The following is a 121,896-nucleotide window of genomic DNA, read 5'->3' as shown; positions in this document are numbered from 1 at the left end:
CCCGGCCGAGCTTTCCACGGTGAAAAAAATCAGCCCCAAACCCAAGCCATTTCGAAAAAGACGCACTTCTTTGGGATTAATTTAAAGACAGTTATTGTATTTATTTCCTCTGGCAATGAATTCCGTGTCGCCATGGTTTCAGAGAAACGAGAAAGAGAAAATAACGCCCCAAACCGGCCTCGCGCACGCCGTCGGCCAGCGACTGCCAGCGGGATGGGCCTTTGGGCGAACCCTGCCTCCTCCGCCGGTAGACCTAACCCGCCCGCCCGACCTCCGCTGCCTCCGGACGTTCCCGGTTCTGCTGGGCCGCCGCGCTGGACTGAGCGCTCAACCACCCGATCCCAGGGAGCCCAAGGAGCGCGGGTCGCGCACGACGTCGGGAAGGCCCAGGAGGCCGCGAGCAGCGGCGGCAACCGGACAGCGCCGACCCGGCACCCTGAGCTCATTAGGAGTCCAGCGGCCGCGCGGGTAGTAAGATTCAGAGCCCGGAGCCTGGGCGCGCGGAGGGCGGCTCGGGGCCGACTCGTGTCACTCAGCCCTATTGGCCAATGAGCGCCTCGCCCTTGGCCGCGCCAGGCCAATGGGAGGCTAGGAGGCTTGTGAGTGGCATTGAGGGAGGGCGGGAGAGAGGCGGCCCGGGAGTGAAGTTGAAGCTAAACCCTTAAGCTATAAAGAAGTTACGGGGGACAGTTTTCGGCTTCCAATTAGGAATAATAGTGAACTGGCTTCGTAGCAACTACGGAGGACCAGGATTCTAAAATCACCTCACTCGTCCCAAAGCTTGCATCCTTCTCTTTCTGCCACGCACCCCTCCTCCAATTCATGATCCAGAAAAGTGAGCCGGGAATGCTCTGCTCTTCTCTGCCGGTGGGAAGCGGAGAGGCCGGCGGTGTCGCTGGGTTGGACGGTAGGCATGAGAACAGTTAAGAGATGGGCGCCCCCGAAACCTCTGCCGCTTGTGGGGACTGAAGGTAGGTGAAGCAGAAGACACCCCGCGCCCGCCCAGCAGCCCCGCAGCTCCGCGGTGGTGTGGCAGAGGCCGCGGCGCCTCCCACCCCCGGGGGAGCCTGCGAGGGGCTGTCGCAAGCGCGCCACCTGTTAACCTGGCGCTGCTGGGCCCCGCTTGTTGCCGCCCCTGCTGGGCAGCCAGAGCGCTGGGTCGCCTTGGGAGTCCCGAGAGACTTGGTGTGTAAGTGTCACTTTTTGAGGAATCCCTCAGACTTGAGACCCAAGTTAAAGAGGTAGCCAAGGTCCAGATCTGCCAAGGTAGGGAGCTAAAAGGCCCCTGCCTCGCCGTGGAGGAATTCTGATTTGCGGAAACCTGCTTTCCTGGGACGTGCGCCCGGCCTGGGCGCGGACTCGGGGATCTGCGGCGGAAGATCCCTTGCGGGTCTTCAAAAATATGTATTTTGTTGTTTGGGCAACTTCCCAGGGGTCTGGAGGATGTGGCTGGCATGGGTGAGGGAATGCCAGCATTATTTGCAGGGGGCTGTCTCGCTGCCGATTTACCCGTTTCTTTAAAAACAAACCCGAAACGCCTGGCTAGGCGCACTGAGGCCCTTTCCGGCCGTGTTTTTGGAATTGAGACGAGTGTGTGAGTACTTGTGGAGCCGCTGATCTCTTATGCTCTGATGCTGTTGTCTTCACAGGGCCTTGAAAGAGTTGTCTGGGGTTCCTGCTTTTCCCAAAGGGGCTCGGAGATACCTTAAATGCCGCGAGACTGAAGAGCAAACGTCAGGGATTATTATGTCGATTTTCCGAGGACCAGGGTTCGCAGCTGGCAGTAGAAGAAAAGGCTGGCTCCTCAGGGGTCCCACTGGCATTTGATACCCCGAACGACCCCCAGGATTGCCCAAATTCGGTGGATCAGCAACTTTCCTATACTGCATCCCGCATTTTCAAAGAACATATTTTCCGTTCACCCCGGCTGGTCTTTTACTGCCATCAATACACTGTTCTTGGTGCAAATACTTCAGCCTCTTTATTCAAAGTATGTTTTATGTTTTTGCCAAATATGATCTCTAATTGAAAGTTTATTTTTGGTTTTGGATGAATCTGCGGAGCTTAAGTTGTGAGAAGAAAGGGGGAACAAGACACAATGAAAGAAAAGTCCAAAAATGCTGCGCGGACTAGGAGGGAGAAGGAAAACAGTGAATTTTATGAACTGGCTAAATTACTGCCTTTGCCCTCGGCTATCACCTCGCAGCTGGACAAAGCATCCATAATCAGACTCACGACCAGCTATCTCAAAATGAGAGTGGTGTTCCCAGAAGGTAAGTGACTTTGCCCAGATGGAATTTCAAAGGCAGAAGGGGCAGGGGATTTGCCAGGCAATGAGCCGACATCAGTGACCAGAGAAATGCATACATATTTACATACATATTCTGCAAAGGGAAGTTTAGCTCGGCTACTTCACTAAGGTCCTCACTGAACTCAGAATTTCTGTCGCTTTTTTGAGGCTCCCTCTACCTCCCCATCAATACTTTCTCTTCAGTCCATCAGATATGTTTGGTTGGGAAGCAGCCCAACAGTCCTTTTGTCAACACTTCAGATACTAGACTCAACTGAAAGTACTACTAATCCAAACATGACTTTCTTTTTACTCCTCTTGTTAGAATTTTGTCCAGTAAAAACCAGGAGCACTGCCTAATTCTGTATTTTTTTTGCCAGGTGTGGATAGACCCATGTACCTGGAGCTAGATAGGCCAGATAATAATTCTCTACATGTCTAAAGCTTTGCAAATGAGTAACATGCATATTTGTGAACAAGTATGCCTGAATTTACTCAGGTTCTTAAATAAATTCTAAGCAAATTTATTCCGAGTTTTCAAGACATTCGCAGATTCTGAAACTAACTCTGGAGCTTGATGATTTGCAACTGTGGGCTTGATGTTATCTGTAAGATAATAGGCTAGTCCTAAAATACATAAGATTGAATTAAGATGGCTAGCCTGCTTAGAAAATATCTTCTGGGTGACAGGTTGGCAAATAGATCCTGAGAAAATTGTCTTATAAGGCCTAGAAGTTAGAATAGCTGAGCTGTTGACATGATTTAAAACTCATATTTAGATTATCAAGATTCACTGTGTGAGGACAGAGCAGCTTTCATAGAACACTGTCCTATATACAACCATTTATACTTACTAGAAAAGGACACTTTTCTATTTGTCCATCTTTTCCTTTACTTGGATTCAAATAATGCAAACAGATTTTTAAAAATATTTTAGATATGTCTTTGCTGGGGGAAGGGGATTCAGAAATGTAAAAGAGGGATTACTGAACAAGCAAACAAACAAAAATCCAAGGGAAAGAATTGTGTTTATTTACAAATGAGAACTTCTGATTTGACCCCTGGAGGTTTCTGTTGTTGTTGATTTTAGATGTTTGGGGTTTGCGGTATTCCATTAAATGAATGGATGGGCAGGAAACAGTCATTATTGGGTTTGCAGTTTCACTTTGCTTGATCATGACATAAAAGTTATTATCTAAATCAAAAAGCCTGCAAAACATGCTCCAAATTAGTGGAGCATGAAAAACATGCTCCAAGCTAAAGGAAAACTTTCAAATTATAGTTCAGTTCTACCTTCAAACTACAAGTGATGCTTTAGTCGTTCCCTCCTAAAGCAGTTCCTTGAACAGTTCTTCTCTGACCCTGGGAACTGTGGGGAAAAAAGAAATCAAAGCCTAAAGTACCTGACAAAAAAAAAAAAAAAGAAAGAAAGAAAGAAAAAAAAGAAGAAAAAGAAGGGGAACTTATGTACTAAAAACCACATTTCCCATTCAAACTGTGCTATGAGTCGTTGATGGGATAATTACCATTATACCGCACTGCCTTCTATTTAAAAAAGAGATCTCGTTGTCTTTTATACTGTCAGCGCCTACTTTATAAAAATAAAGCTATTGCGAACTCCGCTGGCCGCACTGTTCCTAACAGGATTATTAGCAGTGATTTGTCAGCCCCTGCGGTCTCTGTGGGCTCCCTTTCTGCGTGATTTCCAGCCGGTCTCGTCAATTATTGGTGCCGATGTCGCTCGCTGTTTGATCAGAAGCAGCATATGGTGTTGCTTGTGGGGCTGCGAGTAATCGCGGGAGGAGAAGAATAGCAGGGCGGCGTTCTGGGGCGGGCACCGAGCCGGCCGGGAGAGCCCGGGGAGTCGCCCGGCCAGGGACGCTAGTCGGCTTGGTGTAGACCCGGGGGCAGGCGCAGCTGGGAGGAAATCGGGCTGTTTTCTGCTGTTGTTTTGTTTTTGTTTTTAAAAGAGCAAGCCTTTTTGCATAATTAAGTGCTAACTCTACACATTATAAGTCTCGTTATAAATAAATAGGAACAAAATAAACTCTTACAGCCAACCTCTCGTTATTTTTAAAGAGAGCGCCAATGAAGGCTCCCTCCCGCTGGAGTCCTCTTGGTGGCCAGAACGGTCCCCTCTGGCTACTTTAACAATGACTGTGCTTTCTGCAGCCCCCTCACCTTCCCCCGAGCCCCGGACCCCTCCTTTCTCTCCCTTCTGTGGGTGAGTGTGAGTTTATGGGGAGGAGGGGGTGGACGATGTGTGAACTCTGGGCACATCATTTGTTTCTCTAGCTACTGCTGAGCTCATAACTCACCCTCAGCCTCCACCCAGTGAGCTAGACAGGGTCATCAGAACAGCTGGCTCCTAGGGATGAGTTTTTAATTTTGACGGTGGACAAGCTTCAACAACCCAAAATCAAACACAGCTCTTTAAAGTATTAAAGAACAACAACAACAACAACAGCTTTCAAAGGAATAAAATAGTCACAATCGCAAGACCAGGCACAACCTATAGGGGGTGCCAAATTTAAGTTCAGTGTTGACTGAAGGCAGAGAGCAAACAAGATTGGGGTCCAAGGCAGTTGGGGAAACTGATGACTTTATATGGATGTAATCTTTTCTGGTGGCATTAAATGGAATTTGTTGGAAGATGAAATTCATCTTTACATTTATCATGAAGCCACCCTAGTACATAGTAGGTCCTCAATACAGCTTTAAGGATGAAATAAAGATAGGTATAAGTGTCTTATCACAGGTAATATATGGATTTTATAAGGTATATAATCTAAATAATTATTAATCTGGTGACATAGCTATAGGTATAAAAATGCTGTAAAACTTCAGTTTTGTTCATATACTATTTCATCTCTAACACACTGTAATGCCAAAAGGCTATAAGTTAAATGAACAAACAAAATCATTTCATAATTATATTTGAAAGAAGAAATATCCTTAAATACACCTTAAATACAGGCAATTTCCTTCCCTTCTCATTTGCCAAATACACTTTTTTTTTTTTTCTCCCAAGTCTAGTAGCTTCCTTGTCTGGGGGCAAGTTTCAGCTTTTATTTGCCTGACTAGATGAAATTAAACTGTTTAGGTGAAAATGGGGGAGTGGGAGAACAGAGAAATTGAATATGGGTACCTGGAATAATTAAGAATAAAGCATTAGATTGGAGATTTCAGAGAAAAAAGAAAATTAGGAAAGATAACTGAGAAATCACTAACACTTCATATCTGCCAATTAGTGACATATTCTATTCCAAAGTAGCCTTGCAAAGAAAAAATTGAGGCACATAGAAATGTATAAATCTTTGGTATTATCAAAGCCAGAGGGGCAGGATCTAAAAAATAGCATGACTTTATTTGTGTGCAAAATAGGACAAATTCACCTAGAAAGAAATACATATTTGTTATCCAGCTCTAAAGCAATTTTGGCTGAGGGTGTGGAGGCTTTCATAATAAACTTTGAAAGGATCAGATATATTTTCTGATCTATAGCTATTCAGAATCTTGGTAACATCACATTGCCATTTCATTGACAAGATGTCTTGGAAAAATAAAAATAATCACAGAGTTGAAATTAGACGATCAGGAAAGATCGTCTCTACAAGGGTGATTAAACAAACTTCCACAGATGGTTTCTATAATATTCACCTCAAGATTGAAATTCTTAATGGTGTTATATTTTTTTGAGGCAGAGAACTGAAAAAGAAAAAGAGGCCCCATGTCCCACGTGGGTCGGTGATTTAAGGCTGTTTTTCTTGCTTCTTGGGGAAATGATTGAGCATTAGGTTTCCATGTTTATTTTCTTACAGAAGTTTTTCTCATTTAAAGGCCTTTGAGCACAGTTTACCCTCCATGCTGGTTTTCTGTGTTTAATCCCAGTTTTGATGTTGACTTAAAATGTGGAGTGCAGAACTAAACTCCGTGCAGAGCATTTGCAAGGCGGATTTATATGCTAGAAACTGTAGATCAGATCAATAAAAAAAATACTTTTTTCTTTAATGGGAGGGATCACTAATAAAAACAACAAACAACAACAAAAACAGGTATTATAAGCTATGGTGGGATGCTTTGAAGCAGGGTGCAATCACCCGTCTAATGATAAAACGGGGCTGAATTTCTAAAGAACAAATCTAATTTCTAGGGGAGTTGTTGTCCAGTTCTAAGAAATCTTGGGAGCTTCCAGCTTTTACAGACCCAAATGTGGACACAGAATGAGAGCCCATAGATTCTCACCGCTTTTCTCCGTCCCACCAGGTATTTCTCAGGAAAATGAGGCTTGTACCTTGCTAACACCTAATGATTTTAATGGGCCACCCATTGCCAGTGTCTGATCCGTGAAATTTTAAAATTTTGTGTGGAGGAGGGGAAACCTCAATTATTTAGGAATGGTCCTGCTACTCTGAAAGTGCTAAAACAGTGTCCACTGCAGAGTAAACTTCCTTCCGCTGGTAGCCCCACCGAATAGGCGGTTCCTGCGCCTTGTCATTCGGCCTCGGCGGCGCAGGGCCGACAGGGGACAATCATGTGAGGCCCCCGTCGCGCCTCCCGCACCGCCCGAAGCACGCAGTCAGCCAGGTCTGCGCGGTGTGTCCCATCCTCTGTCCGCGGTGGCCCCAGCCAAGGGCCTAGCTCATGGCCTCAGCACAGAGTCTCCTCACTCCCCAGGCCGGCCCAGGTGCCGCCCCCTGCCCTCATCAGAGGTCCCGCAGGTGCAGGTGTGTGCCAGCAGCCCCTCCTGCCCTCCCGGCCACTGTCCCTGAAGGGCAAGCAGTCGTCTAAACCTTAGGTCCAGATCCAGTCTGGGCAGTTCCCGGGAAGGCGGGTTAGGTGCCATCGTCCGAGTCCCTGCGCCAAGTAGAACCTAAGTGGGATTCGCCCGCGCGTTCGGGCTCGGCCGCGCCAGCGCGGGCCTCTAGGGAGGTGGCATCGCCAAAGCTGGGCCGCATTCGAAGACCCAGAGTCCCAGGGCGACATCAATTGACGTTTTTCGGCCGTCACGCAGGACTGTCTCATGAACGCTGCATGAATTTCGCCCCCAGTTTTAGTCTGGCCGAACCCCGCCCTCCTTTGGTTTCTGCCGTCTTTTCGCCGCTGGCTCCAACTCGGGCAGCCAGGTTGGCCCGCAGGCTCGATCCCTACGGGAAGCCCAAACTCGGGGGCTGGAGCTCCGCGAAGGCAGAGAGAGAGAGAGAGAGAGAGAGAGAGAGAGAGAGAGAGAGAAAGAAAGAGAGAGACAGACAGCGGTGTGACCTTCGGCCTCCACCCCACATTTACAGTAACATTAGTGGATTCCCTGGGTGCGGCCGCGGTGTCTCTGGCCCGGGATCAGCAGGCAGGAGAGATCAGGGTACTGCCGAATGCAGGCACACACTGTGGGGTCCAGGCTGCTGCGTGGAACAAGACCTGGCCCGGCGCGCTCGCCGATGCCCTCAGGTCAACCACACAGGCTCCTTAGCCGGAGAGGGCCACAGGCAGGGCGGGCAGCAGTGCCAGAGGTGGGGTCGGGTGCGCCTTGGTGCGTGAAGGGACCTCCTGCCAGTGACTGCTCTAGGAGCTTGATTCGGGCTGGTTGCACCAATTTCCCTCCCTTTTTTTCTCTAAAGAGCCCGGCTGCGGAGGCGCCCGGAGGCTGAACACGAAGGCCACTCGACGCCTCAGCCCGGGGAAGACTTGGACAGTACACATTTAGCGAGGATGTGCAGGCCCGGCAGGATACATGGGATTTGGGGTTTTCAGGATTACCCCCTGGGCCAGACTCTCCTACACTCTCTCAAGGGATACACAGTTGGTTGAGACAAGCTGTTCAGGAACCGCAGTGGCCTCGGCCTAGGAGGGCTTTCCCCTCCTCAGTCACCAAGTCGTAGTCAGGTCATGGAACAGCGCCTCCGCCACCCTCCCCCATTGCCTACAAGGCACCTCAATTAGTTGGGGAGGTGAAGGTTCCCGGGAAGGACTGCAAGGAGGATACATTTCTATTGAGATGTAGCGTTTATTTATTAAAATAAAGAAAAATTTTAAAAGAACAGAACACACGCTTATCTTCCTCCTCTTCCTGTCAGAGTGAAGGCGGTGATGATGTCGGGTCGGTAATCTATATTTTGTCAAGGGTATGAAATTCATTTCGAAGGAAAAGCTCTATCAATTTATTTTTGCTGCCTGCAATAACACAGCTGGATGATGCTTTGAGCTCACACTAGACTGGGGCTCATCATTCATTCGCCAAGAACGGGCCTAAATGGTGCCTGTGGGATTAGGTCAATTTTAGTGGATCTACTTCGCCTCATTTGGTTACTAATTGGTTTCTTGTTTTATAAATCGAAATCTCATTTTCAGGAAATTACAAAACCCGTGCAGTCAGTCCATTGAGGTAATCCTTGGGTCAGGGGGTATTTAAATGGAAATAGCTCAACCGAGCACGGAGGGTAAAGCCACAGTGAAACTTGCCTGAGTTTCACAGGAAATGTGAGCTAGCCCTTTAGATCCATAATAGATACATCCCTTCTAATGCTACTTATGTAAATATGATAAAGCAGACTTTAAGGGAAGAGGGGGGCCTGGGAGAAGCAAAATTTATCAGCTAAGGTTAATGTGGCATTTCTTGGAAATCTTCCAAAATAGATTCTGTTTTCCTTTGTCTTCGGCCACTTTAGCTGAGGAAAATCCTTTTGTCTAAAACCCGATTTAGTTATCGCCTCCCTCACAGAGCTCCTTTTCTCCTTTGCAAAACCCCGTTCCCTCGGCCTCGCCGAATTACAAGAGAATCTTTAGATCTTGTTCCCACTGTAATCCCGCCGCAAAGGGAGCTGGTTTCCTCCTCATTTTAAACAGACAATCAAAGGATTTGCGAATTTTCTGCGGTAGGTCAAGTGCAGAAACGAAATCTCAGCTTACCCCCTCGCCAACTGAAATTGGGTGTGCCAGAGCGCGTCACCGAAGGCAGGAGGCGAGGGGCTCCAGGGAGAAGGTCTCTACCCCACTTCGAGACTTTAGGGAGGGGGGACCCCTTACTAGGACTTGGGGAGGTTCCTTCGATATTAGATCGGGAAAGCCCGGCAGGTAGACGAGAGTAGCCAGTCCCTTATAAAACATTAACCCAGACACAATCGTAAGATTTCTACGGGGAACAGAAAGAGAAGGCAAACCTCCGGGAAGGCAAAAGCTTCCTTAAAAGGTGGCGGGGGTGGGGCAGGAGAGGGCGAGGGAGGCTCCTGTTAACCTGCGCCGGACAGGTTGTTTATTAACCTGTGGGGAAGTCTCATTTTCCCTCGTAGGCGCATACTAATGAGGCCGAAACCCGAAACAACAAACGACCTAGGCTGGCGCCGGGAGTTCAGAACTAGTATTTATCCCGAGCCCAGCCTGGGGGATTTTCAGATCATTCTGGTTGGGAGGCCGCTTCGGGGTGTCTTCCAGCCGCTTTGGGAGGCCTTCAAAATGCTCAGCGCAGGCTTCGCACCCTTCGGGAACCGCGCGAGACCTGTCCCCAGTCGCAAGGCAGTCTTTGCCCGCTCCGGGCTCGCTCGAGTGCCCCGGCCCTTCGTCCCCGCCAAGCTTTGGGATTTAAGGCCTCCGTAGGCCCCGGAGCGCCCAAGGGCCAGCGTCGCCGGCGTCCTCGGCTTTCCCAATAGGGTCCTTTCTCCTTTCCCCCGTGTGGCCTCCGCAGCCAATCCCTCCTGTCACTCCTTCTGAGTGGGTATGTCGGAGCCGGGATTTAAAAAGAAAAGAGCAGGTCGTGACAGAAACGAAGGAGAATAGGTTGGCTGAAAGGGGAAGAGCGATAAATGTGATAAGGCCAAGGGGTGTGTACAGGTGGCTGTGGCGGGGGCCCTCCCAGAACGGTCCAGGAGGACCCCAGGGACCAGGGCAGTGGAGTCACTCCGGGGAGGAAACCTGGGGTGGGCTGAAGAGTCGGGAGGAGTTGACCGGGAGCCAGAGAGGTAGAGGAGTCCCGAGTGCGGGCGGGGAGCATCAGTGTTTGCAGAGTGGTGGGGAAATCGTTAGATTTATTTAGATGTGCAAACAACCAGAAAGACCGGATTCGAGCTTAAGGGGCGCTCACGGTTCCTCCTTACCAAGGCTTTGATTGCTTGCTTAGGAAGCAGCTCCTAGCCAACACCTTTTAAAAAATCCAACTCCATGTTTTATTTTGAAAGATCTGCCCCCAACCTCATATTACAAGGCGAGTGTTCATCATTGTGTACTTCTTGGTGATTTGCTCCTTAACGCAGTAAATCACCTTTCTGAGGGGTGGGGTGGGGGAGGTCATGTTAAACTTTGTTTAATGGTGTAAGGATAAAAGGATTTAACTACCTAGTTAAAATAATTTTAGCAGCAGCACTATTAAAAAGATAATACTCATAAATAGCTTAACACAGGTCTTCGAAAGTTTTTTTGCCTTCTTTGTTTTTTCTTCCCTCAAAAGGGTACTCTAGCAGACTCCATATTAAATTTTTAAAACTCGGCCACAAGAGTCCTGAGCGTTTTATTTTTTTGGGCATCACCAGAGAAAGTTTGCGGCAAAGCCTCCAAAGATCTTAACGGGGAAACACCAAGGAGAGAAAGAGAGGGTCTTTGTTAATAGAATACAGTACCTGGAAAGTAGAAAAGTTGAATGAGTCTCAATTAGAGATGAGAACGAAAATATTACAAAAAGATTGTTAGCACCCAAAGTAACTGACTTCAGAAAAAGCTTATGCGGGTTTTGGTGGTGGGGGGTGGGTAGGGGGCATGAGTTGTGTGTAAGGCAGAGGGCTAGGAGGGGAAAGGAATAGGAAGATGGGTTGAACAGGGATGCTGGTAAACGTCAGGCTGGAAATCATCCGCCAGGGAACTAATTTTTCCGAAGGCGATTAAAGCCAGAAGCCAAGGGGAGTAGAGTGGCTAGAAGCCCCGCAGCCAATCAGAAAGCCCGCCAAGGACCGGTTGGACGTGGCCGGTCGTCTCAGGTCGCTGCGGGCTGGCAGTGGCTTTCGCTGGGTGTTGGGACAAGCTCGGCCTCGGGAAACGGATGACGATGAAAACTTTGGGCGAGAAGCAGAGTGCCCTTACGCCCCGTAAACACACTGGTGAACCTACATGAAAGTTATCGGTGGGGTGCAATGTTGGAGGCTTTTTCCGAGCCTGGGCCACTTGGAGTCCTACCAGGGGGCCCTTGGCCTGAGAAACCAGTTTGGACTGAAATGTACACGCTCCCATCCCCCGCTGTCCACGTTGAGAGGGTTCCCCTATGGTATCCAGGCAAAGGGCCGGCACTCGGGTAATACAGTCGCGGGACTTGGTCCCAAACTGCCTGTCAGGTCCGGGTTCAGTGGCTACAGGATGCTTCTGTGTCTCCACAGGGCTCGGCGAGGCGTGGGGCCACTCAAGTCGGACCAGCCCCCTGGACAACGTTGGCCGAGAACTGGGCTCCCATCTGCTCCAGGTACAGGTGCAGGTCTTCCGGCAGCACATAAGCTTTGAGGGTCTGAGTGCCTGGCCCTGAGTTGAGCTTTTAGTTTCTCAGAAAACAAAAACAAAAACAAAAACAAACAAACAACCCCCCCCCCCAAAACAGGCATCCGGACTGCACGTGGCCCTCTCAGAGCCCAATAGCTGCTGCAAAGTAAAATTTTAGCTTTTGCAGATGATGCCTCAAGAGGCTGAGAGGGAGGCAAGGTGACAAGTGAGAAGTTGGGTTTGGAATGTAGCCCAACGAGGCCCCTAACCAAGGGAGGCGGCACCATTTGTCTCCATTGGGCTGAGGGAACTGGAACACCCCAGATCAGGCAGAAGAGGCAAGTCTACAGAACCATCCCAAATGAAGGATTTCCAAAGGAAATAACAGGAATCTGGTAAAAAGACCTGTCAGTGCTTTAAGCCCACGTCTTTCCGATTCAGCTACATCTGCAACTGGTTCTGTGTCCCTGTAGTGCCCAGGCTCCCTCTTCTCTTCCTATTGCCTTTCACTGCAAGCCAGCCCAGGCTGTGTGCAGGACCTTGCTTAAGCACATACACACCCCCAGATAATGAGTTTAACCAATGCTAGGCTCCCATTACCTTGTGGTTTGTAGTGCTCACAGTTTTAACTTGCTCTTTGCCTACTTAAGTCACAGAACAAATATTTTAAATTGCAAAACCCCGGTGGCATTTTTAGATTTTGCACTTGTCCCAACCCTGCAACATCATCATCATTATTATTATTCAAGCCCACTGGGAGCTACTCTCCTGGAAGCCTTGAACCTAAGCAGCATTTGGGGAATCTAAGCAAGTTTTCCCTGTGGGCTGGCATGAGTGGCATCTCTTGACAGGAGCTCCTTTTCCTACCACTACCCTATACCTTTCTCCTTCCAAGACACCAAGAAGATTTTAGTTTCGTGGGACAAAGGAAGGGGTTGGGCAAGCATTCTCTCACTGACCTGGCCTTCACACCTTTGAATTTATCTAGAAAGGCACTTAACTCTAAGACATCTTCTATCAGATTTCCCTGTGTCCTTCCCCCAATATTTTCATATTCCCAACTAATTTTCCTCAGAAACATAAACAAGAAAACAAAATCCAAACTGTCCCTGACACTTTCTAGCTCTTGCCAATTTATTTCCTCTTCTTCACGCCACATTTCTGGCAGGACTGACTTACATTCCCAGTTTCAATGGCCCACCCTCTCCCCATTCACTCCCACATCCGTGCAGTCTGGCATCTCTCCCACCCATCATGCTCTTCACTGGCTTCACCACATTTTGATAGCAAGAATTAGATGCTCATCTCTTATCCTAATGAAGCTCACTCATTCTGCAAATTTAGGAGGGGCAACTGCATGCCAGATGGAAAGCGCTGCTCTCGTGGAGTTTGCATTCTAAGGAGAGCAGCTTTACAAGCCCACACTGGTACAGTGTGTAGTTTACCAGGTGATATAGGTGCCGTGCAGAAAAATGAGGAGAGGAAGAAAGAGTAGTGCCTTTTAAAATAAGAGATGGTTGGAGAGGGCCGCACTGAGAAGGTGACATTTGGACTAAGACTTGAAGGAGGTGACACTGATAATTTAACATTCTCTCCTTCCCTCAGTTTCTAAAATAACTCTATTTCCCAGATTCTTCTCTCTCTCTGCCTGCTCCCTTTTGATTTCCCCACCACTGGTTGGCCTGCAAATGCTGTAATTTCCCCTAGGTTTCAGCTCTGTTTCTCCTGTCACAGCTTCAAGGCCACCCAGGTAATCTCACCCAACACCAGCCTCTCAACTCCTTTCTCCACATGAAACCAACTGGTTTCTCTAGTCTAGACTCTCCTTCTGAGCTCCAGATTTTTGTTTCCTACTGCAAACTGGACACATCTAAATGGAAAGCTGCATACACTTGAAGTTTAGCATCTCCAAAACAAGGAGGCATTATCTCCCTCCCCCAGAATTCTACTCATACAAAATCACACTAAATCTTGGTTAATGATGTCACCTTCTGCTTAGTGCCTTCACTGAAACACTGAAGTAAACCTCTCTCTGCTACCAATGAAGTCCATATCCAGAACCATCTTTGAATTAGATTCTCCCCTTTCTATATTCCCCTTGTGACTACCCCATTTCAGGCTTGACCATCTCTGCTGCAGCTGCCTTCTCTGATCTCCTCTTCCCCTCCCCTTCCTCCTCAGATCACTGTCTGCATTCTGCAAAACAAAATAAAATTAAACAAATGCCACATCTAAGCATGCTATTCTCCTGCTTAGAAACCTCTGTTAGAACTCTAGTGCTTACAGAGCAACTCCAGGTTTCTCAAATTGACATTTCAAGCTCCAAAATCTATTGCAGGTGTAGCTCCTCTGCAGTCTCTAGTACACCAAATTCATCACCTCAGAATAAACTAGATTGGTCCTATCCCCAGACCCAGCAGACTTGGCCACTTCATTCCTTCTGCCTAGAATGCTCTTTCTCTCTTCTCCAGTCCAAGCTTCCTGTTCAAGGTTCTGCTCAAACATCAGCTCCTCTAAGGCCTGATTGTCCCCCAGGCCTCCGGTCACTTAGGCTCTGGGCCCCCTGCCTATTCAGCACTACCTGTTCAGCTATGTGGTCACTATATCTGTCTTCAGGCCAGTTGTTCCTGTTGGACTTCCTGCTCCTTGAAAGCAGGGTCTGACTCGTCTTGTCTCTGCCTGGACTGAGGCCTTGTTCACAGAGATAGAGACAGTGAAAGTCTTAAGACTTTCCTTCATGGAGAGCCTGTCAGTTTGATATATCAATGTAAACTTACACACACATACACACTATGGCAATACTCTATGGACTTACTCCTTGTAAAGCCTCTTATCTCCTAAACGCCCCCCGTCCTGGACTCTTTCCAGAGTCACTGGCCAGCTTTCTTCTGTCTACAAACTTTTGACTGCCAGCCCTTCCAATATTGACCGACCAATGCCTACTGCACTGCTATTCCCAAACCCTGCTATTACTCCTTCCATTATAGAACACATAGGCTGTGATTCTTCCCCCTAGAACTGTGTGTGTGTGTGTGTGTGTGTGTGTGTGTGTGTGTGTGAGAGAGAGAGAGAGAGAGAGAGAGAGAGAGAGAGAGAGAGAGAGAGAGAGACAGTGTGTGTGTGTTTTATGGATGTATTTTCCTTGTTTGTTTCAGTGGATCCTGAGTCTTACAGGGCACTAGCCTTGTCCACCAATTACTCTGGATCTTTCCCACTGGGCTGCATGCCCCAGATGTTTACAAATTTAGAATGAACAGAAGGGCTCATGTGGCTAGTTTTCTATGCCCTGTTTCCTGCCAAACCTGCTCCACTCCATCTCTCTACACTTTTGGCTGAAAGTCACTAACTTCTGTCCTCCTGCTCCCATTTCTCCAGATGGCCCAGAGGGCTCTCTATTCTCTCTATTTGTGCCTCCCCAGACCCTGGATGGCTTCATCTTCGTGGTAGCCCCAGATGGGAAGATCATGTACATCTCAGAGACAGCCTCAGTCCACTTGGGTCTTTCTCAGGTAGGTGAGTGGTTCACATATCCCACCTGCAGTGTTTACAGCCAGAGCTGGAAGCAGGGGTAGGGGGCTGGGTTGGGGGCTGGGTGTGCTTCTCTAAACCCGGAGCTGGACATCTCACAGCTAGCAGGAAGACTCTTAAATAGTTCTGGGTCTCTCCATTTCTCCACTTCCCTTCTCCTTTACCTTCAACCCTAGGCCCAAACAATGGCTACTTTTTTGAGTCCCTACGGCAAGCCAGACAACATGAGAGGACGTTACGTACTTATTTCATGATGTCTTTATCAGAACTTTGCCAGGGAGCTGCTGCTGCTGTTGCTACTACTACTATTACTACTATTATTATTATCATCATTATTACTGCTATTTTTATTATTATATAGACAAGGAAGCGGAATCTTAGATAGGCTGCAATAGGTAGCAAGAAGCAGAGCTGGCATCGGAACTCAGGGCCAATTCCAGAATTCTGGCTGCTGTCCTCATGGTCCTGCAGATCCCCTGGCCTAATCTTTCAGTCCCTTCACCGGGCATTCCACCGCCACGGCGGCGGCGACATCCTCCTCTTTACAGGTAGAGCTGACCGGAAACAGCATTTATGAATACATTCACCCGGCAGACCACGACGAGATGACGGCGGTGCTCACCGCCCATCAACCCTACCACTCTCACTTCGTGCAGGGTAAGGTAGACACATGCCTGCGACGCTCAGGCCCATCGCAGTCCGCTTGTGGTTTTTCCCCAATTACTCGTGGCAGAGACGCGTGCTGTCCCACGCCGCCGGTATCACACGTCCTGAGCTTCCCTTCGTTCCTCTCTCCCAGAGTATGAGATCGAGCGCTCCTTCTTCCTGAGGATGAAGTGCGTCTTGGCCAAGCGTAACGCCGGCCTCACCTGTGGCGGCTACAAGGTGCGTAGCTGGAAGATCCGCTCCGGGTGGAGTCAGAGGAGGCGGGAAGCGAGGCGCGTGCGGCGTGGGAGGAATGTCCCTACCTCTGGGACTACCCGCAAGGGCACCCCCAGCTTGCGTCGAGGAGCCGCAGGCCAGGACTCTCCACGAGGGCCACGGAACTTTATGAACAGCTGGGGACTATGCTTAAAGACAAAGTCTGACTGGGTCCCAATACTGGGTGGCCGAGGGGGCTATGAACTTGTGACCCGTAGAGATGGGCCTTAAGGGTCCGTAAGGCCTCTGAAGGGGCGAGTAACTTTGGTGAATCCCTAAGAGTTTATGCATAGCGTTACATAAGAGGTTAGAAACCAGAGCTTTAGTTCGAAGCTATGGGTCTCACGTTGAATGTCCTTGAACGTCATTAGCAGGTTTCAGGGACCTACTTCGCTATTCGGATGCGTTAGGGTTGGTGGGGCCAGGCCTCTGCATTTTGTACGCGCTCCCAGGTGAGTTCAGTGTGGCTGCGCAGTCACTTTCTTAAGACACCTTAGAGCACCAGTAACTTTGGATTCCTTAGTGCATGGGCGTGGTCAGCACAGCTTTGGGGCTAAGCAGAGTTTCAACATGTTTCAACCCCTTCTCCACCTTTTGGGGGCTCTTCCTACCTGTGGCTGAGTCTCCCTCCCTCTCCCTCTGCCTCAGGTCATCCACTGCAGCGGCTACTTGAAGATCCGCCAGTACAGCCTGGACATGTCCCCCTTCGACGGCTGCTACCAAAACGTGGGCCTGGTGGCCGTGGGCCACTCGCTGCCTCCCAGCGCCGTCACGGAGATCAAGCTACACAGCAATATGTTTATGTTCCGCGCCAGCCTGGACATGAAGCTCATCTTTCTGGACTCCAGGTGGGTGGGCAGGGCCGGAAAGGGCCTCTCCTAGCCTGAGGGCGGCCCTGCTTAGTGACTGAGAGCTTTCCGTCTATCCTATGAGCCCATTTTGCAGATGAGGGGACTGAACCGGCCCTGGAAAGTGAGGGCGGACAGCTAGGTGTCAGACGGCTGTCGAGGGTGTGTGGGGAGGGCATCCCTGCACCCCCGCCTGCATTCATCCTGCAGGGATTGCTCTCCTCAGGGTGGCGGAGCTGACGGGGTACGAACCTCAGGACCTGATTGAGAAGACTCTGTACCACCATGTGCACGGCTGCGACACCTTCCACCTGCGCTGCGCGCACCATTTGCGTAAGGCGCCACCCTGCTCCGTACCCTGGCAACCTTGGCGCATCCCCTGGTTAGGGGGTGGGGGAGCCACGATGTAAATCCCTCGCAAGAGGACAGGTGGGAGCCCAGGGAGCCGGGTGGTGGTGGTGTGTGAGGCCTCCTGAGGGAGTTCTCCGACACTGGGCCCACCTAAATTCTCTAACATCCGCGGGCCGCTAATATAGGCGGAAAAAGCATTTCTGGGCGAAATACGTCCCCTGCCCCCGGCGAAGGTATATTACTCTCCTATTGGTATTTTTTCACATCTGTGAACCACACTAAAGATGAACAAAAACCAAGGCTGGTGCTCACTTGCGTTGACTCGCCTGGCTTTTGATACAGCTTTGCTTTGAGCGTAATCTCCCGGGCAGGGATCATGAGCGCCGGAGCTCAGCTGCCCAGAGCCTTACTTCAGTAGTTAGAAAAGCGAATCTGGAGGAAACCTCCAAACTCTAAGTGTTCCTCCCTTTGCTAATGGTGAAGACATCTGGCCACCCCTGTATCATCCCTAGAAGGGTGACCGGAGGGCTCGATGCAATACAACGGGACAATCAGTTCCTTTGGGAATTTGCCTGTGGTCTCTCTCTCTCCTGCCTGGTGCAGTTATTAGGGCCCACAGGGAGCCCTCAATTCTTACCACCAGGGATTGCATTTGGGACCAGTCCCGGGCAGACTGGTTCACCACCATCTGCCTCCTGTCTCTCCGTCAGTGCTGGTGAAGGGACAGGTGACCACCAAGTACTACAGGTTCCTGGCGAAACACGGCGGCTGGGTATGGGTGCAGAGCTACGCGACCATCGTGCACAACAGTCGCTCCTCCAGGCCACACTGTATCGTCAGCGTCAACTATGTCCTCACGTGAGTGCAAGACTGAGACCCCTTCACCCACCCCAGGCGACCCTGCTCTCTGCGAGAGTGCGGGTGGCGGCACGGCCGGGTTAGACAAGGCTCGGGCCACGGGGAATGCCATTTTGACCCTCGAGTGCTGGCTGTGCCAAGAGGAGGCGGATCGAACACTTTCATCTTTTTGAAGAGGTTTTCTTCGTTATATTCTAGAGAAAGATTTAGGAGTTTTTCCATCACAGTCCATATTTGCTTTCTTTCTTTTTCTCTCTTAACCTTTTAAGTGAACTCTGCATTAAATAAAACTTAATGCGGCAGAAAGAAAGAGAGAGAGAGGAAAGGATCTAACGTACGGAGGCATTTATGGTTAACTAACAGGACATCTGTTTCATTTTTTCAAATCTGGGGTTTGAAGTTCTTAATTTTAACCAGAGTCTCCAATCAAAGTTAAGAGTTCTGAGAGAGTGGCTTCCCCCCTGAACCACAAAGGGGGCTTAAGTGACCAGGAGGATCTGACTTTAACTCGTAGAAAGCTAAGGGACCCAAGAGAACGCTGCAAGTCTTGGCCGGCGCCCAGGCCCCGCGCGGGGCGTAATTGCTTCACTGAGTGAGGAGCGGAGCTCTGGGTGCCACCTGCGGGCGCGAATGACAGGGAAGCTGCAGAGGCCTGCATTTGAGCCTTATTCTTTCTAGAAACGATAATCGTTTCTGGTTGCCAGTGTGGCCCTGCAGGCTCATCACGTGGCCTGGTGTGCGGCTGGTGAAGAAAGCGTGTTCTGTACAATGTCTGTGAAAGTTGAATTGCTTAGGGTTGAAGCCTTTATGAAGAACTCTTTTGTGTGTGCTGTTGCGCTCTCCCCACCCTTTTTTTGGTAGAGGTTGAAATTCTTGTGATTTTAGGGGATCTCATGGGTTGTTTACTTTGGAAGCTGGAAGTGTTGACACACCAGGCACTTAGTAGAATGCTATTTAGACATTAGGAAATTGGTGAAGGGGTGCTATTTGGAATCAGACTATACTATAGGTGATAAGGACTAGATTCATTTCACGTTGTTTTAAATTGCCAAATTAAAAATATAGTAGTTGGAAATATTATGCTTGGCAGTAAGAGTATTTATTCTGTGTCTTGTTTAATAAAAAAATTTAATTCAATAGACTTAGAAAATGAATTTGGCTTAGATGAGGATTCAACATTCAAGAATAGTAGCTGGCAATTAAGAATAATCTTTTAATTTTTTTATCTTAGTAAACAGTGTTAATATTATATAATTCTTGTAATATGAAGAAGGCTGTGTATTTTAATACAAAACAAAATTCACCAACATTTTGGGTTTCATGAAACAAAACTATCAATTTCATGAATACAGTTCTTCATATTATTAAAATAAATGCAAGAGAGAATGGCAAAGCATAATATATAAAATAGGCCCCTCTGTGAAACAGTAGTATTAAAGGGTGAAAAATTATGTCTGCTTACCATGGAAAGGAAACGGACATTCTTTAAGGAGGTGCTTTGTATGTCTGAGACATCACAAGCATTACACATACACTCTGTTCTCTGGTGGGTGCCTGTGGTTAGTAATCATTTTTTATCAAACAGCAGGGTATATAGTCACACAGACCCATATAAATGATCCAAATGCAAGTTAGACCTCCCAATGGGTAAACTTAATTTATGTTTGGAGTCATTTTGAAATATTCTGTTTTGTTTTCCAGTAGATAAGTGTACATTTTTTCTTCTGTTGATTCTGTCATTCCTGACTTTACGTACTCCTTCAGACCTGTATAATTAGATGATCAACTTTACATCAAATTTAAAAATATGTAATGAGGATAAATACGTGATTAATAGAAGGAAAAAGAGCATGGTGCACATTGTTAAAACATTTTATACCTCTGAATGAAAATGGAAATAAACACACAGAAGCATATATACACAGCACACAAGATGAAAAGCTGAAATTGATTACCCTTTTATGAGTCTCAGCTTCAATTTCTTGTAGAAAAATTCTTAGGACAATTTTTATAGCTGCAAATGTGGAAATTGCTTTAGATGAAATGTCATCAAGTGGCTCAGTGTGTGTTGACAGAATTTTCATAATGAACAGGTTGCAGTTTGTTTGATGTGCGTATCACACATCTGGCTGGAAGTTACTAATTTACATTGTCTTAGCAAATTAAATAGATGGCTATTGATTCTCCATGGTTGTAGTGAACCACCACATACATTTGTTTTTTAGGGCTACTTCCCTATGAAGCCTGAGAATGACAAGTGAATTCTTTCTAAATACACCACCTCAAACAAAGTACTTAAAACCACAAGCTCCCAAATAGTTTGACATGCCAGATGTTTTTCAAATTTAAACGTTTCAATAGCATACATTCTAAAGGGATTTTCATGTCATGAAAGTAGAGGTTTTTAAATAAGCCTTGGTCAAATGAGGTTGTGATGTTTTGGTGGAGGCAACATTCATAAGCTCATTGATTTTCTAATTTCCTGATTTATAGCTGAAGTTAAAATATGCCTAGAAAATAAGTTATTATTATCTAACAAAAGCAACAATGAATTATTTAGCAACCTTGTTTTAATAAGCAGTTGCAGCAGGGCATATAGGAAAACTGGATGATTTTAGATGCAGGTGGTATACGCCTTGATGCTTTTTACTGACTTTTGTGTGCCCACCATATGTTCTGAAAATCTGGAGAGGAGAGTGAGAAGATACTATGAGTAAACTCTGAAAATTCCCTTAGTTTTTCTGGGTCTCCGAGGTTCAGTGAAGCTTCTATAGCTCTTCATTAAACCCTTGCTCCAAAACAAAAGAAAACAAAACAAAACACTGATCAGTTCATAATTTTCTGCAAGACACACATACCCTGTTAGCTTTACACATTTAAAAAAGATTTTTCTTATAAGTTATGAGTATCCTCAGGCTTTGAAATAAGTGTTAAGTATGACAGGCCTTGCTCTCTGGTTATTTTCAAGAGGGTAGGTGAATGGAACTAGTGTCTAGTAACAGAAATGTCGGGGAAAGTCCAGAATATATGGAGTATACTGTGTAAAGACCTACGTGAGTTTTCTTGAATTCATATTTTCTTGAGTTTAATTAGTATTATTAATTATTCATAGCCAGTTCAGATGGAAAGCTTTAGTTTTTAATGTAAAGAAAATTGAAAATATAGAACACCTAATAAACTATGAAAAACAATTTCTAAGAAAATTAAGAGTCTTGGTTCTATTTATGTTTTCAGACTACATGTATTTTTAAAATAAGAAATATTCTGTCACTTTTAAAGATAACCCACTAGAGTATAAAATTCCTATTTAAAAATATTTTAAAACATAAACTTTGCAAATATAAAAGTTAAAAGAGAAGTAAATGAATATCCATATTCACATCATCTACATCCAACAACTGTTAATATTTTCCTATATTTGCTTTATATCTCTCTCTACCTATATGTGTGCCTATTTTTAATGTGTATTTTTTTCCTGCTAAATCACTTCAAAGTAAGCTACAGATATCATGGTGCTTCATCCTTGAATAGCATTTTCCTGCGTAGCCACTGTATCATTTATGATGACACATTTAAAATGTTAAAAATTATTGTGTGTAGAGCTTGCAAAAATATAGTTGAGAGCTAGTTTACTGGTGCCGTTAAAAACAATCTGCCACTAATGTTCGTCAAGTACTCATTGGTGTATGATCTCAATTAGGCTGATGGATAGATGATATTTTGTGAGGAGACTTTCGTAGGATAGAAAGTTCTAAATGATACTGTATTTTAAACTAGCTTTCTAATAAGACTTGCAAGCTAATACAATTCTGATATTATGTCTGGAAAGTAAAAGAGAGAGAATAGATTTAGTGAGTAATTTGGAAATTTTGGAATCAGACAGATTTAACATCTCAACTTCTTTTTCTTAGCAAAGACAGCTTCTCTGCTTATTTATTTTCTAAGTTTAGGATGGAACATTGCTTTCCTAGAAAATCTCACATGGTATTTTAGAGTGATTCACTGAACATATATGAGGAAGTAGTTTTCTGTGTTAAAACTTCTATTTCTATGTTACTAAAAGCAGAACAAATAGAGACAATTTATATTGGTAGTGTATGTAACATTTGCTGTCTACTAAATACCCCTTTTGAATTTATAGAAAAGTTAGGCCAAATACCAAAGGTGACATACAGTACTTCCTTCATGTCAATGAAAAAAAAAGGGGGCTCTATATTGTAATATTGTAATTACTGCAGATCCTATACTTTTTGTTGTTGTTTGCATATGGTATGTTAACCACAACAACTTACCATTATGAGAACCACTGTAGTTCTTAGAATTAAAAAGGATTTAAAATGTTAACATATTCTGTCAATATAAAACCCGACATATTCTTGCCATACAGCAGCAAACATTAAAATATGTTCATATTGCTTTCCTCTTTTAGGTACATTATTTGTGCTGGGTTAATTTGGGTTTTCAAATTTTTTAAAATTACTCATTTAAAGACCAGTGATATATTATTATTATTACTAGGAGTTTTTAGAGAATGCTTTAAAAAAACTTGACCAATAACATATATAGTTATTGAGTACAATTTATTTTCCTGGTTAGCAATATCACTTTTGTATTACAAAAATATAAATACAAACAATATAAAATGAAACACCTTTTCACTTAGCAAGCTTCAGAAAATATAAGATAATTTACTCTCTGGAGCATTTGTATAGACTTAATCTTTTGATCTTCCAAAATAATAATCATGCACTAATGTATACCCGTAAATTAGATTTGATCCTTAATTGTGTTTAATCTTTACTAAGATAATATTGAACATCAGAGTCACAGTTGTTCTTTTCAGATGATCTTTCATGTAACTTAATGATTATAAAAACAAATTGAAGACATTTGTATTAATACTAATTTTATAACTACCAAAACACTTAGTTAAAAGGAAGAGCTGGGAGATTTAGTCTCTTTTGAAATACATAATACCAGTTAAATACTCACTTAAATAATCTTATTCTTCATACACTTTTTCCTTATTTTTGTATTTTATCAAAAGGATCTGTATTTGGTTTTGAATTCATCTTTCATGAACTTACAGACTTTGTATTTTTTTAAACAAATGCTGAATTCATATCTGTTTCAAAGTGCTGTCACTTTGGTTACCTGACTTGCTTCTTTGATGGCTCTGCACAGTGGTTGGGTCAGAGATTGCTTTTTGTATTTTTAGATGTGGAAACTGAGGCTCAGATATGCTGACTAAGTAGTGAAGCCAGAATTAAAAGCTGGTGTGTCACTCCTACTGCATCCTGCTGTTCTCTGTGTATAGGGGTGGAAGTGGAAGGTGGTTGTAGGAAAGATGTCTGAGAGACAGGGATGGATTTGAATGAGTGAGGCCTGTAGTGTCCAGCCCACAAAACTTCAAGATAGGCTTTGATCTGAACTAATGATGGAAGATTAAGAAGCTGCCTCTTTGTGGTTGCTTCACAAGGGTGCGCAGATATTGACATTTTCCTAGCTAAAATTTAGCTGTTCTATCTTCTCAATGACATTCAATTAAGAATGTCTCATTTTTTCCCCATAAGTTTCACTAAGGACATTTTCATTTTGTAAGAAGAAAATGTAGCCTGCAAACATTTTAGTTTTTTACTGAATTGCTTGGTCCTAGATTATACAAGTAGATTATTGCTATTACTAATTATTCTATTTCTGCAACCAGATTTAACATTTTATGTTTTTGCTAAACAAAAGAGTTAACCCAAATGTCAGTAGATTTGCAAACCAAGTCAGATGTGATGCAAATTGCCTGCTGTGGCAGGGGTGTATTTCTTACATGGTGTGTGTGTGTGTACATCCCCATGAGGATGGGATGAGAGGAAGGAATTGACCCTTTTCTGCCTTTGAGAGAGAATGGAGGGGATATATGGCAGCAGGGGAGGCCCCCTGGGGGTTCTATTCAGAGGCCTGGGATAGAGAACTTCCTAGTATTCTTGGGTCTGCTGTGCCATCCTCTGGCCCCTTGGCACTGCCACTATCCAACTACTTCTCCCTCCCCAGGCCTCTCTGGCCTCCACTCCTTCCTCTGTTGTTGCTCTGACCTGAAGGACACTGATTCATAGGAGTTTCCCTTTAGTTCCTGGGTAGAGGCCACTTGGTGTGCACTGAATGACCAGCCTGTCTACTTTCCTCTGGCTTTCTCTTAGTCTGGCTGTTGGGAAAAAAGGGTTTTGATCTTTGACTCACATTGTAGAAAAATACGGATCACTGCCTCATATGAAGGCAGGCACCCATACATGTTATTGTGAATGGATGGAGAAATTCAAGGGAGGCTTTACTTGAACTCCAGAAAAACATGTTTTTGTCTCCTGACTTAGTCTACTCACATGGGAAACACTGTTATGTTTGATACAAGATGTGTGTGTGGTGGGGGGTGGGGTGGATTATACATATCTTCATAATTTAGTAAAAGGCTGCCACTGCCCTCACCTTAACCAATACTTCCTTCTCTGTTCTTGGCTTATGATGTCTTTCCAGATGAGCAGGTGGTCATAGAAAATTCACTGGAGCTGAAATGCTAGTGTCTATAATTAAGCCTTCATGCAAAAAAGGATTGGTTGGAGTTTAGATGAAATTTGGAATTCCTGAGTACCTGTCAATAGAGGAATTTAGCATTCTGGCTTGCCTGAGGGAGTAAACTCCCCGACTCCATCTCCCTTTCTCCTGCCCTTGGCATTGCAAGGACAGGGAGCTGGCGGGGAAGAGGGCTCCTCCTTGGTGATCATGGAACTGAAAGGAGAAGTTACTTTGTAGGGCATTGACAATGTTGGGGGTCTGGCTGAGCCTGGGCCATCTCCAGAAAGTGGTATTGCAGTAGGATTGTGATTTTGTCTTTATAAAGACCCACAGTATCATTTTCCAAGCAATCTGTGAAACAAAGGCATGGGCTTTAGTGCCAGATGGGCCTGGGTTAGAATGAAGACTCCGCTACATAATAGCTGTGAGGCCTTGAGCAGATCACTCTACCCCTTTGACCCTCTGTTGCCCCATATGTGAAATGGGGACATTCATACCCACCTTTTGGGGATTTATGGAGGATTAAATGAGATAATATATAGAGAGAATATAGCACAGTAATCTGACAGAAAGCAGGTGCCTAGAATTTCTTAGCTGTTTTTATTAGCTCTTGCCAATTATGTAATGTCAACTAAAATACTTTGAAAGAGAATTAATTGTTTTCTCCTTAACTTGACTTTCTGTATCCTCAAATCCATAAATTTGGGTGTTTGTTTTCTCTTCCCTCCCCGATCCCTTAACACACAAACCTCCAAGTTTTGTGCTCTTTGTGTGTGGTGATTTCTGCAGTTTGGTTAGGCTCACCCTGTTTTTCACTGTAGTCTTGATACTCTAAGGGGAGTAGAGATTTCTATGTGGAGGGAGAAAACACAGCATTTATTGAGCACTTTCTTTGTGCTAGAGAGTGTGGAAGGTGTTTTACATAGGTTAGTTTCTTGGGGAAAAAGAGATCATAAGAAACTAACCAAATATCTAGGGTAATTTAGTTGGAATCAGTGTTTTGTCAACTTTACCAATAGTTATAATTTAATGTGCATAAAACACCAAACACTGACATTTCTGATGGTGTTCAGTGGAGCCTTTTGTATATTCCTCATTGTTCTACATGGACTGAGTGTGGCTGTATACCAGTGTTTCACAGAGTATAGCAGGTTGCAATGATTAATTGCGTGATTACATGAAGTAGGAATCTTAGCATTTGTCAAGCAGTTGACAATTTAGTTGGTGAAATAGAAGAGTTCCATCGAAATCTTTGAGAAGTTCAGATTAGCTCAGTTTGCAATGTTATAGTATACTTGCACCATTTGCTAAGGACACAGAATACAAAGGAGCTCAAAGTGACAGTGGAGCTATCAGGGAAAGGATGGAATTTTAAGGGTTGGAAGCAGAAGTAGGGTGTTTTGAGATGGGTCAATGACCTATATACATTTGTCATGTTGTTCTTTTCCCAGTAAGCACTCCTTGTAACACCGTTAGTATCACTCTTCAAATTAGGTTCAAACAGTGATGGTCTCACTGCTCTTGTTTAAGCTAGGTTTTCTCTCTTTCTTTACATTCTTCACCTTGAACTTCATTGTTGAAACTGAGCATGTTTCTTTTTTTTTAAATTTCAATAGTTTTTGGGGTACAGGTGGTTTTTGGTTACATGGATAAATTCCTTAGTGGTGATTTATGAAATTCTAGTGCACCTATCACCCAAGCAGGGTACACTGTAGCCAATATGTAGTCTTATTCCTCACCCCACACAACCTTTCCCCTGGAAGCCCCAAAGTCCATTATACCATTCTTATGCCTTTGGGTCTTCATAGCTTAGCTCTTATCTATAAGTGAGAACATATGATATTTGGTTTTCCATTCCTGAGTTACTTCACTTAGAACAGTGGCCTCCAGTTCCAACCAAGTTGCTGCAAAAGACATTATTTCGTTCCTCTTTATGACTGAGTGATATTCCACAGTATATATATACCACATTTTCTTTATCCATTCATTGATTGATGGGCACTTAGATTGGCTCCATATCTTTGCAACTGCAAATTGGGCTGCTATAAACATGCATGTGCATGTGTCTTTTTCATATAATGACTTATTTTCCTTTGGGTAGATACCCAGTAGTGGGATTGCTGGATCAAATGGTAGTTCTACTGTTAGTTCCTTAAGGAATTCCCATACTGTTTTCTATAGTGATTGTACTAATTTACACTTCTATCAGTAGTGTGAAAGTGTTCCCTTTTTACCACATTTACACCCATATCTATTGCTTTTTGATTTTTAAATTATGGCCATCCTTGCAGGTGTAAGGTGGTATCTCACTGGGGTTTTAGTTGCATTTCCCTGATGATTAGTAATGTTGAGCATTTCTTCATATGTTTGTTGGCTGTTTGTATATCTTCTTTTGAGAAATGTCTATTTATGTCCTTTGCCTACTTTTTGATGGTATTATTTGTTTTTTCTTGTTGATTTATTGGAGATCCTTGTAGATTTTGAATACTCGTTCTTTGTCAGATGCACAGTTTGCAAATATTTTCTTCCAATCTGTGTGTTGTGTGTTTATTCTGCTGATTGTTTCTTTTGCAATGCAGAAGCTTTTTTTTAATCAGGTCCCATTTATTTATTTTCATTTTTGTTGCATTTGCTTTTGGGGTCATAGCCATGAATTGTTTGCCTAAATCCATGTTCAGAGGAGTTTTTCCAATGTTATCTTCTAGAATTTAAAATTTCATGTCTTAAATTTAAGTCTTTGATCCATCTTGAGTTGATTTTTGTACAAGGTGAGAGATGGGGATCCCGAACTGAGCATGTTTCATCAGGACTGGAAACTATTTTCTCTATATCCTCAAACCCACAAATTAAGGTGTTTATTTTCTCTCCCTTCCCCAGTCCCACAACACACAAACCTCCAAGCTTTGTGCTCTTTGTATGTGGTGATTTCTGCAGTTTGGTCAGGCTCACTCTATTTTTCACTGTTGTCATTGATACTCTAAAGGGAGCAGAGATTTCCATGCAGAGGGAGAAACGTCAGCATTTATGGAGCACCTTCTTCTTGCCAGGGAGGCACAGTCTCTTGCCTTTCCCAAATTGGTACTGATATATAATTAACAAGTTCACCCAGCTTTAGTAATAAATATGTTTTTTTCTTTTTAGCATCTAGACATACAACACCATTTAAAAATTTTTTTTTTGGATATCAATATTCTGAATGTAAATCTTATTGAAATGAATACACTGTGCTGCCGTATGTATGATGGGTATATTTTAAAAATTATTTTCTGAAAGAAAATATGAGGTATATATTAGGATGACAAACACCAGCAGATTGGAGAAAAGAGAGGTTCAAAGTCCCTATACAGCTGGTTCCAGATTTGCAGGGTCAGAGAGTCTCATTTGATATTATAATCCTGTTGTTATTAGAATATGATGCAGTCTAAACCTTAGGCTTCTTAGTTGGATGTTTCAAACTCTGAAAAACATAGGAATGCATTACAAGGTATTTGAAAAATATGTTATCAAATGAGGTATCATAATATTTTATCCTGTGACATGACATATTAGTTAAGAAGTTGGGCTCTAGAATGTAGAGTCTATTGTCCGTTCCCTAGCACTGCCACTCATTAGCCCAGTGACTATGGACAAATTGCTTAACTACACTATCTCTCTATTTTTAAAAAATCTGTAAAATGGGCCGAGTGTGGTGGCTCATGCCTGTAATCCCAGCACTTTGGGAGGCTGAGGTAGGTGGATCACGAAGTCAGGAGATCGAGACCATCCTGGCCAACATGGTGAAACCCCGTCGTTACTAAAATACAAAAAATTAACCGGGTGTGGTGGTGCGGGCTGTAGTCCTAGCTACTTGGGGGGCTGAGGCAGGGGAATCGCTTGAACCTGGGAGGCAGAGGCTGCAGTGAGCCAAGATCGCGCCACTGCACTCCAGCCTGGTGACAGAGCAAGAGGCCATCTCAAAAAAAAAAAAAAATACCAAAAACAAAAACAAAAACAAAATACAAAAAACGACAACAACAAAAACCTGTAAGATGCGGGTAATAATGGGTTCTACCTCATAGAGTCAATTGGAACATTTAATGAGATCATGTGTAAGGTTGGTGGCCCTGTGCCCAACACAAAGTAACACTGAGTACATGTGAATTATTACAGTGGTTATTTTAGTGAAATTGAATAAAATAATTTTTGTCTTGCCAATGAACACAAAATAAATGTGTGTGAGTCTTTGGACCAATGGAGGGAAAGCATGAGTCTTAGGAAGCAGATGGTGGCCCAAGAACAAGAAATCAGCAATTATCTTGATGCATCTGGAAAGATCCTCCTTCAATTGGTTAGGACTAGTGGCCTTTAAGCATTCATAAAAGGCTTATTGAACACCTACTATGTGCCAAGCACTGTGCACAGTTCAGAGGACATCAAAATGAGTAAGACAGTGTCTGCAGGAAAAAGAAATAAGCATATGTCCAAGATGTATCCTAGCCTGATTTCCCTGTGGGCTTGCTGGTAACTGAGATGCCTTTATGGAGGAAAGTACGTCCACTCACAATTAGAAGGAAGAGGGCCTAAAGCACCTTGGCACTGTTTGGGTCACTCCTGAAAAATGAGCTCACAGGTGTGGTTAGACTGCTTTCTGGCTAGATAGTAGGAAGGGAGGAGAGACAGTGGGAGGAGTTGGGCACCTTGGGAAGGGTGTGTGTGTGTGTGTGTGTGTGTGTGTGTGTGTGTGTGTGTGTGTGTGTGTGATGTGTATGGTAAGGGAGTTCATGACTGGCAGCAAGGTAACTGGCTACAGATTAAGGAGTTCAACTTTAACTCTCTCAAGGACGTTGCCCAGGGTGGGCCCTGTTTATCTCATTGCCTCAGGGAGAGGGAGCAGTTGTGTTGATTTTTGTCCTGTTGGAATGATGTTTTGTCCTGCTGCAGATGGGATTTTTCAAAATTTTGGGGGCTGAGTTCTGATAGGATTATGAATCTCAGTGAATTTTTAAATTAAAGAATCATTCTAGATTCAAAATAGTCTTTGCAGATGTATTACATTTTGAAATATGTTGTCAATTATTTTGGATGTTTATAATTTTTTTGCTTCTTTTTTCTTTTATAAGAGGTAATTCTCAGGTATTGTTCCTCTGTCTGGGAGAGACTGGGAGGTGGTTGTTAGCTCTAAGCTGAAAGAGGCGTGGCATGTTGTTTTGTTCATTGCATGTTAGGAAGGCTGAGGAGTAAGACAGACTCACATCTGAAGGGCGGCTGCTTTGTGTGAGAGGTCAGAGAAGCTAAGTGACTCAGCCAATACAACATAGCTAGTGAGTGGTCCAGCGAGCATACCAACCCAGGGTCTGGACTCCAGCATCCACCTGCTTTCCTCTTTGGCATGCTTTCTTTAAGTGGATAATGCTGTTTTAGGGTGAACCATATGAAATTGTCACTTCTATACATTAAAACAGTTCAATATTGGCAATTTCATATGATTCCACCTAATACTTACATAGTCATTTATGACATTTTGCCAATATTTTGCATGGTCTATGGACAGTTTACTCTCTTTTTTAATATGGGGTCTCCACAAAGTGACTCAGTTTCTTCAGAGTTTGGGTATACCTGGGACCTGCTCAATTGCCAGTCGATATCCTGAGCCCATCTCTTCACTAATTTTAGCATCAACAGTCATGATGTTTTCACAAAACAACAATCAACGTGTCACCCACAGAAAATTATTTTATTTAGAACATTTAATATTTTACGAGGATTCAAATGGGAGCTGCTGTCTTTACTAGAAGAATATTTTTTCTTTGATTGATTGCTAAATGGATAGGGCCTGTGAATGGATCCTTCCCCCACCCCCGCTCCAGGGATTTCTTGTTCAAACAGAATTTGTTGTATCCGCATGAGTAAAGCCGTGCTAATATGGGCTGACGGATAGATTGTAGAAATAGCCTCATTATATTGAACTGGATATCATAATGGTACCCATTAAGGTGGGATTCTCTCTGTGTTTGTGCTTTTAAACCCAAGTCCCTTGCCACTTTTTACATCTCTCCAAGAATAGCAACATTCTCTGGTAAAATGCAATCTTAGAATGTGCTGTCTCTCACCTCTTCCTACTGAAAACCATTAACAAAGGTAGAATCCCTGGTTCTGAGCATTCTTACAGGTTTGCGGCTGCTCTTCAGCCATTCATTTTACTCTCGTGCTTGTGATGACTATAACGTGTTCTTGTGACTGAACCAGGAGCTTCACTTGTTTCAGTACCTCCCATTAATTGATATTGGTGTCTAAACAAGTGACAGGCAAAGAGCTGCTTGTTATCAGATCAAGCCAAATGCAACACAGAGTTTTTCATTTTAATTTTGATAGGCCGTTAAGAGACTAATAGTGTTGGAAGGCACAGCATTTATATTCACTGTTGAAATCTTACCACAGTCCTGGCGTAGTGAAGTATTTGTTGTGTTGGATTTGGGTAATGGACCCTTGCAGGGTTACAGCTGCGGAATGCTAGAAGAATGAAGCCCACAAAGGGGAGGGCAGAATGGGTGTCAATTTCATTCCTCCGATTAGAGCAGTTAAAGAAATAGCAACGTGCAGGATAGCATTTTATTGTGAAGGCTAATTGAAAACCAGGAAGAAAATATTTACAGACGTTACATGGCACTTTACAGAATAATCTCTTTTCTATTTGTGTCTCTTCTTGGTTGACTCAATAGGACCTTCATTACAAACAAATTTCTATCATTAGAATCAGCTTAATCTCTGTTGTTGTAATTAAGGTAACGGTAAGAAATGTTTTAGAGTGTAGTCGTCTCTATGACAAGCTGGGGATGGTTCATGCATTCACTCAGCAAATATTTCCCTAGTGCCTACTGTGTGCCAGGCCCTGGTAGGGCTACAGTGTGGCTGAAAGAGACAAAGTCCCTACCCTCATGAAATGTAAGTTTTTAAATATATATGTATATATAAAAAATATACATTATATGTGTGTGTGTGTGTGTGTGTGTGTGTGTGGGCGGGCGGGGGGGTCTTAATCTGTTGCCCAGGCTGCAGTGCAGTGGCAAGATCATGGTTCACTGCACCTCGACCTCCCAGGCTCAAAAGATCCTCCCACAGCCTCAGCCTCCGGAGTAGCTGGGATGGCATGCATGTGCCACCACACCTGGCTAATTTGAGTATAAATTTTAATATACTTATAAAGTACTTACAAAGAAATAAAAAAGTCATATAATATCAGAAAGTGATAGGAGAAAAATTAAGCGGACAAAGAGGTAGGGATGGTCAGAAAGGTTTCTCTAAAGATTCATAAATGAAGGAAGGGAGCCAGCCACGTGGAGTCCTACAGGGAGACTATTCCCGACAGAGGGAAGTGAATGCAAAGGCCCTGAGGTGGAAACCTGCTTGGCATGTTGAGGAACAGAGAAGGTCACTGTGGTGGCCATTGAGTAAGGGAGGGGGAAGAATGGAAGGAGATGATGCTAGAAGAATAGGCAGGGCCAGATCGCCTTGGATCTTGAAGGTTTTGGGAAGCCATTGGAGAATTCTGCACACGGGCATGACATGATCTGATTGTATAAGAAAAAATCATTCTGACTGGTTTGGAGAGTATGGATGGTGGAGACGGAGAATACCATTGAGAAATGATTGTAATTGCCTCGGTGAGGGAAGGTGATGACTTGAAAGATGGGGTAGTGGTGAGGGGGTCAGATTTGGCATATGTTTTGAAGGTAGGCCCAATGGGATTTGCAGATAGATTGGATATGGGATGTGAGAAGATGAAAGGAGTCAAGAACAACACCTAGATTTTTTAGCCTGAGCAACTTGGGTAAATGGTGGGAAGGAACAGTTTAGCAGGCAGAGGCGGCAATGAGGGTTGTGTGTGGACAACATGTTTAGCTTCAAGATGCCCGTCATTCGTCAGAGTGGAAATGTCATGTAAGCAGTTGAATCTCGGGTGCTGTGGAGTTGGGAGGTCTGGTCTAGACATTGGGGGTAAACAGTGTATGGAATTTAAAGTCAGCAGAGTGGATGAGATCCCCAGAGAGTATGTGTTAATAGAAAATAAGCATCCTGAAGACTAAACCCTGCAGCTATGCAATGTTTTGGGGTCTGCAGAAGTAAGAGGCACTCAAAAGGAGGTTGGGAGGAAGTAAGCAGTTGGGAGTAGGGGTGGGAGTACTTCAGTGGAAGATATGCAGTGAGGTACGCCTTGGGGAAAGTGTGAAGCTTGAATTTTGTCCTTGGAACCCTCCCTTTTCAGTGGTTTCTTATCTTCTCTGTGGTCCCCTTTCATCTGATTCCTTTCATTTAAACAACAAAAACAACAACAACAACAACAACAACAACAACAACAACAACAACCACTCAGATAACAACTGGTTTAGCTCTCAAAGTATGGCCCCTGATTGTAGCATCAGCACCACCCAGTAGCTTGTTAAGAATGCAAATCGTTGGGCTCAACCCCAGACCTACAAATGAGAAACTCTAAGGGAAACAGCCCAGCAAGCTGTGTGTTAACACTCTTCAGGTGCTTCCGAGGCGTGCTGAAGTTTTAGAACTACTGCTTTCAGGAAAGTAGCTGATAAACTGAATCAATAAATGATAACAAATGAGGCATACACTATTATCTCTCTCTCTCTTTTTAAGAGATAGTGTGTTACTCTGTCACCCAGGCTGGAGTGCAGTGGCATGATCATAGCTCACTGCAGCCTCAAAATGCTGGGTTCAATCAATCTTCCTGCCTCAGCCTCTCATGTAGCTAGGATTACAGATGTGCACCACTATGTCTGGCTAATTGTTTTTTATTTTTTGTAGACATGGGGTCTTGCTATGTTGTCAAGGCTGTTCTTGAACTCCTGGCCTCAAGCAATCCTCCCACTTTGGCCAATGAATGAGCCATCACTCATCCAGCCCTACTATTATCTCTTTCTGGGCCATCGGCTTAAGACAAATAGATTAAAATATGAATACACGAATTTTAAGCATCAGCTATTGGACCACTATTGAGACATCTTCATCATGGCCAGGGAACTTTCTCAAGCCCTATAAATCATAAAAACCGGCTGCTGCTGCCTATTCTGTCTTTGGTAATGGGCTCTGTTGTTAACTATGTATTCTGTGTAGTATTATACAAGTTCTCTGACTTCAAGGATAGAGACAATGAAAATTTTGGTGTTTTAGTGGGCAATCCAAAATCTCTAGCAAATACTCAGAACTTATTTTGTTTAAACACAATTTATCTACCAGGCAATTTAAAATAATGTCTGAATACTGAAGCACAGAATAATACTACTAATAATGGTAGGACATTTGTTGAATTGTGAATTTTTATTCATAAAATAAATCTCAAATTTATTTTAGTCATTTAAATAAGAGAGTTTAATGTATATTTAGCCAAGCATTACAGTAGTAAGGGCTTTAAGGAGATTAGAAATAAATGAATCCAATTAAAGAACATGTCTATGAGATTTGATATGTCATAGGTATGAATGAACTGTTTGCACAGCAACTGTAAAGAAACCATTAATGATTAACTATCTAGAAGAGGTTTAATCAAGAATAAATGTTATAGGATGTATTTTAAAATATTTAAGTTAAGCAAATGAAGATTTGTGCATTTGAAAACATTGCATCATGCCATCATTTTTTGCGGTGTCATTTCCTGGGGAGTTCAGAATCTGAGGCTCTATTTTTCTATAATCTACAGAAATGCCAGTGTCTTTGTGTTGTACAGAAAAGGGGAGAGCTTCCAACCGTGCTGTGAGGTTTGGCCTTATGGGGTCTCCCCACGTGAGATCCTGTGGGGAATTTGGGGACTCTGTGGCCTTGGGTATGGGGTCTAAATTTCCCAGTGTTGTGGAAAATTATTTTATTATTACAGGTATTTTTTTTGTTCCTGGAGTTTGTGTGGAGCTGAAAACAGGAGGTATGCTCCCTTCACCCCTCCACTAGAGGATACTTTTAGGGTTTAGGAATCAGTTTTGCTAAGAACTAGATAGGAAAGCTGTTTCTGTGATAACAGAACCTCAACCAAATATAAGGTGTTCAGTAATGGGATCCTCCATTACTTATCTTTCTTAGGTATTGGAAGACTTTTAAAGGGAACATACACTTGAAAAACATTAGCTTAATAAATGACAGTGAAGGGTCTGGTGAGGGGGATGGACACAGAGGGTGGGGAGGTGGGAAATAATGGAAAAGAGGCAGCCAGAATAACATATGTGTATTTTATTTCCTATTTTTGAAAATAAAAGAATTAATATAAATGTGATTGATATTAATATGATATTAATATTACTTTTTCTTTATATTTGATTCTTTTCTAGAAGTGGGCTACAATTAGGGGTTTAGATTGTGGAAGAAGAGACTGACAATTTTAAATATATGCCTCATTTGAAAGGGCAGCATATTTTGTGTTTATTCAGATCTAACTATTAAAGACCAACACCCTCCTCCAGCCTCCAAGAAAATAAGAAACAGAAAGAATATAAGATCTGTCGAATGTACAACTTCAACCTGAAGGATTCACAAATATATTTAAACTTTAGTAGCTAAATATGGAATGAATTTCTGAGCATAATAAAGTTCCTCAGAACAAGAAATGTGGCCCCACATTAGGGTTTACTTCATTTGAACAATGACAAATGTACCATTTATAAGCCACATGACACTAAATTGTTTTAAGAAACTACATGACAAGACTTTCTTTTTTTTTCAATTATGGTAATAATTTAAATTATATTCTCCTAAGAAGGAAACAGAAAGTCATATAGCTCACATGAAAGGCTTCAGAGACAGATCATTCTATAAGGTAGGAGGGGTGGTAAACAGATCAGAAAGTGAGTGAAACATGCAGGCACTGAGACAGCATGTGGATATTTTAAAATTACAGCTGGTATACCTGAGGAGCTGAACCTTGAGAAAAGAAATTTACTAGTGTTTTCTCTTTTGTAATTTAATATACAGAAAGAAGAAATTGTGGAAATGTAAAGAAAGTTTTAATATGAAATGAAAGTATCTGAAATTTCCCTCAATTAGTGTTTTTTTAAAAAGAAATATTTTGCTGATTATAAAAGTCACACATACTAGAGAAAAAATTAAGGTAATGCAGAGATGTTTAAAGAGAAGATGAAAGACATCTTTAATGCATTTTCAAATACCAACTAAATATTTTAGTTTATTATCTCTCAATATGCATATACAGTACATGTCAAAGAGAGATAATTTTTTACTTTATTGTGGTATATTTTATGTCATTAGAGTCAAAATATTTAATAACTGCATAATATTTTATCACATGGATATATCATAATTTAGTAATTCTATTATTGTTGGTTCTTCTTATTTGATTATTTATAATTAAACTGAAGATATTATGCTGTGATAAACACCCTTGTATATAGTGTGTTTTTTTTTTTTTTTTGAGACAGAGTCTCACTCTGTCCTCCAGGCTGGAGTGCAGTGGTGCAATCTTGGCTCACTGCAATCTCTGCCTCTGGGTTCAAGTGATTCTCCTGCCTCAGCCCCTCGAGTAGCTGGGACTACAGGCATGTGCCACCACGCTGGGCTAATTTTTTGTATTTTTTGTAGAGATGGGGTTTCATCATGTTGGCCAAATTGGTCTCAAACTCCTGACCTCAAGTGATCCACCCGCCTTGGCCTCCCAAAGTGCTGGGATTACAGGTGTGAGCTACCGCGCCCAGCCCTGTATACAGATTCTTGATACTTATTTCTAATTATTTTTATAAGATATATTCCCAGAGGTGGAATTACCATAGTCCCCCCTTATCCACAGTTTTGCTTTCTGTGGTTTCAGTAATATGAGGTCAACTGTAGTCCAACAATAAGTGAGTGCAATACAATCAGATATTTTAAGAAAGAGGGAAAAAGAACATGTTCACATGCAATTACAGCATGTATTATAATTGTTCTATTTTATTACCAATTTTTATTGTTAATCTCTTATTATACCCTATTTTAAAATTAAACTTTATTATAGGTATATAATAAAGTGTGTGTATTTTCCTATACATGCATTTCCTATAATGTAGGTATAGGGTTTGGCACTATCCATGATTTCAGGCACCCACTAGGGGTCTTAGAATGTACTCCCTTGGATAAGGGGGGGGGCCTAGTGTGCTGAATTTAAGGTATGAACATTCTTGAAACTCTTGATAAACACTACCAGTTTACTGTCTTACTAGTAGTATATAAGAATGTCCATTCATTTCACCTTATCTTCATTTGGATTTATTGTCATTTAAAATTTTTTGCTAATTTGAAAGCGAAAAAGGCACCCGTTAGCTGCTTTAATTCATTTTACTCATGAGGTTAAATCTTTAAAAAATGTTTCTCAGCAATTTGTGCATTGTTCATATCTTTTTCTTATTTTTCTATTGCAGATATATTGTATTTATTATTGATTTGCAGAAGTTATTTCTCTGGGCGTCTAAAACACTATCTTTCTAACTCCTTCAATACAACTGTAATAGTCCAAATAAATGGTTGAGGATGAAATTAATTTAAAATTCCAGTTTGGCTAAGTATCACATATGCTGAGCCTGAATTATAATTTCATAAAAATAAGTACCTTTTATTAATGTGAGTAACAGTAAAACATGATTTGCTTTTTTTAAATTTAAGACCTCACAGAACTTCAGAATGATCATTATTAATTATAATCTGAGAATTTAAGAATCTCTCACATAAACTCACTTACTTAGTAGGTATCTCTTTCTCATTTATATAAATATATTTACCAGTATTTGGACTTTTATTCATTTGGATTTGAGATAAGCAAAATTTATTAAAAGATGATTATTTTGTTAATCTCTTGCAAGTGAGCATCTGTTCTATGTGAGATACTGTCTAGACAGTAAATAAAGGCTGTTATAAGAGAAGGAATTTAGAAAGAGGCTATCAAGATATGAAGCCACCACACTGTAAGACAGAACATTAGAAATGCTAGATGAGTGGTTGAGGCAGTGAATGGTATAGGAACTCAGAGGAAGGAGCTGGGAGAAATCACTGTGGCCTGGAGGGGTGAGGAAACAAATTTAGATGTAGTGTGATGGCAGGTCTGGATTTAGCTATATTTCCACTTGTTTCATGGGTTGGTGTGAAGGTATTACACAATCTCTGTTATGAGGCTGACTGACTTTGCCACATCTTATCAACATTTCACAATTTTTTTGCCTTACTTTTTGGCTGTTATTGTTTGCCTGTTGATTACACTCATGTCTTTCCTTCTTGAAATTACAATGTGATAGCAAACTTTGTGTCTGAACCATTCCTTACCCTTGTGATGCCATCCACTCCATAGCATGTTGGATGAAACCTTCAAAGTGGAGAAGAAAGATGGTTTCTAGGCAGAGGCAATGTATGTTTATGTAAAACCAAAGACTTTGGGAAAACTATTAAAATCACCAGATCAAATGGAGAAAACTACAAGGAGCAAACATAAATCCACTTATTAGTATGAGACTATTACATTTCCAAGGGTGCCTTAGCCTAATTTCCCAGCAGATTGTCTTAGTCTGTGAGCCCCTCACAGTATTCCTCCTTGTCAGCTCTCTCTGCTGGGCTCCATAGGAGCTTGAAAATGAAACATAAAGTAGGTCTCTCTGCTGCGGAGGTTTACCCAGTGGCCAGGCGGTAACTCTGCCAGAATATAAAGAAGGTCATGCACTTCGTGTAACAGTGACTCTAGAATCCAATTAAAAAGTTTAGTGTAAGGCGCAGTCATTCCCACCTAATCCGATCACGGTTTAATGCAATCCTCTGCTTATTTCAATCAGCGCCTTTGGAGCCAAATCAATTGTATGTCTTTGTTTCCACGTTTTCCTTGGTAATTTGATCACCTTCAGCTGTTTAAAAAAATAGCTCAATCGGGAAATCTGGCAACCTCTTTTAAGAATTGCCACATAACATAAAGCCAACAAAGAACTCCAGATTGGCCAGCAGACTCCAAATTGACATGACAGAAGCAAAAATAAAGTAATCTAAAATGAAAGTGGAATATGATGGGGTGGAAGAGAAAAGTTCTTGCAAATAATCTTGAATCAACAAGAACTGATAAAATACTGTTGATTGCTTTCTCTGTACACTCATTCAAACTCACTTGAAATTGTAAATAGTTCCACACTTCTTTGTAAATTAGTTTGGCTATTGGTATTATGGAGGCCATTCTCCCAGTTGAAATGATAGAAATAATGTTAATGCATTTCTCTAGAACTGACAATGCCTTTTTGTGGTGAAGACACCTTCTATTGGCTTTCCAAGGGTGTCACACTGAGCTTCCCATGTGGCATGTTGGCATTTGCCTCATGAGTGGTCACGGTGCATTGCTTAAGGGAAGGCTGAGGAAGCCCAATGATACAAAAATGGCCCCATTTTCTCTATTGGAATTTGAGTTATTTCAAATATGTACATGACTATTATAAAGTTTAAAGTAGACTCAGATGGTTAATTCTGCAAATTGAATGATTTCTGACTGCCCATAATGGAATAAGAGGATTACTTTGGTCTGTGCAAATATGGGTGAGATTGACAAGCTGCAATTCCTAGTGATTGCAAATTTCCCATTTCAGACTGCTTTCAGAGCTGAGGCACCTGAAGATGTGTGGAGCTCTCTACAAATCATTGAAGGGAGAAAAAAATGTAACTTTTCCTCAGTAGCCTTTTGAAGGATATGTCAAATGGCATGTGCCACAGTTCCTTTCCATATGCCAATCATGTCTGGGAGAACAGCATGAACTGCCCTTGAGAAAGTTACCTTACGGAGCCCCAAACAGGGTTTGTGTGGCACTTTTCAGGAAAACTTTAGAAGGAGAGCAGTGCTGTCATTCATTTAGAAAAATCAGAGAAGTCAAATTTTTTACCACACTGATTTAAGAGTCTAAGTTCTGTGCAGCTGAGTATCTTATTTTGTTCCACTCCATGAGGAAGCATTAAATACATGATTCTACTGAGCATGCATGTAACTTTGAGGACATATGCGATACCAGAAAGTGCCTCACCAAATGAAAGGAAGAGGGTAGGGCCAGACAATTTGTGTCTGGGTTAGGAGGAAGAAAATGGAGCTCATAATGTGATTCCCATCAGCATCTAGCTCTTAAAGCTATACAAATGAAACGCTCAATTTAATAGAATTCTAAAAGTAAAACAAATGCTTTGTTCTTAGTGAATCTGCCATTCAGATTCACTCTTGGCAGCACATCAACCGTATTTGAAATGGCTTTAAGTGGGTATTTTTTATTGTGCTTTCCATCCTAGCACATCTTTTGAGCTGTTGGAGTTTTGAACAGAGAAGCAGGAAGGCCAAATTCCTCTCAGAGTGACTGTGAGCATAAGGTCCCCATTTGCTGACTTAGCAATAAAGAACTTACCTTAAAAAGTATTCTGGCCATACTGCAATAGATTTTAGAAGCTAAAAAGTAACAGTAAATTTAAATGGTCTAGGTTTGTATTAGTCCATTTTCACACTGCTATTAAAGACATGCCCAAGACTGGGAAAAAAAAGAGGTTTAATTGGACTTACAGTCCCACATGTCTGGGGAGGCCTCAGAATCATGGCGGGAGGTAAAAGGAACTTCTTGCATGGTGGTGGCAAGAGAAAATGAGGAAGAAGCAAAAGCAGAAATCCCTGATCAACCCATCAGATCTCATGAGACTTATTCACTATCACAAGAATAGTATGGGAAAGACTGGCCCCCATGATTCAATTACCTCCCCCTGGGTCCCTCCCACAACACGTGGGAATTCTGGGATATGCAATTCAAGCTGAGATTTGGGTGGGGAAACAGCCAAACCATATCAGGGATAGAAAGGAAAGAAATACAGCAAAAGGTTTTTATAATGAAATGTATTGTAATCACTACCAAAGTGAAACTATTGTTCTGGGGAGAGCAGGTGCCAAAAATTGTCACAGTTTGGAAGGTAGGATATGATACTATTTATTGAGCATTTACTATGTTCTAGGCACTGTGCTATGAGTTTTTCACAGAATATTTCATCTAAACTTCACCAAATCCAAGGCTCGTCATGGTGGCTCACCCCTGTAATCCCAGTACTTTGGGAGGTCAAGGCAGGAGGATCGCTTGAGCCTGGGAGTATGAGACCAACCTGGGCAACACAGAGAGATCTCGTGTCTACCAAAAAAAAAAAAAAAAATCAGTTGAGCATGGTGGTGCATGCCTGTAGTGCCAGCTACTTGGGAGGCTGAGGTGGGAGGATCACTTGAGCTGGGGAGGTTGAGGCTGCAGTGAGCCGAGATTGCACCACTGCACTCCAACTTGGATGAGACAGTGAGACCCTGTCTCAAACAAAACAAAACAGAACAAAATAAAAAAGTTCACCAAATCCATATGAGTTACAAAAAAGAAATTGAGGCCTATACATAGAAGCAGAGGTTAGCTTAAACCACTGATCAATCAACCTGCCATCATGGTCTTCCGTTAAATTTTGGTGGATTATTTTTGTATTTTTGATGTGTACCAAAGCATTGATATTTGTATTAATTTATCAAGAGTATTTGTATAACTCTTCTTATATTTTTTAGTTTTCATGTGAATATGTGAAATTTAAAACCATGTCTTGGTTTTAAATGTTATTTAAACCTATTTAATTTGAAGTATTTCTGTTATTAGAAGCAGTGTAAAAATTTTGCTAAGACTTTTTCAACAGTGAGATGCATACCCTGGGCGGGGGGTGGGAGGGGGGTGGGGTCTGAAAGTGTGCAAGAGAAAAATAAATCCTTGTTTATTCACTGCTTATAGCCATAAAATCCCTGGGCTGAGATGCAGCATTAGGAATGGGTTTACCAAGTTATTTGGCCAAACTTTCATGGGTGCACAATTCTTACTGTCTGTCTAGATCCTGTCAAGCAGGAACTAAATGTCTACTGGACTATTGTCCAATGAACGGAAGTGCATTTGACACAGGAAATGCCCAAGAGTGGAGGCTCTACCTCCTGTTAGAGTCCAGTTAACTTGGCTCACTGATGTCTAATGGCAGGTAGGTCAGAGGACTCACAGCCCATCTGAGTTTTTTCTCATGCAGAAAGGATATTGGGTTGCAAGTTATTAGTGGTCACTGGGGAAAACAATCTTTCTTAGTTTCATCCTTGTTGTCTTCTGCCTCTTCCTTCTATGTGAAATACTGTGCAAATGGCCATTGGAATATAATAAAATATCTCTTAACTCTTGTCCTCTAGGGACTTAGAATCCACTGAGAAAGATAAGACATAATCACTTGAAAAGTAAGGCTAGAGGTGGAAAAGGATAGTTCTTGTTCCTTCCCCACAATACTCAGGAACTGGCCCTGGTACCTTCTTCATGAGGGGTAGGAACTTAGTCATTGTGCTCATTGATGTCTCCCTGCCCCCAGAACAGGGCCGCATACAGAAGAGACACTCAGTAAATACGTATTGAATAAATAGCTTTAGCAGTCAGGAGGGGCTTCATAGAGGCAAGTGGGAGTTAAGAAGAGTTTTACAGGTTAAGAAGAACCAAGAGAGTTTAAAGTCAATTCAGGGACAACTGTTTGGATGAAGCAAGGGGTAGATGAAGGGAAATTTTGAAATATTGTCAGAAAAATAAGTGGGAGCCACATTTTGGAGGATATTGCATTTCTGACAGAGTGCTCAGAGTCTATATGGTCCTTGGAGTTGATTAGAGCTAAAAAGTAGACCAGTGATGGGATCGGACTTCCCAAGCCTGAAAGACAAACTGCAGGTTCACTTTCTAAATTTTTACTGCTTATGTAGAAGAACACTTTTTTTTTAAAGAAAGCTTGCATTGAGTGGATGGATTATTTGATAGTAAGCCATCGTAATTTGCTGATATACATCACTGCCCTGTGTTTGGTGGCAGTGATATTGTTGCAGCTGTTTTAACTGGTTTCTATTCTTACTCACTTAAGAGACTCCTTGTCTGAATTATATTTTGTCCATTTTAAATTGACAAGTAAAAAATGAATATCTGTGATGTACAACATGATGTTTCAATGTATGTATACATTGTGGAAAATCTAAATCAAACTAACATGTGCATTACCTCATATATTCATCATTATGTGTGCGTGTGCGTGTGTGTGTGTGGTGAAAATACTTTAAATCTACTCTATTAGCGATTTTCAAGTACTGAATTATATTTTTGCTTTTGCCTGATCTTGCTATAGAAGAACCAATAGGGACAAAGAAAAGAAGATAAATGAATATTTGCTGATCCATGGAATGTGCCAGTCACTTTTACATATATGATTTTATTAATTTATCAGGATTACAGTGCAGTGGCCTACACCTGTAATCCCAGCACTTTGGGAGGCCAAGGTGGGTGGATCACCTGAGGTCAGAAGTTCGAGACCGCCTGGCCAACATGGCAAACCCCTGTCTCTACTAAAAATACAAAAATTAGCCAGGTGTTGTGGTGGCTGCCAGTAATCCTAGCTACTCGGGAGGCTGAGGCAAGAAAATCGCTTGAACCCAAGAGATGGATTCTGCAGTGAACTGAGATCATGCCACTGCACTCCAGCCTGGGTGACAGAGTGAGACACTTGTCTTAAAAAAAAAAATTATCAGGTTTTATACGCTTCTCAATCCAAAGACTATTAAAAATGCATGTAAAAAAATTTAAAAGGCAAACTCATTAGAGAATCAGAGAAAGTGAAAAATAAGAAAAATAAAAGAAGCCAGTGGAGTTTGTTGCACAAAGTGCATGCCGTGAGGATTTTGTACACTTGCTAGAAGTGATTATAAATCAGACTCAGGGCTTGGGGACTTTTGATTTTAGTGCAAAGAGGGGAACGTGAGGAGCTGTATGATTCACAGTGTTCAAGAGATCAAAATAAATCAATTACCCAGGGGCAGCCCAGCGAGTTCTGGTACCTGAGAGAAAATTCTCCCATGAGTCTTCATAAAGAAGACTCTCTAAAATATTTTATTTTGGCTGCCAGTGGAAAGGGTTAATATCCTCTTATGAAAACTGAGGAGTCCGATGAGATTCGCTGCTGTCTAGAAGCCAGTAGAGGTTGTATCTATGGGCAGGCCAAGGCTGTCATCTTTAGCCTCTAGATATCTCAAGTATACCTTTGCAATGAGCTTCCTAAGATAAGCTTCATACCACAGTCTGCAGTTATTATGTATGTTTATTTGTTTACTGTTTCTTCTCCCCAGTATATTATAATCCACACAAGGGCAGTGTTTATAGGTATCTTATTTATTCTTACATTCCCCCTGTAGCACAAAGTCTGGTGTATATTAGGAACTCAATAAATATTTATTGAATAAAGGAAGGAATGGAAAGAACGGTGGTAAAATGTACCTAAAGTAACTGAACTAACCTGTTGAGAGGAATTTTTAACTATTTATAATCCTGCTTAAACTAGTTAGCTAACTTTAAAAATGCTTTGAATGTTTACCAGAATGATTGATCCTAGAATAGCTGAAAGTAGACATTCTCCTTATATTGGTGGTAGACATGCTACCAATAATCTGGTAGCATCAGATAACCACCCCACATAAGAAACCTGCAGAGTAGGTTGTTTAATTCATATCTCATCAAAGAGCTCACAGAAGTGCAGAGAATTTGAATTATGTGTTTATTTTCCACTTAATGAAAAAAATGAAAAATACATTATTATCAGCACACTAGTTAAATGTTAGGCCTTGCTAGAATAATCCAGGTACTTGTGGAAGCTAGTTATAGGGCTAACTTTTGCTTGCCTTCTTTTCAAATTCGGATTACTATCATTCCTGATAAGAGTATGCATGAATCCATTTCCTATGGTGGCTGATTAAGGGCTTTGTCCTCCCACCCTGCAGAGACACAGAATACAAAGGGCTGCAGCTCTCCCTGGATCAGATCTCAGCCTCCAAACCAGCCTTCTCCTATACCAGCAGCTCCACCCCCACCATGACTGACAACAGAAAGGGGGCCAAATCCCGGCTCTCCAGCTCAAAGTCAAAATCCAGGACTTCCCCATACCCTCAGGTAAGTGCATTGCTGTTTTGCAACTTTCTTTTTTTGGCGACATGGTTTGAACTTGAAGTTGAGAAAGTATTAAAACTGTTTGGAATGAATTATCTAGTTTTAATAACTAAAACTTTTATAAATCTGGAAGGTTCTCTAAACTATCTGCCTCCTTTTAAATTAACTGCTAGTAAAAATTTGAAATAATTTTGTGGTTTACTGCATTAATATAAAGGTCATGAGAGTCTGGTTGTTGTCAGAACTATAACTTCTTTGTGATTTTGAGGAGATTGATCCTGAATTTCCCTCCCACCCAGTGAGTGACCAGAATGATGTAGCCAGCATAACAAAATACAGGAAACAAGAGCTCGATGTAGAAAAATGCATCTTGGGACAGGAACTAAAGAAGAAGAAAATTAAGAGGGGGAGGCAAAGGATCAAGGATGCATGTTCCCATGCAATTTGAACACAGACTGGCTATTTACTAGAAGGAATGAAATAAAGAGGGTCTTCCAGATGGCAGGAATGGTAGGAAAAGCAAATTCTGCTCATCTTTGCAAGGTAGAGAGAAGATGAGACCCAAGAAGTATTCCAGAAACACTGCAAGGTACAAATAGGATTCCTGGTTCTTGGAAGAAAAAAAAATTATTTTTCTGTTCAGTCACAGACATATAAACTAGACTGTGTCAAGGTGTGTACACAGCTCTCCTGGCCTGAAGGAAGTAGGACAGGACTGAGAATTACCCACTCCCAATATCCTGTGGCCACCTCACCTCCAATCTTCTCTTTTAATAGCATCATGTCAAACCTCCTGCAGTTCACTAGAGTAGCTCAGCAAATGCTTCCTGGGCTAGTATAAAACCAAACTGGAGGCTGGGCATGGTGACTCGTGCCTGTAATCCCAGCACTTTGGGAGGTCGAGGTGGGGGATCACTTGAGGTCAGGAGTTCAAGACCAGCCTGGCCAACATGGTGAAACCCTGTCTCTGCTAAAAATACAAAAATTAGCCAGGTGTGGTGGCATGTGCCTGTAGTCCCAGCTACTCAGGAGGCTGAGACTGGAGAATGGCTTGAACCTGGGCGACAGAGGTTGCAGTGAGCCAAGATCGCACCATTGCACTCCAGGCTGGGCAACAGTGAGACTCTATCTCAAAAAAACAAAAACAAAAACAAAAACAAACTGGTTTCTGAGTCACTTATTCATCAAGGTGGCCTTTGTCATTTATTTTTAAATATATTTTGTAAGTAAAAATGACAATCCAGTAGGTATAGAAACTATTGTTTTCCTATTTGTCAGAGTTATGTTATTCTGTTGATATCTGTAAGTGTATACTATTTGAGAAAATGTTGTTCACTGAACCAGTGGTCACTAAGAGGCTACTATTTGCTAGATTATTTTAGTGGCTTGGTGTATGAAGATGAGCACAACATGGTCTCTGCCTCTAAGAGACTTATGTCACATGGTCTTCCACAGAAGATCAGGTTTCTTTACTCTGGCAAAAGAAAGGAGAGTAGATGTGTGATGCCCAGATGTTTTTCAGTGTACAACTTCCATTATAAGTACTGAGCACTTAACTTAGAAAATATATATTTTAGTCAAAGTCACTGCAGAGAAGAAGCTGCTTCTTCTTCTTCTTTTTTTTTCTTTTTTGAGATGGAGTCTCACACTGTTGCCCAGGCTGGAGTGCAGTGGTGCAATCTCGGCTCACCACAACCTCTGCCTCCTGGGTTCAAGCGATTCTCCTGCCTTAGCTTCCTGAGTAGCTGGGATTACAGGTGCTGCCACCACGCCCGTCTAATTTTTGTATTTTTAGTAGAGATGGGGTTTCACCATGCTGGCCAGGCTGGTCTTGAATTCCCGACCTTAGGCAATCTGCTCGCCTCAGCCTCCCAAAGTCTGGGATTACAGACGTGAGCCACCATGCCTGGCCAGGAGCTGCTTCTTTTTATGGAACATCTAATGAGAAGCTTTTCTTATTGCTATCTTGTACCTTGGCAAGAGAGTTTTATGGTTTATTTTTACTGCTTGGAAAGATGGATTATGGCTTTGGGTAGTTCTCTCCTTTAATGTATAGATGTGTTGGACACATAGTTGAAAGAAGAATTTAAATTAGGAGGTACTAAGTAGAAGGAGTTTGTCTATTGTTATATAGAAATTAAGCCACAAAAATAAAATCTCCCTATTGGACCCCCAAATCCTCACTGTCTAGTCTTTGTTTTCTTTCATACTCAGCTCTTAACATCTAACATTTCTATTAGTTCACTCTAACAGGATGCTAAATGTTATAACTACCATTAGACTACCCCTTCCATGTGGTGAGGGTGGGCAGAAAGGAGTTAACTGGAAAGTTATACACGTTCTATGATTTAAAGAAAAGGAACACAGATGAGTAGAAAGTAGAAAATTTTCTTTTTTAATTTTTTATTTTATTTATTTATTTGTTTATTTATTTATTTATTTATTTATGGAGACAGGGTCTCAGTCTGCTGCCCAGGCTGGAGTGCAGTGGCAAGATCCTAGCTCACTGCAGCCTCAAACTCCTAGGCTCAAGCAATACTTCCCTGTAGTATCAGCTTTCTAAGTAGCTGGTACTACAGGCACACAACAATGTGCCCCATTAATTTTTAAATTTTTTTTTTATTTTTTGTAGACATGGGAGTCTCACTTTGTTGCCCAGGCTGGTCTTGAACTCCTGGCTTCAAGCCATCCTCCTGCGTCAGCCTCCCAAGTGCCCATTTTTCATTTTTTCTCTCCAAAATTGTTCTTTCTTCTAGAAATGTTCTATGAAATGTACATGCACACACATATGTCCACATAAGATTTATCTTGAAGTTTGTGTATTTGTTATTGTGGTTAATGCTTATATAAACTAGTCCTTAGAATTTCAACCACATGTCTCATTTGAAATTGCACAGTCGTAAATTAAGTTTACTTAACATTTATGTGCCTAGTTAAAGTTATTCTTTAATTGTGTTTAGATAATCATGGTGCTAAATCAATCATTGATGAGTTCCTACTGCATGGGTTGTTGATAACCTAGGGATCAGAAATGGAACACCAAGCTATCCTTGGTGATATAGACAGACAAGTGAGCAGGCATTTACAGTGAATTATCATAGGCTGAGAGTTTCCTCTGGGGCACACTGGAAAAGCATGTTGTCCAGGGCAAACTCATCACCGTTTCTGTTGGAAGAAGAAACTTAGAAGTCCTCCATTTTGGATTCTAAATTCTCAAATTTTTTTTTAAATTAGCTTCTCAAAAATCTTATCTGGTCCAAATTGTTTGTATATTGTTAAGGAATAATTCACTTTTAATTTTCACGCATAATTGCTATTATGTGTTTTTGACTTAACAGACACTAGCTGAATACCTGCATTAAAAAGATACTTCTCTGGCCATCAAAATAGTTGGGAGCTAGGGGTTGGATTAAAAAGTGCTAGACTATAAGGAAGTGGTAAAAGAAATATCCTTAAGTTTTGCAGTACAGATGAAGTCATAAATTATATACTAGAATAACTATTGTCTAGGAGATGGTGTATACAAAGGACATTGCTGGTGGTGTAAGCAATATGGACTCTGGCCTAGCTGAGGAAAGTGCTGTGAAAGACCTGGCGTCGAGGGTAGAACTCAGGTATATGGGCATAAGGGAGAGGAGAGGGGACTTCAGGAAGCCTAAGATTATGAGGAAATGCAGGAATAAATTGTTAATGTGATTGGGTCTGGAGGTGGAGTGGAGGAGGGTTGGTGTCTTTTAATGAGAGCAAAGAAGAAGTGGTATGTTTGGAAACATAGATTGGTACCAACTATATGCTAGGCCAAAGAGTTTAGAGTTTGTTTTTTTTGAGAACTAGTAAAGGTTTTGAACAGGAAATGAGAGGATTAATGTGATTGAAGCAAGGAAAACTATTTAGGGGACAAATTTTAATAGTCTGGCATGAGTCTATGAAGATCTAAACTAAAGTTCTCTCCTGAAATAAAAGGGACTGTAGAGGAAGAATGGATAGAATGTTTTATCTCTTGTTGCTTGTATCTTTTCTTGTCATAAATATATTCTGATCATTATGGATTTAGTTGGAAATTATACTTTTAAAGCTTACTTTTAGTAGTTATTGACACACATATCAGATTCTCCTTTCTGTGTTAATAGCTGCAAAATAAATTCCTTTTTAGTGACTAAATGATAAAGCTTTTAATTGTATTTAATTTTAAATATTTCTGTCCATTTTTTCAAAAATAAGGTGACAGTCTTTTTTGTTATCTACATATTTACATATTTTTGGCATGCAAATCCTCATCAAAATTTTCAAGAGGCGGTTTCCAGAGCAAAAGCAAAATTGGACTCATAGGGTAATGTCTTGTGCCTCTTTAGCTACTTACATAAATGGTGGTTTAATGATTCTATCACTATTATTCATTAGGCTTTTTGCTTTAATATGTATTAGGCATATCTAGATTTCTAACAGATACCTAACAAATGTCTGACAGTAACACTGCTTTTTGGAATTATTTAGGCACCCTTATACTAATATGCAAGACATGCACAAATTGTAATTTGCTACCACTGTAAGAATTAAAGAAAGAGGAGAGAAACATGAAGGGTGGCTCTCCAGTCAACAAGGACAGGTTTATTTTAGAAAATGAACCTGAGAGGGACTTCTGGCTGAGTTAGGTCAGAGCCACACTGTCTTACAGACTAAGAGTTTTTAAGGATTCAGGGTGAGAGAGTTTATTAGGGGATTGGACTGCTTCTGTGTCTCTTTGTTGTGCTTATCTGGGAGGGAGAGTTGTATGTCTGTTCCCATACATCTTCACACAGCTGCAGGCATCCCCCTGAGTCTGCTTTTAGCTTCCCTATCTTAGTGAACCTGAAGGAAAAGGAATGTGCTTATTAAGGCGCCCTGTTTTACTGGGGCCCATTGTATGAGGGTAAAGTTTGGCAGTTACCCAAGAGACTTTCCCACCACCTCCCTCTGTGCCCAAGCTGTCTTATCTGTATTTTACTGTCTGCTCTTTCTGGCTCCTTGTAGTTAGAAGGAAAGTGATTTCCTTGAAATGCATAAGGCTAGAAAAGGAGCTGGAACTTAAAGTGGCGGTGTTTGTCCGAGATGATGGTGCTCCTGCTCTGTCAACCACCACTCAGTTTGTCCGCATTAATAGATGAAACTTTAGGTCCCTTTCTGGTATGAGATACCCTTAGGAATGATTTTAGACTTGATTATATTATGGCCACTTAATGAATGACTCAGTTACAAAGGTATTACTTGGGACAGAAGAGGTCAAAATAAAATTGTTTTGAATGGTTTTCGAAAAATTGTAAGAAATATTACAGTTAATTTCCAAAGATTCTGCCCATAGCTACTGTGCTGCTGTATGGTGGCAATCTTACCATTATGACAGTTGTATTTTATTATTATGACATTTGTTATGCTTATGAAAATAGCAATGTATTTTTCATAGTTCTGCTGAATTAGAAAAACTGAGTTTATAGAATTTATTTCAAAGACTTTATCTGCTAGAAATTGCTGCAATATTTTCTGTCTATTTTAATAAAACTAGTTATAGCTACATTAACACCAGTTGGATGTTATCTTGCCATGGTTTCGTCATGTCAATTGTGAATAAATTGCCTCCTCATTCCAGAGTTTCCTTTTAAACTTCTCACTGGCATGTTTGTAGTTACATTTATTACAGAAAGTGCGTGCCATCTTGTTTTATTGTGTCATCCTGCCCTCCTCTTGCCTTTTCCCTAGTCAGTAATAACCAATACACTATATAATTCAGTAGTAACAGTGCCTACAGAAGACTGTATGCTTCTGAAATCTGAAAGTATTTAATCACTTGCTACAGATACACTGTAACACTTGCAGATTTTATTCCACATCTGTTACCTTAAATAATCCCACAGAACCCTCTTAATTTTCATTGCCAGCAATCTGGCTTCCTTTTGGTGAAGGTAGAAACTCTTCCTTTGCAAAGGTTTTCTCTGGTCTCAAAAATATACCAGTGACTACTATGCTGAGAGACTGACTTTTTAAGTCACAGATATCAGAAGGGTCAATAATTTCTTAAGCATAGTTATCCCTTTATACATAGCACTTCTATTGGTATAGCTATTCCTTCATTTCATGTTTTATATGTAACACCCAAATGTGTAATCCTTGACCATTAACAACAAAAATTTTTAATGCATTTTGCCAGAAAAATTTAGGTTATCTTCCTAGAAAGTCTTATATTAGATAGGTTTATTTGTATTTCCTGTCCATGGATAAATTTGAGATTAGTCTTCCTCTCCTGTTGAAATTTTAGGAGATTATTAGAGTAGACCTTTATAATCTTTTTAGATGGTTTTCATAAATGAATCTCAGATTATTATTTTAGAAAACATTTTACTCAGTGGGGTGAGGCCTCTGTAGTTTGGTTTTTACTAACTCTTGCATTTAGTTAAATACTATGATGTGCAATAAAGTAATATAGGTGAATTCTTAAGCGACTAGGGTCTAGTTGGGGAGGCAAAGCTAACCTGTTAGAGAGGAATTATAAGATGTCGTTGGTCATAGGGCCTCAAGGCCACAATTTCTGCCCTTTTATTCTCTTGGCATATGACTGAGGCGAGGGGCAGACAGTGGTGTCCAGGGACTGTTGGCTTCTGCCCATCCATCCCTTTTTACAAACAGGGTTTCTCCATGATTGCTTTATGAAATCACATTCTGTTCATACTATTCTCCATTAATTAACTTCCTTATAACCCCAAATGTATTTGTCACTATCCTGTTTTTCTATCCTGGGTCTCAGGAGGAACCAGGGTGCCTTATTTCAAATAGGTTATAGTGAAGTCTGCTATGAAGGACGCACAATCTTGCTGAGTGAATATGCATGGTAAAGCAGCATAGAGAAAGGGAACATTTTAGGAGACAGTGTGCAGAAGGGTAAAGAGGTGGAAGGGAACTAACAGTAGGGATAGGCAAAAGTGGTTGTTTCCAATGCAGTTTATCTAAGCCATTTTAGAGAACTTATTTGGCCTTCACCTTGCTTTGGAGCACAACAGTATAAAATAGATATTTATGGTAGATAAAGTAGGTACATGGAATCAGATATAGGATTGTATACCTTTTTGTTTGTTTACTTAAGTGGGTATGTATCTTAGGTATAATATTTTATTGATGTTTACTATCATAACATCATAATACACACTGATACATGGCATTTAGAATGCATTCCTAATAGTGAGAATTTAAAGATGACAAATCTCACAAAAATTAAGTAAATGGATGGCTAGATTTAGTCACATTAGTTTTCTAAGTAAGGCAGCAGGAATTATTGAATAAGAAAAGACCAATAAGAAGAAAAAATGAGAAAAAGTGGCATAAATGAGGAAGGTGAAATTAGACCTAGCAACAACGACATGCTAAAAGGAAGAAACTATGGGGCAGTAAAGATAAGATTCATGAGGATAGGAGATGTTGCCCATGGTAACCAGATTGCCTTGGCCACCTAGAGGTCCTAACAGATATTGAGTGAGTGCATGAGTGAATGGATGGATGATTCCCACCAAGGTGATGGGGTAGATGGAGAAAGAAGCAGGAGAGTGATGAGAAGTGTTAAGTCCTGAGGATACCATCCTCACCCCACAGAGCTTATACATTCAGTGGGGAAGATTAAAATGTAAACATCATTAAAACACGTGTAGTATGTAATGAGATAAAGGAACGTGGTGGTGTCAGTGTGGTATCTGTGGTGGTGGTGGTATGTGTTGGGAGTTGACCTGCCCTTCCAGCAATGATCTGGAGGCAGGAGTTGGGAGCAGATAGTGAGAGAACCAATAGCCCCTAGGCTTAGAGAGCTCACATGTTAAGGGGAGTTATCAGCAGGATTGGGTTTATCCCTGTTTACAAGATTTGCAGAGGGGCTGCAAGATGACAGTTAATAAACTCCTGGTGCAGCTTGGGTGCCCCTTCAAGGACCAGACTCATGATCACTCTTGACACCCAGCTGTGACTTTCCTTCCTTCCGTCCGTCCGTCCTTCCTTCCTTCCTTCCCTCTCTCTCTTTCTCCCTTTCTTTCTTTCTTTCTTTCTTTCTTTCTTTCTTTCTTTCTTTCTTTCTTTCTTTCTTTCTTTCTCTCTTTCTTTCTTTCTTTCTTTCTATCTTTCTTTCTCTCTCTCTCTCTCTCTCTCTTTTCTTCCTTCCTTCCTTCCTTCCTTCCTTCCTTCCTTCCTTCCTTCCTTCCTTCCTTCCTTCTTTCTTTCTTTCTTTCTTTCTTTCTTTCTTTCTTTCTTTCTTTCTTTCTTTCTTTCTTTCTTTCTTTCTTTCTTTCTTGAGTCTTGCTCTGTCACCCAGCCTCGAGTACAGTGGCACTGTCTCGGCTCACTGTAAACTCTGCCTCCCGGGTTCAAGCAATTCTCCTGCCTCAGTCTCCCTAGTATCTGAGATTACAGGCGCCCACCACCACGGCTGGCTAATTTTTGTATTTTTAGTAGAGACGGGGTTTCGCCATGTTAGCCAGGCTGGTCTTGAACTCATGACCTCAGGTGATCCACCCGCTTCGGCCTCCCAAAGTGCTGGGATAAAAGGCGCAAGCTACCATGCCCAGCCCAAGATGTGATTTTCTATGCTTTCACCCATTTGATCTTCTTTCCCCCATTGCCTGTGTCCTGGGAGGTCCCTCAGCCTGGATGATTGTAACAGCATCTTAATTTTCTCCCTGTTTTGGAAAATTTTCCTCCCCAGTCTGCCGTGTCTCCCAGACCATGATCAGAGACCACTGATCATGTTAGTGCTTGGAGACCCACCACTGCCCTAGCTGTTCCTCAAGGTCATTTATAATTGGGCCTTAAATAACCTTCCCCGCATTCTCTCTTGTTGGTCCCCTACCTGAACTTTGTGATCTAGGTAGACTGTCCTACTCACTGTTTGGTGAATGCCTTGTCTTTTTCTGCCCCCATGTTTGTGCTTATGCATTTATTTCTGCATGCATTGCCCCTATTTTTCAAAATTCTGCTTAAGGTCCAGATTGAGTGCCACCTCTTTCATAAAATATTGCTGAGTTATATTTCTCCTTTGGACCCCTATTTAGAATAATCTGCCTTCTACTGCCTTCTAGACATGTCATATCTCCTCTCTTGGACTATAATCTCTTTGAAAGTAATGACATGTCTTTTTCATATCCACCTCCATCCCCCTCTATTCCCCAGCATCCACGTATTTACTCACTAAATGATAATGGAATGAATGAATAAATAAATAAATTTAAAAAGTATGCGGACACTTTGTTAATTGTCTGTGGAGATATAAAAACCCCAAGAAGAGGGGAACATACTGCTGCTAAGAAATGTATAACATCTGTAAAGAGACAAAACAACCTAGGGATGGTCTGACAAATGCCACATTGTGTAATAAAAATCAAACACCTGAGTGCTGAGGAGGAATTAGATGTGGTAGAATCTAAGGGTTCTTTTGAGAGTAAAATTTTGAATGAGCACTCTCTGTCTCATACTCCAGGGTTTCCAGTCCTGAGGTGGGCTTTCTAGACTTCATGTCCTCACTGTCGTCTCCAGTACAAAATGGAAATATGTGACAGCTGTTATTTACTTTGTATGTGTGTTTTGATAATAAAATAATTGCACTGGCAGTTGAGTGGCTGTGTAGGAAATGCCATTTGACCCTATCTTCCATCTCAGTTACCCATGTTTGTTTATGGGCTCAGCCCTAGTTCCAGGGCTCAGTTCTCATGATAACTAGTCTCTTTCTAGATTACATTCTTATTCTTCTTCTAATAGTTTATATACATTTTTTGTTCTACATCTTTAATAGTGTTATGCTTATGAAAGATAGATTTTCTCCACAATAAAGGGAAAATATCTTAAACTATTTTCTCTTTGTTTGGCTTGGTTTTGATATTCTGGACATAAAAGGCCTTGTGAGGGTCATGTTCCTTCATAATGTTTCTGGACTCTTGTTCCTTCCTCACTGTCTTTGTCTGGTTCCAGGCTCTCTGGAAGAGGACATCACATTTAGAGAACTTCATCTGCCTCTTTATTGTTCTTTTGGTCTCTGATCATTCCTGCCAGGATAAGATTCCTGAAATATGATATTCATTATGCCTTACTTTATCTGCTTAAATACCTACAGAGCCACCTCATTGGTTAGAGTATGACATCCAATCTTGACAGTCTGGCCCATTGCCTGCCTCATTCTACCCACTCCAGTCCACCTGCCAAACCTGCCCCCATGTCAGCACTCCACTTTAGCTAGAGTCTGTTTATTCTGCCTGAGGATAACTTGCTTCTCAAATCCTATCCACCCATCAAAGCACAGCTGCAGCTCTGTCTCTCATCCTTACAGATTCCTGGATATACGTCATAATTTATGTTCAGCATGTCACAATTCCATAGTGTAGTGTGGTTTGGATCTGGGGAAGAGTTAGTGTCAAAAAAGAAATCAGGCAGCGGGTGGAGCAACTGTGCTAAATCAAATGGGAAGCCTCTCCTTCTGGCTTAATGGAAGTGATGCTGCAATTTGTGATTCCGCTCCCCAGCTTAAAAGAAGAGAGGAGGAGAATGGCTGAATCTACTATCAAAACGTATCTAGGGAAATTTATTTTAACAAAATCTATAGAATAAAATATTATTAAAACTAAAGAGTAAATTTAAAGAGAGCAATGCCTCATTTGGCAGTATATGGTGGGATTTGACCCTTCTAGAGTTAATGAAGTTGAATTTGGATATCTTTAGCTGAGAAATATAGATTTCTTTAATTCTTCCTTCTTTCACAGATTTTTTAGGAAACTCTCTTGGCATATTATAGTGCATGGAATTGTTTTGTTTTTCCATAAGGTCAAGGTTCTGATGCAGAATATACATTTTTCTCAAGCTCATGTGGAACATTTTCCAGATAGGTCATATGTCAGTCCACAAATCAAGTCTTAATAAATTCAAGAAGGTTGGACTTATATCAAGTATCTTTTCTGACTACAGTTGTATGAAACTAACAATAAGTAACAGGAGGAAAATTGAAAAATTTGCAATTTCATGGAAATTAACAAACTCCTGAACAACCAATGAATCAGAGAATAAATAAAAAAAGAAATAAAAAATATTTTGAGATGAATGAAAATGGGAACACATCATATAAAAATGTCTGGGTTGCAGCAAAAGCAGTTTTAATAGGAAAGTGTATAAACACTTACATTAAGAAAAAAATAAAGATTTCATATAACTTAACTTTACACCTAAAGGAACTATAAGATAAAGAACAAATTAGACTGAAGTTTAGCAGAAGGAAGGAATTAATAAAGATTGGAGCAGGAGTAAATGAAATAGAGAATGGAAAACAATAGAAAAGATAAACAGAAGTAAGAGTTGGTTTTTTGAGAAGATCAACATAATTGACAAATCTTTAGCTTTCTAACCAAAAAAAAAATGATAGGGGACAGAAATAAAAAATTATAAATGGAAGAGGAAATATTATAGCTGATACTACAGAAATATCAATGATTATAAGAGACCCCTATGGACAATTATATGCTAACAAATTGGATAACTTACTCTTCTGGATAAATTTCCAGAACATACAGCCTACCAAGACTGAATCATTAAGGCACAGAAAATCTGAACACATCATACCTAATGTTAAATGACAAGTTAATGGGTGCAGCACACCAACATGGCACATGTATACATATGTAACTAACCTGCACGTTGTGCACATGTACCCTAAAACTTAAAGTATGTTAAAAAAAAAGAAAATCTGAACACATCAATAATGTGTAAGGAGATTAAATCAATCATCAAAACCCTCCCAAACAAAACAAAGTCTAATATCAGATGACTTCGCTGGTGAGTTCTACCAAACACTTAAATAATTAATGCTAATCTTTCTCAAACTCTTCCAAAAAATTGAAGAAGAAACATTTCCAAACTCATTTTACAAGGCCAACATTACCCTGATACTGAAGCCAAAAAGGACACCACAAGAAAAGAAAATGACATGTCAGTATCCCTGGTGAACACAGACACCCAAATTCCCAACAAATTACTAGCAAACAAAATTGAACAACATATTGAAAGGATCATACACCATGATCAAGTGGGATTTATCCCTGGGATGCAAGGTTGGTTCCATCCACAAATCAATAAATGTTATATACCACATTAACTGAATGAAGGATAAAAATCATGTGATCATCTCAATACATGCTGAAAAAGCATTTGATAAAATTCAACATCCTTTCATGATAAAAACTCTCAACAAATTAGTATAGAATAAATGTAACACAACATAATAAAGATTATATAGGGCAGGCTACCATTATACTCAGTGGTGAAAAGCTGAAAACTTTCCCTCTAAGACCAGGAATAAGAAAAGAGAGAAATAGAAAAAAAATTCTCAAATTCATATAGGACCAAAAAAGATCCCGAATATCCAAACCACCTCTTGAGAAAGAAGAACAAAGATGAATGAATCACACTTCCAGGCTTCAAACAATATTATTATACAAAGCTATAATAATCCATACAATAACAGTACCAGCTTTAAAACAGACATATACCCCAGTGGAAGAGAATAGAGACCACAGAAATAAACCCACATATATATGATCAACTATTATTTGACAAAGATGCCAAGAATGCAAAATGGGGAAAAGAGTTTTTTCAATAAATTGTGCTGGGAAAATCAGATATCTACATACAAAGAATGAAATTAACTTGAATGGATTAAAAACCTAAATGTAAGGCCTGAAACTATAAAGTTTCTAGAAAAAAACATAGGGAAAAAGCTCCTTGACATAGGTCTTGATAATGATGTTTCAGACATGACACCAAAAGCATTGACAACAAAAGCAAAAATAAATCAGTGGGAGTACATCAAACTAAAAAGCTTCTGCATAGCAAAAGAAACAATATAATGAAAATGCAGCCTTTGGAGTGAGAGAAAATATTTGCAAATCATATATCTGATGAAGAGTTAATATCACAAACATATAAGGAACTTGTACAACTCAATAGCAAAATAAAAGAGAAAAGCAGAAAAAAGAAAGAAAAGAAGAAGGAAATATTTGATTAAAAATGAGCAAAGGACCTGAATAGACCTTTTCCTGAAGAAGGCATACAAATGGCCAACATGTACATGAAGAGGTGCTCAACATCACTAATCATCAGAGAAATGCAAATCAAAGCCTCAATGAGATATCACCTTGTACCTGTTAGAATGGCTATTATTTAAAAAGACAAGAGGTAAGTGTTGACAAAGATGTGCAGAAAAGGGAAACCCAGGCAGTTAGTGGAATGTAAATTGGTACAGCCATTATGGAAAATGGTATGAAAGTTCTTCAAAAAATTAAAAATAGAACTATGATATGATTCAGCAACTTCACTTCTTATATACCTGAAGGAAAAAAAAATCAGTATGTTGAGATGTCTGCACTCCCATGTTCATTGCAGTGTTATTCAAAATGAAGACATGGAAACAACCTAAATGTTCATTGATGAATAAGTGGATTAAAAAATGTATCTATGTACAGTGAAATATCATTCAGCCACAAAAGAAGGAAATTCTGCCATTTGCAACAAAGTAAATGAAACTGCTAAGTGAAATAAGCCAGATAGAGAAAGACGAATACTGTATGATTTCACTTATATATGGAATACTGTATGAATGGATTAAAAAGTATATATATACAATGAAATATTATTCAGCCACAAAAGAAGGAAATTCTGCCATTTGCAAAAAAATGGATAATCATGCTAAGTGAAACAAGCCACATAAAGAAAGATGAATACTGCATGATTTCACTTATATGTAGAATCTAAAAAAATCAAACTCATAGAGAATGATAGTTGTCAGGGCTTGGAGGGTAGGGGAAATGAGGAGACGTTGATCAAAAGGGTACAAACTTCCAGTTATAAGATGGATGTGTTCTGGGGATCTAATGTAGAGCATGGTGACTATAGTTAATAATATTGTATTTTACACTTGAAAGTTGCTAAGAATAATCTTAAGTTTTCACACCACATGCACACAAAAGGTAACGATGTGAGGTGACGAATGTGTTAACAAACTTGTTTGTGGTATTCATTGCACAATGTATACGTACATTAAATTTATGGTGCTGTATACCATAAATGTATACAATTTAGTAGTCAATTATACTGCAGTAAAGCTTGAGGCAAAGGTTCTGATGTATATTGTTTAATATAGTTTATATTATTTTAGTTTTCCTCATTTTTACTGTACTTGACTTAGAAGAAGAAAAGGTAGACTTATCCTTCCATTCACAGTTGCTCAACTTGGTGGAGGGCCTTTAAGCTTCAATTTCTTTTTACAAAATTACAAATCTGATAGACCTCCTCTTTCAGCATGCAGAAGGTTGGTAATATGCCTGACAATCTGTTGGCCTAGTTCTAGGACACTCCCAAGAACAGCTTGGGCAGTCCATGCTTTGTCCAAACACAGAATAAAGCAGTAGAAGACCAAACAAAGCTGCCACAAGGGGTTGGAGCAGGTGGCACCACCTGTACCCATCTAATTCAAACCCATTTAATCTGCCACTTACATATGAAAAATCAGAGAGTGAGTCAGAGCATCAGCGAAAGGATCAAAGTGATTCTGGCACATGCCTGAAGCCCATCATGGAAGATGGGCTACTTTAAATTAAAATTAGTGCTACTGGTTCTGGAAATCCAGGATTTTACCCAGTGGGCTAGAACTATTTCTACATTATCTATGCAAGTTGGGATATACTTAATCATTTACAGCCGTGGATGCCATGACATAAAGGACTTAATTAAATATTTATTCTAATTTATTGTTACCTGATTAAAATATTCAGTGCAATGAAAATGCTCACAAGTCTTTAAGACATCACCTTTGGATTTACAAAAGGGATGGATTGTAGATTTCATGGTTTGGGAACAACTCTCTCCATATGGAATCCTATAGGAGATTCCTTATAGAGTTACACTGAAGGAAACCCAGCCCTGGGTCCTGCGTGCTGATTCCCTTCCAGCTGCACATCACCCTGACAGCTAATGAGATGTGGACTATGGTTACTTTTCTGTGAGAAAAATGAGTGAACCAAATCCCAGGAACATTTTTGTAACTTTTTTGGGGGGGTGGGGTGGATTAAGAGAAGGCCTATGACATTTCAAACCACATTTGAGGCATATTTTTAAAACTTCCCATGTTTCTACTTCATGAAATATATCAGAGAATTTACATGTATAAAAGATTTCTTGCCAGAATATGTTTTTGAGCTAAATATGACTAAAATATGGATAAAAGGTAAAAAATCACAATAAATAATAGATTAAACTATAAATTATAAAATATAATTTATATTTTATAAATTATAAAATAATGGGGGGAAATCTTGTGAATAAATACTTTAAAATTGGTTTTGGGAAGCTGATAATTCGTATTATTCTTTAAAATGAAGGAAGAAATGGCCAAAATATTTAAAATTTTATTAACTGAATTTTGATTCAGTATTTACCATCTAATTATTTATAATATAAATGAGTATATTTACTGCTCAGTTCCTCTAGCAAAATTATCCTCAACTATGGAATGTGACTCGAGGTTGATGTAATTTTTCTTTTAGAATATATTCTCCAACTTTTCTTGAAGTTTTTTTTAAAGCTTAATTCTTTAGGAACTATATGTAATTGAATTAAATTTCATAAACATAGCTCAGGAGGGTTCTTTTCCAATGCTAAAAATTTGTAAGACTTGTCTAGAAATCATATTATACTTAGTTTTTATTAATATATATTATATAGATTTATTTTTGCTGTTTATTAATAAGATAAATTAGAAATGAAATGGCAGCAAAAATTTCTATTATTTGTAGGAGTGCAGGAATGTAGAAAATAATTTCTACTTGATATTCTCTTTGCAGCTTTATTTAGTTGTATTTTCTAGGTACTAAAATTTTTCAGGTTAGAAATGAACTTTATTATTTGACTGCTGTTCAGCTACATTATCACAGGCAAATGGTTTCCATCAGCCTCTCAGATTAGCAAAATAAGTTGCATTATTGTCATTTAAAAATACATTTGATTCTGACATTAGTTTTTCTCTTACTCCTGTGTTTATCCTTGAGAAAACTCCTGGCAATTTCCAATGTGTGTAAGCCAAAGCCATTCTTTATAGTAAACAGTACTCCTGTTTGAGGGAAGCATCCCGAGAAGTGGGGGTTATTTTAATGGACATGCTGTATTACTTTAATCTAACCCTTTCACCATCTGTTCTTCCCATAACAGTGAATGAAAAAAAAGAACATATTTTATGTTTCAGGGTTACATTAGTAAAAAAAAAAAAGATAAAAGTGATTTAAAAGCATGCATATGTTCTTAGTACAATGCAGTCTGCATCTGTGATTTTTCTTTTCTCATGGTTCAGACACAAATCAAGAGGAAAGCTGCTCATGCCTGATAGAGTGAAAGTTTTTCATGAAAAACAGGACTTTACCAGAAGAGGGTCTCTTTATATATTTTACAGCTATAAATGATAAAAACCTCAATAGGCTGCCAGAATAAAAATAGATAACTGTAACATCTATTGTTGGAACATCTGGTATTTTTCCTGGGCTGGGTGGTTGCTGCCACATCCAGATGAATGCAAAGCACCTGTCTGGAACATGCTGTTGAAGCAGGAATGAATCTTAACGACCGTAATCAAAAGAAGAATATCTATGGGTGTACTTGTGGTATGAGACTGTTTGAGTGATTAGAGGACATACCTAAGGGTGTGTGGAGGTGGTTTATGGGGTGTAGAGGCTGGAGAAAGTCCCCTTTGTGAAAAGATTCTTGGGGACTTGAAATCTATTACTGCATAGGGGGTAGGACACTATTGTTTTTCTTATCTAAGTATAGTATATTGAAGTATGGGACAGTGAAAAGAGTAAGAGTTCTGGAATTACATGTCCCCTCTTAAGCTTCATAATCATGCAACTTTGGGCAAAAAATTTTTTTGAACCTTATTTGTTATGTCTCTAAAGGGATTAATAATACTTTTAAGATGTTGTTAGCATTTAATAAAACAATGTCTACGGAATCTGCGTAGTGACGAATGCATAGCAAGTGTTTTATAATGGTAACTATTGTTGTAATGGGTATTAGTTAGCATAAGCAAATCATATAGTAAGTTGCTTCTTAATACATCACAGTTCTTTTCCTTTTTCCTAAATAACTTATTTACTAAGGGAAACAGTAACGTTTTCCTTCTTTGAACTCCTATTTTGTTTTTCTCTCTATTCAGGTCTTTGCCTTTTCTAAAGTGTATTAAAGTTATATTCTGTGCATTATTTATATCCCTCTTAATGTGAACACCTTGAAGGTGGGGCTGTATTTCTCCTATCACCTGGCATGCCGCCTTGCACAGCAGGCACTTAATAAATATTAGAATGAATGTTAGAATGAATTTTTGTAAATAGATCCCATTGGGTGCATATTAAGCCCCAAGGGATGGCTCAGGCCTTTAACCTGATGAATTATCAGTCTGTTCTAGAAGGAATGATTCTGTTATAAGCTGAATTCCAGAGGAGAGCTGGGGGACTGTGGATGTCATCTGAAATCCAGTTTTGGCAGTCATCTGAGCTTTTTGCTTGCCAGCCTCAGCCCACCTTTGGTGGCTGGCATTTGGTTGCGTGTTTCATGAGAACAAGGGCATCCATCATCTGACTCATATTTTAATTTGCAAAATGAATGCTTGTTTTGAAAATTAAAACTTAAATATGAAATTGAGGTAAATTAAGGTGCACAGTATTCAGAATGACAAAAAATTTTCTAAGAAGAAAGAGGTTTCAGGAAAATTAAAGCTAGATTTTTACTGAACTTTCTTAGTTGATTGGTATAATCTAATGAAAATAAAGGAATAACTCAGTTTCTCAGCTTTAAGTATAAGAGAAAACATTGTTATCTTTTCAAAGGAAGAAGAGCAAATACTCTCTAGCTCATAAAGCATGACTGTTTTACTTGAAAACAGTCAATACCGGCCAGGCGCGGTGGCTCACGCCTGTAATCCCAGCACTTTGGGAGGCCGAGGCGGGCGGATCACGAGGTCAGGAGATCGAGACCATCCTGGCTAACACGGGAAACCCCGTCTCTACTAAAAACACAAAAAATTAGCCGGGCGTGGTGGCGGGCGCCTGTAGTCCCAGCTACTCGGGAGGCTGAGGGAGGAGAATGGCATGAATCTGGGAGGCGGAGCTTGCAGTGAGCCGAGATCATGCCACTGCACTCCAGCCTGGGCGACAGGGCGAGACTCCGTCTCAAAAAAGAAAAGAAAAGAAAAGAAAAGAAAATAGTGTCAATACCAAGAAAGGCTAGGAGAACCATCCACAGGCTTGCCTGAAACCTAATTGACCATGATTCTCCCTCCTCGCCACTCTTAAAACACATCTGTAGGCTCTTAATCAAAGTGTAAATGATAAAAACTGTTGGTACCAAACTACCTTCCAGCTTTGAAAACTGGAGTATTTGGAAGAAAAGGCCCTACTATTTAGATGACTGGCTAGTGGCCTGATTTCTTTCTGCAGTTGGGAATATTGATTTTTTTTAATCCTTTAACATATATATCTTATCTTTTTCTGCCTATAAGATGGTACTGAAAACATGGTTTTTCTAGACAATATAGTCTACAGCAGAAAATAATTTTTACAAGATGGTAACCATTTCTGTTTACCTAAGTGAAAGTGATTAATCAAGGACCTTCACATGACACATACATATCTGTACCATTTGTATTTTTTAGTGCTGTTATACATATTATTTATTTGATTCTTACTGCAATCCTATAAGGTAGTCTGTTCCTATTCTACAAATGGGAAAACCAAGGCCCAAGAAAAGTGATCCTTTGCACAAGTCATATGAAATGGCAGTAGATCAGGATACGCCCATGTCTGAATCCAAGATTTGTTTGTACTGAAATTGCTAGTTGATAACTTTATATTTTCATATGCAAAATATTAACAGTCAGAAATAAAAACAAAGATTTAAACAATTAAATTATAGCTTTATTAGAACAAGTTTCCATTTCTTCAGAAAAATGTTGTTTAAAAAAGGGCTTTGTCTGAAATGATTCTATAAAAATAAGACATAAGTTTACTATATGGGATTTTTCTGATGTTCAAATATTTATTTTAAAATGATTACATACTTTAAGAAAAGTTGCAAGAATAGTATAATTGTACACTAGGTTCACCAGTGCTTAGCATTTGCCACATTTGCTTTATCATTTTTTTCTCTTTCCCTTCCCTCTGCCCTCATTATTATTTATTTTTTTTGAACCATTTTAGAGTAGGTTACATATGTCATGCCTCTACCTAAACCTTAATACATCGATGTGTATTTCCTAAGGACAAGAATATTCTCTTATATAACCACAGCACAATTATCAATATCAGAATATTTAACATTCATAAGATGCTTTTTATCTAATCTTACAGGTGTAAGATGTAAGATTTCTCCAGTAACGTCCCTAATAGCATTCGTTATTTTCTCTCTAGTACAAGACTTAGTCCAAGAGTCTATATTGCATTTAATTTTCATGCCTCTTTCATCTCCTTTAATCTGAATAGTTCTTTAGCCTGGCCTTTTCTTTCATATTATTGGCATTTTTGAAGAACACAGCCCAGTTATTTTACAGAATGTTCTTCAATTTGAGTTTGTGTGCTTATTCTTCATGGTTAGATTCTGGTTATACATTATCCACTATCCACTGGAATACTTTCATTAGTGAGGTTGTGTCTTCGGAGTGTCTGTCACATCCAGAGGCACATGATGTCCATCTGTTCTGAGTTGGGTGGTGATGTTAATTTTGATCACCTGGTGAAAGTGTCATTTGGTTTCTTTACGGTATAACTGTTTTCTTTCCTTCTAATTAAAAAGCAATCTGTGGGGAAACCCTTTAAGACCATAAAAATAGCCTATTTCTCAACAGTTTTTCCCCGAGATTTATCATCCATGATCATCTGTGCCCAAATAAATCTTTATTGAGGTGATTGCAAAATGTATATTTTCTAACTCAACTACTCCCTCCATATCCGTCAGTTGGCACTCTACTGTAAGGAAGATTCCTTTATGTTTCCCCATTTGTTAGCTAGTGTGTTTACCAGTTTGGACCCATGGATTTATTTAGTGGGTTACAATTTATTCATTACTGTCATTTACTTTTGCTTAAGTTTTTCTGTATTTGGCCAGAGGCAATTCCTTCAAGCTGGCTCCTGTGTCGTTTTGACATGTCCCTATCATTCCTATGTAAAGCTATTCAAAGCTGTGTATCTCATAGGTCTGGATATGCAGTTTTTACCTCCAGAATTCTGTATTTAATTTATGTAATTTGTGTTTGCCTATTTTCGCCAAGGATTATTTAAAAGTTTTTTTTTCAGGTTGAAGCGTTTTTTTTAATTTTGTTTTTAATTTCCATTTTTATGCATTGTGATCAGAGGGTGTTGTTTATATTTCTACTCCATGAAATTTACTGAGGTTTTCTTTGTGACCTAATATTTGCTTGATTTTGATGATTGGGCATCTACATCAAGAAGCTTTCTTCTTTATTATCAGTATGTGAAGTGATATATAGCCATACAATTTAACTGATTGGTTTTCTTTTTTTTTTTAAGTCTTCTGTAGTCTTTATTATTTTAAAATTTACTTTACTCTGTTACTAAGAGTGGTATGTTAGTCTTTTATTTGTCAGGATGTTTCTATATCTCCTTTGTATCTCCTATAGTTTTTGCTTCATGTAGATGGCATTGCAATGTTATTTGGTGCATAAATATTCATAACATTTCTATCTTCTTTGTGAATTCTGGCTTTTAGCAACATAAAATGTCTTTTGTTTTATTTTATTTAATGCTTTTTTTAAAGCCTGAGTTCTACTTTGCTTGGTTTTACAATCCAAACTCTTGGTTTCTTATTGTCTACATTTGCCTTGTTTATGTTTGCCTTTCCCTTTATTTTTAGTCTTTTGAAACTGTGTTTTAGGCATGTCACATGATCAGTATAGAATTGGGTTTGCTCTATAAATTATCAGAAAATTCTTTTCTAAAATTGGTGATTTAAGCCAATTCACATTTATGGATGGGGTTGATATGTTTGACTCAATGCTGTCATATTATTTAATACTTACTCAATGCATTATGCTATATTTAATGTGTTTTCTTGATTTGTCTATTTTTCTGTTTTTAATCAAATTGTAATTTTGATATACTTCTAAGTTAAAATGTAGGTATCACAGAAAGTGCCCATTTATTCATTATCTGGTTTCCCCAGTGGTGACATCTTGCAGAGCTGTAGTACAGTGTCACAACCAGGATATTGCATTATTACTATCATCATATAGAACAATTTCACTACCACAAGGATCTCTCATGTTGCCTTTTTATGACCACATCTACTTCTCTCCTACTCCTGCTTTTGTCATTAACCCTAGCAAGCACTAATCTGTTCTTCATATCTGTAATTTTGTCATTACAAGAATGTTGTAGAAATGGAATCATATAGCCTTTTGGATTGACTTTTTTCACTCAGCATAATTCACTGGAGATTCATCCACATTGGTGCATGTATCAATGGTTCATTCTTTTTTATTGTTGAGTAATATTGCCTGGTATGAATATATCATATTTTGTTTAACCATTCATCTTTTGAAGGAAATCTAAGTTGCTTCCAGTTTTTGGTTATTAAAAATAAAGCTATAGCAACTCAATAACAACAAAAGCAACTCAATTCAAAAATGGGAAAAGGACTTGAATAGACATTTCTCCAAAGATTTACAAATGACAAATATGCCTGTGGAAGGATGCTCAACATCACTAATCATTAGAGAAATGCAAATCAAAACTGCAATGAGACACCTCTCACATCCATTAGGATGGCTACTACTACTACTACACATACACACACACACACACACACACACACTCAATAACAAGTGTTGGTGAGGATGTAGATACATTTGAACCCGTTGTACTATTAATGGGAATGTAAAATGGTGCAGCTTCTATGAAAAACAGCATGGCAGGTCCTCAAAGAATTCAAAATAGAATTATCATATGATGCAGCAATCCCATTTCTGGTAATATACCCTAAAGGATTAAAAACAGAGTCTCAAAGACATATTTGTACACCCATGTTCATCATAGCTTCATAGTCAAAAGGTAGAAGCAACCCAAGTGTCATCAATGGGTGAATGGATAAACAAATCATGGTATATACAATAGAATACTCTCCAGTTTTAAAAAGGATGGAAATTTTGACATCTGTTTAAACATGGAAGAAACTTCAGAACATAATGCTAAGTGAAACAAACCAGTCACGAAGAGACAAATACTTTATGAATTTACTTATGTGAGGTACCTAAAATAGTCAAAGTAATAGAGACAGAAATTAGAATGGTGGTTGTTAAGGAACTGAAGGGAAGACGGAATGGGGAGTTATTGTTTAATGGGTACAGAGTTCAGTTTTGTAAAATGAAGAGTTCTGGAAATGAATGGTAGTGATGATTGCATGGCATCATGAATGTCCTTAATGCCACTGAACTGTATACTTAAAAATGGATAATAGTAAATTTTATGTTACTTGTATTTTTCCACATTGAAAAAGAAAGGAAACAATTAAAGAGGACTTGGAAGTGGAGGGAGGTAGCTGCTATAAATATTTGTGTGCAAGTTTTATATGAATATAGTTTTTATTCCTCTGGGATAAATTTCCAGGATTACATATAGTAATTGCACATTTAGTTTTTAAGAAGCTGCCAAACTGTTTTCTAGACTAGGTACACCATTTTATATTCCCATCAGCATTGTATGAGTGATCCAGTTTTCCTACATCTTTGCTAGCAATTGGTGTTGTCATTATTTTTTATTTTAGCCAGCCTGATAGGTGTATCGTGATATTTCCTTGTGGTTTTAATTTGCATCTTCCTAGTCACTAATGATGTTGAACATCTTTTCATATGATTATTTGCCATCTGTATATCCTACCCAGTGAAGTGCCACTTCATATCTTTCACCCTTTTTTGTTGTTCTTGTTGTTGAGTTTTGGGAGTTCTGTATATATTCTAGAGGCTAATCTTTTGTTAGATATGTAATTTGTAAATGCTTTATCCCTTCCTGTAGCTTGTCTTTTCATCCTCTTCATGGGGTCTTTTTTGGAGCAAAAGTTTTTAATTTTGATCTAGTTCAATTTATCTTTTTTTTTCTTTTATGGATTGTGTTTTTGTTGTCAAGTCTAAAAACTCCTTACCTAGTCCTAGATCTTGAAGATTTTCTTTTATGTTATTTTCTAAAAGCTTTATAATCTTATGTTTTGCATTTAAGTCTGTGAACCTTTTGAGTTTTTTTTATATAAGCTGTGACACTCAGGTTGAGATTTATTTGATTTTTGCCTATGAGTGTCCAATTACTCTAGCACCATTTGTTGAGAAGTTTATGTTTCCTTCACTGAATTGTCAAAAATCAGTTGAGCATATTTGAAGTTTGTCACATTTTCCGCCTCCAAGTAATGCTGATAGTATGGGTCATGTGTGACTTAATTTGTGCTTCTTAATGACCTTATAGGTCTTAAGGGCAGAATATGTGGAGAGATCCAGATTACAGTGGTTACCATTATCCTTCAAACTCAGAAGCCTCTAGAATATAATAATTCATTGACCAAAAGGCAGCATGTAATTCCTAATGAAACTGTGTCATAACGGGATACTTGGAGGGAAAGTTTGCCTTATAGTAAAATTATAATTTACACAATAACTTTCTTTTTATAGTTATGACAATAAAAATTTGTAGACTTGGATTATTGTCCTCAATAATTATTTTCTTCCAATAACTAAGATGTAGGGACAGGCACAGGAATCAAACATTACAAAACTAAAAAGGATACCAAATAGTTATTATATTGTACAGAGTATTAGAGCTGAAACAAGTTAGATAAAGTCTAATCTAACCCACTACTGCATTTTTATGCAGCATTCATTCATTGCACCGCACACACTACATATATTGGCTGGCTGCCTTCCTCTCTTTCTGCCTTCTCTCTTTCCTCAAATATTTAATGAATACCTGAAATATTTTGGATCAAGTAATGCGGCTGTAGTGTCCTCAACAGAGTTTACATCAAGTGCAGTTCATTTTAAAGGGATGAACGTGGCTCAGAGTTTTGATGGTGCCCACTGGTGCAAATTTATAGGTCTTGAAAACAAAGGTTTACTGTGAGGCTTTTCCTCTGTATCTCCTAAGCAGTGTGAGGTCTTGGACTAACTGAACCACCCAACTTCTGCCTGCTTGAATATCTCAGGGCAATGCGCTTGGTATTCTTGTAGTTTCCTGCCTATTGACAAGAGGCTTATCCTTCAAATTCTTCTTTGGGTGCTCTTGAAATGTATACCTCCTGTATGCCCAGGTTGTCTCTTGTTGAATTTTCATTGTGATTGAAGGACAGAATGTTCTTCTCTGTTGCGCCAATAGCACTTTCCCATACACACTCAGGGAAAGCTTTTCCCCCTCTTAACAGGGCTCAAAAGTCTTGACTGGAGTACCTCAGAAATAGACCTGGTTTATACTTTTATAAAAACAAGCAGAATCTGGGCAACTCCTAGCTTGGAATAACACTGATGGTCTGAGTTTCTCTGAGGCAAGCACATGGATGGTACTCTCAAGGAACACATATATAGCACTTGGATCCCCACTCAGTAAGGTGAGGAAGCGCCAGCCCTGCTCTGGTGAAAGTGAAGGTGATATCTTGTGAAAAGAGAGTCTGGGTTCACTGGAAGAAGAGGATGATGGCATGTGGAAGGCCTGATGTAGGTACAGAGCCCCAGGATGCCTTGATGTCTCCTATTCTACAACCCTGCAGGGAGATAAGGTGGATTTTCTAATTTTTTTTCTTGATGGAATATGCTGATAGTCTGTATGTGTAGGTGGAAAATAATTAAAGTAATAATTAGAAATGGCAAAGGAAAAATTTTGACCTGGAATTTGCACAGGACTCTGTTCTGAGCATGCTATATTGGCATACTTTGGAGGTTCCCCAGAGGAACCTGTGTAGTTCATCTCTCTGTCACCAAGAGCCCTCAGCTGAGTTGCCTCTTTTTACTGAAATGGGAAGACCCAGGATTCTTATTCCCACAGGATGGGCCTAGTGGTGAGGGGAAAGTTTGTTTTGTCCTGTGAAGTTCTCATCATGGGTGACAAGGGAACAGCAGTGGAGCCTAGGAATTTTTCTTCTTCCCTCCGCAACACCACACGTGCTCACCCCTGTTTATTCTGGGGTAAGAAATAAAAGTCTAAAATGGACTTGTATTTTGGTTCCTGGGACTGTGAAACAGTTCCTGCCCCTTCACTGCAAATCTCCCTAATATTGGATCTTTTTTTCTCTCCTTTTTTCGTTAGCACTGTTTTATCTGAAATGTAAAATCATGGTTTCAAGTGCAGGCTTTGAGACCAGATAGACTGTGAGGTGGCTGTGTCATCTTATTAAAACTTGTAGTAATGTCCTTTCTTCCTGTATTAAATGGAGCTATATTATGTTCAGGTTGTTGTGAGGATTAAATGACAAAATGTATATGGAATGATTAAATGACAAAATGTATATGGAATGTATATGGAATATTGCCAGACACATAGTAAGCTCTCAATAAATGGCATCCATCATTATCATAGTAGGTAATCTCTTTACAATACCTAGAATTGTTTGGCATTAGGCAACCAAAAACTGGTAAAAATTATTGTTATATTACTGATTTTAGTGGCTTGTGAGGGCCTTCAAACTGAGCACACTTCCTAGGGAGATCTATCAAGCATTTTATGTTCTCTTTCAAAATCTGACCAAATAGTCTGGGAGTAGATAAGCCACTTAATTCCAACAAGGCACAGCAATGCCTGTGGCTTGTTATTTTCTGGTGACCCTATGCATATTTCAAGTTTTATCTTCTAAACAAGAGGCACATCCTAGTGAAGAGGCCCAACTCTTATATAGGATAAGACTTCTTAAGAGTTACATTGCAATTGAATTAGGTAAGCGTTTATTAACTATTCTGCCATCTATCCAGCATGGCCCTCAGAGAGTTAACAGAGTTAACTTAACGAAGATTAAGTTTCAGGACATTGGAGCCTTAAACCTTAGGTTTTTGTTTGTTTGTTTTAATTAAGAAAAAATTTAGGCTAGGTGTTGTGGCTCATACCTGTAATCTCAGCACTTTGAAAGGCTGAGGCGGGAGAATTGCTTGAACTCCAGAGTTCAAGACCAGCTTAGACAACAAAGTAAGACCCTGTCTCTACCAAAGAATTTAAAAATTAGCTGTGTATTGTTGCACACCTGTGATCTCACCTACTCAGGAGGCTGAGATGGGAGGATTGCTTGAGCCCAGGAGGTGGAGGCTGCAGTGAGCCATGATCACGCCACTGCACTCCAGCCTGGGGGACTGGGCCAGACCCTGTCAAAACCAAAAAATACGTGGAAAGCAAATAGAAATACAATATGGAACTTACTTGGAATCTCTCTTTGGCAATACTGTTAGGGTAGACGAAGAACCTGGGTCTGAATCTTGGTTGTGTCACCTGCTAACACTGTGGCTTCGGGCAAATCACTTTCTCTCTCTGAGCGTTAGCTTCTCTATCCATAAACTGGGGATACTAATAGCGCCATTAAGGGTTTACTGCAGGAGCTAAGTGGATAGTTCATATGAGGCACTTCATTCAGTGCCTAGTACTTCAGTCAGTGGTTGCCATTATTATCTTTATCTCCTGCTTTCATCAACCAAAAGGATTTTCTTTGGAAGCATCATAATGAATTAAGTAATTCCAAGTTAGGTGTGCACAGCCATGATGCCAAAGCAACGGTTATTTTGACGACCTCAGGACAATGAGACCTTAAGGGTGCTTGTAGAGTAAATAAAGGCTGTTTTTTGTTTGTTTGTTTTCTCTTACTGATCATTGATTTTTGAAATGGACTTTTCTCCCCTACGCGGTTTCAGTATTCGGGATTTCACACGGAAAGATCGGAATCTGATCATGACAGCCAGTGGGGCGGAAGTCCCTTGACCGACACGGCCTCTCCGCAGCTTCTGGACCCCGCCGATAGGCCTGGCTCCCAGCACGACGCATCGTGCGCCTACAGACAGTTTTCGGACCGCAGCTCTCTCTGCTATGGCTTTGCGCTTGACCACTCGAGGCTGGTGGAAGAGAGGCATTTCCATACCCAGGCCTGTGAAGGAGGCCGGTGTGAGGCAGGCAGGTACTTCCTGGGAACGCCGCAGGCCGGGAGGGAGCCCTGGTGGGGCTCTCGCGCAGCCTTGCCCCTGACAAAGGCCTCCCCAGAAAGCAGAGAAGCCTATGAAAACAGCATGCCTCACATCGCTTCAGTCCATAGGATCCATGGTAAGAGCAGGTGAAAGGGTTCCCGAACTCCAAGCATTAGGCCCTGGGCAGGTTCATCACATTGTGACACTAGAGTGAATGACCAAATAGTTATCTTCTTTGATTTACAAATCAGAACCAATGGGATTAAAAAAAAAATTCACTCAGTTATTAATTTTGCTTGTATTTGCTAAATACATTTAGTTTTGACAAGGGAATAGAAATGATTCCTATTTTAAACATCAGAAAGTATAGAAATTACATAGTTTATTATTGAATATGTCTATTGAATTTGTGGTGTGTACGCATTTACATTCCTCATACATTATTTTCTTTTGTATTTTCGTGCTTCAAATGTGGACTTGAATAGTTGGTAGGCTCATTTGGTCATAGCAGTGTTTCTCAATGAGGGCACTATTAATATGTTGGAGAGGGCCAGTCTTTGTTTTATGGACAGTCACACATATCTCAAATGTTTAACCTTTCTGGGCATTAAATGCCAGTAACTTCCCCTTTCCCCATCATTATGACAACCCACAATGATGATCCCGTGAGTGAAGGATGAAGCAATATGTAGAATGCACTGGGATTTTCACCTTGGGATAATTACATGGCTTTATAAACACATCGAAATGGACACCATTGCTAAAGCTTTGATTGTTGCTAATGCTTCCCTTTGTTCATTTCAAAGTAAACTGGTTAAGGAGAGCTCATTCCGTCCATCCCAAGCTTGGGTCCAGACCGGTCTTTGGAATCCTCCCTATTTCATTAAAAGTCAGTGACATTAGGATTGATCTGAAGGCCCCAATACTACTACTCTTGTCTTTAGAATGAGACATGTGCTAGACAATATTGTTTCCATTGATAAACCTCCCTGTCAGATACCACTCAGAAGCTGAGTAATTTTAATCTGTTTCTATTCTTGCTTTCTATTTTTCTGATTTTACTTTGAGTATCTCTAGTTTGGTAGACTGGTAATGGAAACCCAGAGCAAAGGGCAATTACTTGCCAAAGAATAGAGTTAAGTGAAAATCCTGGCTTAACCTACGGGATCTGGAAGAAAATATTAGAAATAAAACAAGAAGAAAAGATAAAAGGAAAGCAACGAATAGTGTGATCCAGGCTTTCTCTGCTGCATTAAGCAGTTTACAGCTTTCATATATTCCTACTTGTTTCTCTTCTCTCTTTTTATATTGACTTCAGACTGTTTTGAGAATAGTTTGATTTATGGAATATACTTTGGATGCACTACTCCTCCATATTTTATCTCTTTCCTTGGCTCCAAACAGGTTGTTATTAAAATTATAAATATTGTCTAAAAAAATTTTTTTTTGAGACAGAGTTTCGCTCTTGTCGCCTAGGCTGGAGTGCAATGGCGCGATCTCGGCTCACTGCAACCTCTGCCTCCCCGGTTCAAGCAATTCTCCTGTCTCAGCCTCCCAAGTAACTGGGATTATAGGTGCCTGCCACCACGCCCGGCTAATTTTTGTATTTTTTAGTAGAGACGGGGTTTCACAATGTTGGCCAGGCTGGTACTGAACTCCTGACCTCAGGTAATCCATCCACCTGGGCCTCCCAAAGTGCTGGGATTACAGGTGTGAGCCACCATGCCCGGCCTTATTCTTTACCTTACTTCAAAAACAATCTAAGGTACCTGAGTTACTATATGATTACCTGTAAAGCTGAGATGTTTACCCCTAAATTTGATAATATTTATGTTTTTATTTGGAAAAGATTGTATCTATATCTATAATCTTCAGTTATATTCATCCATGCTTACATATATATCTATGTGAATAGATGTATATTTTTAACCTTCAAATACTCTAAAAATGAACATTAGAGCTTTATTGTAACCGTACTTAAGATATATTAGAGCTTTATTTTAACTCTACTTAAGATATATTTAGCAATACTAACATTTTAGGTTATTTATTTGGAAGTGAGAGAATAGTTCAGCCTGTATCATTATTTCCCTCAAATCCAATCAAAAACATTTTTCAAGCATCAATTTAACATGGCACTGCTCTACAGAATAACATAAACCAAATTCTATGCATCTTTCTCTTATTTCCAGTCAGACAGGTCTAATAACATATATCCATGGAGAAGTATAAACACACTTTACCATTTTGCTAATTGTCATTCACAATGAACAAGGTTTATCTTCTAAGAAACTTGTTATACACTTGGTCTGCATTTAAAATTCACTGATTTTATATGAATCCAGTACAGAGTTGACACTTTATCATGTGAGCCTGTTTCAAATATTGGTGCATATATTAAAAATGAAAGATATAAAGTTTATTTTAATAGGTAAAGGAAATATACTTATTTTGAGGGTGAATTCTGAGATCACTTACTTTTGACTTTTTCTAATTTTTAGGGCGAGGTCATTGGGATGAAGATAGTGTGGTCAGTTCTCCAGACCCTGGGTCGGCCAGTGAATCAGGTGACCGATATCGTACTGAGCAGTATCAAAGTAGCCCACATGAACCCAGCAAGATTGAAACTCTTATAAGAGCCACCCAGCAAATGATTAAAGAAGAAGAGAATAGATTACAGCTAAGGAAAGCCCCCTCAGACCAACTGGCTTCCATTAATGGGGCTGGGAAAAAACACTCCCTGTGTTTTGCAAACTACCAACAGCCCCCACCAACAGGTGAAGTCTGCCATGGCTCTGCTCTTGCCAACACTTCACCATGTGACCATATCCAGCAGAGAGAGGGAAAAATGTTGAGCCCCCATGAAAATGACTATGACAACAGTCCCACCGCACTATCTCGGATAAGTAGTCCCAATTCAGATCGCATTTCAAAATCCAGTTTGATCCTAGCTAAAGACTATCTGCATTCGGATATATCTCCTCATCAGACAGCAGGAGACCACCCTACTGTCTCTCCAAACTGCTTTGGCTCTCACCGGCAGTATTTTGATAAGCATGCTTACACATTAACTGGATATGCCCTGGAGCACTTATATGACAGTGAAACCATTAGAAACTATTCCTTGGGCTGTAATGGCTCACACTTTGATGTAACTTCCCATCTAAGGATGCAACCAGACCCAGCACAAGGACACAAGGGAACATCTGTTATAATAACCAACGGAAGCTGATGTTTTGCTGAAATATTTTGTTCTTTAAGGATCTCTGAAACATATTTATAGTTTAATACCCCATTACCAGCATTTACTATGCCACAGATTGTTAGAGAGTATAACTTAAGTTACTGGGTATTTGATACGTGTTCCTATAAAATCAAAGAAAACATAGCACTAGCATTCAGGGTTATACACGGAAAAGGGAGCTAAATTGAATACACAAATTTCCCCTCTAATTATATGGGAACCAGAATAGATAAATTTTGACTTGGAAAATATTCATGTAGATCAAGTGTGCATATATACTACATGAGAGGACTGATGAATGACAACATTGCATTGTGACTATCCAGTGATCCTCATACACACAAACTATTACTTACAAACTGTGGTATACATTTTACATATGGAAATATAGGCTATGTAATGTAAATACATCAAAAATGGGTAATTTTCTTTGACTCTGTCACACTAAACTTCTTAACGAAATTTCCATTCCCAAAATAACTGAGAAAGAGAGAGATACATCTTATAAACTGACTTCTTTGTGGTTTCAAATCAGCCAGCTCATTTGGTTCAGGCATAAATTAGAGAAATGGTTCTGGATATGGTGCAAAAATGAGTTTTCACCTGGTATCCATTATAAAAAATCAGGAAGAGGTAATTTTTCACCTTGCTTTTCAGTTAGACAAGGACCAGGATTGCACTGACATGGCGCTAAGGGTTTTTCTAAGTAAGAACACTGAGATATTGGGACACACATCAAAAACTTGGAGTGCTCAATTGGAAGTAGTTCTATGAATATGGAAAGGCCAGAGAGGCAGAGTGAAATAAAATGATATCTCAAAGTTTAACACAATTTAAGGGCTCAGCATAAGTAAACAACATATTTGGGGTTTGCTTGTAAAACCAACTAAATAAAAAATTCAAACCAATTCACCCAGAAAAAAGACCAATAGGTGCAAAAATAAAAGGAAAACCAGTGAAGTGCCACATGACAGCAGTGTAAGTGTTTGAAAACGTTTCAAAGCACATTTGTGCCAATGTGACAACATGTGGAAAGCCTCAGGAGAGAGTCTAAGATAAAAGCTTAGGCTGATAGACAAGTAGTTAAGAGCTAAGAGCAGTACTCTGAAGGAATAGGCAAAATGTTTATTTTCCTTATTGTTTGTAAACAACAAACTTGGTCTTACATCTGTGTGGTATGGTAGAAAGGCCAGCTGACTAGATCTCTGGATTCTAATTTTGGCCCTACCTGTAACTTAATTTTGTGACCACAGTTGTACCATTCACCGTGCCTGGGCTCTAGTTTCCTGGTTTGTAAGGCAGCCCCGGCGTTCATGTTCTGTGATAGAGCAGAACTGAACTTATTACCTAATTAACTCTCTGCTATGAGTTGTCAAGACTGATCATTCTGTTTTTTCTGTACACAGAAGTTTAGATGCTTTGTGACTTAAGCAGGTATGTGGGCTCCTTTAGGCAGGTTACAGTTAACTTTCTAGATTTAGCCAAAATGTAGTTGGTAGAAATTTATGACAGAGAAGAAAAATAGCAAGATTTATTTAATGCTCTATTCTCTAGTAATTAAAGCAAAATTATATAAGTGATTAGAGAGATTTCATAGATGATATTTCCTAGGAGTCCCGTGCCCAAAACTCTTGCCATATTTAAGGAGGGGAATGTACTGGCAGAACTTGACTTACAATTTTGGAAACAGAACATGAAATTGAATACTCAGGGATTAGTAGTATATTTTCATCATTTAACACAGCTATTTCACAGTCCATAGGTAGGTGACAATCTGAATGATAATATGAAAGATGAGTACTGGGTTGTTTGTATATGAAAGGAGAGGCTACATAAAATTAAATAATGTTAACATTTGTGCTGTTAATGCAAAAAAGTGCAAGTAAGTGAGAAAGTTAGTGGTTATATATATTTTCAAAAAATTCAAAGTGCAGTTGACCCTTGAATAACATGGGTTTGAACTGTGCAGATTCACTTATGTGTGGTTTTTTTTCCAATCAAATGCAGATAAAAAACCCAGTATTTGGAGAAATGTGAAACCTGAGTATACAGAGGGCTGATGTTTTGTATAAGTGAGCGCCACAGGGCCAACGGCAGGACTTGAGTATGTGAGAATTTGATTATATGGGGGTAATCCTGGAACCAACTCCCTGTTTATACCAAGGGGTGACCATACAATAAAAACTAAATTTTGAATTATACAAACAAGAGTATTTAGTAATTTTGAGAAAATTATTTATGAGAAATCCTGGAATACATAAAATGGAGTTTTGATCAATTTGCAACATGAAGTAATGTCTTAAGAATGCTAAAGATTTTGTAGAATTCTGTAGATTGATAGATGTTTGGAAGAAAAAATATTTGATGAATATGGTGTATTTTGGAAAGGTAATTTTCACAGATGGGTATTTCTGGTGGCTATATATTCTACCAAATGTGCCAGGGACAGAAGCTAAAAGAAATGGAAACTTAAGAACCAGGGAAAATGAACTGATATTAAAGAAAAGGCTGTCACTAAAGGAATTTCAGTGGAATTTTTATATGGAAGATAGTTAACTGGTGAGAGGAAGAAATTATGAATTTCACAGATGAGAGTAATCATAAGGAATAATGCTCTTTAAAATGACATGACCAATATTTTTAAGAGAATACAGAATTAACTAAATTATATATTGATTCAAAATTTTGGTAGATTGACCCAGTTTTAAGTACATAACCATTTAAAAATTTACTGAATGTCAATAATTTTATAGTAGCAGTTTTATTACATTACATAAAATGTCATATTGACTCACTGTATTGTATAGCTTACATTTTTTGCAATATGGCATGATTATCACAAAATGACCCAAGGTAAGTTAAGACATTTGATGACAATGTACTTTCTTAATATACATGTGAATGTGTTAAAATCTGTTTATAATCTACATTATTTTGTTCTGTGCAGCAACATATTTCCTCATAATGAAGATGTCATCTGTGTCTTTTAAAAATAGTACATAAAATAACTACGTTCCTGATAATTTAATCAGTTAAACTTAATTTGGCTTTAGTTTTAATTCTTGATTTCCATAACTTTGCCAAATGTTGAGAAACATGAAACTTGATTGAAATAGATACAGAAGTATGATTTTCATATCACCTTGGGGATACATAAAAATGTGCTCTATCCAATTACTGGTATAATATGTATCAATTCATTAGATGATACATAGCTCATGGTTTTGTAGAATTCTGGTTTCTAGTGATAATAAGTATCTTTATTGCCCATTTCACCTGCCATACCTACTTTAAAAATTTGGATGACCAAAGAAGTGAATTAAGTTTCCCCAATCTTTCTTGGGAAAATTCTGTTTAAATTGTTGTTGGGAATATATAGATTTGATGTGTTATTTTGGGATGCATAATATTAATGTCACAATCACTACACGTCAGATATTTAGGTGTGCTTCGGTCCACAAGTCTTCTGTCATATTGTGCTCGTTTACCTAAACTGTAATTGCCTGATAAAAGATAATATGACAGTGCTGAGGTGACATTCAAAATGAGACAGGATGCAATAAATGATTGCCTTCAGTATTTACACAGAAAAACCACTTGCTCTTTCTTGGTTATATTTTATAGGGCTAGATTGTTTCCATCGGGCACTATTCTTAATTCACTCTATACCGTGTTGTCACATGCTGCCTCTGGGCAGAGAATCCCACTTAAAATAAGCTTTAGGGGATCTTCTAGAAAAGGGTGGTGTGCTCCAATTTTTATTTCTCCTTCTTATGGGGGATGAGGATCAATTATAGTACAAGACCATTTGGAAAATATGCATAGATATTTTAAAATGAAATACAAGATTTCCGCCCTCAAGATCTAAACCAAATAAGTTTGATGGATGGCAGCACAGATAAAGAAATCTTCTGAATACACATTTGATTTTTATAGCTCTCTCTTTCAAGAGTAGGATATTAATAAGATATTCAGTGCAATCTATCAGTCCTAGTAGTATTTAGAAGTGACAGAGTGAATGCTGATATTTGGAAAACTGAGCATTTGACCATTTTGGGGTCACTCATCTGGCCTAGTGGAATAGCTTGCACTTTAATACAACCAAACGCAGTCTTTCTGATATAAAATGTTTGAATGCCCAGATTTGCTTCCCTAGTTCACTCAAATCATAGATGTTGACATACATCCTGTTTTCATAATGATTTTAAAAAGAATGTAAATCCTATGGTCCTCCAAATAAATGATTCAACGTTTATGTAAATGTCAAGTTTTTGTGAATAGGGATTTATGTCTAAGACAGAAAAATCTATTGAACTAGTTCTTACTGTGGAACTAATTGTGGATAAAACATTCATTATCATCTAAATTTTAAATGAATGACAACAGTTATGGACACATGCAAAAGGTATCAGACATAGAAAATATTCTTGGGGGAAATTTCTGTGTGGTGCTAATTTCTTGTAAGGGTTGTATGGATAGTGCTTAACTCAAAAAGTGAGAGTGTGGTCATTGCCAAATAGGGGTTTGCTCAGAGTTCCTTCTCTAGGACTGTATGCAGAAAGCATACACACACAGAAAAATATGATTTTTATATCATATTCATGAAAATGTGCCATATCCAATTATAACACACACACACACACACACACATAAATAAATAAATGATGGTTCACATAAGAAATCCTAATTGCTAATTTTAAACCAAACATTTGTAGTTTTGTTTATTGCAACTTTGCTGCATGGGACTTTGCTTTCATAAATCTATATGGGGTTGGGGTTAATTTGCCCTAATTTGCTGACCTGGGACACATGTAATCACTGTTAAACTTACACCCGGTAACCCTGATGTGTTTACATTTCAAAAGAAATGAAATTGGCCTGGAAAAAAATTTTGGAAGTACTGTAAGTTTTTTTTCTTTTTTTTCCGAAGGGAAATATTTCAAAAAAGGAAACATTATGAGTAGACACTTCAAAAAAGATAAAATATTTTACATTTGTTTTTTGACTAATGTGCTATAAAAAGGATTATATTTGTGAGAAAAGATACTGATTGCCAATATTTCAAATACCGTCTTGCAATGTATAGTTTTTAGTGACATTGTAGTATAAAGCTGTAATTTGAAATTTTACTTTGGAATGTAAAGTAGAAAATATTAGCTATGTCAATGATATCTTGCAAAGTGTTCCCATTTATAATTATTTATATTGTAAATAGCTTTCTGAAGTAAATTCGAAGTTAATGTGCATAAAATGTATTTATTATGTGAGGAATTTTTTGGTTTAAAATATAGTTACCAATATGCACTTTGAGTCTGGGTTATTCATTGAAAGAAAAATCTCTATAGGACAAAAAAGACTGTCAACTAAAAGAGTACTATAAAGAAACAGGAACCATTTTAGCTCTAGATTCTATTGGAATGGGTAGCACTAAACACACACACACACACACACACACAAATATGTACACACACATACTGTAAGAGACCTGGGAATGGAAGCATATACATATGTACAGCAACTATTAAATAATGGGTCTGTTTTTTATTAGACACTGGAGAATGGGTTTTCAATGTTTCATTAGGACAACTTACGCAGGACTTCTTTGTTAAATAAAGCAGAAAATTTGAAAGTAAAGATTACATTTTTAATGCCTCAGTGAAAAGAAAACCTATAATATTGAGATTATTTAATTTGTTGTCATTTAAAAATACTCTCTGAATAATTTTTGTTTTGGAATCCGAAGTATTTTAAAAATTCAGAATGAAGAATTAAGGTCAAACAAAAATAGATTGCCAGGTAGCAATCTATTCTACCTGGCAATCTATTTTTTTCTCTTTTAAGCATTTTCATAATGCCCAACATGCTTTTCTTTTTCTCCTCTGGGAATTTCTGATTTGCCCTGAAGTATTCAGAAATTGTCAACTATTGGCCAATTTAATGAACTACACAATATCTGTGTAATTCAATGGAAATATAGTTTGTATTTTATAAAGCATTTTTTATGAAGCTGAACAAAATATCAAGATATCATTGTTACTAATATTACAGCATTTATCAAATATTTTCCAATATGATTCTTTGAAATACTTGTTTTAGGGCTTTTGCTTCTGCAAACAAAATTGTTTTCACCTATTTTATTCTCCAAAATAACTGCACTTCCAATTTAATCCACAACTTTTATCGAATACCTATTATGTGTCCCAAATGGGATAGGCGCCAAGAATCTTTGTCATTGCAGGGTGTAATAAGAAAGTACATACAAGGGGTCTTTGATTTTCTCTATGTGCTTTGAAAGTGTAAATTCTTTAGATAATCATAAAAATAACAAGCATTTACTGAACTATCACGTGCTAGGCACTGAATCAAGCTCAGATCATCATAGAAGTCTGAATAAAGACCATCACAGAGGAAGATACCAATATGCTCCATTTGATTAATGAGGGAACTGAGACTCAAAGTCTCACTTGAGTAACTTAGTCACAAAGCTAGTAAGTGGTGAGATGAAATTTGAACTCAGGAAGGTTTACTCTAAAACTTTACCTAACTTCATTCTGCTTTCTTTATATATGTAATATAATATAATATTTCATATAATAAATCAGCCTGCTGGGATCAGTCTGTCTCTGGTTGCCATGGTAATCATGCAACCCACGGGTATTAGGAACTGAGGCAGCCTTCCAGGCCCACCCAACCATCCTTTCTCAATTAACAAAATGCATGTTTCGTATATATATATGTATGTATATATGTATGCATGTATATATGCATGTATATATACACATATGTATGTATATGTGTATATACATACATATGTGTATATATACATATATATGTATGTACATACATATATACAAACATACAAAATACATGTTTCATATATGTATGTATATATGCATGCATACATACATACATATGCATATATACATACATGTATGTATGTATGTATATATGCATATGTGTGTGTGCATGTATATAAAGAAAGCAGAATGAAGTTAGATAAAGTTTTCTTTTACCTAACTTCATTCTGCTTTCTTTATATAGGCTGTTTCTTTCATATATATAGATATGTCTCCTTACATACATTTTTCTTTCCTGCTGAATGAGGGTTCTGATGTTTCTTTTATATGACCATGATACTAAGAAAAGTTTAGGGCACAATAAGATCACAGGAAAGTTATCCTAAAAGTTTCCCCATAATATTTGACTTTTTTTGAGGCTTTCTCAATTAACAAAATGCAAATGGCTTCACTAGTAATTATAAACTGTATACATGTTTTACCTAACATTTTCAGGACATGAGCCAAAACAAACGTTTTACTTTTTCATCACAGTCATTAAATGCTTTGTTTTGTTTCATGGAAAATTTTCCTTCCTCTTTGGATAAAAACCAACCAAAACTCACTCAAGCAAGAGTCAATATGTGTCAGCAATGACTGCATTATTTAAAGGCCTGGTTTTGCTATTTCAACTACCACATTATGTATTTTCCTTATTTGAGGGGGAACTTGTTGTAAGTTATCTGACTGGAAGGCTGCCCTTCTAAATGCAGATGATTCCTGTAGGATGTCTTTAAGCAATGATGCGCACCTGCTGGAATCAGTCTGTCTCTGGCTGCCTTGGTAATTATGTAACCCATGGGTATCAGGAACTGAGGCAGCCTCTCAGGCCCACCCAGCCATCCACCGCCACTGGCCTCTCTGCCTTATAGTGTCAGGAGGGTCAGTTCTCTGTAATACTTCTTGGCCTTTTAATAATTATACTTTATAACTTAATATGTGCTGTATTTACTGATGGAATTAGATCCAGGGTGGGAGAAATGTAAAACACCCCAGCTTTGGGAATTTGTAAATAATCTCTGCTTTGTTCAGCTTCCCGCAGGTCAGGCTCCTGTGTGGGGAATAATTCCATATGGGAATCTTACTTGAGTGCCATCTAACTAGATCTTAAAGGGAATCTTGGCAGTATCTTCCAAGCCATAAGGAAATAATTCTCAGTTTCTGATGAGGCTTTTCTGAGAACTTTGTTTATATATATATATCAACATCAAAAACCCAAACCAACCAAACAAAAAACACCTGAACCTGAGGAGCCCTTTGTGGATGAAGTCTCTAGGGTTCACTTGGAAATGGGTAATTGGGTTCTAACGTAAGAAGAAATCATCCAGGCAATAATTGAGGCTCATTATTCAGTGCATTTCTACATTTCTAATTTCCAATTTCAGCCCTTGTGTGAGTCACATGCCCCATTAGTTAGGCTAGACAGGGCTTGTCCATGGTAGCATGCTAAAACTATTTTTTAATTTAAAAGGTCACAGGCATGTTTTTAATTCACATTTGCAATTCTGTTACATAATTAAGGGTTGTCGATAGCTAAGAAAAGTTTTTTCAGGGTGGGGAGTAAAAGAGATGATCGGGCTGGCTTTTACACTGCTTAAATATGCCTTCCAGGCTCACAGGTTCCTTGTTTAAATATACCCATGTCTGTTATCTAATTGACCTTGCTAGTTTCCCTACATAAAATTAAAATATATATAAGAGATGCCTTGTAATGAATGACACAGAATGTCTTGTTTTTGAAATTTATTTTTATTTCATGACACTGCTGTTTCTTCATGTAATGGAAATAAAATGGCTTAACAATTCTGCCACTCTTTCATGCCCAGTTTAGTTGGTTTATGGCCAGGTTTCCTTCATTAGAGATATGTCATATTTCGTTGCTCCAAATTTTTACTTTTTTCCCAAGCTCCCCTTACCCTGCAGACATCATGTCATTTTACTTCAGGGACCATCTCTAAATGATAAGGACTTAAAAATACGTATATAACCATTATGCCACTTCATACCTACCAAACTTAACGATAACTTATTGTCATCCAATATGTGGCACTTTTTGAAAGGAGGCTATGATCAGGCATGAATTTGTTTCCTTCTGTTTCAAGGTCCTCATGCCTCCCTTTGGACTTTCTATCTTTGATGCTTCCACAGCTCTCTTTGTCTATTCACATTTCTCCCCCTTCTCTCATTTTTGACCCCTCTCAGCTTCTTCCCAGGATATTTAGCTACGCCAGTGTTCTTTTAATGCATACTACATACATGCATACACACACATGCACACACTCCCAGATGGGCCCAGTCTTCAGGCCACAGGCCTCATAGCTGCTCGCTTACTCTTGCTCAACCCTCACAGCAGCTGTTTTCCATTCCAAGAGCATCCTAAATCCGACTCTTAGGTGAAGACGGAGTGCTTTATAGTCCTGCCTTCCTGAAATGTTTCAGTATCTCTTCCTAACACTTCAAAATGCGTCTGTATCTTCGCCCTTCTTTTCTGCCTGCTTATCTCATGAAACAAGTGATTTTCCTTTCCAAGAGTAACTCCTTTTCCTGTAATACTGATTTAGTGACATTGCTAATCGTTCCCTTCTTTTCTCTATTCACTGACTCCTTTGTTTCTGCTAGATATGCTTCAGTCTCTCAATTTAAAAAAAGCAAGAAGAACAAAAATAAGGATAGCCATTTGGATACTATCCTCTCTCTTCCTATTACCAACAAAAAAGTTTACTTATTTATGTATTTAGATGACGTGATACACTACTTACTTTCTATTTTACACACACTCCCAAACTTTAAGGTACAATTTTCCCCTTTTATCTTGTGGTTCCCTTATGCACAAGTCATCATCAGCTCTTCATTGTCTTTCATATAGCATCCTGACCCCTTTTCTTGGTATTTAAGATTTCCTCCAATCTAGTTTCCACTGCCATTTTCTTTCTTTCTTTTTCTGAGACACGGTCTCATTCTGTCACCCAGGCTAGAGTGCAGTGGTGTGATCATGGCCCACTGCAGCCTTGACCTTCTGGGGTCAAGGCCTGTGCCACCACACATGGCCAATTTTTCTATTTTTTGTAGAGACGGGGTTTTGCCATGTTGCCCAGGCTGGTCTCAAACTCCTGAGCTCAAGCAATCGGCCCACCTTGGCCTCCCAAAGTGCTAGGATCACAAGTGTGAGCCATTGCACGTGGCTCTACTGCCATTTTCAAAATCATCTTCCACTACTCTCCTACATAATTAGTCTACACCCAACACACAGGTGTACTCGTTGTCCCATATCACATCATCTGTCTCTCAGAGGCTGGCAGTGTAGCCTGTGTGCATGTGCTTACATGCTAAATCAAACCTAGATTTGAATCTCAGCCCTGCTACTTACTAGTGATGCAACTTTGAACACTCTGGCTTGGTTCTTTCCTTGGTAAAATGGGGATGCAGAAGATTCATATCTCAAAAAACCCTTATGAGCAGTCAAGGAAGCAATGCTTGTGGCACCCTCAGTATACAGCAAGTGCTCAACAGATGTTAGCTATTAGTGTTAGGGGTCTCCAAGAATGCACTTCCCCTTCATTCATCATTCAGTCAGTGCTTAACTGACATTTATCAAGTGCCTCCACGTACTGATTGACATTCGGCTAGTCCCAGGCCACTACAGAAAAAAATCTGTGTAGCCCCTGACACACAAGGCTCACAACTGAGGAAGGTGGTGAGGGATAATCTCAAATGCCCTTCAGTCCTTTCCACCTGCGTAGATGCCGCCCTTCCTGTGAAGCCTGCCTGTCGTGGCCCTCTCCTTGACTGACCCCTATGCACTGCCTCGGGTTGCACTTTTTTTCTGAACTCCAAATGTTCCTGGCCAGCTTGCCAGCTGTTTTCTTGTGCTCTCTAGTATGTTTGTGTGGGCTCTTTCATCAGCAGCAAGGCCTTCAATGCAGGGACCGTTCCCGGTGCCTTCTGTTACCTTCAGCCCTAGCCCCTATAACAGCACCTGACACAGGAGAGAAACATGATAAATATGCTGGGTGAGTGACTATGTGCTGCCTTGCAAATGGTCATGTATTTCAGATTATTTCATCTGGTCTTCAGTCAGCATTACAAAACCTCCAGTGGCTTGTGCAACCCCAAATAATCTCTGGATTGTATAAACAGGATTACAGCTTCTTCATGTTTTCTTTCTTTTTGTTGTGGCGGCAGAGGGAGGATTGCAAGTTGTTTTCAACATTCTGATTTTAAATCCTGAACAGTAATCATTCCGAGTCTCATCTATGTTAATGATTTTTACTTACAACTTGCATTCTAAAGGAGATTATATATGAGACACATTGGCACAGTCTTTGGCTTATGGTGACTGAACACCATTGTGTTCCACCTCTTCTTCCCTCTCAAATCTACGTTTTCCCCTAATTTGCCCCCAAATCTCTTTCTGCATTTGTGATGCATATTCCATATTGCTAAATTGTATTCCATGACACAAATCCATTTTAAAAAACACTTTTCCCAAATCTTACTCCGTTACTGAGATACCACCATAAATTCCACTTCCTCCCTTTCTTCCTTCAAATTCCCCCCAGATTTCCTTTCTTCTGTTCTATACATCTTCCACACTGCCGACAGGGTCTTCTTCCCAAATAGTTTATGTCATTCATCTGCTTAGAAAGCCCTTTTATGTCCCTATAGCAGCTGAATGAAATTTAAATCCCTTAGCCTGTCACATTGGGTGCTTTACAACTGAGCCCTAAACTACCTCCTCAGCCTTATCTCCATCTGTCACCTTGGATACCCTAGGTTTTTGCTGTACTGAGTTTTTCACTCTTCATGCAATATGCCCTGGCTTTCACTATCCCAGGCCTTGGCACACACTGTTCTCTGGCTGGAATGTTCCACAACCACTATTTATTGGGAAAATTCTTCACCCTTCAAGGCACATAGTTCTCACGTGATGTTTAGTTCTCGTTGGGAAAGTTTTATACTTCCTTTCTTGGCTCCCACAGTGCATGGTTCATATTTCTGTTATATATTTATTGAGTGTACTATGAGTTATAAGATTTAAAAAATTATAAAAATAAAGGACTAGTTAAAAATTGATGTAATACACAATTGATGTATTGATGTAATACACAAATGTGTACAGTAAAGAGAATACATACAATTTTGCAACTTCTTTTTTTCATTCAACAATATATCATAGGCATCATTCTATATGAGTTCATATAGCTCTCAATTATCTTTATAGTATTTTATTGTATGGACTTGCTATAGTTTACTTATGGAAATCTGTCTTTTTGACAGACATCTACTTCTTTCCAATTTTTGTGTATTATTTTACATCATGTACATATATATACAATAAACATCTTTGCAAAATGGATTCCTAGAAGTAAAATTGCTGCTTCAAAGAGTATCTTCAATTTTGATAAGTATTATCAAATTGCCCTTCAAAGACATTCTAAAAGTAGACACTCCCTTCAACAGGATATGAGACCATACCCTTGTCCTTTAATAAAGTTTCATAGTTTGTTTCGTATAAGTTTTAGGTATTTCTTAACTTGATTCTTGGGTATTCAATAATTTTTTGAACTATTAATATCAACAAGTGGATCTTTTTCTATAACTTTTTTTCTCATTTGGAATTGATAATGTACAGGAAAGCATTTGATTTTTGCATATTTACCTTATACAAATAGTCTTTTATTGACTTCATCATTTCTGATAGTTTTTAGTTGATTTCTCTGGATTTTCTATGTAGACAATATTTTTCAATATTTAAATATTTCTTTTTTGAGTTTTAGATAACTATATTTTAAAAAATCAATATCATGCTTGATTTTATCAACTGCCTTTTGGTAGTCAAGAGGACAGTACTTTTTTTCCCTTAATTTCCTAATTTGAGATATTCTTTCTTAATGTTGACATATTCTTGAATTCCTAGCCAAAACCTGCTTGGTAAAATTATTCTTTTAATATATTTCTATATTCAGTGTGCTAATGTTTAACTTCATATCTTTTCTTCTGTATTTTCTGTTGTAATTCATTTTCTTATTTTTGTCCCTATTTGAATATGGGCCTTTTGAGGGCAGGAAGCATACATCATTCAGCTGTAAATGCCCCACACCACATGTAACTCTAGGTACACAGAGTAGATGCTAAAACCATGCCTTGTCTTTGTGCTCTGTAGACCTAGATTCAACCCACAATTCTAACTCTTCCTAAAAATGTGAGCAGGTCACTTGACACTGTATCTGTTTCTTCATTTGTAAAATATGATATTACCTCCCCAAAGGACCCATGTAAAGATTAAATGGAAGAACATATTTAAAATACCTATGGCAGTGTTTAGAGCGGTGAAGGTAATTAAAGTTAACTCCCTTCTTTTTCCTTTTTTTTTAATTATTATACTTTAAGTTTTAGGGTACATGTGCACATTGTGCAGGTTAGTTACATATGTATACATGTGCCATTTAAAATAGAAAAATAACCTGGGTTTACCTGTCATGGCAGAATTATCAGGGCAATCCAAGAATTTTTTTGCAGGTAAGATTATGAGTGACTCTAAACCTTCACTCTCCCACTGCAAAATGAACTAATGGATGTCAGCCTTCTTTTGATCACTGTCAACGAGTAATATTTGTTGGACAGATTATAATTACAGCTTCAGAAAACCTTAATATAGTATAGATATCACTGTCAATTAGTAAGAAATTTATACTGAAATTATAGGTCATTACTTCATATTTCCTACTTCAACCACATGTATGCAGACATGAACAGAAATACATACACATCTTTTTCACTTTTGCTTTTAGACTATCTCTTACATGTCCTGAAAGACTAGGATTGCTACTGACTTATTAAGTCACCAGTTCAGCAATAAGCTTGAGAATTTTATGATGAGAGTGGTCTAATTTGGACTTTTTATTTTTACAAGAAGAGAAAAATAATACCCGGATTGTTTAAATCTGAAACCTTTCTCCACCAAACTTAAATATTAATGTTTTCTCATATACAGGAGAATACATTCTATTGCCTATGCATGAAGCTGAATCAATGTGTCAGTAAAACCCTCTGGTGTCATCTCGCTGAATGGTTTCAAATAGGAATACAAAGCCCAGATGAAACTAAGATGAGATAGTAGAAATTGTGACAGGGCTATTTTTGAAATGATGCTCTTAGGAAAAGCTGCTGATTGAAATCAATACCTCAAGACCCGGAATTTGAAAAGACTATTTCTGAGACCTGAGAGGGTCACTGAATAGAAGTGTCAGTTGATGGTATTCAGACCATGCAATTGCTTTCACCAAGGTGCCTCTGTGTTTACTTAAGTGACTTGTGGTAGCTGGTGGCTGAGCATACATTGAGAGAGTCTCCCTCGACTCAGGCTCAGGGGAGGAGGGGACTAGAGGGGACGTTGTCTGTGGTTTAAATGAGGAAGTCCTAGTGTGCTATATTAAAGGAAATGAATTGAACTGGATTTTCTTTTTTATTTATCCTTGGGAGAAAAAAAAAATCTGTGAAAGATGTGAAGAATATAAACCTTTTAAATATTTTAAAAATTAGTGTACCCAAACCTTGTAATATTCTTCTCAAACCAAGTCCTATTTAATATATTATAATTGATCAGGAAAAATTCATTTGCACAGATTCCTGCTAACGTTTCCAATTTTCTCCAAGGCACATGGAGTCATTTTCTTTCTGTTAAGTGTGAAATTTTGTTTGCGGTGATGTCCTAGGGTGTGGGGTAACACAAAAGCTATTCATGCAATTTCAAGATGCTTTATATAGAAGTTGCCAGATCACTTAATTATACTGAGTAAGATTTGAGACTATTTTTTTGGGTGGGGGGAAATGTGGATTTTAATGAAGCTATTAGTCTGTCAGTTTTTTACAGCACTAGATTGTAAATTTTAAATTATAGAAAAATTTGATTTATCTATTTTTGTATGTGAAAGTGAATCAATCACATTTCAGCATCCTTAGCATATATGGTATATCTTGACTATTAACTTTGTTCTCTATGTTTAGGATAGTTCATTTGAATGAAAATGAATTTCTTTTTATTCCAAGTGCTCTGAACCCAGGTCTCCACTTTCCCACTACCCATGGGACTATCCCAGATTCATGTGCATGTTACAAGTACAGATGGCATCGCAGACAGAGGAGTAACAATCCCATCCCCCCATTGCCACCCAGACTCTGTCACATGCTGCAGATTTGGACATGCTCTTCAGAACTATAAACTTGGTCAAATTGCATGTGAATGAAACTTTGGACATGGAATCAAGGTTTTAAAATGTCAGAAGAACAGTTTGGAAAGTGAAGCTGTCCCATCAGCTGCCTTAGTCATGTAAGACCATGTTTTAAAAGGGTAGACTCTGTTGTTGCGGACATTGTTCTAAGAAACTCTTCCGGTAGAAAGGCTGTGAACATAGAGATAGGTGTGAGATAAGGCAGGACTGGGTGGTCAGGAGCACTGGGAGGAAAGCAATCAGCAAGAGGTGTCATACGTTGTCCACTGTGTCTGTGTGGCAACACATCTGACCTGGAATCAGAGCCCGATTCTTGAACATTTACATTGTAAAATTACTATAGCTATAAGGATTCTGCCCACAAGACCCACCAATGAAAGTTTGCCTACTAGGTCTCTATAGCTTATATACATGCCTGCCGAAAGTGATGTGGATAGGCTGGAAGTCCAACTGGAAATTTTCTGCCATTTCTGCTTTTGGATATTTTGGAATCTGAAAACTCATAAGATCATATAGCCTAAATGTGACAAGTCCTTGAACTCTAAGTCTTAGTATCCACAACCATAAAATGGGAGGAGTTTCTACTTTAAAGGATTGATATGGGGATTTAAAGTAATATCTTCAAAACGTGGTCGCATAGTTTAACCCAGGACTTAATTAGCTCATCACTCAATAGATATTATGACCAGTACTATCGTAACTATAATTATTATTCTGACATTGTTCTTTGACCTAAATTCTATTTCTAGGAATAACCTGAAGTCAGAATATATATGGGTAGTTTTTAGTTCATGAGATTTTAAAGGATATTGCATCCCATCAAAAGCGTTCTTTATAAAAGGAAGAAGAAAACGTTGGAATGTATGTCATAGTTCTATTTTTATTGCAGTTCTTTAGTGGAATTCCAATATTATTAAGCATGTTTTATGTTTACAGAATTATTTAGGGTATAATCAAGAATACCATAATACTGTCTTCATAAATGGGCACTGTTTAAAAACTTGGCATAATTAGCAGGAAGATATTCATAGTGTAGGTCTGACATTATTATGACTGCAATATAAATTCCACGAGGTGAAGAAGACTCAGAGAAAGAAGGCTACAAATTTATCATAGTATGATGCATTTGCAATATGGATTGTACTTATCTTTTTATTTGCCACAGACAATGTAAATTAGGAACATCCGAACAAGGATTCAAATAATTTAGCATCTGTAGCTCACTATAAAATATGCTGTTCTGATGCCCAGAGAGGAAAAAGAAATTTACTGTTTTCTAACTCTACTGATATGATTTGGCTTGGGGTCCCAGAGGTAGCCTCCTACCAATGATGGACAGGGAGTCATTTTGAAAGAAAAATGGGAAAATGGCTGTGGATCACATTATTATTTCTTCCTCTTCTCCCTTTAGTAAAAAACACTTTCTTCTTTGATCCAGATTGTAACGATGAATAAAATCCTTTAGAGGAGGTGAAGTTTGGGGTAATCATATCTTCAACCCATTTTCCACCTTAATGTTATTTATTATTCTCTTGCTGAAATCATAAGCTTTAGGGAATGTAATTGAACAATTGAGTATTTAAATTTATGTAAATATCTGAGGTTTAGTGGGGTATTCTTAATGGCTATAAAGATTTCTTCTTGGATAACTTTGCCAGCATGTACAAAGAACTTCATTGTGCTCAGAACAATACTTCCCATGGCAGTAGACAATGGGAAGAGGGCTTGCGACAAGCCTGGAAATTTACCATACATTTTCATGCTTAATCTTCATTAGACAGATGAGGAAACTGAGGCTTGGAGATTTTTAAACGACTTACTCTAGGTCACTTAGGTCACGAGTCAGACTTTTCATTTATAATAAAGATAAAATATCATAATTTGGTTATGGGTGAATGAAGCTGTGGTCATATATCAGGGTAGTGGGCATCTGCTTCTTAAATGTGTTAGGAAAACCTGGACTGCCACAGAAGCTGTGTGCCCAAAAGCAAATGGAAGCTGCCAAAAGGCCATGATGAGGATATTGGCATTGGGGGTGTAGGATGGATGGCCAGAGAATTTTCAGGTGTGTTGATAAGGAAGACCAATGGAAGATGACACTTTCCTCATTTCACTCTGAATGGTTGGGTGCATTTTTGAAGTGGGCTTCCAAGTTTTCTCATTATACCACAATTGGGGAAATTTGAGTATAAGATACAGATTCCCTAAGCCTGAGAGATTGCAGATCGCCTCACTCTTGTCTAATCTGCAATCTGGCTGAGGCTTTTCCCCTACTCTCTGATAGTCCCACTGGGGACAGAAGGGGCTTCTCCTTGCTGCACCCATTTAGCAACAAACAACAGCTGGGTAGTTTGGATCCAATTTAGCTACATAATTTGCAAGTGGCTCTAAGCAGACCTGAGGAATCCCACGACTTTCTCTTAGCTGTATGTGTTGAGTTCAGAAAGTGGAAACACAACAACGTCTCTCTGGCCTCCCAGGTTACCATGAGAGCCGCAGCTTAATGCGGAACTGATTTCTTTCTTTGAGCAATAATAGCAAAGCAAGCACTTCAAAAAGACCAATCCATCTCCTCTCTGTAAAACGTTAATACCCTTCAGTGTACAAAAAAGAGAACAAGCTTCTCACCCTTTGCATGGCAAACACCAACTGAGAAAAGTAAAAAGAACCAAGGACATTTGAATATCCTCTTTTGCAATCCATCCATTATCCGTTTATCCCATATTGCAAAAAAGCCCATCCTCCGTGTGGCTTTCCTGTAAGCTTGAGCTTTGCTTACACTTGGGGTTTTTGGGGGAGGGACAGGATCCTCAGTGAAGCAGACTCCAGCCCTCTCCAGGAGGCTGGCGACATGAGGATCCAGCTCCTGGCTGTTGGCTGTGCTCCTTCATATCAAAGCCAATGCCTCCAAGTGGAATTAGGACCAGACGTTTAGGAGTGGAGATGCTGTTTTCAAGATGCACATGAGCATGAACTTCTTTTTTTTTTTTTTTTTTTTTTTTTTACTTTTTTTTTTTTTTTTTTATTATACTTTAAGTTTTAGGGTACATGTGCACATTGTGCAGGTTAGTTACATATGTATACATGTGCCATGCTGGTGTGCTGCACCCATTAACTCGTCATTTAGCATTAGGTATATCTCCTAATGCTATCCCTCCCCCCTCCCCCCACCCCACAACAGTCCCCAGAGTGTGATGTTCCACTTCCTGTGTCCATGTGTTCTCATTGTTCAATTCCCATCTATGAGTGAGAAGATGTGGTGTTTGTTTTTTTGTCCTTGCGATAGTTTACTGAGAATGATGGTTTCCAATTTCATCCATGTCCCTACAAAGGACATGAACTCATCATTTTTTATGGCTGCATAGTATTCCATGGTGTATATGTGCCACATTTTCTTAATCCAGTCTATTATTGTTGGACATTTGGGTTGGTTCCAAGTCTTTGCTATTGTGAATAATGCCGCAATAAACATACGTGTGCATGTGTCTTTATAGCAGCATGATTTATAGTCCTTTGGGTATATACCTAAAACCATAAAAACCCTAGAAGAAAACCTAGGCATTACCATTCAGGACATAGGCGTGGGCAAGGACTTCATGTCCAAAACACCAAAAGCAATGGCAACAAAAGACAAAATTGACAAATGGGATCTAATTAAACTAAAGAGCTTCTGCACAGCAAAAGAAACTACCATCAGAGTGAACAGGCAACCTACAACATGGGAGAAAATTTTCGCAACCTACTCATCTGACAAAGGGCTAATATCCAGAATCTACAATGAACTCAAACAAATTTACAAGAAAAAAACAAACAACCCCATCAAAAAGTGGGCGAAGGACATGAACAGACACTTCTCAAAAGAAGACATTTATGCAGCCAAAAAACACATGAAAAAATGCTCATCATCACTGGGCATCAGAGAAATGCAAATCAAAACCACTATGAGATATCATCTCACACCAGTTAGAATGGCAATCATTAAAAAGTCAGGAAACAACAGGTGCTGGAGAGGATGTGGAGAAATAGGAACACTTTTACACTGTTGGTGGGACTGTAAACTAGCTCAACCATTGTGGAAGTCAGTGTGGCGATTCCTCAGGGATCTAGAACTAGAAATACCATTTGACCCAGCCATCCCATTACTGGGTATATACCCAAAGGAGCATGAACTTCTAAAGTGCTTGCGACACTGTCATCCTGTCCTGCCCAATCCCCTTTTGAAAGGTCACACCACTGGGCTCTTCATTTCTCTTTGCTTTCACCAGCCTTCTATGCTCTTCAGTGCCCGTGCTAAGAGCACGCAGTCACTTTCAGTGGGAGAGGTTTTTGATGAGGAGATGGGTAAGGAGAAATAGTGAAAAGTTTCCTTAGTTTCACACATCCTTTTACATGATATGAGGGAATCAGGGACAAGTTCTTTTGTCTTGCTTAGTGCCTCAATAAAGGTAGTGAACTATGCTCCATTCAGAAGGAAACTTCAGGCCCTCTGGGGAGTAGAAGAAAGGAATTCACATTGCATATTCTGGATAAAAAATGTTTGAAATAAATTACTATTTTTAGGGAGAAATAACATTGGCATGTCACCCTAATTATATCAGAGAATCCTAGTGCAGGAGGAGATTTTTAGCCTAACCCTCTACTTGTATAATAATAATAATTAACAAATATCAGCTGTGTACTACATGGCGAACCCTGTGCTGTGCTGGGAACTTTATATGTAATATCTTCTCAGATCTTTACCTGTGCTCCTGTGAATCAAGTACTATTATTATCCAATTGTATAGACCAAGCCAACTGAGGGTTTGGTCTGCACAATGTAGATAATAATAGTACTTGATTCACGGGAACATATTTGCTTAAGTTCTCACTGCTAGTTAGTGCTGGGGCTGAGATTTAAACACAGGCTCTGACTCCAGGTCTGATGATCTGAACCACCATAGAAACCAAGCAAGGCCCAGAGCCTTCTAAGCTCACGTTCTAATTATTGCACTAAATTGCCACTTACACTTCTGGTGTATGGGATAACTGGGAGAGTTTGCTGATGATATCAAACAATGTCAGTCATATATTTTACAAAAGAAAAAAATTATTTGAATTGAAAAGTTCCTGTTTTTTAAATGTGCCTAATATATGAGTCACTCAAACATTAGAATTTGTTTGGAAATTTATAACTAATATTATCAACACTGACAGTGTGTGTGGGTGTAGTGTGTATGTAAGATGTGGGCTGGTGGGATGGAAGAGAAAAGCAATAAGGAATAATTTTAGGGTGTTAGCACACTCTGTAGGTTGGTAAGGGTAAGAAGTAAATATTGGGCCTACACAATAAGATTTCAATGGTCTGGACAGGCCTTCTGACTTTCAACCTGTTTGTGAAGACTGAAACTCTAATACTTCTTCCTGACAGTCTGTTACAATAGGAAACCATAGCCTCATTATTTATTTGTCCCTTAGTGGGAACTAGTTCATGGTTTTTTCATTGGACATTATACGTTATGGAAGTAGGAAAATGGCAAATACAGTAGAAACATAGGAAGTGAAAAAACGGGTGAGGGAAAATATTCAGAAAGGTAATATTCATGTAGATAGATCTCAGTTTGCCCAGAGCAGGCTTTACTGTAACCTTGTGTTTCCTTGAAATCTATCCATGTAACAAAATTATACTTGTACCCCACAAATTTATACAAATTTTTAAAAAAGAGAAAGGTCTGGGTCTGTGAAATTAGACTCTTTCACAGAATCGAGTTAGTCTTTGGGTTTTTTTTGCAACAATGGAGAAATACTTGCCCACAATCTTATCTAACTGATTTGATTGATTTAGTAAATATTTTGAAACAAAGATTTTTCTATAAGGACAATCTATAAAGGAAAGAAACAAGTGGTTTTTTAAAAATATTGTTTTCAAATTATGGAAAACCATGTTATTGTATTAATGACTGGGATGAGGAAAATCACCATTCACAAGGAAATTCTGGAAAGAGGATTGTTAACACTAATTAAACTAAAAATGATACCACCTAAGCATGTACATAATGATTTTAAATTTACAAGCTCCTTTCATATGTATCTTGTTGATCCTCTCAAGACTGAGCAGATGTCACCATCTGTATTTTATAAAGAAGAAAACATGACAAAAATAAGAGGATTTTCTGAAGAGACCCCATGTGGCAAATTTAGGACTTGAACTTGGATCTTCTAGTTCAAGTTAATGGATCATCTATGTCCTAGTGCAGGGCAAATGCTATATAAACTTTATCATGGCAAGTGAGTCTGGTTCAAACCTTTGTCTAGGATCCAATAAAAAGTTCCAAGTGCATGAATAATGTTGCCTTATGCACTAGCAGGAAATTATTTCTTTTATAATAATATGTTTTTCAGACTTAAAAATGCATTTTCATTGTAGAAGTTTAGAAATAAAGAGGAAATTATGAAATATTCACAATCCCATCGTCCGGAGATAACAATTCTTACAATTTTTGTATATTTTCTTCTGGAATTTATGGATCTATCTACCTATCTATATATCTATTTATTTATCCATCCATCTGGATCTATGGATCTATCTATCTATCTGGATCTATCTATCTACTGTGTATGTATATACTGTTTGGTATCCTGTTCTTTATATATTCGTTTGTGATAAAGAGGATCTCTAGATGACAGTCAATTGATGGTATAAATAACTCTTTTGAAGGGAAAGTGAAATGTATATGTAACCTGTAACCTGGAAAAAAGAGGAGAATGGATGAAGATACTGCTGAATCAAGCCAGTTCCTGCTCATATGATTAATAAGGGAAGAGCAAGAGATTTTATTTTTCTGGTCAAAGATTGAGATGTGTGACACTTGGCACACAACAGAGGCTGCAAATCTGTAGTGTGCTCTGAGAAGTTTCTTTTCTCTACAGGCTGAAGCACAGCGAACTTAGCTTACCTCTTACCTACTCATCTGACAAAGGGCTAATATCCAGAATCTACAATGAACTCAAACACATTTACAAGAAAAAAACAAACAACCCCATCAACACGTGGGCAAAGACATGAACAGACACTTCTCAAAAGAAGACATTTATGCAGCCAAAAAACACATGAAAAAATGCTCACCATCACTGGCCATCAGAGAAATGCAAATCAAAACCACAATGAGATACCATCTCACACCAGTTAGAATGGCAATCATTAAAAGGTCAGGAAACAACAGGTGCTGGAGAGGATGTGGAGAAATAGGAACACTTTTACACTGTTGGTGGGACTGTAAACTAGTTCAACCATTGTGGAAGACAGTGTGGCGATTCCTCAGGGATCTAGAACTAGAAATACCATTTGACCCAACCATCCCGTTACTGGGTATATACCCAAAGGACTATAAATCATGCTGCTATAAAGACACATGCACACGTATATTTATTGCGGCACTATTCACAATAGCAAAGACTTGGAACCAACCCAAATGTCCAACAAGGATAGACTGGATTAAGAAAATGTGGCACATATACACCATGGAATACTACGCAGCCATAAAAAATGATGAGTTCATGTCCTTTGTAGGGACATGGATGAAATTGGAAATCATCATTCTCAGTAAACTATCGCAAGGACAAAAAAACAAACACCACATCTTCTCACTCATAGATGGGAATTGAACAATGAGAACACATGGACACAGGAAGTGGAACATCACACTCTGGGGACTGTTGTGGGGTGGGGGGAGGGGGGAGGGATAGCATTAGGAGATATACCTAATGCTAAATGACGAGTTAATGGGTGCAGCACACCAGCATGGCACATGTATACATATGTAACTAACCTGCACATTGTGCACATGTACCCTAAAACTTAAAGTATAATAATTAAAAAAAAAATGGCTGCCTAGGGCTGAGAGTTGCTCAGTGTAGGCATCTGTCTTAGTCCATGTGGGCTACTATAGCAGATTGCCATGGACTGGGTGGCTTATGAACCACAGAGATTTATTTCTCAAAGTTCCAGAGTCTGGAAGGTCCAAGATCAAGGTGCTGGGACTGGGTGTCTGGTAAGGGACTTCTTCCTGGTTCATAGAAGACCACCTTCTTCCTCTGTCCTAGCATGGCAGAATGGGCAAGGAACTCTCCGGGCCTCTTTTATAATGGCACTAGTCCCATTCATGAGGGCTCCGCCTTTATGACCTAATCTCCAAATACCCTTACATTAAGGGATTAGGTTTCAAACATATGAATTTCGGCGGGGAGACACAAACATTGTCTATAGTAGCCTTTTTAATAGCATGAAAACCTCAAATAAAAATATATTTTTTTCAGAAGTTGGTGAAATTGTGAACAAATTAAGAATTACTGAGATTAAGAGTTGTAATGAAGGGTGTAGTAGTAAAGCGTTGGGGAATGTATTAGTTTTCTATTGCTGTGTAACACATTTTCATAAATGTAACAGCTTATTGCAATACTCATTTATTATTTTTGTTGTTATTACCGAGTTCTTTCTTGCCCAAGCTGGAGTGTGGTGGCTTGATCACGGCTAGCTGGAGCCTCAACCTCCCTGAGCTCGGGCAATCCTCCCACCTTAGCCCTGCCAGTGGGTAGGACTACAGGCGTACACCACCACAACCGGCTAATTTTTGTGTTTTTTTTGTAGAGACCAGGTTTTGCAATGTTGCCCAGGCTAGTCTTGAAATCCTGGGCTCAAGTGATCCATCCACCTCAGCTTCCCAAAGTGATGGGATTGCAGGTGTAGCCACTGTGCCTGGCTGAAATACTCATTTATTAGCTCACAGGTCTGTAGTTCAGAAATCTTGGCAGGAACAACAGGGTTCTCTGCTCAAGGCCTCACTAAACTCTAATCAAGGTATCGGCCAGGCTGGGCTTTTTTCTGGAAGGCTGGAGGGAAAAATCTGCTAAGCTAATTTGGGTAATTGGTCAAATTCAGCTCCTTCTGGTCGTAAGACTGAGGTTCTGTTTCTTAGTGTCAGTTTTCAGCAGGGACCTCTCTCTGCCCTAAAGTCTGGCCTCACTCCTTGGCACATCTTCAAACCAGCAGTGGAGTATAAAATGTCCCTCATGCTTTGAATCTCTAACTTCCTCTTCTGCCACCAGCTAGAGAAAACTCTCTCCTTTTAAAGGGCTCACTTGATTGTGTCAAGCCTATCAAAATCTCCATACCTTAAGGTCAACTAACTTGAAACTTTAATTACACCTACAAATTCCCTTCACAGCAGTATGTAGATTAGTGTTTGCTTGAATGGGCATGGAATAGAAATCTTGGGGTTAGGAAGGGCATCTTTAGAATTCTGCCTGTGTGTCACAGGGAAGTTAAAACAGTACTATTTTTGTTATCTACCAAATCAGGCCTTGAGTCTCCTCTGTACTTCCACACAGAAAGATTGAGAAATGTCGTTGGCTTAGAAAACTTAATAGGGCCAGGTGCGGTGGCTCACGCGTGTAATCCCAGCACTTTGGGAGGCCGAGGTGGGTGGATCACCTGAGGTCAGTAGTTCAAGACCAGCCTGGTCAACCTAGTGAAACCTTGTCTCTACTAAAAATACAAAAATTAGACAGGTGTGTTGGTGTGAGCCTGTAATCCCAGCTACCCAGGAGCTGAGGCAGGAGAATCGCTTGAAGCTGGGAGGCAGAGGTTGCAGTGAGCTAAGACCATGCCACTACCCTCCAGCCTGGGTGACAAAGTGAGACTCTGTCTCAAAAAAAAAAAAAAGAAAACCTAATAGGAAAATTACTTTTATTATCATATTAAAGTAACTGGTCACACAAGTGGTAAGAGAAAGTGTTAGGCCTCAAAGCCTCCTGTCTGCTTTTGAGGCCAAGCTCTTAGGCTCCTGGAGTCACCCTTTGCTAGTATCTTTTCACGGGTTTGTTGAAAGACAAAGCTCATAGATACTGCATGGGGACTGTGGGGTAAAGGTCATCTATGTTTCATATGTTACATCATTTGACTCATATTTGAGTAACAATGTCTTGAGCCACCTAATAGGAGCTAGGAACCTTAGGCAGTATGTGCGTATGAGTCGTTTCCATGTGGCTATGAAGAACTGCCCGAGACTGGGTAATTTATAAAGGAAATAGCTTTAATGGACTCACAGTTCAGCATGGCTGAGGAAGCGTCAAGAAAGTTACAATCATGGTGAAAGGGGAAGCAAGGCACCTTCTTCACAAGGTGGCAGGAAGGAGAGGTGACCAGTAAAGTGGGGAAGAGCCCCTTATAAAACCATCAGATCTCGTGAGAACCCATTCACTATCACGAGAACAGCATGGAGGTAACCACCCCCATGATTCAATTACCTCCACCTGGTCTTCCCCTTGACACATGGGGATTATGGGGATTACAATTCAAGATGAGATTCAGGTGGGAACACAAAGCCTAACCATATCAATGTGCTAAGCCCAAGGTTCTGCTTGGGAAGAATTCCTATGCTCAGGCACGGGGCCAGCTATTGGCTCGGAATAACAAATGGTTATTTTTCTACACATAAACGGCATGAGAAGTATTTAACGCATTACACTGGGTATCAGTTTCAGGTAGTTTGTCACCTTCTAGTTATTAAGGGCTGGTCATGGTTAAAGAACTTGGACCCTGGAGCCAGGTTCCCTATATTCAAATTCCAGCATTGCCCCAAATCAGCCCCTGGCCTTAGGCAAGTTACTTCTCCCAGTCTCCATTTCCTGTCTATAAAATGGGGACAATAATAGAACCTGCCTCAAAGGACCTAGAACAACATCTGGCACATAGCAAGGACTCAGACTATGTTGGCTGATATTTTCTTACCGTAAAGTATAGAAAGCTTAATTTGTTCTTATTTTGTGGTTCTATTTTTGTCAATCTTGTAAAGGTAGCTTGATCTTCTTGCTGAAAAATGATTGAAACAAAGTGTCTTAGACAAAAGTAAAGTGAAAATTTCTAAACAAAGCAATTTTTGCTCCTTTGTTAGAGGGTAATTCCACCACCACCCCACACCCCGACCACCACACTGATAACTATAGTTTCTATAGAAGAAACATAATTCCTGAATTAGCTCTTACAGGATAGTACCATGGAAGAGATTGTTTGCCAGCGTATTTCCATGACCTAACAGACACAAGTTGCCTCTAGATTTGAATCATGTAATTACATTTTCCTCCTATTCTAACAGGACTACATTTTATAATACCTGTAGTGAGTTAGTATAAAGATTATTACCCTTTACAGCAGTACTCTCAATTTGATTGATACTCAGGATCTTCTGCAAAATATGTGGAATCCCAGAATCACTTTTAAAATGAAAGCTATGGGATAGATAGAGAAATTGTGAGGAAGATCATGTTCTTGATTGGTAACACAACAGTGTTTTCAGGTTACATATAATATCCCAACACCATTACTTTATTCCATTCTCAGGACTGTCAGAAAAATAACTAAGAGAAGCTGAGATGAGATCTAGGAGAAATAAGTAATAAGATTATTAGAAAATATAGAATTCACTGTGCTTTGGGACTTGGGTTTTACCTTCTTATTACAAAGGATATTCGTTTTGAGTCAAGTAAAAGGAGAATATAAAATATAGACACTGGTATGAAAAGGTTTGTGGGAAGAATATTTTACATTCTCAAAAAAGGCAACTGGTATATGATGTGCTTAAGATTTGTAAATTCATATACAATAATTAATGAAACAGCTGACAATTATTGAATATCTACTAGGTGCCAGGCTCTTTACACATACTCTCTCACTTAATGGTCATAAATGTTACATCATATACATACTATTGCTGTGATAAGTCTATTAAGGCATTGCTTGCAGACTTGTATGTCTGCAAGGCATTGCTTCCTTTTTCCATCTTTAAATCCCAACTAAACTCCTACCAATGCCCTTTGTCTCAAGGATGACTAGTAAGAAGGAGAGTGTCTGGTCACAAAACCTGTAGTGCTCTCCAGAATCTATTTTCTCCTCTTCTTTCTGGCATACTATAAGACTATATTTTCTAGCCCCCTTGTATCCAGATGGGGCCATAATTAAGTCTTGGAGAATAAAATGTGGTGGACATGATGCAAACTTCTTTTAGGCCTGGCTCCTAAATCCCCTGCATTTTCCTGAGCTTTCTTTCTGCAGACTGGATGCAGGAGATCCAGTGATGGACACCAAGGCCATAGAATATGAAGAAACTACAACTACCAAGTAGGTGGAACCTAGCTCCCACATTGGTGAGTAAAACTATCTCCACACTCTGTCCTTTGGCGGGAGTGAGAAATACTTTTGTTGTGTTAAGCTAATTTAAATTTTGGAGTTTGTTATATTAGTTAACATTACTTACCCCCACCTAAACCAGTTAGTGTAAGTGTTTATATATTTGCTAATACAAAAATGAGTCAAAATAATGAGTGGCAACATCTATTGTCTGTTAATTAAATGCCAAAGACTGAAGCATAGAGAGGTTAAGTCACTTAACCAAGGCCACCAGATAATGAGTGATAGCACCAGGATTGAAAGCTGGGGAGAATGGCCTTGAAGTTCATGCATTTGTCCATTTTGCTTTGGCATTTGTTTATAAAACATATCATGTTATCATTAATTTTGCTTTAAAGAAGTAAATCATGGAGTGAAGTGAGCTTCAGCTAAGTTTTTGCTCTAATCATCATTTTAAAAAAATCTTGTGATAAGTAGCAACAAGTAACTATAATTTTCATAGCTGAAAACCTCAGTGCTTAGGTCACTGAATAATTATTGTAGCACTTATAGCAATGTAAATATATATGCATCATCTTTATAGTTTTCTTTCCCAGCTGGGCCAGAATACCTCCACTGAGACGTGTCATATCATGTCTACCCATTTTTTTTGTTTTTTTTTTTTTGATTTGGCAGGATTACTTTTTATTCCCATTAGTCCACATCTTCCACATTTCTCTCTGTACTCCAGCTATCAAAGGAGAATAGCCTTTAAAACGCCAGGATCCTGGTCGAGATGGTAGAGGTGGCCTGTTTGAATTTGGGTGAATAGAGGAAATGCCAGTTAAGGGATAGCCATTCTACAGACAAAAATGCAGCCCTCTATACTTTTACTCCATGGAAATACATTATTTGTATTTCTTCTTTCTTAAGCCTCTTGTCTGTTTGTCTTAGGTATTTGTCTTATGTATTTGTCACCTACGTAAAATATGCTCACTAAAATGCCACTGACTTTAAGGAATTTTAAGTATGATTATATGTGGTCCTTGTAGAAAAACCATCTTTAAAGTGTAAAAAAAGAAGTTTTTTAAAAGCTAAATTAGAAACAAAAAAGATCTGAAAACTCTGGAATGTATACATATAGAAATGGTTTTTTGAGGACCATATGTTCCTCTTTGTAATACAAATGTGTCGAAAGAGCAAATATCTGCAAAAATCAACTACAAAGAATACCATGCGAGTTAATGCATATCAAGCCGTTCAGTCATGAGAAAAATTTGGAGTAACCAGCAGTGGGTCCATCCAGATCCTCTCTCTGCAACGGTGATAAAATTCCAGATGCTGTGCCAGCCGTGTGTGTGGAGGCTCCAGGTTGGAGATACCCCTGGGATGTGTGTGCGTGGGGAGAGGGGCAGGACCAGCTCAGCCCTGCCATTTGAAAGCTTTGCACAGCCTGTTTGGAATGCTAATGGGTTATGCTTTCTGCTTATAGAGAAGGTTGGTTTTTTTGCAAAGCGTTAAATCCTTCTCTCTCTCCCTCCTCTATCATTCCAGTAGTAATTCTAGCACATTCTATCGATTGACTCATTCTGGACTGATTTTTACATTCTAATTTGAAGAATATATGCTCTAACCCACAGGAACATAAGAAAGGCATAATAAGGAAAGCAGGCCAAGTTAAAAAGGAGTAAGATGGGAAAGTACTCAAAGGGCTGCTCAAGAAGAGGAAAGGAGAGAGAGGGAGGGAAACGAGGAGCTGGTTAGTGTGGGTGTTATCTGTGCAAGGCAGCAACTTGGAGTTCCTGAACACGTAATGGACCCTTGCTTAATAATACAGCAATGTCAATATTAGCTGTGGTTTTGACTTCAGTTATAATATATTAATTTATATATAGCACACATATTGCAAACAGTGAGAACTGGTGTTTAATCTGACAGACCATCAAAGGGAATTGTGTTAACTAGCAATTTCACACATCTTCAGCTGAATGATAAATGGTGCTAAATGATGTTGTGCTTGTACAGAATGGGATCCTCAAGGGCCTGCACACCATTAAGCAAAAAAAAAAAACCAAATTTATTCCATTTAAGGCAGTGAGTGTACTTTTTTGCATTCATATCTGTGAAAAACGGTAATCCATACACAGCATATATGATAACCAGCGTGCTTTATTAACAAGAACATTTTATTTCTAATAAGGCTGTGAATAATTTATACTCAGCAAACTGAGTTTCTCTAACTCATATTCCTTCTTATTTTGAAGCGGAGCGTTTCAGGGTACTTAACTGTGATGTCTGGGGATGATGTTGAGGCTCATTTGCTGAGGACCAGAGAAGGAAAGTGTATTTTAGGGCTTCCCACTATGCCTTCTTCTCCCTCACATTCCAGTCAGTTTCTTCCCTTAGGAAGCCCTATGATAATCACATTCAGGTTTCTGCTCTCACTGGATGCTGCTGTTCAGCCCTACCTCACTCTCCTTGAATTTGTTTCTAGCCCTAGCTTCTCCTAATCTTTGAACTTTTATTTTCCCATCCCAGCTATTAGAATTCTTGTTGCCTTTGCAGTTCCATGCACAGAACTGTATAGCTAAGAGTAGACTTGTTTCGTTGAGAGTCATTGCTTGAATTGACAGCATCTGTGCTCTTTGAGAGCAATGTGAGTCCATCCATGAGAGAGCCCACCCAGGTTACTGGGAAGTGTGTGCAGAGGTAGCAACAGTGACTTTGAAAGACACAGAGAACTTAAGAAGTTTTGCTTTGGAACTTCAAGATCTTCTCTTCCTTCCAACTAAGGCTAGATGAAAACTAACATTCAAGTATCTACTAACTGCTGAATGCTGACAGGGTGGTACAGTACTAGATCAAACCTCTATATATAACAATTCTCTGCCATATGCCCCTGGTTTGGGAAATCTCTGGATCCTAGAGTGTCTATCAGAACTGGCACCAAGCTGCTATCAAACAACTGAAACATTTTATTTTTCAAGACAATTTTATATCACTTCCAGACCTTAAAACTTTTTCCATTTTACTGAAAATTCTTGGTTTATTTATTGGCAGATCAAACGCTGTTCTTAAGTGCACGTATTTTAAAATTAACTGTCCTTTAACTTCAGTGAACAAAACCTGCCTGGAAAGCTTTTCACCCCAACACAAACTCTTTTAATTCTTCTCAATTCATATGAAACGAGGAAAAAATTTAACTCTCAGGACCTGTGGAATGAGTATCTCTCTACATATGGTGCAGAGCATGTGTGCTTAACAGTTTTCTAAGGCAATAACATTTAATGTTGAGTAGCTGGTGAATTTTGTATGTTTTGAGGCTTTGTTAGTGCAATTATTTAAATTTCATTTTTAAGTTTGAGTATATTTATTTTATGAGGAAGGTAGGTGATACCTACTAATGTTGAAGCAACATTCATGTGACTATGCAGCTCCAGGCAGCCTCAGTTTCTCCCTCTCCTGGACTCTGGATTGGACAGACTTATTATTCTGAGGGTTCCAGTGTGGTTTTTTTGGTTGAAGCCCTGGCTCTGCCATTTTCTAGCTGTGTGACCCTTGAAAATTTTCTTGATCACTCTAAGCCTCAGTTGCATCATTTGTAAAGTGGAGATGAAACTAATACCTTATCATACATAGGGTTGCTGGATTATTAATTGAGCTACTACACCTAAAAGGCTTAGAATAGTGTCTCAGAACATGTTAGCAATTATTTTGAAGTGGAAACATATCTTAAAGGTAATGTTTAAAGCATTTTTCGGCTGTGTGTGGTGGCTCACGCCTGTAATCCAAGCACTTTGGGAGACCGAGGTGGGCAGATCATGAAGTCAGGAGATCAAGACCATCCTGGCTAACACGATGAAACCCTGTCTCTACTGAAAATACAAAAATTAAAAAAAAAATAGCCGGGTGTGGTGGCATGCACCTATAGTCCCAGCTACTCAGGAGGCTGAGGCAGGAGAATCGCTTGAACCTGGGAGGCAGAGGTTGCAGTGAGCCAAGATTGCACCACTGCACTCCAGCCTGGGTGACAGATTAAGGCTCCATCTCAAAAAAAAAAACAACAAAAAAACCCCACAAAAACAAAAAAAACCATTTTTCTTATTAAAATTTGGTTTGTGTTATCAGACAAGAAGTGAAAAAGCTTCTCATTGCATCTCCTCTGAAGTGAGATAATGATATTTCACGTACCACTGCAATTCTGCTTTTACTATTAATTTGCTCATCGTGCCTTTCCATTATTAGTATTAGTAATGGCATTTGCCACTCTTCCTACCTGTATAAGACTATAACGCTGTCTGTTTTCTGAAATAATAAATTGCTAAACCACAGCTTCAATACCTTCAGTGGACATTTTCGGAGAGCCTCCTTCATCCGTGGGCTATCTCTGGTTCTTTGGTTAACTATGCTTCAGCTTCACAGGGTGGGCTCTTGGAGGTCATCTTTATGTGCATCTTTATTTCTGTCTTTAGCCAGCGTTGTCAAGACACCTGATCTGCAACGGACCAGTCACATTGTTTCTTTCAATGATTTGGCTTTGAAACTAGACCTCTAGCTACTTCATGTGGCTGAACATGTAGACCTGGAGGCCAGAGGGTGCCATGAGTCATGGGTGAGGAGTGGAGAAAGGCCTGTCTTCAGAGAGAGAGAGAGAGAGAGAGAGAGAGAGGGAGGGAGTAGACAGTAGAAAGAAGCCAAGATGCAGTTTGGAGAGATTAGAAGACAGCTGACCTCCAGGATGCTTCCTAGTGTGCAGTCCAGTTGCATTCTTGGCCTTCAGTTTCATGAAGAATTCTCCATCTATATAACTAATGCTGTTTTCATTTAACATAGCAGAGTAGCATCCAAACACCTTAAAGACTCCTGGTTCTCATCAGCGATGATCTCAAATCAAGTGCACAAGTCCACTGCCACCACCCACAGGCCCCTGCCACTCCTTTGTGGCCTTCTGTTATTCTATTGCTGTTCTATTTTTATGCAGTGAAACTCAATCTCCATGTTTGTTTCAACCAGTTAAATTTTTGTTAACATTTGGAACACCGAACGGTTCATTTTCTTTAGTTATGTAAATTTGGAATTAGTCTAATTTTATAGTTGTGCTGAACGTTTAAGAAATAATTGATTAATTCATTTATTTCTAACCCAGGTTTTGAGGGATGTCTCTAAATCTGTGAAGAATATTTGAAATGGTTTGTGCTAACTCATGTTTAAGAAAGATTATCATTAGCAAACTAACAAAGCAACAGAAAACCAAATGCTGTTATGTTCTCACTTCTAAGTGGGAGCTAAATTATGAGAACACATGGACATATAGAGGGAAATGACACACACTAGGGACTATTAGAGGGTGAAGGGTGGGAGAAGGGAGAGGATCAGGAAAAATAACAGATGGGTACTGGGCTTAATACCTGGGTGATGAAATGATCTATACAACAAACCCCTATGACACAAGATTACCTATGTAACAAACCTGCACATGTACCCCTGAACTTAAAATAAAAATTTAGGAAAGAAAAAAGTGATGTAATGTTTCTGGTATCAATTGAGATAGAATCCCAGAGCAAAGGAAATCACTGCTTTGCTCTGGCTCAGAAACTGGTCCTTGAGAATGATCCACAGAAATTTCCCAAAGTATTTTCCCTAGAACTCTTGTTTTCAAGGATGTTAATGGTGTAATGAATAAAGGCATTGCATGTTCAGACATGCTGTGCAATACTGAATTTAAAGAGAGTTAAGCTCTTTTCTTCATTAAATAATTTTTTTCACAAGCGATTTTATATAATGATATATATTGTGATTCTCTAATCTGTGTATAGTTTAGTAATTCCTAAACTAATTAACCATGGAAACTTTTTTCTGTAGAGAACATCTTTTGGGACTAGTGTTCCTTGGAACATGTTATGGAAACCATCCTCACAGGGTTAACAGGGATTACATGCCAGGTTCTCGACAGAAATACAGTTATAATTATGTATTAATCAGGTTGTACTTTGGCCCACTTCCTTGTAACCAAAAGTCATGTATCACTAAATACTGACCATTTGCATTCCCACTGGTCTTATAGATAGGATCACTGATGTTAGAATTATAAGGCTTTATATTTAAGAATTGCTTAAGATGTTCTTCAGATCTTGAATTCCAGTGGAATGACTGATGCCAACCAATTTATAGACCCTGACAGAGCAACTGCATCAGTGTAAGAATAAGTTTTTTCATCTCTCTCTCTCATGACTTCACTCTACACTCTTCAACCAATTAACAGTCCTCACACCTCGGCCCCCTGCAAATCCTTTAAAATCCTTAGAACCAGCTCCTTGGAGAGGTGGAGTTGAGGTTCCCTTCTACCTCCCCATTCAGTTCTTTCTCTGCTGCCATCCCCGATGTCTTGGATGTTGACTTGCTGCCCACCAGGCAAACAAACATATAACCTTTGTTGTGTATTGTTCTAAGGGAAGTATTTGGGGAAGATTATGTTGCATAGTGTTGCTAGGCTTGCCCTGCTGTTTAACTGATTACATATAGCTTTTTCACTTGTAAGTGATGCTAAAAGTCCTTTGAAATTATAGGTATTTATAGAAAATCAGATCAGCTTTTAGGTGACGTTGGCAATAATAAAACTATAATACTAATGGCACTAATAGAACTGTTTCTCTACTGGGTGTTCTACAATTCAGTTCAGTTCCGACACTATCTACCTGGAGTTAGTGTCAGATGTCACAAGTTAAAGGGCTGAACTCCACAAGACTGACCCCCCACTTCAAATGCCAGTCACAAAGCTTGAGTTACCACTTGTGTTTTGACTGACCAGGTATAAATTGGGGTTTCTATGACCCCCCCTTCTCAGATTTGATAATTTGTTAGAATGGCTCACAGAATTCAGGAAAGTACTTATTTGTATTTACTAGTTTACTATAAAGGAAAACTCAGGAACAGCCAAACGGGAGAGTCGCATAGGGCAATATATAGGAGCTGGGGTGTGTATGTGCAGAGCTTCCATGATCTCTCCAGGGAGCTACCCTTCCAGTACCTCCATGTGTTTGCCAACCAGAAGCTCATCACATGTCAAGAGTTTTTATAGATCTTAATCTCTAAGTGTCCTTCTTCTTCCCGGATGTTGGTGGGAGGAAATGAAAGTTCCAGTTCTAATCACTTGGTCTTCCTGGTGACCAGCCCTATCCTGAGTCTATCTAGGGACCCCACTGCAAGTTACTTCATTAGCATAAACTCTGACAGGATCAAAAGGGGCTCCTTATGAATAATAAAAGCCATTCTTATCACTCAGGAAATTCCAACGGTTTTAGGAACTCTGTGCCAGGAACCTAAGGACAAAGACGACGTACATTTTTCTGCGATAGCACAGGCACATTTCAAGGGCACAACGATCACCCCTACTAGATTTCAAGCTCCTTCAAGTGTCTTATTTATCTTTGAATCCCTACCACAAGGTCAGTTGATGCCAGTCAAATTGGTTGGATTGAATTATTAATTTACTAAAGACTTAGAGCTGAATATTTCTTACTCTTTCAAAAATTAGAAAGTTGTGCATTTCTTTTTCCAACAACGGACTTCTTTTCTTTTAATACAACAAAGCTATCATTTGACTCACTCCATCATCCATCATGTGTACCATTTAAGTTCTCAGGGATACATTGCCAACGAGTACTTTATTCTTTTATAAATTTCTTTCACATTTAGTGATGTATCCATTATACCTTTTCTAAAGGAAAGAATGATAATTTTTTAGTTAGAGAAATCAAGTCTTTGTTTATGCACTAATATGAGAGTCTTAACAGACTATCAATATCACAATTCAATAAAATTGTGAGATAATGTAATGCAGAACGGTTCACTGTAAGAGTTTGTTGTTCTTATATTATTTATGGAATTGAGTCTGGTAGTATGAAAACAAGCTGGGCTAAGATTCTTTAGATTACATGAGTATTCATGCTCATAATGCATATAACATACACATTGCATTTTAATTTATGGGCTTAAGGGAACAGTGATTAAGTAGGAGAGAGAAGAGCTTTTTAAACACCTTCTGGGGAGTGATTGCTATTCTTTGCTGTCACATCTCCAATTATTCTTTCTTTCAAATGCTTATTCTCTTTCTTTGAGTTTTCCTGGTACAGGTGGCTGCCATTTGTAGAGCTATCAATTTTGCTGCCCCCTTTTAAGGCAGCTATTATTTATGCTAGTTCCTGCTTATCCTTCTTTTGATTCATTTAGACAAGAACAGCTACAAAACATTTTAAACAGCTTGAAAAAAAAGGTTAACTTTAAGGATCACATGTTATCATGCATAGCCTCCAAATAAAATGTTTAAGCCTGCTCCAGCACACCTCTCAAGGATTGTAACTTCAACATGCTTTTAATTTGAGCCACTCTTTTAGATGCCAGAAATGTGAGGATCAGCACCATCCCACCAGTGTAATGGCCGGCAAAGCTGTCTTGCCTGGTGGCTGAAAACATAAACTCGGTTAGAGAAAGGATTTCTTTTCTTTTCAATCTTTGAAAGTGTGAAACTGGTGTCATTCAGCACGGCTGTTTTCCTTCTGTTAATTGTTGTTGTGTATTTTACTCTTCCAAATCCTTGGTTTAAAGTTTGTATGTTAGAATTAATGGCAGGTTTTGTAGTCTGTTAAACCATAAATTACCACTCCTTGTCTTGGTACTGAAAGAGATTACTTAGCCATTCACAATTTTCCATGGGATGTTCTCCAGATGTGTGCCATCTGAAGTCTTCTGACTTCTTTCTCCAGTGGACTAAGCTGGCCTCTTGTTGAGGAAACAAAAAACTGGAAAATATATACATCAATGTTAAAACATGCGGGCCCTAGGACAATGTTAAGATGCCTTCGCACTTTCACTGAGTCCATTTGCGTTTCCTAACAATGACCCTACTGTGGTGAGCAAGTGCCTGTGCTGTACTTACTCTCCTTTATGTATAATTTTATGCTAATCCTTGAATTGTTCAAGAAGCCTTTAATAGTCAGCTGTCTTTCTCTGTCTTTTGAGGTATCAAGTAATGTTACAACTTGAAAATCCCATAGATGTGGGCAATTGTGTCTTTAAACAATTCTGGCTCACTGGGTTTTCTAACATGCTATGTGTTAAGGATGTAGTTTTTCCAGTCCATCCTGGAATACTGCGGGGATTCTCAATTTCAAAGTAGCCCAAAGGAGATGGCCATTAAGACAACGTTGCTGCTAATCCAATTTCCCATAATCTCAAACTCTATGCAAAAGCAAATGTTGAACCTGTAGCTGAACTCAGTCTTTTGAATACCAAACCAAGACCCATAATGTATTATCTTAACCATTTTGGGGGAAAGCTGATTGTTTGCAAAATATCTTTGGGTTGCCATTAGTTTGGGTTTAATCCTTTAGAAATATTCAGCGCTCAGGCCTATTCAAGCTCTCAGAGAACTGGCTCATCACAGCAGCTCAGCTTGGCCTGTGAGATTGCTTGTGTACTTAGACTCCACTTATTTTGTTCAGGTTCACGATCAGGCTAGACAGCGCTGTCAATTCAAAAAGACATTCTTTTTTCAAACTATTGATCTCCATTGCTCTTGCAAATCCTTTAGTATTGGCTCTCAGGATTACTATAATGCTATAATCATTCTGTTAAGGATTCAGATTTGTGGTGGGCTAAAAGATGGGAACATCAAAAGGATTGAAATGCCCTTGAAGCAATCAATTTTTGTTCATCAAATACAAATGCTGAGAGGCTGCTTTCGGCTAATAATTTATAACTGAATTAATGACACATGGCTTCCTTCAGTCTTTTCTTCTAGGATCCTTTCCCTCCTTCTCTTAAATGTTCTGATTTTATTTTCTGCAAAGTGAATTTGAATTGCATAGTGTTCTAAACAAGAAGAATGCTATGGGAAGTAAAGCTTGTTTCACTTGCTTTCAAACTGTTAAGGCAGTAGAAATCTTTTCTTTCTTTGGGCTTTAAAGGAAGGTAAAGTCTAACACCATATCTGTTCTACTTTCCCTAGTAACAAAAAATGCACTTGTGGTTTATGTGTGAGTAACATTCTAGCAGAAGCTTCCACCAGCAGAAAACGTTTCTGTTAAAACCACGAATGCTGTCATGTGGCTCACTTACTTTTGCACAAAACAATTCCAACAGACAAAAGTTTATTTATAATATGTAACAAAATCATGTTATAGCCAGGGCAGGTTTTTCTTTAGTATTAATAAGTATAATTTACACATCTCTGTTAAGGTGGTGATTAAATGATTGAACATTTAAAAAGCTATAACACCTTTTAAGTTACTTTCATTTGCTCTCTTCTCTCATCCTCTTCTATTTCTCTCAGTGAGAATGCGAATGTTTATTTTTTGGGCTGTGAGGTAACCTTCCAGTGGGAGCACTGAATGTCTGCACACTTTCATGTGCCCAGCCAGCTTTGGAATTAATCAAGACACCTAAGAGCAAGGCTCTAAATAGGATGTGAGTGTGAAGAGCAGAATGCAACAGAGTGTATAGAAGCCCCCCAAAGCTTATGGATTTGGTTTCTCATATGTGGAAATTTTTATTATTTAGGAGAAAACTGAGTTAAAAATTTTCTTAAAATCTCAGTATATTAAAATTTAAAATTAATAGTGTGCACAAAATTGTGGAGGAGTAAATTAGTTGAGAAAAAATGGTTTTTGAATGTTTTAGAAGTATTTATTTACATGTACAAATTGAGTTCCTAATTATATACTAATCTGTCTTATTTTTGATTACTTTGTCAAGTTAGTTTTGCTATATCAGTTTGAGTTATGATCATATTTTGAAGTGATAAAACTGGAGGTGGGGGAGGGGGAATGAAGAGAGTTGATTAATAGGTACAAATATACAATTAGATAGAAGAAATAAAGCCTAGAGTTTGAGAGATCAGTTGAATGACTACATACAATAATCTATTGTATATTTCAAAATAGGTAGAAGAGAATAATTTGCATGTTTCTAGCATAAAGAACAGACAAATATTTAAAGTGATATATATCCCAGTTATACTGATTTGATTTTTACAAATTACATGAATGTATAAATTGTCACATGTATCATCAAAATATGTACATCTATTATGCATCAATTAAAAAATAAAATTATTTAAAAGTTAAAACAACACTAAAAATAGTCTTTAATGAAGAGTTACTAACTCACATGTTTTGCCCCATTTCATCCTAATTTTGGTTCAAATGAGGACAAAAAATACTTAGTGGATGCCTCCTATACCGTTGTTAAGTTTCCAGTGCCCAGTGCTGAGCCTGGCATATGGTAGACATTCAGAAAATATTTGTTCAAAGAATGAAAGCTGTTCTTTGTGTAGATCTTGGATATGAATCAAAACATTGCAAGACTTTGAGTCAATGTATTATTTTGGATTTCCTGGTCACACAGATTCAAAGAAAACTATCTTTAAATGTTTTGAAGGTGTTGCTATGTCTCAGTTTTCTCATAAGAGTGGATGAAAATTCATAAAGACACAGCTATGTCATCTTTGCCTTTGGGCAAGAAGAAAGTGAAAGCTGAAGAATACCCTTGAGAACAACATGAGAAGAGAAACTTTAAGTCCTGCTTTTTGAACTTTAATAAAAATCACTTTACTTGAGGAGAGTATTTTTAACTTTTCAAAGTTTGTGAGTGATGTGCCCATTCCTGTTGCTGCCAATTTCATATCCTTCTAAGGACTGGTCTCAAGTGCTAGTTTCAAAATTTTGCATTGTCTGAGTCAACACCCACTTCCAGGTATGTTTAATTTAATGCTGATATTTATATTTGTATTTTCTCCAGGTTATTTTTACAAAGCTTTCTATGAAACTTATTTTTTTAAATTTTCCATAGCTTTTCACACCGTTGAGAGAAAGTCATATCTTTAGTTTCTTTGCTTGCCCTGAGTTTCTCAGTGTTGTCTGCCTTAATCTCTGTAAACTCAGATCTATCTAGGGCCATGGCAGAATGTTTGTTATCCCTCATGTCATGTGGTATTTATCTAGCTGCAGCAGTAATACTGTTGGTATTTGGAAATAAATACCAGGCAACTTGTTTTAAATACCCTGGCACTTTTATGCAGGTGTTGAGGGTAAGAGAGAGCTTCCTATCTTGGAATAACTGAGTTATCATCTTTAAACAGAGACTGTGTTTGTTACTAATGACACTTAGGACCTTAGTACACGCAGGTGTATGTGACATAGAGAGAGAGTTTTGGTGTGTGGGGTGTGTGTGTGTGTGTGTGTGTGTGTGTGTGTGTGTGTGTGTGTGTGAGAGAGAGAGAGAGAGAGAGATATTGACTCTGCCTGCTGTCCTGGGGTCAGACAGACTACTAAGTGGCAACAACATATATAGATTAATTATCTGTTAGAAACTGGCACAATAGGAAGTGATGTTTTTCTTCCTTTATAGCAAGAACCATTGCTTCCTGGTTCATTTTTCACCCATTCCAAATACACATACAACTCATTAGAGATGAAGAAAAACATACACGAGGAATGTGTAATTTTTTTTTTTTTTTTTAGCTACAAGATGCCTCTTTCTTATTTACTTATATTTATTTATTCCCCTGCTGGGGCAGCAAACTGTTAAAGGAGACTTTAACCTGAAACATGGTTTCACAAAATGGACTTAACTCTCTCATCCTAACACAGTTTCAGAGAGTGGATAGTGTTGGAAAAGTAACATTCACTCTGTAAGCCAGTGGATATTAAGCCTCACTTTCCAGGTCTATGTGACCCTGGTTTTTGGGCCCAGACCCTTGCATGCTACAGGCACCATCTAGACTTGGTACATTTAGCAGCATTTAGTGGTATAATTGTAAATAATAAATAAAACGTGATGCATTTTAAATGAAAGTCTAATGGGACCTAAATGGAACTGAACAATCTATTAAATTGCATAGACGTCGTGTGCTTGGTTCATTTATGGCAAACATTGTGTTACTCTGTCTCTTGCACATATATTTTATTTAATTAGGGTGGGAAAGAGGGAAAACTGAAAGTACTTTTTCTTTTCTAGTCTGAAGATTTTTCAACCCTGTGATAATTGAAAACATAATTCTGCTCAGGAAAATAAAATGATTTCCTCCTAATACTAAAGTATTCCATCTTTATTATTTTTCGTTTGTCTCTCTCATTTAGAAGGGAAAAAAAGATTTGATTTTGTCGATTAATCCAGAGAATGCTTAATGACATTTCACTTCATAAAATCAGTGTGTTGGCTTTTTCAAGTTTCAAGGAACAACAAATTCTGGGACTTCAGATGGTGGGGGGTTTCTAAGGATCCATGAGAAAGTAAGGAAGCCAAGTAGCTGCCTCAGGTTTGGAGAGCCAGGTGAAGGTTTGGAGTTCCAGCGAAGACTGGAACATCTTCCAGAATAACATGGCAGCTCTACTGGTTGCACATTTCTGCGGCTCAGCCTTTCCCTTTTCCTTTTCTATCTGCTCTCTCTTCATTTTTAACCAGTGAGTCCTCTCACTGTATGTCTCATGGGATCGTCATCAATTGATGAGGTGTCACCTAGTTTGGTACACAGCTGAGGGAATTTATTCCTCCTGCCAAAGTATTTGATGGGCTCTGGGGCTCCAAATCTAACCAGGGCTGGCTAAGGTAGCAGGGTCACAGGGAACAAAGCAAGCATGGCAGCCTGTACCATGGGAGAGCAGATGTGAAAGTGCATCGTAAATTACAAATCTCTTTAAGTATTGTGAAATACATACCTACTTATTATTGATTATACTATATATTATAGCTAATATATTAGTCACAAATAGATATGAATATATTATTAATATGTGTTAATAAAGATGTATATTATAGCATCCTCTTCAATGCATATTACCACTCTGTGTTCTTCAATGTAATCACTGAGTTAATCATGCCTGGCAAATGTAAGCTTTCACTGCGTGTTGCGATAATTTGCAGAGGAGTCTATGATGTTCTGCTTATCATGCTCATGCCTCTGTAAGAGCAAAGAAATGCCTCAGATATAAATGGGGTCAGAGCACACACTTTTCTAGCCCTGTAGAATTGTTGTAAGGCTCAAATCAGTTATTTTATGTGGTTTGAAAAGGGTTGACTATTACTATACACATCTAAGGAATTATTATTAGATACACGTTCAAAAAGATTTAGCAAAAATTGTAAAAAAGGAAAAAGTGGACTTTGGAAAATTTGTTTCTATGTTTTTGGAAACTGTGTTTAAGTTTTGAAAAGCTTATTCTGTAGGTAGTTGGATAGTTTGAATAGCTCTAGTATCTGAATGTAAATACATGAGCATATTGCTCATCCCAATAGCTGAGAATAAATAATGTTTTGATTCCTGTAAATGGAAATTATTTATCCAAGCAGGAGCAGAAAAGGACTAAATCATGTTTCCACTGGAAAGAGTGAGAACTCATTAAATATAAAAGGTATAGTCAAATGGAGAGGATAAGGAAGAGGCAGAAAATGATTCAGGGTGGGTGCACAGATAGCAGTTAGGCATGAATCAGAGAGTGTTTGGGGAGAGCAGGAGGCTTCCTGTATGGAGGCCATGGAGAGTGGGAGAAGGAAACTAATTTTAGGAAAAAGTGGTTGCTGAGGGCAGCAGAGCAGATGGACAGAAATTACCTCAGTCCTTGTTAACATAACTGACACAACAGTCTGGACTTCCTGTTAGGTGAGATACTTTATTATTTAACACAGTTTGAGTTGATGTTACTTGTAGCCTGACTAATTCTTTTAAAGCCGCTTCTCAAGGCTGATTCTTCGGCAGACAGTAAATGTGGTTTTAACTAGAATAAACTGATTCTGGTTGTATCTGCGGAGAATACTTTTATTTTCGGCAAGTGATGTGGTCACCTGTATGACCCTGATTGACCTACATTGACCTCTCCAACTTAAAGGGAAAATTATAATAATGCCTGTATTGCAACATTATTTCAAGAATTAAGTGATATCATACCGTGAATTCACTTTGGAAATTCTGAAGTGCCCTATGGTGGTAAATGATAAGAAATAAGAAAACTGTCTTTCCATTGCTCTTCTCAAATATGCTTTCAGAAGCACAATGCAACTTTTCCCACTTTTTTTCTGTCAATTAAGTTAGTGATCTAAATGATAGGGAATATATATTTTTCTTCAAGAACCTCAGTGAGTGCTAATTTGAATAAAAACAAAACGAAATACATTATGAATATTTTTATTTTTTTCTGAACTTGGGTGTAAGTTCTTTGAAGTGCCTTACTCATATCTGGCACTCAAATTTGTTGTTTAATTGGCACTTTCTGAAAACAGTATTTTAAACCAGGGGTGGTAAGTAGATTTAATCTCATGTGTCAGCTGCTACTTATTTATGTGGATTCTGAAGAGCTATGCTGAGAATTCTGAAGCCATGTCTGGACTCAGTGTAAAAGAATGCTGTAATCTAATAGTGATGTCTGTCACTGACATGGAAAAGGAACTGGAGGAATTCCTGCTCATATTAATTACCTTTATCTTAACCTAAGAATATATCACTTAAATGAAGGAAATGGTGAGTTCCCTGGAGGCCAGTTATGTTTTCATATGAAGGTTAGTGGCTTCTCTGCTTATGGGTATGCCAGCCTTGCAAGGACAGCATTTTCTATTATTATTGGGGTGTGTGTGTGTGTGTGTGTGTGTGTGTATGTGTTATGTGTGTGTTTCAGGCAATACTTTTAGAAATTGTAGTGGACACATATGAGGTTAGGTTCAATCTCTGTGGGAATCCCCTTTTTACCATAGTAAATATAAGTAATATGTAAATATAATAATATAAATAAGTAAATATAATAAATATCAATTACAATGGTAGGCAGAATTCTAAGATGAAACCCAAGATTTCCACCTGCTGGCGCCTACACCCTGTATAATCCCCTCTCCTTGAGTGTAAACAGGACCTATGATTATGATGGAGGGCCACTCTCATGATTACAAAATTTTGCAGATGTAATTATGGACCCAAATTAGTTGATTGTGGGAGATTATCTTGGGTGGGTTCACTTTATTTAAATAAAATTTATTCAAACTTGCAGGTGTAATTAAGGACCCAAGTCAGTTGATTCAAAGGGAGGTTATCTTGGGTGGACCCAATTTATTCGAATGAAAGCCTTTAAAAGAGGGATTGGACCCTTTCTGAAAAGACAGATGCTTCTGCTAGCACTATGGAAGTCAGCCTCAGTGTTGCAATGGGGCCTGTGAGAGAGCTACATTACTGGGAACTGATGGAGCCTTTAGTTGCTGAGAGCAGTCTTATATAATAACCAGCCAGAAAGTAGGGACCTCAGTCCTACAATCCAAACAATATTAATTCTGCCAACAGCTATGAGAGCTTGGGGAAACACAGTATGGTCTACACCTAGATTGCCACCTTGCATGACTCTGAGCAGAGGACCAGCTAAGCCATGCCTGGACTTCTAACTTATGGAAACTCTGAGATAATAAGTATGAGCTTTTTAAGCTGGTAAATTTGATGTAATTTGTTATGCAGCTAAAAAACCTAATGCAATTGCTGTTAAATCATAAATGATAGAGGTGAAAATGAAAGAAACAAAAAGCTTGAGAGAGATAAATAAGTATGGACTTCAACTTTGTAAAGAGAAAAGCATGGCTTATGTTCATTCTCGTTTACAGATGAATACTGTCCCCTCCACTCCACTGGGTACATGGATTTGTCCCTTTCCCAGGTGTCAGAGCAGCATGCAGCCCACAGAGTAGCTTACAATCATGTTAGGACACAAAAAATGCACTTGTGGGTCATCTAACAATTATTCATTATTTGTTCTAAGAATAACATGATAACATTAACAGAAGAAAGTAAACGGCTTCTCTTTCTACCTCTACAAATATAACTATTTATTTTTCCATGTTTCCCTTCAATTCGTGTCATATGTGAACAAAATATCTGAGATATGTATTGCATAGACACAATTTTGTATTTTTTAACATTATATGATGGTCGTTTTTCACACTGCTACCTGATCTTCAATGTTTTTAATCATCGAATAATCTTTTATTGAGCTGTGTTAAAATTTTCATAATCATTTTCCTATTGTTGGGCATTGGGATGATTCCTTTGTAAAATTTTACTCCTGCTACTGTAAATAAATGCTACTGTAAATAAAGTTAACATTTTCCTACATATGTCCTTTTCTAATGATTGCATAATGTTCTTAAGATGTGTTTCTAGAAGTGGGATTACTGGCTTGAAGATATAAACATCTCTGAACCTAATTGTTTCCCCCAAATTTTGCTAAAGTGTACTCCTTATAGCAGTGTGAATTGCTCTTTGTTTATTCATTTCAGGATCATCTTGACAGATTTAGGAATTCTCTTTCTTAATGTCTGGCCATTTAATTTTTTAAAAATCGGCTTTACTGAGGTATAATGTATCCAATAAAATGTACTCATATACAATTCCGTTAAGCCTGACAATTACATATATCCATGTAACTACACCACAATCAAGCTATAAAACATTTCCATTGCTCCCCTAGATTTTCCTGTATTCCTTAGCAGTCAATACACTCCCTACCCTGGCCCCATGCAAAAACTGATCTGCTTTCTGTAAATTAGTTTTTCCAATTTTACCAGAAATTCATGTAAATGGAATCATACAATCTGTACTTTTTTGTGTCTGTCTTATTTTGTCCAGCAAAATATTTTTGAGATTTACTCATGTTGTGTGTATCAGTAATTTGCTTCTTCATATTACCAAGTAGGATTCTATTGTATGATATACCATAATTTGCTTATTCATCGGCTCACCTACTGTTGAACAGTGGAGCGAGTCTAGCTTTGGGTTATTCTGAATAAAGTTGATCTATATATTTTGACATAGTTTTTGTTGTAGGCATATGTTTTCATTTCTAGGGAGTAAATACCAAGGAGGAGGATTGTTGGATCATATGAAAAGTACATACTTAACTTTGTAGAAAACTGTCAAATTATTTTTCAAAGTAGCTTAACCAATTTACATTTCTACCAGTCATGGATGAGAGTTCCAATGGCTCCACATCTTTGCCAACACTTGGTATTGTCAGTCTTTTTAATTTTAAGTATTCTAGGGGTGTGAACTGGTATCTCATTTTAGTTGGCCGTTAGTTTTGATACACTCTTTTCATACAGATTTTGGGTAAAAATAGGCCATAAAATTTAATATCTACTATTGTAGTGAAAATAATGGAAAATTGAAGAAGCCAAAGAAAAATTATGTGTTACAGAGGAACTGAAGACATTAGACTTTATCACATGAGATGATAACATGAAGTATGGATATTTTGATTTGTTTGAAATGAACAGACCCCTAGACATCCTTTGATGGGGCCACAGAGGCAGCAGCAGTATTGTGAGCTGCTTGAGAAAGGCTGAGACAGGCAGAGTGCCAGCATTTAGCCTGTAGAAGCAGGCAAACATTCCCGAGGCTGAATGATTACTTTTCTCACTGTGCTGATAGAGGTTGCATTAATAAATATAAAATTCTGCTTCTCCGGTTGACTCACTCTTTCACCTCCTAAACCCAGGAACAAAGGGGATGGAATTGAATATTTACCATTGTTGGACAATGAGCTCCCCTTCAGTTTCTGCTAAGAATTTGGTGTGCTGGGATAACATTTGGATTAGGTCTGTGAGAGTAGAAAGGACAAAGCCAGAATATTGGTTAACCTGAGCAGGGGTTAAGGAAAAAGCCAATACTCCTGAGTCAGCAACAATTATGTCCAAAGCTCTTGGCCTCTAATGTGCTTCATAGACAGTCAGGGGCTTATTCTTTAGTCTAAAATCTTTGCAAAAGCAATCCTGTATACTATGGAAATTAAGCATACTGATTTATGCAGAACTTGGTTAAATGTGTAGAGATATGTGGAGAACTTAAATTCAATTAGGTGATCCTTTAAAAAGAGGCATGAGATAATAAAAATGACAATATTCAACTTAGAAATTCTCAAAAACCAGTAATATGCCCATTCTTTGAAATGGCATCAGCATGTATGTGTGTGCTGACATACTTTGTATTAATAGAATGTCAGAAAGCTTACAACCTGAGAGAGATTTCAAAAAAATAGTGATTTTGAGCAACTTATCATCTCTGTTAGGGGACAAAATTCAACTAGTAACTGGAAGTGTGGATGAAATTGCTGCTCTGAGTTATTTGGACCACATCATTATCACAATCCACAAATATATTATTTTCCATTGATATTTGTTGATATCTTCACCAAAAAGGAATTTGAAGGGACAAATTTTATGTCTTGTCTCTGAAGGTTATAATCAAAGCACACAGATTTAATCTTGATCCATCCTCTATTCCTATTGAGACTAGATTTTCAAAATTCAATCAAGTGAATAACAAATTGTACTAATATTCTCAGATTTTATGAGACATGACCTTCTACAAGTCATCTAAATAAAGATTTACAGGTCACTTGGTTTATAGCTCCAAAGTACAGTTTTTAAATTTCA

The 121,896-nt window shown here is 39.1% G+C and overlaps 1 protein-coding gene across 1 annotated transcript; it reads left to right on the top strand.

Moving 5' to 3' along the window:
• The first annotated feature begins 257 nt into the window (after window positions 1–257).
• On the top strand, window positions 258–79,488 carry SIM1 (SIM bHLH transcription factor 1). The gene is made up of 12 exons (XM_063707792.1): window positions 258–971; window positions 1,650–2,273; window positions 11,641–11,723; window positions 15,157–15,250; window positions 15,818–15,922; window positions 16,065–16,150; window positions 16,835–17,034; window positions 17,261–17,367; window positions 18,096–18,243; window positions 44,606–44,774; window positions 71,725–72,127; window positions 74,493–79,488. Exons 2-12 carry the CDS (start codon window positions 2,099–2,101, stop codon window positions 75,221–75,223), a joined length of 2,301 nt encoding a protein of 766 aa, XP_063563862.1. The 5' UTR covers window positions 258–971; window positions 1,650–2,098; the 3' UTR covers window positions 75,224–79,488.
• The last annotated feature ends 42,408 nt before the right edge of the window (window positions 79,489–121,896 follow it).

This window comes from Gorilla gorilla, chromosome 5 (assembly GCF_029281585.2).
Source record: "Gorilla gorilla gorilla isolate KB3781 chromosome 5, NHGRI_mGorGor1-v2.1_pri, whole genome shotgun sequence".
NCBI lineage: Eukaryota > Metazoa > Chordata > Mammalia > Primates > Hominidae > Gorilla > Gorilla gorilla.
Note: the sequence above shows the minus strand (reverse complement) of the source record. Positions and strands in the feature narration are given on the sequence as shown.

Coding starts and splice junctions, on each gene's coding strand:
- SIM1 (XM_063707792.1), top strand. CDS start 2,099: ATGAAAGAAAAGTCCAAAAATGCTGCGCGGACTAGGAGGGAGAAGGAA. Junction 11,724..15,156: donor TGGGCTCCCATCTGCTCCAG/GTACAGGTGCAG, acceptor GTGCCTCCCCAG/ACCCTGGATGGCTTCATCTT. Junction 44,775..71,724: donor GGACTTCCCCATACCCTCAG/GTAAGTGCATTG, acceptor ACGCGGTTTCAG/TATTCGGGATTTCACACGGA.